The 113,296-nt window shown below is 30.5% G+C and overlaps 10 protein-coding genes, 1 long non-coding RNA gene and 4 pseudogenes across 21 annotated transcripts; 9 read left to right on the top strand and 6 right to left on the bottom strand.

The window, feature by feature from the left end:
- Positions 1-12,565: 12,565 nt before the first annotated feature.
- LOC113000746 (methylsterol monooxygenase 2-2-like) lies at positions 12,566-15,395 on the bottom strand (annotated as a pseudogene).
- A 4,615-nt stretch (positions 15,396-20,010) lies between these two features.
- Positions 20,011-21,453, top strand: LOC100817789 (CENP-B homolog protein 2-like; annotated as a pseudogene).
- A 1,827-nt stretch (positions 21,454-23,280) lies between these two features.
- Positions 23,281-28,685, bottom strand: LOC100816716 (putative methylsterol monooxygenase DDB_G0269788-like). Of its 5 annotated transcripts, XM_041005530.1 has the most exons (8): positions 28,552-28,596; positions 25,711-25,764; positions 25,490-25,627; positions 24,501-24,646; positions 24,245-24,364; positions 23,946-24,158; positions 23,768-23,848; positions 23,286-23,598 (listed from the first exon to the last, which is right to left on the bottom strand). In XM_041005530.1, the coding sequence occupies exons 1-8, from the start codon at positions 28,579-28,581 to the stop codon at positions 23,511-23,513; spliced, it is 870 nt and encodes a 289-aa protein (XP_040861464.1). In that variant the 5' UTR covers positions 28,582-28,596; the 3' UTR covers positions 23,286-23,510.
- A 3,338-nt stretch (positions 28,686-32,023) lies between these two features.
- LOC100814601 (nucleobase-ascorbate transporter 7) lies at positions 32,024-36,606 on the bottom strand. Of its 2 annotated transcripts, none has more exons than XM_006573000.4 (15): positions 36,489-36,606; positions 36,083-36,199; positions 35,708-35,805; positions 35,442-35,618; positions 35,265-35,365; positions 34,862-34,937; positions 34,682-34,741; positions 34,299-34,483; positions 34,023-34,119; positions 33,650-33,736; positions 33,364-33,422; positions 33,176-33,267; positions 33,009-33,086; positions 32,741-32,901; positions 32,024-32,467 (listed from the first exon to the last, which is right to left on the bottom strand). In XM_006573000.4, the coding sequence occupies exons 1-15, from the start codon at positions 36,589-36,591 to the stop codon at positions 32,249-32,251; spliced, it is 1,710 nt and encodes a 569-aa protein (XP_006573063.1). In that variant the 5' UTR covers positions 36,592-36,606; the 3' UTR covers positions 32,024-32,248. The 2 variants fall into 2 exon arrangements, with proteins under 2 accessions (XP_006573063.1, XP_003517836.1); XM_003517788.5 differs by lacking the exon at positions 36,489-36,606 and adding an exon at positions 36,279-36,422.
- Positions 36,607-46,866: 10,260 nt separating this feature from the next.
- Positions 46,867-49,239, top strand: LOC100819929 (protein ALTERED XYLOGLUCAN 4). The gene is made up of 2 exons (XM_003517692.5): positions 46,867-47,378; positions 47,877-49,239. The coding sequence occupies exons 1-2, from the start codon at positions 47,168-47,170 to the stop codon at positions 48,977-48,979; spliced, it is 1,314 nt and encodes a 437-aa protein (XP_003517740.1). The 5' UTR covers positions 46,867-47,167; the 3' UTR covers positions 48,980-49,239.
- A 6,138-nt stretch (positions 49,240-55,377) lies between these two features.
- LOC100819397 (protein ALTERED XYLOGLUCAN 4-like) lies at positions 55,378-57,463 on the top strand (annotated as a pseudogene).
- Positions 57,464-60,162: 2,699 nt separating this feature from the next.
- LOC100809774 (protein ALTERED XYLOGLUCAN 4) lies at positions 60,163-62,850 on the top strand. Its single transcript, XM_003517782.5, has 2 exons — positions 60,163-60,591; positions 61,122-62,850. The coding sequence occupies exons 1-2, from the start codon at positions 60,300-60,302 to the stop codon at positions 62,264-62,266; spliced, it is 1,437 nt and encodes a 478-aa protein (XP_003517830.1). The 5' UTR covers positions 60,163-60,299; the 3' UTR covers positions 62,267-62,850.
- A 3,994-nt stretch (positions 62,851-66,844) lies between these two features.
- LOC112997802 (uncharacterized) lies at positions 66,845-67,516 on the top strand. The gene is made up of 2 exons (XM_026123860.1): positions 66,845-66,974; positions 67,305-67,516. Exons 1-2 carry the CDS (start codon positions 66,845-66,847, stop codon positions 67,514-67,516), a joined length of 342 nt encoding a protein of 113 aa, XP_025979645.1.
- A 4,372-nt stretch (positions 67,517-71,888) lies between these two features.
- On the top strand, positions 71,889-74,171 carry LOC100818320 (protein ALTERED XYLOGLUCAN 4). The gene is made up of 2 exons (XM_014771649.3): positions 71,889-72,288; positions 72,962-74,171. Exons 1-2 carry the CDS (start codon positions 72,072-72,074, stop codon positions 74,059-74,061), a joined length of 1,317 nt encoding a protein of 438 aa, XP_014627135.1. The 5' UTR covers positions 71,889-72,071; the 3' UTR covers positions 74,062-74,171.
- An 800-nt stretch (positions 74,172-74,971) lies between these two features.
- Positions 74,972-77,224, bottom strand: LOC102670021 (uncharacterized). Of its 3 annotated transcripts, none has more exons than XR_412664.4 (3): positions 76,869-77,224; positions 76,476-76,581; positions 74,972-75,126 (listed from the first exon to the last, which is right to left on the bottom strand). It is a non-coding gene; the product is annotated as an uncharacterized lncRNA (long non-coding RNA). The 3 variants fall into 3 exon arrangements; XR_005886388.1 differs by having other exon boundaries at positions 74,972-76,581; positions 76,869-76,909; positions 77,026-77,224; XR_005886387.1 differs by having other exon boundaries at positions 74,972-76,581.
- Positions 77,225-78,847: 1,623 nt separating this feature from the next.
- LOC100817787 (protein ALTERED XYLOGLUCAN 4-like) lies at positions 78,848-81,190 on the bottom strand (annotated as a pseudogene).
- Positions 81,191-83,292: 2,102 nt separating this feature from the next.
- Positions 83,293-85,632, top strand: LOC100801798 (protein ALTERED XYLOGLUCAN 4). Its single transcript, XM_003517772.5, has 2 exons — positions 83,293-83,705; positions 84,306-85,632. The coding sequence occupies exons 1-2, from the start codon at positions 83,489-83,491 to the stop codon at positions 85,409-85,411; spliced, it is 1,323 nt and encodes a 440-aa protein (XP_003517820.1). The 5' UTR covers positions 83,293-83,488; the 3' UTR covers positions 85,412-85,632.
- A 4,509-nt stretch (positions 85,633-90,141) lies between these two features.
- LOC100817255 (uncharacterized) lies at positions 90,142-97,429 on the top strand. Its single transcript, XM_014771574.3, has 4 exons — positions 90,142-91,048; positions 92,774-93,077; positions 93,193-93,326; positions 97,297-97,429. Exons 1-2 carry the CDS (start codon positions 90,432-90,434, stop codon positions 93,030-93,032), a joined length of 876 nt encoding a protein of 291 aa, XP_014627060.1. The 5' UTR covers positions 90,142-90,431; the 3' UTR covers positions 93,033-93,077; positions 93,193-93,326; positions 97,297-97,429.
- Positions 93,485-98,763, bottom strand: LOC100796654 (probable serine/threonine-protein kinase PBL28). 4 transcript variants are annotated; one of them, XM_006572997.3, is made up of 8 exons: positions 98,404-98,763; positions 97,932-98,034; positions 97,645-97,832; positions 97,278-97,476; positions 97,036-97,199; positions 96,846-96,950; positions 95,667-95,789; positions 93,485-94,173 (listed from the first exon to the last, which is right to left on the bottom strand). In XM_006572997.3, exons 2-8 carry the CDS (start codon positions 98,005-98,007, stop codon positions 93,937-93,939), a joined length of 1,092 nt encoding a protein of 363 aa, XP_006573060.1. In that variant the 5' UTR covers positions 98,008-98,034; positions 98,404-98,763; the 3' UTR covers positions 93,485-93,936. The 4 variants fall into 4 exon arrangements, with proteins under 4 accessions (XP_006573060.1, XP_006573062.1, XP_003517816.1 ...); XM_006572999.3 differs by having other exon boundaries at positions 98,136-98,416; XM_003517768.4 differs by lacking the exon at positions 98,404-98,763 and having other exon boundaries at positions 97,932-98,384.
- A 9,224-nt stretch (positions 98,764-107,987) lies between these two features.
- On the top strand, positions 107,988-109,848 carry LOC100499973 (uncharacterized). The gene is made up of 2 exons (NM_001248097.2): positions 107,988-108,244; positions 109,419-109,848. Exons 1-2 carry the CDS (start codon positions 108,058-108,060, stop codon positions 109,691-109,693), a joined length of 462 nt encoding a protein of 153 aa, NP_001235026.1. The 5' UTR covers positions 107,988-108,057; the 3' UTR covers positions 109,694-109,848.
- Positions 109,849-113,296: the final 3,448 nt, after the last annotated feature.

The raw sequence follows: 113,296 nt of genomic DNA, 5'->3' as shown, positions 1-113,296 counted from the left end.
TCTAATTTAAATAATCAGCATTGAATATAACTATTAATAATTTTTTTGAAATTTATATATATATATATATATATATATATATATATATCTAATTTTTATATTTTTTTAATTTTCATGTTATATTATAAAATTAAAGTGATGAATTTAATTTATTATTTTCCAGAAATATATTTTAAAGTAACTAATTATAAAAATAAATAAATTTATGCATATATAATAATATTAAATTAGTGAAAATTTTAACTTTTATTTTATTTAATAATTTTTCATTCATATTAATTCAATATGTAAAATTAAATATTATAAATAATTTAAATTATTTTTAATGTGAGAAGTTATTGATTTTATTAAAATATATAAGCAACTATTGATCAGTGTTATCAATATATTAGCAAAACAAAACATAGAATGTTGACACAAAACATAGAATGTTGACGTGATAACATGATGTTGAGAAATCTTTCCTTCTTCTAAATCACTATTTTTTGTTGACATGAGAAGTTTTTCTTTCCTTCAAATCAATATTTTTGTTGATGTGAATGTGTAATATTGAAAAATTCAATTTTTATATATTATAAATAGTGATATTAAGAAATATCTCATTATTCCACATTATTAATTTTCCTGATTGTCAACATAGCACCGAGAAGTTCAACTTATATATATTATAAATAGATGATAAGATTAACAAACTTTTAAAACTAGAGATAAAAAAAACTACAAACTAAAAAGTAGTTTTAGTTATTAATTTTTTTAATGCAGTTATTAAAATTTAAAAACTAAAAATCATCCGAAACTAGGCCTAAACATACACTACTAGTGTTCCCTTTTTATCTTTAAATGAACCCTAACCAAAAAGTTATTATATTGTTTAATTTATTACGAACATGTAACAATTGTACGTTTTGAAAATTTTATATTTTTCACTTGTGATTAATAATTTACTTTGAAACGTGATTTATGGTGAGATTTAATACTTTGAATTGAATAAGTTTTTGTTATATTTATTATGCAATTGACTTTTTTTTATTAAGTATTATCTCTCAAATGAAAATTTAGTCATAGAGGAATTCAGATATTGATGACTCGAGACTTTGTTTTTATTATAGTTAATGAAATTCCATTTATTTTTTTTTACCAAAATATAGTGTTTTTTTAAGAAAAAATGCAGTAAGTTGAAAAAAAAACATATATAATCTAAATCATAAGGTGGGAAAAGAGGAGAGCGAAGAGAGCGGAAAAAACCAAGAGAAATGGAGAAAAGTGGGAGAGGGACTCTCCTGGATCTAAAGCAGAATTTTCGTTCCAGCAAAATCGCAGCCTTAAATCATATTTATTCTCTTTTTTAATTACTGTTAACTATCTAATTAATGGTTAGGATTTTGCAGTACAGCGGCTGGAGAAAAACATGGATGCAGAGGATCCAAATTAGGGAGATAAGAGGGCAAAGACAAGAGAAAAAAGAAATTACTATAAAAAATACTCAATAACTTTTTTAAATTTTTTTTGAAAATATTAAACATTTTTAATTTTTAAAAACTTATTAATATTAATTTATTTTATAAAATGAATAAACCAAACAACAAGCAACTTTATAAAAATTTAGTAATTTCACTCAGAATTTTGTTTGTTGTTCCTTTCCAAAATTATTTGTGTACTATTCATTCAAAATGACGTTCTATAATAATTGTGTTAATATTTAATCATGAATTCACTCCATAAAAATTATAAAAAAAATATCATTTCAAAAAAACAACACAAAAACAACATAAAAAAATAACAAAAAAATTAATTTAAATAAACAACTCAAAAATAACTTAAAAAGAGACCATACAAAAGTCAGGTCCATTTTTAACAAGATCGAATAAAATATGATGGTATATTGGTATATATGTGACCGTTATTGCTGGCTTGTCTTGTAAAATGTCGAGATTGACGAGTGGCCCCATCCTGCAGTTGGCAACTTGGCATGTGAATGTATGGTAGTAGTAGCAGTGGATTTGGATGATTAGCTTTTAGTTTTAGATGGCTAGTGGGCTACGGAATATGCTTAGGTCAAAAACTATTAGGTATGATTAGAGTATTGTAAGTTGTAGAGGCTTGTCCAGTTTTGTCATGTATAGCCAAAGTTTAACATTAATTTAAGAACCAATTTTATGTTATTATTTTTAAGTATTAAATTAATTAATTGTTTTAAAATAAATTATGGTATATAAATGTTATTATTACTATTATTATTATTATATTGATTTATAATAATAGTGTATTGAGTTTATAGAAAATAAAAGAACACCTAATATATGTTGGAGTGACAAGATTAAAAGGAAAAAATTTTAATTGAAAAAATTTTAATTAAAAAAATTTATGAATATTTCCTCATCTTAAAAGGAGTCTACGCAATTTTTTATTATTTTTTTTATTATATTATTAGTCTGAAGTATTTATAACCTTTATTGATGATTAATATATGTCAAAAAGTTTAGTTGATCAACTTTAAATCATTCCTCTGCTTTCAACCTTATTAAATTATGAGTATACTTAACTCTGAGACATTTCTTAATGGATTCAAATTCAATTCTATCATAATATTGGCAATAATATTAACGTGTTTTATATTTATATTTCTTGTTTCATTAATAATAGTAATGTGTTTTATTTCCAATTTTTAAATATATACATAAGGAATTGTAAAAATTAAGAATGATTTTAATTTTAGATTAAAAATGGAGAATAAATAATCTGACTTTTTATAATTATTAATAAAAATTATATTTATATATAATACAAAACGTTTTATGCATTACAACATTACTTTTTAAATACCTTGTACGTACCTACCATTTGATTTCTTTCTCAATATATATTTCTAGCATTTCAATTTTCATTTTAGTCCTCAAAATTAAAAAATTCACTTCAGTTTTTTTAATTAAAAAATTCACTTCAATTTTGTTCTTTGCTTTTCTTTTTACTAAAATTTTGTTCTTTGTTTATGTATTATTTTTTTTTCTGACTGTTTATGTATTACTTGTTCACTTAATGAAAGTGATAATATATCATCATTTAATATATATGACATGGCATCATTTGAGGAAAGGAATAACATACCTGAAAGGTAAGCTACTCTTTCTAAACTAATAAATGGAAAAAGAGCTTATAGCAGCTCTCTCGGAAGCTTCCTTTAAGATTTAACTGAGTGAGTCAACTTTCTATTTTTAAGAGGACGTTTTTATTGATTTTGATTGCGGTTGCGACACTGATATTTTTTAGCATTACATATATTTAAATAATTTTGATATTGGTTCATAAATAAATATATTTGGACTTTTGAAGAATTAACTCTTTTTAGGAGGGCCATTTGTTTTATTTTAGCATCTAAGGCTTAAACACAATAGTACTATTAAGCACAAAGCAATAAAAGGGAAGTCTCACTACATCACATAAAAGCAAGTGAGAAACTTTTGTCCTAAAAAAGAAATTTCATTTTTTTTACATGAATGGAAGTTAAGATTCAGCAGGCATGTGTAAACCTTCCTATAATTTCCCCTTTATGGAATTGAATATTTTCATACATCATGAAAATACAAATCCTAATCTCGATCAATCGTTTTTGAAACAAAAACATTGTCGTTGGGGTTGCTTGATTTTTCGAATCTGCACAGTTCTACGACCATGTGCAAAGAACCATTGTTTGGTGTCATGAACAAACACCAAAGATTCCATTAACCCACCACACGATTGATGTGATATACTTGGTTGACGTACAATAACTAATAATTTTTATTTTTATTTTATTTTATACACAATACAAATGGAAGCACTATTACAACAATTAATGGATCAGATCACAACGTTTTCGGGCCATCAACAAGACAAAAAAACTCGAAGCACTTTAGCATAAAGTTGTGTGTTCCCCTTTGATGTTTTATTCGACAAATTCATGCACGAGTGGCAAAGATTCATCACTTTTCTTTTCTTTCACTTTTCCTTGTGATGATGATTTTTAACTGTCTATTTTGCTTCCTCGCACATTGGCCTCACTAGTCACTGGGAAAGGGATAGACACGAGGGAGTAAAACTATGTTAGAATTATTGGTCTGGGAAGAATATATAAAGTGATGCTAAAAAACAGTTTCAAGAGGTGAGAAATGGACACCACGATTTTTGTGGTGGTCACCTTGTCACCCACATCATTTGCTTAAATCAAATCGAAAAATGGGTTTGTCACAGCTTCTGGGGACATTTCTAAGGTCATAATGGATAATTATGTGCATTAACACAAACAATTCTTGTTCGAGGGTCAATTTTTATGCCTAACCGGGTGACAAACTTTTGTCTTTTCCTTACCTTCCTTTTCCCCTCAAATTGATTTGAGGAATAATTATATTACAAATCCTCAAAGAAATGTGCTTTTGCTTTCTGTAATTACCCACATCATGTACCACCTTGCCATTTTTTTTGTTTTTTGATAAGCCACCACCTTGCCATTTAAACCATCTATCATAAAACATTAATGCATTATTAAGTCTAACTAATTATAAAAGAAATCTTCTAAATCTTTTCAGTTTTTCGAGGAGTCAAAATTTATAGAAAATTTTACTCTGCTTCATTTTTCTCCCTTCCTATTTTTTTTATATTAAAAAAACCCTATTTTTTCTATGTTTGAGGTTACAGGTTTTATAAGTTGTACTACTACCCATGACATGATCTTAGAATTAATCATTTTATGTAAATACAAAGATGGGAGTCACGCGTCAAAAAGTTTTTGTGCATTAATACTCTGTTAAATGGATCTTCCTGTTTTCATCGATGGGATTTTTGCAGGCATAAATGGTTATATATCCCATATACGATGCTTTTGTTATTCCATGGAGGTTTCCGTACAAACACATGTTACACGTATAAAACTTCGGTGGGATATTGATATTCCTTCCAAACACATGTAGACATATCAAATTGTGACGTACAAATCAAACGCTGTAGCATTTATAGAATTACATGATAAGGAAGGCTAGCGATATTCTTTTAATTTTTTGACAAAATTGTAAATGTGATCTTTCAATTTGTCTTTAATTTTGAATTTTGTCTCCTACAAGTTTTGTCTTCCTATTTATTAAAATCATGCAATGTTAATTCCTAAGATCATAATTGGACGTTGATCGTTAGCGAGACACGTGTCAATGTCTATCCACGTCTCTTGTGCGCCTCATCTTCTCCGACCCGACGCAAACCCTAATCGTTGAAGTAGAAGCTTCCCGAGTTCCCTCGCCAATGAAGATGACGTGGATGACTCTCTGAGACATTGACACGTGTCAGTCAACGTCACTTGTTAACGGTCAACGTCCAATTGTAACCTTGGGGACCAACATTGCGTGATTTTAATAAATAGGAGGACAAAATTTATGAATTAATTTACTGGGGGACAAAATCCAAAATTGGAAACAAATTGGGAACCAAATTTACAATTTTGCTTAATTTTTTTTAAATGCTTTTTTTATTAGTTAATATTTATTGAGAATTATTAATTTTAATATAATTTATTTCTCATTTAATATAAATTAGAAAAAAATTAAGTAACAAGTAAAATCTATCAAAAATGATTTTCAATAAATTTTAATTAATTATACAAAATTTTAAAAAAGAATATTAAAAAAATATCGCTAGCAGACAATATTGTTGTGGAAATATCTCGGCTGGAAGCAAAAGCAAGATGCATGCTCAAGTATGTCATCACAATGAAAAATTGAAAATAACATTAATATCTAATACAATTAATGTATAGTTTTCCTCCCTATGAATGTTCCCAATCAGTTTACAGTTTAGACAATTACTGAAATTACTCAATGACTCTCTTTCCTTTTTTGGCATTGTAGTTAACCTGAGTTGCCATCTATAGCCATTCTTTGAAAAAAGAAGTGGTAATTAAACTAGTATACTATTTGATAATTATAGTCAGCAAATTTTAAAAATATTATAATTAATAATTAACAAATATTTAATAACTCGTATGAGATACACTCAAGTCCATAACAATGATAACCATATAATTTATGTATGCCAAATGGCTAGCTAGGCGAACAAATGGCCCGCTAAAGGAAACAATTATTCTCTTATTAACACTATCTCTCATAATAATTTTATCATTCTATTCTCCTTTTCTTTACACCCTCAATTCTTTTAATAACAATTTTATCATTCTATCTTTCTTTTTTTTACACCCCCATTCCTTCTCTCTCCCTCTTTCACTTTTCCCTTCCTCTTTCATAGCACACCTAATCCTTTTTCATTCTTCTTTCACTCTCATTTTCACATCACTTCTCTAACTCTTCTCTCTTGTCTCCCTTTAACCACCCAATGTGGTAATTTTTTTAACACAACGAAATCATGTTTCTGATGTGTTAAAATTTCATTTTTCTATCACTTCTTCAACTCTTCTCTTCTCTCTCATCTCCCTCATACCACCCAATATGATATTTTTTTTAACACAACATATTTATGTGGTGGTAAAGAATACAGGGAAAACATGATTTCTTTTTTCTTTTTATTTTCGAGAACACAATAGAATCATGAATTTGTTGTATATCTAGAATTTCATACAACAATGAAATCTTGATTTTGTTGTGTATCAAATTCTAGACATACAACAAAATTATGATTTCGTTATGTGTTATTTATTTTTTTGTAATTCTAATTTTTCATGAATGGTTTTTTGCAATGAAAACATGAATTGGAATAAATTTTTCTAATGTAGTTACATTGTCTTAGGATTTTGAAAACATGTATGATGATAATATAAATGTTTTTGAAGGATGATTGTCCCCCTATCTCCTATTACACTACAATAGAGTACATACAAAACACACATGAAACTCCTTCATGGCAAAGACCGTACCTGTGACGCATACAAGAACTCAACTTATTGCGTATTGATGTTTCATTCAATTGTAGGATCTCAATATGCAGTAGACATCACTAAGGATTAATTAATTGTTTTAATTAGTTAACTCTTTTTGTATTAAGTATTGTTATATGCATTCATTTGACACTCGATAAAACTCTAACTAATGGTTTTATTCACTTAATGTGGATTATAAACTTTGTTAATTATGTTTGGTAATTGTTGTATGTCATGCATAGTGTGTTGCAAGTCTTTTAATGAGGTCCTTAATAATTTAGCAAAAGTTGTAGCTAACAATCAAAAATGACAATGGAAACAGTTTCATTGTTGTTGTTTTTTTTTTTTTGCAAAACAACTTACAAAACAAAAATATATTTCCATTGTGGAGGTATACAAAAGAAATTGTGTTTCCATTTTGTTAGAGAGCATAAAAAAATTACCCATGTGCAGCGAAAATGTGTTTTCATTGTGCAATTTGGGGAGAAAAAAAAAATACACGAAGGAATGGAAGTACATTTTTATTGTGCAAGTGCACAACGAAAGCGTAAGCCTTTATTTTTTTTATCCGAAGGAATAAAAGACATTTAAAATAAATTCTATAAAGAAGACATTTTCTTTAATTAATAATACGATTATACATATTAGTACAACAAAACTATACTGAAAATTATGTAAAAAAACTAAACTAAAAATAAATAAAATATAATATGTTAAATTATGTATTTTTAAATTTGGTGAATATATTATTATAAATAAGCTAACGAAACAAAAAAAAAACTTATTTATAATGAGAAAATAATTTAATTATAGATAGATATACATTATGATAAAGTATAAGGGTATTGATAAATAATAATTATATTATAATTAATAGAATACTTAAATATGTTTTAAGTCACCACAAATATTACAAATATGGCTTTATCTTGTTTTAGTTCTTAGAAATTGTGTTAGTTTTAGATCCTGGCATTTTCTTATTGCTCTTTTTTAGTCCTTATCATTAATTATAGTTAGCTTAGTGCTTAGAGTATCTATAATGCATAATTATTTAAATGATTTTTTGATTTTATCTAAAAATGATTTTTTGATGGGTCATGCATTTCACTTTAGACTTAAGAGTTTTTATTAGTTTTTTTTTCCAATGGTAAACATTAAATAAGTTGCTTAAATGGGCCTAGAAAATATATCTTTTATTGTTTAAAATTGATTAAGGAATGTTGCTTATATAAGCAGCATTGATTATTGATTATATAAGGCACTTGTATAAACAATGTCATATTATCTACTTCAATAGTAAAAAAATGTTAAACAAAAGAGAGAACCAAATAAAGATCTTTCGTGTATAATCTTACATAATCTCAAACGTTATCAATTCTAGTACGTAGACCAAATGATACAATGCAAGCAAAAGTTCCTAGATTCGTCAAGATAAAGAACAATATAAGTTATCATGCTTGCATATCCACCATTTGAGTCTCCAACAATTATTCTAATAATTACATATCCAATCTAACCTATGGAAGAATACGCAAGCATACGTTTCATGCTTGTTTGGGTAATAGCAATGAGATTCCCCAATATCATGTTATGAATAGCTAGGATTTCTAGAAGAAGATGTCATTCGTTTGATGAGAAATAAAAAGGGATATAAAAAATTCGAGTGACTGAAGCTGAAGTAGCTACTTTGAAATTAAAGTTAAACAATTCAAATAAGAAATCACGATAAAGTTGTTCAAATATGACTAACAAAATGAAAAATACTAATCAAGATAATTAAGATAAAAGATATTTTAAATTAAGATAATTAGGTTATAAGAGAATATTTTATGTACTGATTGTATAAAATAATTTTATATTATCATCTAATCACAAATTATTATATGAACGGATCTAGTCCCATTATATATTATATTTAATAAATTTTACATTTTATATTGTTGTATAATTTTTTTATTAATTGTGTTATTGGTTGTTGAGTTGTTTGGCAAGTGTACCAAATCGCTCTACGTAGTAATTCTCGGAAGTCCAAGTATCGTTTCCACAGGGATTTTATTGCACTTTATTGAATACTCTTCAATTTGTAAGTAAGAAATAAATAGTAAAAACAAGAATAAGTGTAAGAGTAAATTGCTACTACTAGATCAAATAGTTTAGAAAGATAATTAATGAAAATGCCAAGACCGGACAAACCTAATTGGCCTACGATGCATGAAATTATGATGTTTATTACCAATGCAGTTGAATTAGTTTTACCCACATCTATTAATTTTACTTGTCTCTGATGCCTCACGATGACAAGCCTATTTTAACTACCTATCTCCCAAATGCCTTCGTGAAGATTCAATAATTAAAATGCATTAAGGTCAAATTCTAGATGTTGCTAAATGCATGGGCATTGGGCCATCATTCTATGCCTAGCAATGCTAGTCCGACGATCCTTTTCCTTTATTTGTTCTATTAGGTGTTACCCTTTTCCCAAGCGTATAACCCCTAAAACTGATGCATGCATTGCTTCTTAAACCCTTGTTAGGAAACACCCTCTCCCGAGTGAAAAGAACCCAAAAGAAATTTAAGACAGAAATGCAAGATAAAAAGAAAAGAATTAGAACATAAAACCTGGAAGGAATTCTCTTTGCATTGATAACTCTTGAAGTACACCATACATCGTTGGCTTTTTAGGCCTACCAGGCCCTAGCTAGGGGATTAGCCGCTCATGGCCATTGAGGGCTTTACAACTTGGGTGAAAGAAAGAATGGATAATAAAAGCAAGGAATATAGAGAGAAAAGGGAGAGCTCAGGCTTGGAATGCTAAGAGAAGTGCTCTGAGGCGAGGTGTACGTTCTCCCTTGGCTTGGATCTCTATTTATAGGTGCAAAAATGAGCTTTGGGCCTTCGTAGGCGCGCTTAGCGCGACACCTCGTGCTTAGCGCGTTCAAATCGTGCGCTTAGCACGTGCTGCAGGCTTAGCGTGTGCTTCTGTTGGATCGCGCGCTTAGTATGTGCCTCGAGCTTAGCGCGCGTAACGAATCCTGCATCTTCGTGCTTAACGCCTCGCTTAGCGCCTGTGCTGTCTTGCACGCTTAGCGCGTGACGCACGTGTTGGGCTGGACCTGCTTTAAATTTTCTTCTTTTTCTTCAATTTCTGCTGCCTTTTTGCTTGTTGTACCTTCAGTTTTGATATTTGTGGCAAAAAATTCAAACTTAATTAGTTTTCTAACATTTAATCACAAATAACTGCTAAATAAATTAATTTTAAGCCAAAATTTGACTAATTCTGTACTACTAATTCACAATTATTTAACAGTTATCATTGGTGTTAAGTATTTAATGACTTTGCTAATGACTAATTTTCGTCAGATAATCTAACTGACCACTTTTCTCATTCATGTTTTCTTCATTTCCAAGATTCAAACATAAGACTTTACTTAAGGGATTTAACTCCAATTTCGCTAAAACTAACAACTTGTTGGTATATTGTTGTATAGTTTTTTTTTTTTTTTTTTACTGACCATATTGGTACGAAGTATTCATCATCAAAAGCATTGATTAATCTTTGTTTAAAATCATGAGCTTACACAAGATGAATATTTTTCTCCTAACATGACTTAGTCCATACCTAAGGTACTTCTACTAAAGAGTACAAAAACCATTAATATTTTAATTAGAGAAATAATATTTATATTATATAATGTATGGTTTATATTAAAATATTTATGAGTAAATTACACATGTCTCCCTTGAGGTTTAAGAAATTACACATATCTCTCCTCTTTTTATAAAACCTATACATGTCTCCCTTGAAATTTAAGAAAATTACACAAATTTTCCTTTTGTTTTTAAAACCTACACAAACTCCTAAATTTCGTCTAAACATTTAACATTAACAAGTCATGTTCGTTGACAATTTTGATTAAAAAAGGCTAAAATATATTTTTGATTCTCATAAATATGGAAATATTCGAAATCTGTTACTACAAAAAAAATTATCCATTTTTTGTACTCGCAAAAGTTAAATTTGTTACTTCGAGGTAACAAAGTTGAAAAACTTAACACTTTCTACAACAACCTACACGTAGATTTGAATATACCTGAATTTAGTTCGAGCATATAACCGATGTAGAAAAGTTAAAAACCTAACACTTTCTATAACAGCATGCACACAGGTTCGAATATACCTAAACCTAGTTATGAACATATAACCGATATAGAAAAGTTAAAAACCTGACACTTTCTATAACAATATACACATAGGTTCAAATATACCTAAACCTAGTTATGAACATATAACTAATGTAGAAAAGTTAAAAATCCAACACTTTCTACAACAACATACACATAGGTTCAGATTTACTTGAACCTAATTTCTAACAAATAATCAATGTAGAAAAGTTAAAAATCTGATACTTTTTACAACGGTATACATGTAGGTTCGGATGTTCTCAAATCTAACTCCAGACCAAAAAATAATAAAACGCAAAATGAAAAAAAAATTACAGTTAGCAATTTTGATCATTTCCATATTTATGAAGGAAAAAACATATTTTAGTTTGTTTTAATCAAAATTGTTGATGTTCATGACTTGTTACTATTAAAGGGATTATAAAACAAAATTGTTGACATTTATGACTTGTTACTATTAAAGGGATTTGTGTAAGTTTTAAAAATAAAAGAAAAACGTATGTAATTTTCTTAAACCTCATGAAAGGCATATGTAATTTTTTAAAACCTAAGAAAAGACATTTGTAAATTTTTTAAAAGGAAAAGAGGCATTTATAATTTTTTAAAATTTTAAGGGAAATATATGTAATTTACTTTATTTATATTTATGCAAATGGTAGTGGTGGGTACTACTACTAGACTTACTCACACGGAGTGCCGTATGACTTAGGAAACAAAATTGTGATCGATACATATCAGAAACGCGCATCTATCAAGTATCGATAAATCCGTCATATATTAGTCAGTGTGTTTGGAAAAGAATTTTAGAAATTGACGTTAGAAGAAAAATGATTTTGTAAAATTAATTTTGATTGAAATTAACTTTAAAATAAAGTGATATATACTTAAATATTTTGTTCTAAAAACAAAATAATAATAATACAACTTAATATAAATTATTTTACCAAAAGATACCTGAATGCTGAATTTGTGTTAATTTAAAATCAATTTTTAAGTACGCACTCAATTTGCTTAACTTGCAGTGTAACCAAGACGTTTTCTACTATCTAGTATACTACTCATCACACTCATTTAAGATGTTTGCTACCGCATATCTTGAGCATCTATATACTGGATGTATCAGTGCTTGAGTTCACTCCAATAAGTGCTGCTTTCAATCTTCTATAGACAAAGCCCAACAGCAACTCCATTCGTTACCAACATTGTGCAACAGATAACCTTGTCCCTTAATTTGTGGTATGAAAAATAATTTGTTAGAAGTCTTTGACTCTCGATCGATGGATATTTCAGGTTCACCCAAAAGATAACAATGTCAATGCAAATACTTGTTAGCTCTGATTAGGAGGTTCCTAGTAGGCTGCCCAACAGGCCAAATATCAAATCTACATAGGCTTATGGTGCTAGTTAGTTAGTTCGTTCTGAAGCATAACAACACAATACCAAAATACCAATCAATTGATACTTTTAAGTTTTTAACTCTAACATAAGGAATGAGCCATTGAAAACAACTTCTATCTGAAAAACAAGGCATAAATGTCTCTATAGAAAGCCTTCCGGACTCTGTATACAAGAACAGCTAAAAAACCAAATTCAGTATGACCATGATGGGACACTACATTTTCCACTATGCCCTTAAATTGAATATCAACACTCTGATTTTGGATACTCCCAAAACAAATTGTGCATCAATGTTCCTTTTGCTCGCGACTATATTCAGCTTCTGCTCTCTTGGATGCCTTTAATTTTTTGTACCCTATATCAGTTCCAAATACCCTATATACAAAAAATCACGTAGCACTGTCAGTATTACTAGTGGAACTGGAACATACGAAGAGAAATGCTAGTTCAACATAATCCATGTAATGTCAGTTAGGCCATCTCAGATTTGAACCAAATGTTAGAAATAATCATAGAAATTAGAAAGTAAAGTGTTAGAATATGAAGGGTTAAGTTACTATACGTTAAGGGACAATATTTTTGTTTAAGGGGTGCTATTCCTTCTAGGATGGAAAAGTATCCCCAAAAAATATCGGTAAACGGGATGAGTAATTGGACTGGATACAAGACGGGTATAGACTTTTAAATTTACCCAGGTAACGGGTGTTGTAGTATCCATACGGCCCCATATAATTTTGTGAAAAATAATTATATTTTTTACAACTAACACTCTAAGAGCATGTCCAACTATGATTTCTTATATGGTTTTTTAATCATTTTTTTGTGATTTTCGTGATATTTTTTTGGTTCACACAATGTTATGTTACTCTTAAAAAACTCATATAGAATTTTATTTCAATGCTAAAAAAAAGCAATAAACTTCAAAAAATTCATATATTTATATTTTTTATTATAATTTAATTATTATTCAAATAAAATAATTAATTCATTTTTTTTAGTTTTTATGTATACAAATAATAAATATGAATAATTAAAGAAAATATTAAATATCAATTAAAAATAATAAAAATTACATAACATTGAAAGAAAATGCTTAACAATAAAAAATTATCTCACAATGATAATATCTCCACGAACAACAGTAATATCTCTATCCAAAAAAAATTAAAAAAATTGTGATAAACGTTTCCCAAATTTACTGAGTGCAAAACATTTCATATTGATTTAGTTCATGGAGATCATTTTCTCTCTTTTCCTCATTTTCTATATTGTTCTGAATCTTGATCTGAATTAGATTTTTTTTGTTCAACTTTTATGAATTTTGGGATTCATTGTGGTTGTTCTTTGTTCATTTGAGTTTCTGTTCATTGTTTTTCTCTTGAGATGATTATCTTTTATGATCCATACGTGTGTTAAACCAGATTGCTGTGAAGAAATTATTTTTTTAATGCTAAAATATTGTTTCTTATATAAGAAATGAATCTAATGAGTGAAGGAATGCACCCTGGGTTTGCTCTAGTGACAAAAAAATTTAAGGAGTTGTTTCTTCACACTAAGCACCCCGAAAGAAACCATGGTTGGAGATGCTTTAATATCTAATAGAATCACTACGAGAGAATATGTAATGATCATAAGATCTAGAGTGAAAAATTCTAAACCTTTAATTAGAGTTTTTTTAAAATGATTAGAACATTAACTTTAACAATCATTATGAAATAAGTTTGGACAAACTAATATTATATTTTTGTATTTTAATATTATGTGGGTATGTTTTTGATATTATTTTTAGATTATTTAAAATGAATTTATACTATAATTACAGTAATTATTTTATTTAGTTTTTTATTGATTTATTATTATTAATCTTGTACATAAGTAAAGTATGGGTTATGAGCATATGTATACCCAACTGGTATGAGAATAGGAATTAAAATTACTAATGGTGCGAATATGAGACTTAGTATGAATATTATTTTTAATAGAAGGCAAGATAGGACCCTATCCAAACCCTACCCATGGCTATCCCTATTTCCTTCTTATGTAACCATTAAGCATTTTAAGGGTTTTTCTTTTTCTTTTTCACATTATGTCCATTTAATCTTGTAACTGAAAAGTCGTATTGGTTGAGTTACTCTACTGTAAATAATGTACAACTCAACTTGCTTGTGTGGCAAAGTAATACAATTTCCTCTATATTCTATAGTCCTCTCTATTTTTTTCAACATCAAAAAGGCTAATGATTTTAGCAAAATATGTCCAATACATACCAGTCCATGTAAGTAAGGGGTTGAGGAGTAGTTTGCAGACTTGGTGTACAGCAACCAGTGATGATAGTCATGTAAATCAGCTCTGAAAAGCGAGGATACAGAATTTAACAATAAGAACCATAGAGGAATAAACAAAGTTGATGGTGTCAAGTGAAGGAGAATGAACATCACACTCACCCCCCATACAATGGAATAAAGTTTGAAAGACTCCACGGGAAATGGTAACCCCGGAATACACATAATTCTTTCTCATGATGAACACTGTGTACATTTGTGTACAAGCATTTTGTGTGTAATATCCTGTGTCCCCAGTAGAATACAAAATCCTCCAAAATGAAGTAGAAGGTTATTTGGGTGAAAATGATTTTCCTGCAAAACCAAAAATAAACTCATGCCATTGCCATGTTAGCTTAATGGAAATGAATATTAGAAATGTACATGTAAATAGTTCCTATTATCATGTAGCACAAATGTTTAGAAACAAGGACAGTGATTAAAACAACTCTTAATTACCAGGACGGCTATGGAAGACTAGTCATGTATTTAAACACGGGATATGAAATGATCATAACCGGTAGATTGACACCAAAATGGCACAGCATCAAGCGAGTGATACATTTATCCTGAGCAGCAGGGCTATTATTTTTTCCCTGCATGAAAGCTAGCATTAGTGACTCTATAAATCTGTAACACACTGAGAAGACCAGGCTTCAAATGGTGAAAATGGGACAAGAGAAAGAGGACAGATAAGCAAAAGAGCAATCATTAACATCTATTCACCGGAAAGAGCAATGAAGAGAAATCATCACTTTTACCTCCTGAAAACTTGGCATCACTATATATAGTAATGTCATCTTACATAATGGAAATTAAGAAGAATGACAATATAATTAATATAGTAGCCAAAATGAAAATTTTAACAAAATACTATTTTGTTGGGAATGTTAAACTATTTAAGCTAACTAGTAAAAAGATGGGAATTGATGAGTATAAGATGCTAAGCTTGCATTGCAAAAAAATGATGAGAAAAAGTAAACGAACGGTGCCGTGTAAGCCGTGGTGCATTTCGCACAAAACTCCTTTCCTACCATTTATCATTTTCCTAAGCAAAATACTAGTCACACATTTAAATCAGCTGGAAAAAAGTGATTACAAATATTTGTTATTCTAAGTTCACCTTCAATTCGTTTCTGTTGTCGAATATTTGTACATGACAGAGTGAAAACTTTTTTTTCTCCGTTTTCTGTACAAATCTTTGAAAAAAGGAAACAAGTTCACAGTTTAATAATTAAAAAAGAAAACAGAAGTAAAAAGGCCCTAACTTTATCCCGAGTAGATAATTAGATATTTATATAAATAAAAATTGAGAAATCTTTTGTATATTATTAGGTTGTCTTCTTGACATTATCTCTAATTGTCATCTTGATATTATATTTAATCGATCTGAAAATACTTGAATTTTTGTGAACACATTTTCTTATACGTATTTTTGGGTTTGATATGTGAATGACATGATAGATGGATCATTTAATAGATCTAAGATACATTTTAATATTATCTTAAAATATAGATTTAAACCTAATTTAACTTCAAAAAATAGTGAATTTTCTCCTACTTATATATTTTTGGTATTATTTCTAACTAATATGATATGAGACTTGCATTTTTTCTAATATCTTATTCCATGTAATAATTCAACATACCATAAATAAGACATGCATGTACTACAATGGATTCTTTCAATCCTTGCCATGCAGGACATAAAGACAAGAAAAGACATAAAAGGGAATGGCCAGCCAGAGGGCATTTTAATTCTTTCCTGTTCTTGAATAACACAATTTTATCAAATAAGGCCCCACCATGAATGCCTGTTGGATCCAAAACATTTGAAATGCTAGACATAGAGACAAGGAAAATGGGGAGGCATAGGGAATTGATATTTGGACCATGAAAAACAGGAAAACAGGACAAGCTCTCATCGTATGGAATATGTCCACCATGTGAATTGTCGAAGCAAACCACATTGTCCAAAAAATGATAAACCAGAAAATTCAGAGAGAGAAGAATAAGGCAAAACCTGAATCTTATACTTGCTGAGCCACCCTGTCCTCTCAAGCAAAAGATAAGGAAGTCCAGACAAGAAGAAAACGCCTTCATGCAGAAAGAAAGTTGCCAGACAGGCCAGTTGAAAATCACAAAAATGAGGGATCAAAACCTGCTATCAATAAAAAGAGTGGAAAAAAAATGCAAAGGTGGTCAAAAAGTCAAACACCAATTCTGATTTTTGTGAAAGATTTGTGACATGTAACCAACTTCTGATAAACTTTAAATGGACACATTGCAAAACCAATTAAAGATGAATTTATGAAGAGAGAGAAGAGATAGAACCTGCCAAGCAGATTGAATGAAGAAAGCCATGGTGAAAGAGATTGAGAAAAAAAGTCAGAGAGGGTGATTAGTGTGTGAGAGAAATGCACATATGATAGTATGATAGTAGTAATAATTAATAAACACCACAAAGATGACCAACTAGACTTGCACTATAACTTTACTTGGTGAGGGTCATTCTTTTCTTTCACGCTTTCTCTGTTCTATTAATTGACCGAACTTAAGGGTTTCTAAAAATTAATTGGGCAAAAATATTGAATTGAACTAATTTTGAATTATTTTAATCGATTTAATTTTATATTTAAATAGTTAAATTAATTTAAAAATTAGTTTAAAATCGAACTTATTTTTAATATATATATATATATATATATATATATATATAAAGAAACCAAAGTATCTTCCATTTTGAAAAAACAGAAATTTCGACTATTACTCATTTTCTAATTAGATGGACCAATCAATAATCATGTGCTGAACCAAAAGAAAAATCAATAATCATATGACTTTGGATTGCTTCAATTTACTAACCCACACACGTGCAAGCATTGCACGGATGCACCAATAAATCACTTGACAACTGTAAAACTCAAAATTGTTGCTTTTGGCATCGAGTATATATTTTTTTTTAATCAAAACATTGATGTTGAGTATTATTATTGATAATCAGTATTGGTCTCTGACATTTTATGAGTCTATAATAGAATAATAGATATAGATTTTTTATATATAAGTATTGTGAAATTTTAAAAATGTTATGAAAATTGAATTTGAAAATCAAAAATAAAAATTTACCACCATTCCAAATGAGGTCTGAATTTGCTTTTTTTTTTCTCTCTCTTAATTTCAAAAAATAATATTTCAGTCCCTCATACAGTAAAAAAAAATATATTAATGTGGAAAAACTAAAAAAAAGTATTTTTTTTAAATTAGAACACAAAAAATATTAATGACCAAAATCATATTTAAGCTTATATGTTTTATTATATAGAAAATATTTTCTCTATTAAAAATATACACATTCAATATTACATGTGATTAGACTTTTTTTGGAAAAAATTAAATTTTTGTTAACTATAGTGATTTGATAAGTTGAAATTAATAATTGTAAGATTTTTGAAAAAGCTGACAAAATTTAAGTTATTATCAAAAAGTTAAAAACTTTTTTATTCTCATATTAATGTATTTTTTGGGGCTCTTTCAGGCATGGGTCCGGTGTCATGGTACCTCCGAAGATGTCTCGGAACTAACATTGTTGATAATTAATTTCTTTAAAAAATTGATTAATCATTTTTAATAAAAAAAATTTCTTAACCATTTTTATTTATTTATAAAATTTGAATATGAGACAAATAATGTATTAGTTTGTAATTATATAAGTTAAATAAATAACAAAAATTATGATTCATATATAATTGTATAATTGATAATACTCTTTTCATTTTTTTACACTCTCACTAGATATGTTTTATATTCTCATGAGTCCTCTAATCTAAGTAGGCTTTGGCATGATATGCCTTTGATTAGACTGAGAAAGCGAATTAGACCAGTTGTGCGTCAAGTTGTACATCACTTGATCACAATACCAAAATAGGGTCAATCATTAAATGAATAAATTATGAATTATGCCCAATTGCCCATCAAATGTAAAAGATTGCATTTATTGTTGGGAACATTAATTGTACATAAACGTAATAATAAATAAAAGATTAGTTTAGTTTAGATTCTAACCAAAAAAAATATTTTTTGTTGATGTTTAATTCTTGTTGGAGATTGACTAATCACTTTTAGATTTAATATGATTGTTTTCTTTTAAGCAGGTTTTTTATATTTATAAATCTTAAATATGAAATCTTAATTGAAAAGACTAAATGTAATATTAAATAAATAACTTCTTGGTAATAAAAAATTAAAAAAACTAAATTGACAAAAAAAATCTTAGTATATTTGAAAATAATATTATAAAAGTAAATTCAGATGAATTTATTTTATTTTTAAACTTGTTTTGAAATTTTATGACTTTCTCATTGCTCTAATTTTCTACCCCTGTGCATACTATACACCAATTAAAAAGCTGACAAGCATGAAACAATGATTGGAGCTGGATGCTTTCTTTTTTGGGTAGTGAGTAATATTGATATGGTAATATTTGGAATTAATTATATTTTTGGCGTCTTTAACATTGATACTTTCAAATTTAGTGTTTTTTTTTTCTTTTATAAATTTAATCTCTCAGTTTTTCAATTGTGCAATTCATGTCTATTCACTAATTGGCATCCAAGATTTTAAAAAAATATTAACATGACATCTCACTATGTATTTATCTTGTCACACTAATATTTCCATTAAATATTCGATATCAAGTTAATAAGTTATCGAATGATTCAAAATTATACAGTTAAATTGTGGATATTTAACTCCTAATAAAAATAGAAGACTAAATTCAAAAAATATAATAGTAAGAGAATAAAAATACGGATGTCCCAAAAAAAATATCAGAAAAGATATAAAAATATTTAAAATTATAGTTCAAACTCTATAAATTAATAATGTCAGGAGCGGATAAATTTATTAATTTAGAGAGTTATTAATTTATCAAAAAATTTAATAATTATTAATTTAAAGAGTTTTTAAGTAATTATACTGTACATACCAAACAAAAAGGTAAATTAATTTATGCCTCTTAGAATTACGTTGCAACGAACCTTGAGACTCAACGTAAATTAGTAACTATTGTGTTCATATGCATTGGAAATCAATAATGACTTTTGAAGTACAATAAATGTAAACAAGAGGAACAAATGTGTTCAATGTATTCTTAAGCAAGTTTGACATATATAAATTACATGAATGTGTTAGAGTATTCAAACCATATCTCACAAGATGGCTTCTCATCTAAAAGGTGTTGCAAAATTAACTATGTCAGATCAAATACGTAAGGAGTTGTGTGAGTACAAGAAATAATCTTGCAAGCACACAAAAAGACTTGCAGAGATGACTAAAAGTTAGTCAAGGAACAATATCAAACACACTTAAGCGGTCAGATGACTATCTCTTTGCTGAAATAGAAAAGGGAAAAGCAGAGATCAAAAGACACAAACCAGCAAAATATCCTGACATGGAGAAGGTTGTTTATGAGTGGTTTCTCTAGCATTAAGAACGTGTGAATATCACAGGAGAATTAATTTTACAGAAGACAAGAGATACAATGAAACTCGTGTACCCTCATGATGATTCAAATTTTAACTTCTCTATAGGATGGCTAGGGAAATTCAAGCACCGACATGGCATAAAGTCATTTCGTCGTTTTGGCGAGAGTGAGTCTGTTTATGTACAAGACATGAAGCAGAAATTGGTATCGATTTGGGAGAAAATTGATCAGTTCATTATGAAAGATGTTTTCAATATGGATGAAACTGAGTTGTTTTATAGGCTACAAGCTAATCATTCACTGGCAACAAAACAACTTGAAGGAAGAAAACAAGATAAAGAAAGGTTGACGGTAGTTATTTGTTGCAATGAAGATGGCTCTGAAGGTTGACTAGTGTGCATTTTGATGAATATGTTCGTTCATTTGACCAAATGATGCATGGTAGAAGAGTTCTACTTGTGGTGGATAATTGTCCAGCACATCCAAGTAATATTGAAGGGCTAAGAAACATTGAGTTGTTCTTCTTGCCACCCAACATGACATCAAAGATTCAACCTTGCGATGTTGGGATAATAAGAGCTTTCAAGATGCATTACCGTAGAAGGTTTTACCGCAAAATATTGGAAGGTTATGAGATGGGACAATCTGATCCAAGGAAGATAAATGTCCTTGATGCTATCAATTTGGCAATCCCAACTTGGACGATAGATGTTCAAAAATAAACAATAGCGAATTGCTTTCGACACTATAAAATTCGTTCAGCTAGTGACGTTGCAAGAAATTTGGATGAATCCACTTTTGATGAAGAAACTCAAGACCTCGAGACTATGATCAATCAATGTGGCTATCATAATAAGATGGATATTGACAATCTAATGAACTACCCAGGTGAAAATGAAGCATGTTCGGAGGTTCAGAGTTTAGAAGATATTGTGGGTACTATCATTGAGAATAATGCAGAGGATGACGGCGAAGATGATACGGTGTCTTTGGAGCCTGTTACGTAAAAGGAAGCACATATGGCGTCGAACACTCTTCACAACTTTATGATACAATACAAAAATACAACACTTGAGCTATTGGATGCAATAAGAAAAGTTAGAGATGAACTCCAAATAGACTTAAATTTTAAAGGAAAACAGACAACTATTGAATCATATTTCAATAGAGTGTAATATTTTTTTTTTCAGTTTTTATGAACTATTAATTTATGATTTTTTTAAAACCGAAAATTATAAAGGGATCTCATAAAAAATTATTATCTTATTATTTTATCAAATTTTTTAATTTTTTATATTAACTCAAGTCGAGACCGGATAAATTTATTATTTTAACGAGTTTATTAATTTATCGAATATTAATTTAAAGAGTTTATCTAATATGCGGTAGCCATAGGCTTTAATCATAACTGTGGCAATTAATGAGAAAAAAAATAACTACGTCAATTATTAGAATCTTTTACAAAAAAAAACAAACTTGTGAGTCAAATCTAATTACGCATGGCATACCTTTGATTAGATTGAGAAACTGAATTAGACAACATAGGCATAAGTTCACGTGGACATAGCTTGACCACAATATATATAGAGCGAGGGTGAAAAGAAGGATAAATCAATAAATTATGAATTTTTTTTGGTAAATTATCAATAAATTATGAATTTGACCCTACGAATTATAACTGTTGATGAGAAAATATAGATGATGATAAAATACATACACTTAATAACAAATTCCAAAAGATTTATTTAGTTTAGATTTTAGAGAATTTTTTAGCAAACATATTGTTGAAAGAATTGATGGCCAGAAAATTTATTGTTATTATAAATTATATAGTTTAGAGTTTAGACGCGCCATTTTTATTAAATGATAAAATAAAATCAGTTTTGAAGTATAAATATAACTATGTTTTCAAAATATAGAAGGTTCAATTAAAATAAATCCGTTCATTAATAAAGTTAAAAATATACTCCTCTTAAAATCAATTCTTTTTAATAACACCACGCTTCCTACAGCAATAAAAAGCAACGAAACATGACCATTATATACATTTTCACGTTAAGAAATGATACTTGTTGTAAAACAAAACTACAAAGAGAGCGAAAGGGAGAAAAGTGAGATAAGAGAAAAAAATATATAATAAATGATATAATAAAAAGAAACAGACACGTAAAATGATATTATATAGATTGTTATAGGAATTATTTTTTATATATATCATATCTCTTTGGAGGTTGACAAATTTTAAATTTTGAAAATTTTAAAAATTAAAATTAATTTTAGTTTTATAATTTTAATTTAGTTTTGTGATTTTAGTATTTAAAATTTAAACCACACAAATTATGTATTTTTATTCACTCGCATTTGGTAGGAGTAATAATTAATTGATGACATGACACTTGATAATAATGTTGATACAATACAATAATAATAAATAGTATGTGAACCTTTTAACTAATGGAAGAAATCAAATAACGTATTTTACAAATAAAAAGAATAATATTGCTACTTGTTTTAAAAAAATAGTTATTCTAAAATTAAGATAAAAACATTTTAAAATTAAATTAAAAAACAATTGAACTCAATTTACTAAACAAGGTTTTGTTTACAAATTTATATTTCAGTGTAGAAACTAAAAATTGAAAACTTATCAATCCTTTTAATAGATAAAGCCTATTATGTTGATTTTGACAACAATGATATAACTCTTTTTCTTTCAAATTAACTAATTTTAAATTATCAATTTTAAAGGTCCCAATAATTATAAAATAGAACAAATAATATATATATATAATGAGAGTGTAAAATATTTTAGACTATTATTCATTAACATATGTTATACATGATAAAGCTTCTTGACTTCTATAATTATTTTAAAAATCATCCTTAAAAATAAGTTGCAACTCAATCACAACTGTCATTTGACTCCATACAATTGAAATGATTTTATCATCAAACAAAACATTCACGTGCAACAAGGAAAAAACAGGGTATTATCAAGAATATTAGATCAGCAAAGGGAAACATCCCAAAATTGAAATTACTGTCAATAATGAAGTTTTTCTAATAACAGGGCATGAATGTCCAGAAAAAGCCATCAGCACATTGAAGACAAACACCAGCTACTACAAAAACACAAGAACACATAAGGAGTTGATATCATAGACATTTTTCAAATATGCCCTTTTGCAAATCAACTCTCTAATCATTCCTGGATATTCCTAAAAACGTATTCTTATTGTTTCTTTTGCTCGCCACTGTCTTCAACTCCTATGCTCTTCAATGCTTTCAACTTTCTGTAGCCTATATCAGTCCCAAATATCCTATTACGACAGCAAAAATGTCATCTACTATTGTCAGTATAATTAGTAAAATATCAATATTTCAAGGCATCAATGCATCACTATAAATGTCAGTTAAGCTATTTTAGATTCTATAATCATCATGAAAATTAACAATAATTCTTTAATCACTATGCGCTCAAATGCTTACCGGTCCATGTAAGTAAAAGTTGATGAATAGTTCCCAGACTTGGTGTACAATAAACGGTGATGATAGTCATGGAAATCAGCTCTGAAAGTGAGAATAGAAAGAGTTTAACAAGAGGCACAATAGTAGAATAAACCAAAATGGCTGGTGTCAAGTGAACGAGAAGTAAATTCACACTCACCCTCCATACAATGGAAGGAAGTTGGAAAGACTCCATGGGAAATGGTAACCACAATGAGCCTCAACTGTCTCTAGGACTCTCAGAACCATCCATAACCAGAGAGTTATCAAGTGGGGCCCAGTAATGGCAGGACCAAAAATGGTAGCAAACCCAAGGAAAAGTATCTCAGCAGGATGAGCATATTCAGAAGTCAATCCAAACGGTGTAGCATACCTTCACAATATTGCAAAACCCTATAGTAGTCTATAGATAATAAATATAATAAAAGCTAAAATCCCATTACACACAAATAAACTTACTCATGATGAACACTGTGCACATGCTTGTATAACCACTTTGTGTGCAGTATTCTATGTCCCCAGTAGAATATAAAGTCCTCCAAAATGAAGTAAAAGATTATTTGAATTAGAACTACTTTCCTGCAAGACCAAAATCCAATCTTGCTAAATAAGCTTAACAGAAGAAGCACATTCTAGACATATCTACTGTCAAAGCTCCTAACACGGGACTCCTATGTTTAGAATGATGACAGTGCTCAAAAGAACCTGAATGTACCAGGACGGTAGGGGAAGACTACTCCGCATGCCCATGTATGTGAAGACAGGATATGAAAAAATCATAACAGGTAGATTGACACCAAAATGGTAAAGCAACAGACGAACAATACATTTCTCCTGAGCTGCAGGGGTGTTATTTTTGGCCTGCAAGAAAGGAAGATTAGCAACAACAGTAAATCTTACACACTAATCAGACTAGGCTTAAGCTAAAGAAAAAAGGACCAAGAGAAAGACTGGTGAGTAGCACAGTAAAATCAACGAGAAAAATTGATTGCATATTTAGAGCAGACAAAATTTAGCTTCTGTTATTGTTCCTAATGTATGAAGCTACATATTTACAATTGAAAATGGAAAACAATTTATCATTCCTGCCATTATCAAAGGAGTTTGGTCAATACACCATTAAAATATAGTAATAGCATGAACAATTATCAAAAAATTATGTTATATACTTTTGCATGAAAATCTTTTGTTTGAATCAGCCAACCCAAAGGTTGAGAGTCAACACCAAAAGGCATTGTTAGAACAAAATATGTAAGAATACAAATAGAGAAAAAGAAATTGATAGTGTGTCTGGATTAGCTTCCTGGTGAGAAATAATCAATTACTTTTTCATGATGAAGGTAAAGCAACAAACAGTTTCTTTTACTTTTTCATGATATCACCTTGATTTTGTGGGATAGAATTGATTCTTTTGTATTATCCAAACACACTATGAAAAGGGAAATCTTCAGGAACTTCATCATTAGTTTTTTTTTTTTTTTGACGAACTCCATCACTTGTTCTTAGCACCAATGAAACAGGGTAAAGGGAATAAGCAAGGTGCATGTGAAGGAACAATAATTTCAAGTCAAAGCAAACAATGTTGGAGCAGTTTAGTCATGACAGATACTCATTCTGAATAGAAAAACAACAAAAGATAAAGCACTGAATTTCCATCTTGTAGAACAAAATGACGAATATCAACAAATTTGAACAAGGGCAGACCTGAATTTTGTACTTGCTCATCCACCCTGCCCTCTCAAGCCATATAAAGGGAAGTCCAGACAAGAAGAAAACGCCTTCATGTAGAAAGAAACTTCCCAAACACGCCAGTTGAAAGTCACTGAAATGTGTGATCAAGTACTGCACCACAAAGAAAAGCATGAGGGTAATAGAGAGAATTTCATTTCCACAAAAAGTTAAAAGGACCAAACATCAATTCCTACTTCTGGTAGATAGTACAAACATGTAATCATGCAATCTACAGGACCTGCAAGATTCTGAAGGCAAAAAGCCAAATATAAACAAGTGAAATTACGTCCGTGAACATGCTAAATTATATGTGCTCCAGCAAGGAAAGATTTGAATCTGCCTCTGTTCTCAACTACTTTTACCTTTATACACTACATATTGAATAATACATATTATATTTATTAATTTCTAATATATTATATGCACAGGAAGATTAATATGAGGATTAACAAACTCTTTCAATAATTAACACATACGCATCTCAAAAATCAGACACTACTGAATACTTCAACAGAGTTCACAAAACTAAGAATCTAAAGACTAGGCAACAAAAAATTGGGAGTGGAAAGTAAAAAAAGCCTAATTTCAAAATCATCAAGGACGGTGATCTATGAGAAGAGAACAATTAAAGTCCCAAACAGAGCAATGAGCAATCATTATGCATAGTGGAATATCAAAACGGCAATGACAATAGCCCCAATCAATAAAGCACAATTTCTCATTCCAAAACAAACCCAATAATGTGCACACTCTCGCCAACTACATCAATAAATCAACAAATACACAACAATCATTGCTAAAATCGCATGGCAAATCTGTCTGGAAAAGAAAAACGCCAAGAAAATTAAGAATAAAAAACTGGCGGTTGAAGCGGTGGGAAGCGGAAGAAATAAATGCAAAGAGTGAAGGGAGAACCTGCCAGCCAGATTCGATGAGGGACGCCATGGACAATGGAAAGAGGAAAGAGAGAGGCAATATGTGAGAGAGTGGGGAAGTGGATGCAGAGTTGAGTTGTGTTGTGTGTTGTGTGTTGTGTGATGTGTATATATGAGAATCAGAGGTAAAGCCAAAAGCAGTACCCAACAAGCCAAGACAGACTGTAATAATAACCAATAATCAAGCCACCTGTATATTAGTATTTCATTTTTATTAACACTCTCACCATTTTTCATTGCCAAAACCAGAGCCTGTTTCATTTTCTTGCATAACCCTATCTTATCATCCTTTAGATTTTCATTATGGTGTTTTAACTTTGGCTTTGCAAATAGATTAAATTAATTGGGTTTAATAATTAATTAATTAATCTAACAGACCAAGCTGGATTAGCATACGTGGTTTTGAGTTTTGAGTTTTGACCGGGTCCGTCTTTAGTTTTCATATTCTTTTAATTCTAATTCCTAACTTTTTGATTTATTTTATTTTATGATAAAATTCCTAAGAGGTGCAGACTGGTAAGAGTGCAGACTGGTGCAGTTCAAAAAACAACTCTAGCAGCACCCAAATAAATGTTTTGTTTGTACTTTGCCTAGGAAAAATTCAGAATATATTGGCGTTTTCTGTAATCATATTATTATTCTATTTTAAAATTTAGATAAAAATTAAGGGTTCATTTAATAGAATGGAGAAAAATACAACAGACAAAAATAAAATAGAAAAAAGGAAAGTCGAGATTAAATGTATTTAATTGAAGAAAAACATATAACAAATGAAAATAAAGATAGGGATCGAGAGATAAATGAAAAAAATATAAAAATAATACATTAATCTCACTTTGACATGACTTATTTTAATTTTCACCATTTAAAAATTCGTTTACACCTTTATCTCAATATGTTGTCAATTTTTTTTAATGAATTTTGTCAACTTAGAATAATTAGAAATGACATGACATTGATATAATGGTCTACCATTAACACCATACATGTATGATAATATCACAATTGACATGGTCTTTTGACACATATATTAACACTGACACTTACATACATGACATTAATATATTGACATGATATTTTAATACTTAGTTAAGGAGTAAGAAAATTATTTAGATCACTTGAAAGATTTATTATTTGATAATTATTATGTTTTTGATAGAATAAATGTTTTCATTTTTTATAAAAAAGACTTTCTCAATAATATCATTGATTTGCTTTCCTTGTTAAATAATATAAGTTATATTTGTATATTTGAATATTAATTTTACTTTTTTAGCCTTAAAGTATTATGATAATGTAATTTTAATTTCTTAATATTATATCAATATGTGTATCAACACTACAACAATGTGTTAGTGTCATATCAACACTTCCATAAATCATCATGTTAGTCACCATGTGAGCATGTTAATATTATATTTATTGTCAAATAAATAGGTTAGATGTCACTATCAAGTAATTCTAATTAATTGTGTTGTAAAATCTAAAAAGTTGACAACATATTAATAATATACTTGATTGTTATAATAAGAAAAAAACTTGTGATATAATTAAGAAAAAAAATTAAAACTAAACAATCATAATAAGAAATTCATCAAATGCATAAATTAACTGATACAAAGTTGTTTTATTTTTAATATTAATTTTCAGTTGAATCTTGAAAATAAGAGTTTGTAGAGGGTACTAATAATTCATAAAAATAAATAAATTATACTGTAGGAATGAAAAATGAAATCAAACTTTTTTGAAAAGTAATATTTTTTAAAAAGTAGATATATTATTTTTTAGATAAGCAAAACTATATATGCACCATATTTATCAAATACTAACTATTGTTAAGCTATTTTTATTTTTATTTTTTCATTTTTAAGGGTCTTGGGTTAGACACTTCCATCCTTTGATGCATGACATAGGCACACATATTGTCAAAGAAAAAGAATTTTTTTCAATTTCTGAAATTAAACCAAAATAAAAATAAGGTTAATGATATTTTTACACATAAAAATAATTTTTTACCAAAGACTTGGTTTACATGAGAGAATAAAAAACTGGCTGTTGAAGAGAAGTGGAAAAAATAAATGCAAAGAGTGAAGGGAGAACCTGCCAGCCAGATTGGATGAGGGAAGCCATGGACAATGGAAAGATAGAGAGAGCAATGTGTGAGAGAGTGTGGAAGTGAATGCAGAATTGAGTTGTGTTATGTGATGTGTATATATGAGAATCAGAGGTAAAGCCAAAGTGGAAGCCAGAGGCAGTACCCAACAAGCCAAGCCAGATTATAATAATAATTAACCAACAATCCTGCCACCTTTATATTAGTATTTCCTTTTTATTAATACTTTCCCTACCACGTGAGTATATATTTGTTTGCACTAGGGATATCTCCCAAGCGATAATCAAATACTAATTCTTCTTTGAGACTTAGTGATCATTAAATTGAATTTTGTCTTTTTTAATAAAATATTTTCTATTCATATGACTATAAATTAAACCCTCAACAATATGCTTAAAAAGCTCAATTATTGATCAATTATACTAAACCTTATTTGATTATTTCATATATTATTAATTATTAATCAGATCAAATTAGATTTTAAATAAATAATCTTATAAAAATTCAACAAAATATAAATATAAATAACTATTTTAGTGTGTAAGCTTTGTTTGAAAGAAAGGAAGTGTATTAATTTTGGTTAAATTATTTTGCATGTTCTTAAACTATTTGATAAAATTGGATTTAAGGATTAACTAGGTTTATTTGGTTAATTTTTTAATAACAATTAAATTCAAGAATCTAATTGAAATAAACAAATAACATTTAAGGATTTAATTGGAAAAAAAGAATAAAGATCCAATTAAAATTTTTCAAATAATTTAAGGACGCAATCCCCTGTATTTTTTCAGCTAGTTGAACTTTATATGCTAAGTAGCATGACTAGGTAATTTGGTTATTGTTACAGAAATTGACATTAAGATTTTGTGACGTGCACCTTGATATGAACATCATTTTGGATTAATCAAGTATATCATTGCTACTTATATAAATAAAAGTATAATAATTATATTTATATGTATATGATTATAAGGACTAAGAAAAATAAAGTGATTTTATAAAAAAAAATTGTATAAAGTGATTTGTCCTTTTTAAGTTAAAGAAAATTTGATAATATGAGTGTATAACTTATTTTCTTTTCCATAAAAAAACTTATTTCTTCTTTTATTTTTTTCTCTTTATTTATACTCAAATAAACAAAAGTATAAGAAAGAAAGAATGAACTAATATTTATAGTTGGCATTGCCAAAACTCTTTGAAAATTTGTGATACATATTAACTCAGTGTCTGTGCCAGTCACGGATGTGCAGAAAAATCTTCAAAATCTGAATAAGGAATCTTTTTAGCAAGCTAAAGGCTTTGATATCAATTAACATTGCCCATCATTTTTCACTGCTAAAACTGGAGGCTATTTCATTTTCTTTCATAAACCTATCTTGTCATCCTTTTGGTTTTGATTATGGTGTTTTAACTTTAGCTTAGCAAAGTGATTAAATTAATTGGGTTGAATAATTAATTAATTAACCTAACATATCAAGCTGAATTAGCATACGTGGTTTTGAGTTTTCAGGTTTGTCTTTAGTCTTCACATTCTTTTTATCCTAATTCCTAAATGATATTTTTTATTTATTTTATTTTATAATAAAATTTGTAAGAGGTGCAGACTCGTGCAAAACTGTGCAGTTCAAAAAACAACTCTTGCGGCACCCAAATAAACATTGTTTGTACTTTGCCTAGGAAAAATTCAGGCAGGGAATAGTTTGGCATTTTCTGTTCAAATCATTTTTTTAAATCATATTATTATTCTATTTTAAAATTTAGATAAAAATTAAGGGTGCATTTCTTAGAACGGAGAAAAATAGGATGGACAAAAATAAAAAAATAAAAAAAAATGCAAGAAAGAAAGTATAGAAATGTATTTAATCGAAGAAAAACAGAACAAATGAAAATAAAAATAGAGATAGAGAGATGAATAAAACTAAGTAAAAAATAATATAATAAGTCTTTGTCACATGACTTATTTTAATCTTGATTATTTAGAAATTCATTTACATATTACAAATATGTCTTTATGTAATATGTTGTCAATTTTTTTTAAAATAAATTTTGCAACTCTAATTAGAAATGACATAACATTGATATGTTGATTGAATAATTAACACAATACATACATGATGATGTTTCAATTAACATAGTCATTTGACATATATTTTAATATGACACTTACATAAATAATATTGAGATGTTGATATTATAATTTAACACTTAGTTAAGAGTATGAAAACTACTTTAGGTCATTTGAAAGATTTATTAGATAATTATTATGTTTTTTGATAGAACAAATGTTTTATTTTTTTATAATTTTTTCTCACTAATGTTTTTTATTAGCTTTGCTTGTTAAATAATATTAGTTAGATTTGCATGTTTGGATATTAATTTTACTTTTTCAGCCTTAAAGTATTATGATCATGTAATTTTGATTTCTTAACACTACATCAATGATTATCATGTCAACACCACAACAATGTTATAGTGTCATATCAACACTTCCATAAAACATGATGTCAGTCACCCTGTGAGCATGTTAATGTTCCGTTTGTGGCCAAATAAATCCATGAGTACATAAATCAACTAATATAAAGTGTTTCTATTTTCAATATTAATTTACAATTGAATTTTCAAAATAAGGGTTTGTGGAGGGTACCAATAATTTATAAAAATAAATAAACTATACTATGAATGAAAAATGAAATCATACTTTTTTGAAAAGTAATATTTTTTAAAAAGTAGATATATTATTTTTGAGATAAGCTAAACTATATATGCACCATATTTATCAAACACTAGACTTTTGTTAAGCTATTTTTTTTTTCATTTTTAAGGGTATTTGGTTTGACATTTCCATCCTTTGACGCATGGGTAGGCACACATACCGTTGGAGAAAAAGAATTTTTCCAATTTCTGAAATTGAACCAAAATAAAAATAAGATTGATGATATTTTTACATATAATTTTTTAAAATTTTATTTCACTTTCAACTTTTAAAACATCAATTTTAATTTTTATATATTTTAAAATATTCAAACTTTAGTCCATATGTATAAAAAAAGTTAACTTTATGGATTAAAATTTAGATATTCTCAAAAATATAAAAAAAAAACTATTATTTTTAAGAGCATATTTGATTTATCATCCAACTTATTTTACACGAATTCTAAGACAAAATCCAAAGATTTAATGGAAATTAAACACAAAAGGAAAAATAGTTACTTTAAAAAAAATTATTTTGTTACTAACATTCATTTTTAATGGTAAATCAAACCTATACTAAAAAGATAAAAAAAAAAAAAAACAACAACAACTTTGTGCAACTTATATCAAGTCAAAACAATAATCACATCATGTAAAAATGAGGATTCATTTTTTGTTCATTAGTATAGTTAAAATATATATTGTCACTAAAAAGTTACTTGAATTAACACCAATAATGGCACAAAAAGAAATAAAATGGTAATGTAATGATATGGAACTAACTATATTAGGCTATTAGCTTCGCAAGAAAGAAGCCGCCGGGAAAAAAAGATGTTCATGTTGCCGCTACATTGGTTATAGTTAAGAATGAAGAAATTGAAGATTTCTAAATTAGTTACAGATGACATGTAATACCCACAATGAGTCATTGAAGTATGCATATTGTTTTTTACCTCACCATATAAAACTTTGTAGCAGCATGGTCCAATCCAATCACACAGAGGGGAAGAACTTGTTTAGATTGAAAGGTAGAGAATAAAACTCCTCACTCCTTGTATCTGTCTTGAATGAACTGAATCTGTCCCACCAATGCATGCCTCTGTCCTTGCGAGTTTGGCTGTCTTTGTTGTGCAATGTGGCATCCAAGAACAGTGCCAATGAACCAGCAACAAACGCTTTTGATGAGAAGGGGACATTGATCATGTCGTTGAACTGCCAAAAAGAGAAAATATGAGTTGGTTGAAATAACAATGCACACACAACAATAAAAAAAAGGACTAGCAACACACTTTTTTAAACAAAGTCTCTTATTGGTTGAAGCTTTTTGAAAATGACAAAAAAAAATATAAGTCTCACATTTTATTTAATGACTCTCCCATGATTTTGTGATGTCCAATGAATTTCAACCAATAGTATAATGTGTTAAAGAAGAGTGTATTGCTATTACTCCTCAAAGAAAGTGATAGAATGAGAGAAGCTGAATACCCATCTAGCGTGGGTGTGAACAGGACCATAGTTCTTAAATGCTGTGTACTCATTGAAGTATTGTGGTACAGAGAAGCCCATGAAAATAGAGAACCCCAAGATGAGTTTAGTTCTAAAGCTGTTTAAATTGCAAAACTGAAGGAAACCGAGGCCTGCAGAACCTGTTACAGGGAAAAAGACAAAAAAAAATAATGATAATAACAACAAGGACTTAAATGAAAGTACGCAGAAAAACCAGATTCTTGAGTTGATCATATTTCATACATACCCACATAGGCAAAGAAAAGACAATATAAAGCTGCAACTATTGGTGCTGGGATTGAAGCAAACACAGCTCCAAATTTTCCTGCACACACATGCACATAGCACTTCATGGTAAGTACATTGATTTATCAGGGAGAAAAAAAATCAAAATTGCAATCCTAACCAACTTACCAAGTATGGAGAAAAAGATCATGAATCCTGCTGATATTTGAACAACCCTTCGGCTACCAACTCGCGTTAAAGCCAAGAGTCCAGCATTCTCTCTGAGAAAAAGCCAAGAATGCTTCTTATAATGATTTAGGTATAATATGTATTCCTGCTATGAAAATGATACCTCAAGTTTTGTACAAGAATCTTACACAGAAACTGAAGATCCATTCCCTGTCCCAAAGATCCCAGATAACAGAATACCTACCCCCTGATACATAAGAAATAACAACTAATGATGATCACAGGCAGCAAGAAAAAAATATGACAAATCTAGGACAAACAGAACTAAAAAGATAAGATTACAATACATCCTGACATTCATTTCTCCATTTATAAAATAATTTAAAACATATAATTTTATAATTTAGATAGTAGATAATGAGAAGCAAACAGATTAGGCGGGGGAATAGTTTTCAATTCATAAACTGGGTTTACCTGCCAACCGACACCACGGCTAAGAACTGAAGGTGGCAATGGAGTTGCACTTGCATACCTTGAAACAGCAATAAAAGCACCTGTTGACTGTAGAAAATTGAAATGTATGTGAAACCAACAACCATTACGTAAATATGCCACAAACTGGGGGAAATGGTCATGCACTTATGATTTTCACTTTGTTTACACCAACTTGGATGAAGTCTTATCACTTTTTGACATTTTTACATGTTAAAAGTTTCCACACAAAATAATTGCAGGACAATATGCTAACCACAACTAAGGGCTTCTAGAGGAGGGACAAATTAAATTTCAGAATTCACTACACTTATTCAAAAACTCATATAGCTCACCAGCATAAAAATAAACAAACCTCTACTAGTGCAACAAATGAAGCGGCCATTGTAGCAAAAGCTTCCCCAGCATCAAATGTAGGAGCTCCCCATTGGAAAGGATATGGGATTCTAATCCTGATTGATACATTTTATCAGCAACAATACTTAGGATTTAATCAAATTAAATCCATTTTTCCTAGTCATTTAAGATGATCCAAAACTACTTTCAAGAATCATCAACTGTGTCATCCAAAATATACTGCTACACAGGGAAGAAACCACTTCTACTATTAGAAAAATCACAAGACCCTTACCAAGGTGCACCACTTATAATTCCAGCACGATCAGTTCTGCAAGTACTCTGAGTGGTCTGTGGTACATTTTTATATGCTCCACCCACAGTAAGAAGATGAGCATAAATCCACACAATTGTCACTGAGAATATAACTGCAAATCTATCAAAGATAGGCTTTTCTGCTTTCATCACATGAGGAATGTACTGGACAAAGGAACACCACTACTTTAGAATATAACATTTAAATTGGAGACTGTAAAGAAAAGGAAAATCAAGATTTCATCTAAGGAAAATCAAGATTTCATCTAAGGTGGGTTTTAGGTACTCAGGATTATTTTTAAAGATGTCCCAAATGATGCAAGGAAAGGTAATTTAATAAACATCATGACAATTACACATCACCTGTGAAAATACTATTAACAATACAATTTCCGGCAGCCCAATCTCCACACATTTTGCAAGCTAGAATTCAAAAGACATGATAAAAAAAAGTGTTAATCATACCAATTATATAATTATATATTATATAATTCATACATGCAGAAAGAAATAAGAACTAGTTCTTGTTGCAGATATCAATACCACAGGAAAGCCCAACTCGTAAAGTCCAAAGCCTGACAGAGCAACCAAAGGAACAGCAGAAAGAGGGCTTAAGAACCTAAAAAATTACAACAAATTATTCTCCAATATGATTTCAAGAGGCAGAAAACGAGCCAATAACTTTCAGAATGGTAAAAGTCCTATCTATCAGTGAAACTGCAATTGAATTCAACAAAAGTTTGTGATCACTAATTGGGAGAAACCAAATGAAGCAGCGATTAGTACACAACTACACATTATAGAGCTAACCATTCTCCCAAACAAGTAAATTGGAAACATCTCTTAACATGTGAAAGTAAAAGTATTGCATGGATAATCTGACAGAGCACAATGTGACTACAAGATTGAGGTCAAAACCAATTTAAGTATCTAGACAGGAACCAACCTCACGACATTGCGCCAAAGTCCACTGAAGCCAACAACAATTTGGAGGGTTGAAGCAACAATAAGCGCACCCTGTGTTCCGCGCATTATCCTCTCGAATCTCTGCATATTTATCAGAATCCAGGTTAACAAGGATGGTGACACAACAAAAACGCCATAACATGTGTAATGAACCAACCTCCTGAGGATTCACGATGTCACTGTAGCGACCAGCCAAAATGATTGAAATGGTAGTTGGCACAAAGGTGTAGGATCCTCCAATAACTGCTGGTAGACGAGTCCCAAACAGTGTTTGGAAAAATGTGTTTATGCCAGCTACAAACAACAGAGTCTGGATCATTTTTGCTTTCTCTTCCTATTGAAGCACAATCGAGAACTTGGTTAGACTTAGGAACTACACAACATCATTGAAAACCATTTACTTTTCTTTAATCTTTTTCTTACATTTCCTCCTCCCATCTGAGTAACAAGAGTGGTTGGTATAAGAACAGTTGTGCCAAGCATCACCAAGTAATGTTGGAAACCAAGTAGTATTGCCTCCGCTTCATCAAAATTAAAATTCTAAACTCAATCATCACAATGACTATGAATGTACACTATTTAAATTTCAATAAATACTAAAAAAAGACTAGTTGGTTTCTATATCATACCCCAGAAAAAAAAATAGGTCTTAAAAGAGTTTTTCAAGAAATAAAAATAAAAATCATCACCATTCACCACATTATCAAATAACAATCATCCATATAAAAAGTGCAAAAAGGAAGCTCAAGTTTTTACAAAATAAAACAAAAGGGTTGTTGAACGAAGCAGTGAACTCACGCCATGGAGGAGGACTTGTGATGCAGTATGAAACATTTGGAAGTTGATCTTTCACTGGGTGTGGCTGAAGCTCTTCTGGCTTGGGTGGTGGTGCAGCTCCTGCCATGCTACTTGAACCTGGTGAATTCCAAAGTTCTCAAAACCCAACAAAGCAAAAAGAAGAAGAAGAAGAAGAAAAGGCTCAAACAAGCAATACCAGTTGGGAAGAAGAAAAGTCTCCCACAGACAAAAATGTAGTATTATGGTGATAAACCGAGAACAGTTACAATGAGAGGAAAATAATAAATGATGATGGTGTGGAAAACAAGAGAAGAAACAAAATGAACACTTTCCTTTCCTTTGTTGTGTTGGGAAGTGGGGAATGCACAAAACGACAATGAGCAAGTTCAAGGGGTGACAGACACACCTTTCAGTAACGTTATGCAGTGCAGCAAATGCAGGATGATTTCTTGGTTCAACAAAACAGAATGTGGAAAAAAGCAAAAGCAAAATGTTTCATAAATATCCATTATATTACAGACATGAAGACACTCTCAAAAGAGAGAAAAAAAATATCATAAAATTTATGACGTAATAAAACTCACACACCTCTTATACACTACAACACCATTCTTCCTATAGCAACAATGGAACCAAATTTTGCCCTCACGAAGTGACCATTCCTTTTATATTTGTAATAACATTATAAATTTCTATTCCTCATTGGTAAAAAAAATTATTATTATTTTTTATATATGAAAAATTACTGTTTTTTTTTATTACTATAAGTGTTACCAACATTTAAATAAGAAATTATAAAGTTTTGGTAAAAGCATCTTCCTCCACCTTCACCTTTATTAACCTCGGATTTTGTAGAATTTATTGTTTGACCAATGGTGTTAATGGTTGTCAAAACTTTAATTAATTATTAGTAGTCAGAAGCTCACAGAAAACGCCTCTCTCACGCATTTCAGCATATAAATATAACCTTTTAACACGTCAAAAAGATTACCATTGCCACGATTTTGGGTGTAAATTGTGACTTTTCACTGAGTTGCAGGTTTTGTGCAACCGTTTAGTCCATTATTTTCCTTGTATTGTCAAACTTTTGCTTACTTCATCGACGGTTTTGCATTGTCACTCGGCACTGAGTTGTCTTTCTTGGACGCTTTCTTCCTCTACTCAATTAGGAAATCCTCTCTCATGTGACAGTGATCACACACAAATTGCGTCTATGGCAAAAAGTAAACATAAAGTTGGAAATTAATGTGTCATCATGCCCCTCCCATGCCAATGCAAGTAATACTATTTGGACTAAAATGTTTTTATTCTTTCCAAAATTAAAATGTATTAAATTTTAGCTAGAGTTAAGTTTGAGTAAATTCAAATATATGTTTGTGATTTTTTATATAGATCATATATAATGTATATATAATATTTTTGTACATTCATTATGTAGAATGTAAAAAAAAAAGTTATACACATAAGTTTAAATATTTAAATCTTATTTCAAGTCAAAATAGTAATATATTTTTTTTTCATGATCATGGGAACAGGCATATATCCCAAGCTATATGGGTCATTGAATGAACATTGATGGTACAGTGAGTCTCAGTAAGGAATAAATTCTGGTATCCCTCTTTGTTAATGGCAATGGTTGCCTTTCAGAGATTTGGAATTTCACTTTAGCTTAAACAGTATTCACGAAAGTTGAAATGTGACTTTTTTGTTTACTCATTTTGTGCTTTGCGGTTTTAATATTCCAATCCTACTTGTGAGTTTTATACATTAAGTTAGTGAGTGAATTATAAATAAATAAACCAAACTTCAAATCAAATTTATACTGGTGTATTTTAAAATTAATGTTCTCCATCGGCTGAAGTCAAATCAAATTTAACGGTTTCTCTAGCAGTGATTAGCACGCATTAAACATAGAGATGACTCTCACATCTCTATTTTTGTTTGTATATATCTTCCAATTACATTTTTTAGAATATATTTCCTTCCTCGTTTATCATTTGACATTTTAACAAAAAAAATCCTTTTTTATTACCATTTTATAATATCAAATGAAATATTAAATATTTTTCCTCATATATCCTTAACTATTTATTTTAGAGTACGAAAATGAAAAAAAAAAAGTAATTAAAATAATATAAATATTTTTCCTGATAATATCAATAAAATAATAAATATTAACTATATATTTTAATTATTGTATCAAAACCTTAAGCATGACTGCATGAGACAGAGGAGTATCTTCCAATATTATTGATGGATTGACGTGGTTTCTTTGATTATTTACACTTCTAGAAGCTTCTTGTCTCCAATATTTACATCAATTAACATGCATGAAAATATTTTATTCCACGTGCCATTCCAAAGAAATTTGCCAATCACTGCAAATATCGTGCTTCGAAGATTCTCCTCCGACCAATCTCTCGCTTTTGTAATTTTTTATATTTTATAATATTATAAATTTTAATTTTTATAAATTAATTAATTTATCAGTTTTAATGATATGTTTTTTTTTTTGTATATTCTGTTATTTTAATAACGTAGAACCAAGTGAAGTTTTTTTTTGTGGAAATCGAAAATAATATTAAGATTTTATAATAACTCATATCTTTTCAATCAACTAAACTAAACCTTAAAAATAATTGTTACTACAAGGTAGATCTTTGTAATAGACTAGTTATATAAAAGATCTCAAATGTGATTATTAAGATTAAATTAGAGCATTTTAATGAGAATTTTTAAGTTACTTTGATGGTTTTTATAGTATTTATTTTTAGTTTTCTCAATGTCATGTTATTCTAATAAATCCATATATAATTTTACTCAAAAAGTATTAAATTATATAAAACTTTAAAAAATTCACATTTTTTTATTTTTTTTATTTTCATTTAATTATGGTGTTGATATGTGTCAGGTAAATATTATTTTTTATTACTGAGGAATTGTTTCTTACATAAGATACTAATCTTATTTTTAATGTAGATTTATTCCAATAAAAAAAATAGTTTCTTCCCTTAAAAACCCTTAAAAAAAACCATGCTCTAAGTACCAAAAAAATTTACTATCCTCATGTTTTGGATTTGCATTTTAAATAACTTGTTCCCGTCTCCTTGAAGCTACAATGTGTAGCTTCTTGTGTGTCTTTTGCTCTAATTTAATGTGAAAACCCTCATATATGCGAGTTGGAAACATAGAAATGAGAAACAACCATGTGCTATGAGAGACAAAGCATAAATCTAAATTTAGCTAATGGACATATAAAACAACAATGTGCTGAATGTAAAAGGATTGAAGTAAAATATATAAATAAATAAAGAAAAAACATTAATAATCATTTTTAGAACATGATTAGACATGGCCTACTTGCCTAACCTAGCATACTACAAATTGTCATTAACAAAATTACAAGATGCAAATTTTGTTTTAGTATGCAAAGCTATTTACTAGTATAAACCAATTTATACTTGTACAGCTGCGTGAAAGTAATTCTTGTAACATTGTATTTTATCAATTGATTGTTCAAGTAATTTATTTAAATTATAAAAGAAAATAAATTTAAGTTAATTAAGTGCTTGAATGAATTAATTAATTGATGAGTTAGTGATGTTTATGATATGTTCTATGAGTATTAGTGAGCTTTAGTGTGTTTAGGTTTAGAGGGATGTATTTTCGATTTATGAGAGATAGTGCTAGTAGATGTCAAGGTGCAGAGAATGAAAAGCTAGAAAGTCACTTAAAACTTATCATAAATCTTCATATTCAAAAACTCTTCTTAAAAGAAACACTTTATTTTTCACTCACTTCCTCTTTTCCAAGAAACCACCATTGAAAAAGCTTAGAGCTTTGGTGCTATACAAAAAAGGAGTTCCATTCCTCCCCCTTTAATGTTTGTTGGTTGTCTCTAGGTGAGGTAAACCTTTGTCTTCCTCTCTTTCTGTTCATTCTCATTTTTTCCCATGAACATGTTCATTTGCAAGATTTTAATTTGTTTTTTTTTTTTTGGTTTTGGGGTTTGGAATGGTATGAATGATGTAAAACTGTTGTAGGAATGAAGGAAAACTTTCATATTGAACCCAAGGTCTTTTCCTTTATTCCTCTTTTTCATCTAAAAGCTAACTCATTGAGTTGATAGGTAAGGAAAACTCATCTCTTTCTTATTTTGGATGTTTTGAAATATTAAAAAATGTTTTGTTGAAGCTTAAATCTGTTGTTGCACACTAAGATAGTATTTTTCATTTTTTTTTAAAAAAAGAATCCAGACTAAACCTAAACATAGGTTGCGCCTTGGTATTTTGTCGACTTTATCTTCTTTTACCTTTCCAAGTGTAACAAGGAAAAAAGAAATAAAGAGAGAAATTACTATGATGGCTATTTTTACATCCACTTAAAGACTGAAATCAAAGTTACAATTGTAATCATTTTAAATTTTTAACCAGAAAAAATGATCCACCTTTATTATTAGAAATAATTACTTAATCAATTAATTTCTTATCGATTGATTTAATTAGAATTGTAATTCATCTTCAATGTTTTGTAGGAAATTGGTATTGTCTCCTCCAAAATTGTCTTTGGCCTCTGTCGTCAATCCGGAAATATCAAAATATCATTTGTTTCCTTTCCTCCAATATTGATATCCACTCTTTCCCACCTACAATGACTATTACACAATGAAATCATGATTCTGTTATACTATATAAATTGTGATACAACAAAATCGTGATCCCATTGTGACACAGAAATTGCAACACAATGGAATCGTGATCTTGTTGAGTTGAAAATTATGCAATTAATATCTAAGATATTTTTATTTGTCAAATAATGAAAAAAAATGCACAACAAAAGTATGACTTTGTTGTACATTGTGCAACAAAATCATCCTTTTGTTATACATTCTTTGTTAATCATCATTTACAAAAATACACTTCCACTGCACTAATGAGGTGCAAAAAAATATTGTGTAATGGAATATTGATTGCACTATAAATTTAATGCAACATAAGTCTATTTCTGTTGTGTGTTGTGGGAAAGAGTGTTTTTGGAAAATTTGAAAGATGGTAAGGGTCAATAGCAACTATTTTGGGGCCAATAGCAGACAAGACCCATTAAAATATTTTGCAAGGCCTGATCCTTATGATTGATGAATGCAAGCTATAAGGGATTGCTATTGGCTTTACCTAATTTATTATTGGCACTACCATGGGTTGCCTTTTTGTGGTATTCCCAAATTGTCCCTTGGTAGGAAACAAAATGAAAACACGTCTCTATTTTGTAAAGGGGAGGGGGGGGGTGAAAAAACTAATTAACAATGTGATTATGCGGTTAATTAGTTTTTTCAACCCTATTTTCAAAACGGAAAATTTTGATAGTTATGTGACATAATTGTATTTCTGTTGTGCTATTATTTTGCCACCCCCATTTGAAAAATGGAACACATGTTTTCATTGTTGAGTTGAGAAATTGACCAACATAACTATGTTTTCATTGTTATATTTTTGTGTCGATGCATTGTGTGCAATAAAAACATGTTTTCATTTTTTAAAATGATTATAAAAAAATCAACAAAAACATGTTTCCATTGTTATTTTGTCTATCAACGTTAATAATTAAATGTTTAAGGACCTCAACTTGACTTACAACATAATATGCATGGTCTACAACAATCAGCAAACTTTATAGTCCACATTAAATTAAAAGCATTAGCTAGAGTTTTACGAAGTGTCAAATGAATACACATAATAGTACTTAATACAAGAGGAGTTAACTAAAATAATTAATCCTTAAATTTTTCTACTGTATATTGAGATCCTATAGTTGAATGAAACATGAACAAGTTGATTTCTTGTATGTGACGCATGTATGATCTCTGCCATCAACGAGCTTCATGTGTGTAGTATGTACTCCATTGTGGTGCAATAGGAAGTAAGGGACAATCATCCTTCAAATGCATCTAGATTATCATAGAAAAATGATATAGTCGAGTTAGTTAGCAAATCAATTAATGGTTATAATGCTAAAAAGTCTCTTAAGTAGATGTTGTATACCTGCACAAAATGATTTTCGTTGACAAATGATGGAATCTAGATGAGACCCCTTGAGTGTTCACTCTTTTAAACCAATATACATATTAATCTTGTCAAATGAGAGAAGGAGAATACGAGAGAACATGAGTCGCGTAATCTGAAGGAGAAAGGGGAATTAGTATGGCATGTGCGTTTTCTAATTAGATTTTTAATCATGGTCTTTAAATTTAATCCTATAATTATAATTCGTTGTTCTTGTATTCTTGGAGGAGTCACTCACTATAGTGTGTGCACTAAATGAAATTTCATGAAATGAAACTTAACCTATATGCATTAAGTATAAAAAAATATTAATCTTTTTTCCAAACTATCCAAACAAGACAATTTACAACAATTTATACTTGATTAATCAATGCATATATTAATCTTAAACGGAAAACTAATATTAGAAGTATAACTGGAATATAAAACAGTGTTAACTCGTTGACAAATGTATCAAATCGTCACAAGTAGTAAAGTTCTCGAAAGTCCGAGTGTCGAATCCACAAGACATTTAAAGATAAAATTAGAAGATAAAGAAAATATAAGATTAAAAGATAAAATTAGAAGATAAAAGAAAAAGATAAAAGATTGAAAGATCAAAATAGAAGATAAAATATTTAAATTGAGACATGATAAAGATAAGAATAACTACTTCTAAGAAAATCCAACAATAAAATAAGAAACTTCAAACAATAAAATAGGGAATAAAATCTATATAGTAAAATTGCTAAAACCTGACAAGTCTAATTAGATGTTGTACCTCCATTTCTTGAACGCCTTTCTTTGTGCCAATATCTTTGTCATTCATTGTATACAGTCTTGATGGTTGTGACATTTTTCTGATCTTGATCTTTGATTGTCAACAAAATTTTACTAGGTTTCACCATGTTTTTGCTTTTGACTATGCATAATTTTTTCTTCACTACTTAAACAACCAACATACACATGTCCCAATAGTGTTTCACTAACTGTGGTTATGAGCACCACAAATAAAAAAAAAAGTTTTCAACCTACCTCTTTGACAAACTTCCCCTTTAATTTAAACAAACACCCACATTTTCTGATTCAAGTATTCTTACAGACTAATCCTTGTATTGCTTGTACTTTGCTCCATTTTCACAACCCACTACAACATAGATTTTTCTCATGTTTTTTGACCTATGAATGACAAGAACAAATCCTAGACTATTCCCCAAATCTCAATCCCAGTGCATCAAATCATCTCGATTTGTAAAAACCTAAAAATCAAAATATTTTTCTTCACTTACACATCATACATATACAAAAATATAAAAATCAATCGTCAACTAATCAACATACGTCATCAACTGTGAAAATGATTGAAAAAGTCAAGACAATCAGGTTTGGGGGGTCAATGTCCAATCCATTGTTAGGATCTTCATGCTAATTTCCTAAACCATCGTAATCTGTAGGCATTTCATTTGATTGATAAGGATGGTAAAAATCATTTTGGCTATCATCAAGCATGTTTCCAAAAACATGAGATATTGCAAATTGACCAGGAAAAAAATGTATTCCAATTCATGTATTCTTTGTAAAGAACCATTCATGAAAAAATGATAACAATGTTCGAGCAAGAAAAAAAAGCTCTATGATTCCATTGATGTCAAGAATTCAACACATCATAGAATCTTGATTCCGTTGAGTAGTTTGAAATTTGTTAAAAAAATATGGTATTGTGATTCTGCTCTTTAACATAAGAAAATCATGATTTTGTTATGTAAAAAAACAATTAGGTACCTAAGTTGGTTGACCTGACCAAAGAGAAGAAAAGAGGAAAAGTGATGAAGAAGTGAGAGAAAATAAGAAGGATTGGAATTGTTGTGAAGGAGTGGGGGAGAAGTGAGAGAAGGATTGGGGTATGGGAAAAGAGAGAAGAGTAAGATGATCAAATTATTATAGCTAGTAGTGCCAATAGTAATGCTTCTACCTACGTGGGCAAATTATACAATGTCTAGACTAGTCCAAAAACATCTTTGCGCTTTCAACATTCAGATAAAATTAATAATTTGAGTTTCATGAAAATAACCATTAGAAACTCCCTGCACCCCCAAAAAGTATGTAAATTTATTTAAATTTATTTTAAAGAATCAGTCATTATTTTTCCAAATTTAAATATTACAGTACTAAATATGATTTTTTTTGAAGTGATGATACATGTAAAGTGAGAAAGTATATTTTAGATTTAAAGAGAATTATATCTGCAAAATATTTTGATTAAAATTAGCTATGAATAAGACTTTATTTTCTTATTTTAGGCGTGTCTTGACTTTAGAGGAATTTATTCAACAAATATACACTTATATTGTTAGATAATTATGTTGTGTTGCCTGACTTTCAAACAAAAAATTACAACTATATTATTGAAAGTTAGAAACTTTTAACAAGAAAATAAGAACCAGTGGAGAACACGAAAAGAGTTCCATCAAAATAATTACCAACAATCCTCGCAACATGATTTATCATTGGCCCACTAATTTAAACTTCTGGGACATTGTGCCCCATACACAGATACCAATTTTAGATTTAGAACGGATAGTATCCTTCAAACTTATAAAGTTTGGCCAACTCAAGAATCATGTGGTTTATATACTTTATGCAGTTAAGGCTCTCATCCTAACCCCAACCGACAGGCCAGAACCAACATAAAGGACAACCACCAATTACCTATATTTTCTCCTTAAAAGTTTTAAATGATAGCCTAAAACATTTTTTTTATAACACGTTTGTCTATCTGTTAATTTTAACTTAAATGGTGATAAATTTATGCTACAAGTGAATACAACTCCTTCAACTCCCATGGCAATGCAATGTTCAGTACTGATTTTGTCCTGCAGTTCCACGATCATGAAAAGATTACAACCGTCAACAGGATTTCCGTTGAAGAAATTCAGTCCGTAAGCACTTTTAAGGAAGAACTACACCAATGGAGGAGTCATAGTTGACTCACTAATGAAACATGTTTAACGTTGTTGGGATTAAAACTAACGAAACGATAAATGTGTTACTAATTTTTTTTTTTAAGTCGAGATAATTCTAAAACTTTTAAAACATAAAGAATCAATTTAGAATTGAAAAATAAGTTAAAGGACCAAACATATATTTTAGTCATTTAAAAATTGTTTCATATAATAATTTTTAAACATATATTTTAGTCATTTAAAAATTGTTTCATATAATAATTTTTAAAATATAATTTTTAGAGAGTAGAATTGGAGAAAGAAAATATGAAAGCCCAAGAAAGAATATGAAGTATAAAAAACTAAAAGTGAAAAATCAAAACAACTTAAAAATATAGATGAGATTCAGGCTTATTTGACCTGAATTCACACTGTAAAAATGTTTACTAAAAAAGAACAAAACAGTAAAAGTATGTTACAAGTTATCATTTGCATTAAAAATACAATGAAAACAATTAAAAGAAATTCATCATTATAACTTTATTTATACAACATCATTAAAACCATTTATTTATAGAGAACAGATGTTTGGAAAGTAATTTAACTTATTTGATTTTCTTTATTAAGAATTGACCTTTTATTTTCTTAATTTATGTATATTAAAAAATAATTATCCGGTGAAGTTTAAATTACTATCTCCATGAATCAAACTTTCTGGTAGTTATGTTGCCTAATCCGAATAAAATGCCAGTTCAATACGCCAGCTATACCCAAAAAAAGTGAATAAAAGAAGGCATATACTAATGTTTTTACATCTGTTGATGCACGTGTTAATTATGTTTTGGTTAAAATAAAAAGAACTCAACTTTCTGTCGATATTTGACCTATGCATTCATTTGAATGACCTGGGGATTGAGCTAATGAGCAATTTTGATTCCTGCAAAAAACTTATTAGTGGGTAATAAAAAAAATGAAGTAGGTAATATTCTCATATAGGCTACTTCCATATAAAAAAATTGAAATTAATATGACAACAAAATAATTTTTATAAGATCAATTTAAAGGTTTATTTTGAAAACATTAGTCATCTAAGTTCTTTAAGAAATATATGGCTTTGAGCCTTTGAGGGTTTAATCATTAATGTATCCAAGATACATACATTAGAAAAACCAAGTGTTTTTGAATTCGAACAAACGACTTATGAATTTGTCCTTTTCGTTCTGTTTTGGAACAGGGAACCATGGTCCGTGTTCATGTCGAGACAATTGTGTCCTGACATAATCATCAACTACGTACCTATGTTCATTTTCACTTAATTATTATAAACCGTTTAAACAGAAAGGTTAACTCACGGTAATTTGGGCTTTCCCTCTCCAAAACAGAGAGAATAAACCACTTTAACAAAAGTTTCAAAAAGTAAAAAAGCAGAGTAGGGGCCACGAGAGGGAATGAAAAGATAAAAAATAATTTTTTTTGAACATATATTTGTACGAAGTTACCCAAACATTCATAAGTTCAACTTTTTTTAATATGATTTATTTTATATTTAATAACTTATTAAAATTTAAATTCTAAAGATTTGATTAAAGAACATAAAAAATACAACTTACTATCAACTATTTTTGATGGATAAAAAGCTATTGAGACTCAGAAAATTTTCTTGTAATAATATTAAAATGATTAACAACAATTTTTTAATATTTTTCATAACATTATATTCATTTTTAATTCAACAGCTTTGCATGTGGTGATCTTATCCTCTGTCATCTCTGCTTTAAATCAGGCGGGGACAATGATTGAATAGGAAGTGTTGTATGAGTAAAATGCCAAAACAGAATTTATCAAACAGAGAAAAATTGGAAGATCCTGAAGATCCAATGATGCATTTTCTTTTCTTTTTTTTCTTTTAACTGAACGAGTAAACACAATAAACAAAACCAAAGGCCTTCCTTTCTCTCTTTTTCTTTCTTCTCTTGACTTTCACAATGCAATGAGCAGCAAAAGAAGTTGTTGTTTCTCTTCATTTTTCTCAGCCGACAACACCACAAAACAGTGATAAGGAGCCAGAAGGAAGGGGAGAAGGAGAAGTAATAAGGCTTTGAAAAATGGGAGGCACAAATCCTTTCAAAGACAAATTGGTTTCTTTCACAAAGAGAATTGTTCCTTCCACTCTCTATGCTCTGCTTCCCATTGTTCTGCTTTGTACATACTTCGACCTTCTCTCCCTCACTCCACATTCCACCACCACCACCTACCACCTTTCTCTTTCTCCTCCTCCACCTCCTCCACCTTCATCATCTTCTTCTTTTTCTACAGGTATGTGCATGCGTAATTAATTTCATCTTGTTAAAACTATAGAATTCCTAGTGTTTTTCCCCTTAAATTTTAGAGTAAATTGCACTTACAATCCATATAATTTCTTGAGATTGTAAGTGATACTCTTTGTTTTTTTATAGTTTACACTAAGGAGAAAACTTAGATATAGTTCTTTTTAAGTGTTTTTGTGTTTTTTTCTAATCAAAATTAGAGTTTTACCACGGTATTACGTAGATAATCAAGGTAAAATTCTAATTCTGATTTATCCTTACATTAACACTCTTACATTAGTGTAAGGTGTAATATGTTTCAATATAATAAGTGTCACTATAATGTATTATAAATAATTAAAAGGGTTACTATAGGGGTTAAAACGTGAGATCTCAAGAAATTTAGATGGAGTGTTAATTAAATTTTCTTACAATTGTAATTAGCAAAGTTGGGGTTAGGGACTTGTTGGTTAACTAGACTTTATTTTTTCTTCTTTGGTTTTGGCAGAAAAGAACAAAACTTACCAAAACCCATGTGACTACTCTAATGGTGATTGGGTACGTGACACAAGAGGCCCTTTATACAATGTAACTAGTTGTGGTACAATCAAAGAGAGTGAGAAATGCGTATCCAATGGAAGGCCTGACTCAGGCTATCTATATTGGAGATGGCAACCCAGTGAGTGCAATCTTCCAAGGTTTGAACCTCTCACTTTTCTCCAACTTGTTCAGAACAAACACATAGCATTTGTTGGTGACTCTTTGGCTAGGAACCAATTAGAGTCCCTTCTTTGCATGTTATCCACCGTTTCAAGTCCAAACCTTGTCTACCAAAGTGCCAATGACAACAAATTCCGTCGCTGGCACTTCCCTTCTCACAATGCAAACTTCTCCTTGTATTGGTCACCTTTTCTTGTGCAAGGTGTCGAAAGGTCAAATGAAGGGCCATATTACAATACAATGTACTTGGATCATGTTAATGAGAGGTGGGCAAGGGATTTGGATTGGTTTGACATGGTTGTGGTGTCATTTGGGCATTGGTTTTTGCTTCCTTCGGTTTACTATGAAAATGGTTCGGTTATAGGTAGCCTAAATTGTCATGATCTTAATCACACTAAGATGGATTTTTATGTTCCATTAAGGAAGGTTTTGAGGACCACTCTTAGTAGCATAATTGAGAGAAAAAGGGGTAAGGGAAATAATGGAGTTGATGTAATCGTGAAGACATTTTCACCTGCTCATTTTGAAGGTGATTGGAATAAGGCTGGTACTTGTTCAAAGACTAAGCCTTATAAGAAGGAGGAAAAAGAGCTTGAAGGAATGGATGCTGAGATAAGAAAGATTGAGATAGAAGAAGTGGAGAATGCAAAGGCAAAAGCTAGTGAATTAGGAGGGTTTAGATTTGAGGTACTTGATGTGACCAAATTGGCATTGTTGAGACCAGATGGTCATCCTGGTCCTTATATGAATCCTTTCCCATTTGCTAAGGGAGTTCCAGAACGTGTGCAGAATGATTGTGTTCATTGGTGCTTGCCAGGGCCTATAGACACTTGGAATGAGATTTTCCTAGAGATGATTAAAAAGTGGGAGGAACAAGAGAAAGGTGATTGAGTAAGGTTACTAATATTCTTCGTATATATATATATATGTGTTTATTGTTAATTCATTACACTTTAATGATGATTCCACCATGCAAGACTTCAGGTGATCCATAAATTGCTAGAAAAGAACATTTTTTTTTTCTTTTGGCAATAAGTTAATATTTTGATTAACGAATGATTGATTTTATGTTCATTCTCACATTCTTTTCTTTTGTAATGGGAAATAATATATTTACACACATTGTATATTATTGAGATCGACTTTTTTAATCCTAAGTGAGTGGTTTTTACAATAATATATGTTGATTATTTCTTGTTTCAAAACAATTAGAAACTTAGATCTCAAAATGTAGAAAGTTTGACGACAACAATAACTGTTGTAGCAAACACACGTATTTGAATTTCCAAGCATGTGCTAATATATACACGAGTGTTTGGATGGGAAAAGATGGAACGAAGAACGAAAGCTGAGAAGTTAAAATCTCACTTTTCTATTTTTAACTCCCCTTCAATAACAAGGATTTGGAGGTAATAAAAAACTACTTATAATTTTAAATTGTATAGACTAAATTATTTTGAATTTTTTTTTTCTCAAATTCTCTTCATCATCATTGGTTTAATTATGTGTTTTTTATCCATATAATTTAAAAATAAGTAATTTTGGACTCAAATTTTAATTAATGAATTTTGGTCCAATATTAATGTTTTCACCAAATTTCTAACATTTTAAATGATGTAAATAACATTTGGCAAAACTTACAAAAGGGACAAACTAGTGGTGGGAGGTTGAAATAATAAGTATGAAATTATAATTTCGAACCTTAATACGATCAATTGTACATTAAGAAAAACATTTCTGGTGTGAAAATTAACAATATAATCTGATATGGCAGTTCATTCAAATTATGAATTTGGTTTAATTGTTAATGTTGACTCTAATTATTAACCTAATAAACTAATGTGAATCATATTAGGTGATATGAGAATAATCTCATATATGACATGATAGTTTTTCATACGGTTATCAATAAGTCGCTAGTCTGAGTGATCTTAGGTTGGATCATTTTAAGTAAGATCTCGAATTTGAATCTTTTGGATAAAAAATAGATCATTGAGAGAGAGTATCTCATTAAAGGTGATTAGTCTGATTTTTTGACAGAGATTAATTATCAATAAAATTGGTGGATATTTCATACCAATATCATGATAACAAAAAAAGTTCACTATACGTCACATCATTCATGTTTCTTATCATGACACAAAATGTAATCCACCTTAACTCAAATGTTAATTGAATTGGCCAAAAAATTTAACTTTAACTTTGATCGAATTTTAAGAAGTTTTTGTAATAGTTTTTCCTTTAGTGTGGTAGAAATATGTGACAAAGGGTTGAGACACCTATAAAAACATTCCAAAATTCAAATCAATAAGAATTCTGACATAGCAGCAGTAATTATTATAATTTTTTTTGAATCAACTCAATTTTTTTTATTCATCCCATTCTATTCAAAGTTCCAATCGTCCCCTTATTTGTTTTGAACAAATCACAGTTTGTAAGTAAATACAAAACTTATTTTCTTCTCCTTCTAGAATGATTGTAATTGTACAACATATTTTGATAATTCAATAATATGAACTAAAGAGGAATTGTCCACAAAAAAAAAAATGCATGTCATGCACTTGCCTTGTAAATATGATTGGACCTTGAATGAAGTTGAGTGGATCATGGACAATTTAGGAATATGTCAGTATGAAGTGTTAATTTGGAGGAAAGGATAAATAATATATGTAGATAACTTGACTAATCATCTTTAATGAATTTTTATCTCTGAATCACATTTTTTGTTGTACAAGAGTCGAATCGAGAATCTTACTTAAGATGACTAACTTTACTTTGGACCCTTCTTTGAATTTTGTCGCCCTATTCTGGAATAGTTATTTTAAAATATGATTTTCATATTTTAAACTAGCTATATGGGAGGTGTACATGTATTCTGGAAACTTATTCTAGAATAGCTATTCCAGAAACATGAAAATCATATATGGGAGGTGTACATGTATTCTGAAAACTTATTCTAGAATAGCTATTCCAGAAACATGAAAATCATATTCTGGAAGAGTAGGTATTCTAGGATACCTATACACTTACGAAATGATTATTACAAACTAAAGGGAGGGTAACATAGGAATTTTAAAATATCTGAGAGGTGCAGGAAGCAAAAAGGGGTACATGAAGTAAATCCCAGGCCATTGTTATGGTTAAACCATGTGAACAATGCAAATCTTTTGACAATTGCTCCCTTAGTCTCCAACAATGTTGCTTCCTCTACCTTATTAAGCTTGTAAAACACCTAATCCGGTATGTAAAATTACATTTTGAAATAACCTTTCTGGTATGTGAATTTTTTGTATTTCAAAAAGATTATTCCAAAATAAAATTTTACGTTCCAAAATAAGAGCATGAAGCAATTAGGGAGGTGGAGAAAATAATTTTCCAATTTTTTATGACTTTTTATTTGTGTGATTCTAGGCAACCAAGTCTTACTTTTGGTTAGGTGAAGTTTAATCAAAATGGGCATCGAAGACATTGGTCTTTGATAAACACATCTCTCTTGTTTACTTTTACACCCTCTTCCACGTATTTTGTAATTACTTTTTCCAAATATATCTTTTTTTTTCTTTTTACGAAAATTAATACACCCCATTCTCTTCTACAACACAACAAGATAGAACACAAACCCCACCTCTGATAATCAACCATTCACCCAAATGAATCACAAAACAAAATCAAACTAGCTTTTAGCTTACAACAAATTGCTTAACACAATTCCATACTTCCATCATTCCAGCATTGGGGGTGTAACATACACAAATTGCATTAACCTAGCCTACTCACACAACACGGTAAAAAAACATACCTCTTTTAGGAATGAGAAAGGAAATGCTTTAAAGTGGTGGACAAGAGCGTGTTGAAATTATGGTCGTCAACGACCAAGCAAATAATAGGAGTGCTAGCTTGGACGGTGGACCCAATGAAAGCACTCGTACCAAAGAGAAGAGAAACTGATGGCGATGGAGAATGGAATGGTCTGTAGTGGTGTTGGTATTCGTCAGATTGACGGCGAGGTACAATGCAGACACAAAATCAAGAACAATGAAAATAATACAGAATAAAATGACACGGGACAGAGAAGGGGGTGCACAACATACTTCTGGAAAAAGGAAAAAAGAAAAAAGAGGATATATTTGGAAGAGTAATTATGAAATAAGTGAAAGGAGGTATATAAGTAAAAATGGGGGGGTGGGAGGGTGTTTAGCAAAAGCCTACCTCCATTGGACATTTGTTGGGCCTTTTTCGGGAGAACAGAATATGCTAGACATAGTACCCATTCACACTTTATTTTGAATGCAAGAAAATATTAGGAATTTATAATAATTTATGCACTCTTGTTTAAGTAATTGTGTTAGACCTACTTGAAATTAACTTTCTACCCCAAAATAAGATAAGAGTTGTTTTTTATGTTGCACAAAGATTGAAAAATTAATAAGTTCTCTTTAAAAAGATAGAAAAAATTGGCAAATATTTAAACTCTCATTTTTTAGCACTACACATTTTTAATATTTCAACTCTTAAAAAGAAGGAAATAATTTAATTTTACAATTATCAATCCACGGTGCTTATAAAAAAAGGTAGAGCAATATTTTCTTAATATTATAAAATTACTAATAATTTGGAAAAAATATAATGAAAAATTATCCTGCTTATTATGGCAAACTAAAATAGTAAAATCACACTACTTACTACTTAGTTCAAAATGCTTTTAGACATTCATCATATCAATGACAATGGCATGGGATATGATATATTTAAATGCATGTTATGTAAATAATAATAGAGATTATTTTTAAAATCTTTAAAATTTATAAGAAGTATTAAAACTTCTAATTTATTTAGAAAAACCTAAAATTATAAGTCATTGTATTCTAGGAAATTAATAAACATTTTAACCCATGTTAAGTCAAAAGACATTTATGACTTAAAATAAATTAAGATCTTTAATTATTTCGATTAGATATAAATAAATATAAAGATTAATAGTTATGTCTGATGTGATATGTCTTATACATTTGTGTCTGTGTTATCAGATGATAGAAGAGTCATGCCATGATCTGATATGCAACATTAAATCAATGACATTTTGGAAATTCAAACACCAAATCTATTTAATTGTGTAGAGTCAACATATGCTTGATAGGACAAAGAATATTCAGTTATATCCCGTTTGGGTAAAACTTGAATTGTAAGCTAAAAGTGACAATGATTAATACTTATAACTTTATAAGTTGTCAAGAATGAGATGTAATCACGGGTAGAGATGAATCAAATGAACCAATATAAATCTTTGTGTCTTATATGTTTTCCTTATCATCTTGATTTAAACTAACATAGGAATTGAATTGAATTTTGTTTTGAAAAACTCTATCTTTTACAAAAATTTATTTTCATCGTTTGAAAATGTTTTTTTGTTAAAATTTGTTATTTTTCTTACAAAAATTTTCTTCATACGATAAAAATTATCTTCCAAAAAAGATTTAAAATTTTTTTAAATTAGAATTCAATTCTTTTCTTATCATATTTGTATTTACAAACCTTTATAATATATAACCAAATATTGATGTTGTTTACTTGTTTCCTTTAAATAAGTATATAAATTTATTAGACAAATGATTTTTTATACTCACCTATAAACTTTAATGATATGACGTGTTCCTTGACTATTCTTTTTTTTAAAAATCTGACTTCAAAAGAAACTCACGAAAGACACACAAATATCACAAGAAAACAATTTAAAAGCAAATTCCTACCAAAATAAAAGAATATTATCTATATACTAAGTTTATAAATTAGTATTTCAATATTGCGAAAGAAAAAGTATATTTTTAAGGAAAAAAACAAATATTAATATGCAGATATGCTAGTCATTTAATTTATAAACTACCCATCATTAAAACATATTCATAAATTATATATTCAGAAAATTCTGATGAAAAATATATATATTCAGAAAAATCAACAATTAACAACAAATATAATTTAGTTTTTAGAGGTATCTGCTAATGATATAAGTGTTTTTAATAGTTTTATATACATGAACTCATTTTTTCTTATGATGTTATATATTATGATCCCATCCGGCCCTAGATGGTTAGGTGCGTGCAGTCCTGAACAATTTACTTCTTAGAGCAACGTTTATGGATCATTCATTGTCATTGTACTGCAAATGCGACAATCATGTCCATATCGCTTCGCTTATATAAACAGAAAAATGCTGCTAAGACATGTAAGTGGAGTTTGTGGCTTCCATGTTTCTATCGCATTTGGAGAATAACCCACTTCTACAAAACTGAGAAAATTTAATTTAGGTTTAGAGAGGAAATATTAATTCCAACTAAACAGATAAAGTAATGTTAATGTTTACGGTTTTTATATCTTTTCTCACCTCTTTACTATTTTCTTCTTCATTAAATGTTCGATTCTTTTATAAGTTACATTATAATTATTTCAACCTTGATATGTTTGGTCCCTCCACATATATAAGTGCGTTAAGGGACTATAATTAAATATTACCTTAAAGTATAGCAATGATATAGTTTACACTTATACTAAAAAACAAACAAATATGTGTATGTAAACAACTACTAATGAAATATGTGTATGTAAACAACTACAAATATGTGTATGTATACACTTATTTTTTAATATGAGTACTCATGTAATAAAGAAATGTGTATGTGTATGTGAGAGATGATGGATCCAAGTATTCCAAAAGAATTATTTCTAATCTTATCATTCATTTTAATAAAATTTAATAATTAAAAATTAATTACTTAATTGAACAATAAATTTTAAATGAAGAGTGAAGATTAGGAGTGAGAAGTAACTTTTCTTAGAACTACCGTTACATTTACTTGATCCCTCCTTAATTTTCATTTTCTTTTAATCTCACAAGTAATTCATCTTTGAAATTAATGTTATGGATTAAGAATAAAATTGAGTCATTTATGAGGAACTAAAATAATAATAAAAAAATTATGAAAGACTAAAATAAAAATCAACATAAAACAAAAGGGGAAAAAACATTTTACCCAATATTTAACTTGCAACATGCGGGCTTGGTTAGTAACTTCTACGAATATATATATATATATATATATATATATATGAAACACACAACGTATAAATAAAAGAGTAATAATATGGTTGACATGGATAGAAGAGAGATAGAGGGAAAAAAAAAACGCAGAGAGCAAGTGATGGATGTCATAGGCAGAGTGATAAATAAAAGGAAGAGAAAGCTAAAGAAAAGAATGAGGTGAAAGTGTGATGGAAAAGAAAATTAATAGGATAAGAGAAAATTCCATTCAAGCCTTACGTTGCTAACAAAAGGAATACAAATATAAGCACGTGTATTCGCAAAGAGACGTTAGGAGAAAAAAACGAATGACTCAGGTGCAAGATGAGAAGAAAGAGATTGAGTTTTAATATTAGTAAGAGATTTAGCAAGAAGCTTCTTCCTTCTGCTTCCTATGCTCTTCCACCCATTGTGCTGCTTTGCTTTTCCCTTTACTTTTACTGTCTCTCCTTTACTTCATCTCCAGCAAATGAGCCTCCTCATTCCCTCTCCATCACCAACCACTCTTCTCTTGAGCTTCATTCCATCTCCATCACTAATCATTCTTCTCTTTCCTCTTCTCCCCCTCCACCAGGTACATATATGCTGCTTAATTTCGTCTTGTTAAAACTATGTATATTAAGCTAGTGTTTTGAAAAAAGTACGGTTAGCGACCGCTATTTTGGCTTCAATTTTGAGTCTTTAAAGTTTCTGTAATCGTGAAGTGATTGTAATTGCAGCCGCATCAGTAATACTTGTCTGTAATTTCTTGTAACATCAAGGATTGCGACGAAACCGTGACCCCAGTTTGAAACTTTTATTATTTATGAATAATGATACACATGATGTACAGGAAAAAAAAAAAAAGAAGAAGAAGAAATAAGAGAAGATATCGATAAACACGAGATACAAGAGAAAATAAATGTATGCTAAACATTTTCTATTTGTTTATAAATTTGCTTGTGGATTTTGCCTCAAATTCTTCTCCTAAGTACGCAATAAAAGTACTTAATTTGCTCTCTTTTTATTGGCAGTTTATGAGAAGCCATGTGACTACACCAATGGCAGATGGGTCCGTACCAAAAGAGGTCCTCTATATAATGCTACTAACTGTCCCAACATGAAAGAAAAACAGAATTGTATAGCCAATGGTAGGCCTGATTTGGGGTACCTTAATTGGAGATGGAAACCAAGTGAATGCCATCTTCCAAGGTTTGACCCTAACACTTTTCTCCAACTCATTAGCAACAAGCATGTAGCTTTTATTGGGGACTCTATCCAGGAACCACCTACAGTCCCTCCTTTGCATGTTAAACACTGTTACAGAACCAAATGGATTAAGCAACGAAGGTTCTAATCAATGGCACTTTCCTTCTCACAACGCAATGTTGTCATTCTATTGGTCCCCATTTCTTGTACATGGTGTTGATAGAAAAATCCGGAGACCACCACATTATAATAAAATTTATTTGGATCGTGTTAATATAAGGTGGGAAAAGGATATTGATCAAATGGACATAATTGTGTTGTCCTTGGGACATTGGTTTTTAGTTCCTTCAGTTATCTACTGGGGTGATAAAGTTATAGGATGCCTGAACCGTCCTGTTTCTAATTTTTCTAATTGCACCACAAAGATTGGATTTTATGGTCCAATAAGAAGGGCCTTAAGGACTTCTCTCAATAGCATAATAAAGAGGAAGGTGAAAAAAGGAAATGGAATTGATGTAATTGTGAGAACATACTCACCTTCTCATTTTGAAGGTGCTTGGGATAAGGGGGGTATTTGTTCAAAGACTAAGCCTTATAGAGAGGGGGAGAGGCAACTTGAAGGGGAGGATGCTGAGATCAGAAGGATTCAGTTGGAAGAATTGGAAAGGGCTAAGGAAAAAGCCAAGAAATTTAGAAGGTTTAGGTTGGAGGTACTTGATGTAACAAAATTAGCATTGTTGAGACCAGATGGCCATCCTGGTGCTTATAGGAATCCTTTCCCATTTGCTAATGGGATTCCAAAGAGTGTGCAGAATGATTGTGTTCATTGGTGCTTGCGAGGGCCTATAGACACATGGAATGAGGTTTTTCTCCAGATGATGAAAAACATGGCACGAACAGCTAAGGAGTGAAGAGTAAAGCATTTCTAATCATTGCATTAATTTTTCCGCCACACTTGTGATGTGTTACCTCAGAAACTAGAAAGAGTATTTTGTTTTTCTGTTTGGCAGGGAAACAATTTTAGAGTGTGGTTTGTTTCACAGTGGGGAGTAACAAGAATTGTTTTTAATTATAGTAAAATTTAATTTTAAAAAAGTATTGATATTTTGTTATTATGAGGTAAAATTTGATTTTGTCTCAAAACCTTAATTTGACAAAAAGAATGATAAAAGGTAAGTACTTTTGGGTTGAGTTAAAAAATTTATGTTGAGCAAGTGGTAGTCTTTAATTTGTCAAATGAGAGAAGGAGAATACGAGAGAACATGAGTCGCGTAATCTGAAGGAGAAAGGGGAATTAGTATGGCATGTGCGTTTTCTAATTAGATTTTTAATCATGGTCTTTAAATTTAATCCTATAATTATAATTCGTTGTTCTTGTATTCTTGGAGGAGTCACTCACTATAGTGTGTGCACTAAATGAAATTTCATGAAATGAAACTTAACCTATATGCATTAAGTATAAAAAAATATTAATCTTTTTTCCAAACTATCCAAACAAGACAATTTACAACAATTTATACTTGATTAATCAATGCATATATTAATCTTAAACGGAAAACTAATATTAGAAGTATAACTGGAATATAAAACAGTGTTAACTCGTTGACAAATGTATCAAATCGTCACAAGTAATAAAGTTCTCGAAAGTCCGAGTGTCGAATCCACAAGACATTTAAAGATAAAATTAGAAGATAAAGAAAAGATAAGATTAAAAGATAAAATTAGAAGATAAAAGAAAAAGATAAAAGATTGAAAGATCAAAATAGAAGATAAAATATTTAAATTGAGACATGATAAAGATAAGAATAACTACTTCTAAGAAAATCCAACAATAAAATAAGAAACTTCAAACAATAAAATAGGGAATAAAATCTATATAGTAAAATTGCTAAAACCTGACAAGTCTAATTAGCCTAGATATATGGATTCAGGATTTGTCTGTTATCAATACCAGTGAACTAAATTTTGTCTCACATCTATCCATCTACTTGTGCCTGATGCCTCACGATGACAAGCCTACCTTAATTACCTATCTTCCAAATGCCCTTTGCGAAGACTCACTAACTAAGATGCATTAAGATTACATCCTAGATGTTTAATAAAGCATGGGCATTGGGGCATTAGGTCATGCTAACCCAATGATTTCTTTCTTTTATTGTTCTATTAAGCGTTACCCTCTCCCGAGTGGCCTAACCCTTAAAACCGATTCACGCATTCATCCCTTATCCCTAATTAGACTTTACCCTCTCCCGAGTGGCCTAAAGACTAACAGAAAATAAAGTCTGAGATGCAGAATAAATAAAAAAGAAAAGCAGATAAAAGAACCTGAAAGGAAAATCCTCTAAAAGATAACCCGATAATTTCTTCCTTTTAGTGTTCTATTAAGCGTTACCCTCTCCCGAGTGGCATAACCCTTAAAACAGATTCAAGTATTCAAGTATTCATTCCTTACCCTTAATTAGGCTTTACCCTCTCCCGAGTGGACTAAACCTTAACTGAAAGTAAGTTCCGAGATATATGATGTAAAAAGAAAGAACGGTAAATAAATAAAAGAACTTGGAGGGAATTCCTCTTTTTATTGATAACTCTTGAAATGCTCCATATATCATTGACTTTTTAGGTCTGTCAGGCCCTAACTAGGGGGTTTAGCCACTCATGGTCATTGAAAGCTTTACAATGAGAGGAGGGGTGAAAGAAAGAGAGTAAATGAAACTCCTAGGAGTGGGGATTCTGTGGTGGTCTTTTTCCCTTGGACTGACTTTATAATTATATCTGTTGAAGTGGGCTTTAGGTCTTCATAGGCGCGCTTAGCGCGACACCCCGCGCTTAGCACGTGTACTTCCTGGCCCGCTTAGCCCGTGACGCGCGCTGAGCGCACGTACTGGGTTGTGCCTTCTTCTAATTTTCTTCTTTTCTTCAATTTTTCTGTCCTTTTTGCTTGTTACACCTCCAATTTTTATATTTGCAACTAAAAATTCAATTTAATTAATTTTCTAACTTTTAATTACGAATAACTACTAAATAATTAATTTCAGGCCAATATTTAACTAATTTTCTACTATCAAAATACAATTATTTAGCGGTTATCAAACAATCATTAATCACAAAAATAAGTTACAAAGCAACAAGCAACTAAAACATTGTCATACACCAATAAAATATGGAATAAAGCAAGAAACAAGCAAAGTCAATTCCAACATGTTCATTTCTGTCATTTCAAGTTTGAGAGAACAACCGCAAGATTTTGATGACCGTGGAACTGAGTTTATACCAGCAAGAGAATGGATGGGGATTTGTTTTGAGTTTCTGATGGAAAGCACACAAGAAGGGAATCCGAAGAGCAAATATGAGCACTTTTAGATATATCACCATAGCCATTGGGCCACAAGATGTCCTAGCAATGCAACTATATTAAATAATCTCAATGTGTATGAGAACCATGTACAACAATGAACAACAATTGAAAAGTACTAAGATTTGGTTAACACAGACGGATTTCAGTAGTTTTTGCAAAATTTTATATTTGAATAACATTTTTTCCTGCATATTTGAAGAACATATATGATGACAATTAATATAATGTTTTCTATATTATTTTCTAATCACAAACTATCATAATTAATCGATAATGTAAAAACTTTCACAAGTACAATACATAAGTATTAAACTAAAAATAGATCTTTACTTTTATATCTATATAACTACTAAATTAATAGGATAAGAAAAAAGCTTGATGTCTCGCAAGCCATTTCCAAAAAAACAAAAAAAAAAGGATAAGATAAAATTTTATTCACGCCTTACGTTGCTAACATTCATGCGTGTACCAGATTGCTAGATATATTGAGTTATCAGTTTAGCTGAGCACACAAAAGGAATACAAATATAGGCACGTGTTCTACGTAAAGAGACGTTAGGAGCAAGAAACGAAGGACTCAGAGAAGAAACAAGATGAGAAGAAAGAGATTGACTTTGAAGATAAGAAGTAAAAAGAGATTTAGCAACAAGAAGCTTAAGCTGCCTTATGTTTCATATGCTCTCCCACCCATTGTGCTGTTTTGCTTTTGCGTTTTCTTTTACTGTCACTTCTTTACTTCATCTCCGGCAAATGAGCCTCCTCATTCCATCTCCATCTCCAACCACTCTTCTCTTGCCATTTCTACGGAGCTTATTCCCCATTCCATCTCCATCACCAACCATTCTTCTCTTTCCGCTTCTCCGCCTCCGCCTCCACCTCCACCAGGTATATATATATGTGCTACATAATTTCATCTAGTTAAAACTATATATATTATGCTGATGTTTTTTTTTTTAAAAAGTACGGTTAGCAACCGTGATTTTGGCTGCAAATTCTAGTTTTTAAGGTTTCTACAATCACAAGGTGATTGCAATTAGGGTTGGATATGAGTAACATTTGTCTGCAATTTCTTGCAATATAAAAAATTGTGACGAAATATTGCAACCTCAATTGGAAATTTTTATTATTTATGAATAGTGAAAAACACGAGATATAGAAAGAATAAAAAGAGATAAGAGAAGATACCAAAATTGATAGATGTAACAAGTGATGTCCTAGAAAAAAAAAAGGAAAAGAGAGAGAAGTATGTACCAAGGAAAGGAAGGAAATTGCAAGATAGAAGAGAAAATAAACGAATGTTAGAGCACCCCTAAATATTTTTTATTATTTATACGCTTGCTTGTTGATTTTGCCTTAAATTGGTCTTCTACGTAACAAATATAAGTACTTATTATTTGTTCCCTTTTTATTGGCAGTTTATGAGAAACCTAATGATCAAAAAATAGTTTATGAGAAGCCATGTGACTACACCAATGGCAGATGGATCCGTACCAAAAGAAATCCTTTATACAATAGTACCACCTGTGTCAACTTGAAAGAAAGCCGGAATTGTATCGCCAATGGTAGGCCTGATTTGGGATTCCTTTACTGGAAATGGAAACCAAGTGAATGCTATCTTCCAAGGTTTGAACCTAACACTTTTCTCCAACTCATTAGCAACAAGCATGTAGCTTTTGTTGGGGACTCTCTCTCAAGGAACCACCTAGAGTCCCTCCTTTGCATGTTAAACACTGTTACAAAACCAAACGGATTCAGCCACCAAAGTTTTACTAGGTGGCTTTTTCCTTCTCACAACGCAACCTTGTCCTTCTATTGGTCCCCATTTCTTGTACAAGGTGTTGAAAGAAACAATCAGGGACCACGCTATAATAATTATAACAAAATTCATTTGGATCATGCTAATATGAGGTGGGAAAAGGATATGGATCAAATGGACATGATTGTGTTGTCCTTAGGGCATTGGTTTTTAATTCCTTCAGTTTTCTACTGGGATGATAAAGTTATAGGATGCGTGAACCGTCCTGTTTCTAATTGCACCACCGACATTGGTTTTTATGGTCCAATAAGAAGGGCCTTAAGGACTGCTCTTAATAGCATAATTAAGAAGAAGGTGAAAAAGGGAAATGGAATTGATGTAATTTTGAGAACATACTCGCCTTCTCATTTTGAAGGTGCTTGGGATAAGGGGGGTATTTGTTCAAAGACTGAGCCTTATAGAGCGGGGGAGAGGCAACTTGAAGGAGAAAATGCTATGATCAGAAGGATTCAGTTTGAAGAAGTGGAGAGGGCTAAGGCAAGAGCCAAAGAATTGGTAAAAGCTAAGCCAAAAGCTGAAAAATTTAAAGGGTTTAGGTTGGAGGTACTTGATGTAACAAAATTAGCATTGTTGAGACCAGATGGCCATCCTGGTGCTTATATGAATCCTTTCCCATTTGCTAAGGGGGTTTCAAAGCATGTGCAGAATGATTGTGTTCATTGGTGCTTGCCCGGGCCTATAGACACATGGAATGAGATTTTTCTTGAGATGATGAAAAACATGGCACAAGCAGCCGAGGAGTGAAGAGTAAAGCATTCTTCATAACATGTTGATTCATTGCATTAATTTTTCTGCCATATAGGTATGTGTTGCATTAGAAACTAGAAAGGGTATGTTATTTCTATTTGGTAGAAAACATCAATTTTAGGCTTGGTAAGAAGTAGAAGAAGAAAAGTAGGTAAGGGAAAAAAAGAAAAGAATAAAAATAGGGAGAAATAAGGATTATTTGATAGAAGAGAAATAGAATGAAAATAAAGGTGAAATATTTGAATTAAAGTAGTTTGGTATTTGAAAAAGAAAAAAAGAAGTTTACAATGTAAGTATGTGTTGTCCTTCCACATTCGTGCCTTATTTAATTTCATTTTGTTAAGCGTAGTTTGATTTTCTTATTTTAATTAAGTTGCATGCATATTCGACTATGTTGAGCATAATCTATCAAGCTTAAACAATTATGCTCCTCCATAATATATGTTGGACGGCAAAATGACACAACTCGGTGCAAGGACAATATGTGTCTTTATTCCAATATTGTAAATTTTCATGCCTTTCTCATGTTTGAGGGTGGAAGTACTGTGCTGCAAGATCCACTGAAAAATTCAAAAAATCCACTTATATTTCATGATCACAGCTGTCAAAGTACTGAAATTTATTGAAATTTGTGTTTTTCTTTTTTTTGTTTTTTCTCTCTTTTGTGTGATTTCATCGCTGCCAAACACACGGTTAGAAACGGTATAGTTTCACAATGGGAGTAGGAGAATTGATTTTGAATACTGCCAAATTTAATTTTATGTAAAAAAAAAATAGATGTTTAATTATTGTTAGGTAAAATTAATTTAGTCTAATTTTTTTTATTTTAATAGCTAGAAGTGTTAAAAATAGAAAAATTTCCTTCAAGATAAAAGTTATGAGACATAATTTGTGTGTATACATTAGTATATGCTTGTAATTTTTTTTATTTTGTCCAGACATCCTTGTGAAACTTGTTAACACACACCCACTTAGAAGGGAAATATTAACAAATTGTAAGTACAATTGATCTTAAAATATGAATAATCTAATGAATACATATAAATAAAATAAACAATTTTGTTACTCGTTTATTAATAGAACCAAAGCAGGTAACAATATACTCATATTTGCTATTACCCATTATTTGAAATTAATTAAAAAATTTCTCAAACTATATCAAGTAAATTACTTTAATATATTCTTGACATATATCGATATTTTAAAATATCTACAAATATTTATAATATTAGAAAACACCGACCAAAAATCCGGGACGAGTTCAAAATTATTCACTGTCATCGTATATATATGGTCTACATATGGAATTATGGATGACTTGAAAATGACTCAGCGACATACCATACATTTTTTGTAAGGAATGCCGAGTGTTGTTGTGCATTTTGTTTACATGTTAGTTGATTAGTTGTTACTTGCATTTTTAGGATTTTTTTATGAAAAAAAAACCAGCAATAATTTTAAATATTTTTATAATAATCTTTCGTACATAGATGTTTGGTACAGGAGAGAAGAAATAATGAAGTGAAAGTAGGATGGAAGAGAAAATAGATGTATATATGTTTATTATTTTCTTTATATAAATACTAAATTAATAGGATAACATAAAATTTTATTCCGGCCATATATACGTTGCTAACATTCCTGTGTACCAGATTGCTCTATTCAGTTAATTGAATTATGAATTTAGGTAGGCACGTGTTTTGGCAAAGGGACATTGGGAGCAAAAAACGAAAGATTCAGAGACTCACTTTCAAGATAATACTTGCAAAAAGAAAAACGTATTTCCAACAACTGAATCTACATGCGATTGTCCAAGGTTTGACCCCAACACTTTTCTCCAACTCATAAGCAACAAGCATATAGCTTTTGTTGGGGACTCTCTGGCAAGGAACCCACATAGAGTCCCTCCTTTGCATGTTAGCCACTATTGGAAAACTTCACGGATTCAGCCAATTCCAACAAGGTTATACTCGGTGGCTCTTTCGTTCTCACACTGGCAAATTTAATTTATAAAAAAAAAAAGAGTTTAGTTATTGTTAGGTATAAAATTAATTTTCTCTGAATATTTTGATTTGACTATAAGCATGGATGTATATGGATGTGGTTGATAGATGATTATCTTCTATACTTTAAGTAAACAATAATTTATTTTCATGCGGCTGAGGTACTTTTCACTAGAATGGGTAATTTATGAGCTGTTCAGAAGGCAAGAAATATTCACTAGGATGGTAGGAAGATATTGATGAAATGAAACATAAGGACATTTATTATTATTTTGTTTAACAGATTTTTCTTTAATTTGCTTTCACGTATTATTAATTTTTTATATTTATTTATTTCTCCTTATATTCCTCTGCTTTTCCCTCAGAGAGAGAAATATGTTCAACATTTTCCTTATAAATGCCACTGTTGAGTTTACTTGCCAATGACAGTGCCTGGACAATGAAATGTTGACTTCTCAGATCTGTGTCTGTTTATCGAGTATTAATTATTTTGTAGGTGGGTCCATATGTACAATGTCATTGTTCATAATTAGTTAGACATTTTTTGGCAAATGCTATGTAACACGTGTTCTGCACTTTCCAAAAGTCCAATGTTGTTGGAGTTCTCTTGTGAATAAATGTGCATGAAGAATAAAAATTGGCTTTGAACTAAAAGAGAAATGACTTGGGAAAGACAAATTCCGAGAATTGAGAAAAATATTATTAATGCATGTACTGATTAATGGTAGTTTTAGAAAAAATAATTAATGCTGTATTGGTTTTGTAAAATGATATATAATTTAGAATATTTTTTCCCTCTAAAATGTCATATAAACTGAAACAGAGGAAGTAATTAGTAAGACTTTTTTTAATAACGATATGAATGGTTCACCTTATTGAGAGAAATACACACCAATCAATAATTATCCAAATGATAGTGTTTGGCCTAACTGTTTTTCTTCACATAATCTCATTAAAAGGAGCTTAAAAATAAGCTCTCGAGTAGTTTTTTGTGACTTATCAATATCATGTAGTATGCAACACTTGATTGGAAATTACTGATTTTTTCATAGTTATTGACCTTTTGGGTTATTTTTACAAACTTTTTATCAAAATGGATTTATTTTAAAACAAACTAGAGTGTGACTCCGGCAATAGGAGGGTTTTCTAAAAATCAAAAAGAGAAAGTGAGAGAGTAAAATAAAAAAGTGAAAAAAGTATTGCTATTCAATATGCAGCCAACACATGCCATTGGCTGGACGATTTTATTATATATTGAGATTATTGATATGAATCTATTTTGATCAAAGTCTTAAGTCAAAATGATAATTTGAAAATTTGATAGTTCAATTAGTAAAAAAAATATGAAATAATCATTTAAAATAATTGTTTCACTCTAAGAATAATAGTATAAATTTTGGTAGTTGTTGAAACACTATCAAATCACTCAAGTGGGTGATTTGATTGTGTTCTTTATATGAGTCTGAGAGATGCCAACAGTGTATTAAGGATATAATAAATTGAATTTGTTACATGAACACTTAAAATGAAGTACCAACTTGAAATGGTTGGTTTGTCACATTAGAAGGAAGTAGTAATTCGAAATTGTTGGTTTGTCACGTCAACATGACTAGTGCACCAATTTGAAGTTGTTGGTTTGGTGATACAACAATTTGTAATTGCTGATTCGTGCATGAAACAAGTGGTCATTAAACAATTGTAGAAAATATGAATCGACAATATTTATATGCAGGTTCAAATACAATCACGTGAAAATAACATTGTTCTTAGCATTGAAACAACAATTTGCATTAACTAGGGTTGTAACTATAAATATAGGCTACTTTTGGTCTTATTCACACATTCAATATATACATCAAACGCTTGAGTTTTTTCTTACACATTCATTTTTTATATGTTAAGAGATATATGTTATGCATTTGTATAACTAGATGAATATGTAATATTTTTTTTTATGTTATATGATTATGTCTATTTTGTGAAGATTTATGAAATATTTTTTTTTAATGATTTTTAGTAAAAGTGTAGTTTTATTTTTGATATATTGTATGTGATTTTTTATACTTTATTTTTGTTAAATATTATTAATTATGTATTTGTAAGTTTAATTATATTCTATTTTCCAAAAATTATGTATAATTGTTCAAGTTAAGTTAATATTGTACATTTGAGGGTATGTTGATAAGAATTGTGGTTGCTCTAATTGTAGCATTTGTGTATATTAATGGGAGGGTGTACGATGGGGATGATGGCTTGATATTTGAAAGCACTAGGAGAGCAATTAAGATTAGAGGTAGTATCAATTTTTATGTATTAAAAAGGAAGATACATGATAAATTAAAGTTATGCTCAAATTAAGTTATATTGTCTACAACATCAAGATTCATAGTAAGTAAAAAAATATGTTACATTACATATATATGATGATGAAGATGTACAAATCATGATTTGTGCTTTTGATAAACAAAATGGCGTAATAGTCTTAGAAATGTATGTTGAAGAAGATATTGTGGATTGTTCTACTATCCCATAACAAGGTAGTGAAGTTAGTTCTCACATGTTGTGAACAATTATGTATTTGGATAAAGATGATGGAGATTATGTTATGTCAAACTCATTTGTTGGGGAAACATCTAATGAACAAGATGTAATCGATGATGATTTTTCTGACACAAATGATGAAGTAACATCTATTGAGGCAAGTGATCTTATGAGATCACTATCAATATATGAACCTAAAAAAAGAACCTTCATTATTAAATTTGATATAAATAAATAAATAAATAATAGATTGAGATAATATTAAATAAATTAAAAAATCATCCTAAGTAAAAATTAATTTATTATATATTGTACAATTTGAAATGTATAAACAGGTAAATAAATAATAATAAAATTCAATAAATAATGTAAATTTAAAATAAGTAAATATATTTAAAGAAAAAAGTGACCATCATACATCATACACAGTGACATACAAACAACGACCAACATAGTTATTTGGGGCAAAGATCCTTTTGCTAGTATTCTAGGCAAGTTGGATAATTGTGCTGTTGATTTAAGGGCTTGGGGGAAAAACCTCAAATTGAGTTTCAGAGCTGAGATTGACAGATGCAAAAAAGATGTAGAAGCTTTTAGGGCTAGCAAGGAAGAGGACATTAGGGATGAAGAGGGTATTAGAAGGTATGAGGAAGCTAGGGAGGCCATGGGATTGTGGCTGAACAAGGAAGATGCGTTTTGGTGACAAAGGGAAAAGGCCTATTGGTGTCAGGATAAAGACTCAAATTCGAAATTCTTTCATGCCATGGCATTAACCTATAGGAAGCAGAACAAAATTGATAAGTTGTTGGATGATAATGGGGGAAGTCATGGAATTTCAAGAGGGTTTGCATAAAGTGGCTAATTCTTATTTTGATAAGTTATACATTAGTAGCAACACGGAGTGACCTTGTGATTAAGTGTGTTGAAGCTAGAGTTTTTGATTCAGATAATCAAGAGCTTACTAAGCCCTTCTTGAAGGAGGAGCTCAAGCATGCCCTGCTCAATATGAATTCGGACAAGCCTTCAAGGCCCGATGGCTTCAATCCGGTGTTCTATAAGAGATTTTGGAACTTGTGTGGGGTGAGGAGCGGTTTCAAACTTATGTGCTTTGGCTTTAGGATAGTTGTCTTCCCCCAATCTCAATGATACTAATATAGTTTTGATTCCCAAAAAGGAAAATCTAGAATCCATGAAAGGTCTTCGTCCCATATCTATTTGCAATGTGGTTTATAAAGTCCTTATTAAGATTCTTGCCAATAGGTTAAAGCCTCTTTTGCCAAACTGCATTTTTGTTGAGCAATCTGCATTTGTGGAGAATAGGTCAATAACTGATAACACGATTGTTGCTTTTGAGGCGATTCATCATATGAAGTGCAAGGTGAAGGGCAAGCAAGAAGAGGTGGCACTTAAGGTTGATATGAGTAAGGCATATGATAGAATTAAGTGAGGTTTTGTGAGAGCTATACTACTGAAATTGGGTTTCTGTGAGTGTTGGGTGGGTTGAATGCTTATGTGTCTTCAATCAATAAAGTATAATATGCAAGTCAATGGTTAAGGTGTAGGCCCAGTTATTTCCCAAAGAGGTTTAAGACAGGATGGCCTACTATCACCCTATATGTTTATCCTCTATTATGAAGGCATTACAACTTGATTAAGAAGGAGGAGTTGAGGGGAGACTTGCATGGTATTAAAGTGTGCAGAGGGGTGTCATCCCTTTCACACTTATTGTTTGTTGACAATTGCTTCTTATTTTTCAGGAAAAATTCCAAGGAAAGCAGTTGCATGAAGATAATCCTTTCCTTGCTTAAGAAGGCTTCCAGCCAAGCCATTAACTTGGCCAAATCAAATGTTTATTTTAGTAGGAACCCATCCCCTCTCATCAAGGATGAAGTTTCTAGTATTATGGGGGTGTCCGAGAGTCTTGTCACATGAAGATACTTGGATTTTTCATCCATGATTGGGAGGAAGAAAAATAAAGGTTTTTAACTATCTTAAGGATAGAATCTGCAAGAAGATAAACCATTGGTTATGGAAGCATTTATCCATTTCTGGCAAGGAGGTTCTGATTAAATCTATATAGTAGTTTATTCCAGTCTATTGCATGAGCACCTTCCCCATGCTCGTCTCCTTAGTCGACTAGATCTAGCGTATAATGAACTCATTCTGGTGGGGTGGCAACAATGGAAAGGGCAAGGGATTAACTGGTTGAATTGGGATAAGATGGCAGTGAGAAAAGAGTTTGAAGGGATGGGTTTCCGACACCTATTTGGATTCAATCTAGCCATTCTAGCGAAGCAAGGGTGGAAGCTGATTTCTAACCCAAATACTACTATTGTGAGAGTTTTCAAAACCAAATATTACCCTCAAGGGGTCTTCTTGGAGGCTGCTTTAGGCCATAATTCAAGCTTTGATTGGCGAAGTATCCAAGCTTTTCACGTGTTGGTTAGCAGGGGTCTCAAGTGGAGAATTGGTGATGGTAAGAGGATCAACATTGGGAAAGATCTTTGGTTGCGGGCTCCATGAATTCTTTTGTTGCTAGCAAGCCAATTCCGGAAACAGAAGATTGGAGAGTTTCTAACCAAATTCATGTTGAGATAGGTTCATGGAATTTGCAAAGGGCTGTTCAAATTTTCTAGCATAGAGACTATAATGAGTTGTTGTGTATCCTGGTGTGTTAAGATTTAGGAGAAGATTCGATTATGTGGAAGCTATGTAAAGATGGTAATTTCTTTGTAAAGTCAGCATACTATTATGTTGGATAATCAACTCTCCCACAAATAAAATTACCTACACATATAAAGAATCGTGAAAGCACAATAAAGATTACACTGTAAGACAAATAATAACGAGCACAAAAATTTAATGTGGTTCGACACCTCTTGTCTACGCCCACGAAATCGTCTCAAAAGTATTTCACTTAATACAAAAATGATTACATAATTGTAACCTACCCTAAATAGTATATCACTCTTCAAGCTCGAGTACCTCACTCAATGAGTTACAATAAATGATAACACTCATACATAAACATTTTTCTCTTAACAAAGTAATTTTGTTTCACAATCTCTCTTCTCACGCATTCTCTCTTCATGTGTGTTGTTTTTTTTCCACTAATTCTCTTATCTATTTATAGTGAAGATTGTCACCAACTATAATAAATAAGTTCTTGTGTGTTGTTTTTATAACTAATATCAAATTTAGTCATTGAATATTATAATTTAATAATAAAATAATTTTACAAATTTAACGATAAAGTCAACATGTTGCACTTTTACACATTAAGATTAAATTTGAATTTTTTTATCTTTCAAAAATTAATTTGGCATTGTCTCACACTTCTCGAAACCAAAATAAGTATTTACATGATAATCTATATACGAAAACAATGACAAACCCATACTTTTATTTATTTATTTTAGATAACTCAGTTCCTAGCCTTTGTTCGGTATTACTACTGGTTCCAACAAAATTGCTCTTGACCCCTACCAATCAAGAGCAATTATCAAACTACCATTTCCCATCCCATCTTGCACTCACATTGCTAGGTATTTTTTTATGGTAAAATGAAATCATGATTCTGTTGTGAAATTTCACATGACAGAATCACAATTTCTTTATATTTGGTGCTGTTGATGCACAACAAAATTATGTTTCCGTTGTACAACAATTCATCACACAACTGAATCGTGATTTCGATTTGTAATAAAATTTGTTGCAGAACAAAATCGTGATTAAATAATACATTAACAACCTATTGCACAACAAAATTGTGTAATAAAACTGGCGTTGAAACTTTTAAATAATCAATATTAAAAAGTATTTTTATGTAGTATGAATGTAATTAGGTTTGTATAAATGGAAAGGCATGTAAACTATGATAGCTTATCAGGTAATTAGTATTGCATAATTTACAGACACTTTTGTAATATTATATATTTATAATATACATTTTTTTTCTCTCATTCATTATATTTATTTTATTTTATATTTCTCTTTCTCTAGCTCCTTGTTTATTTTTTAATATTGTTATATATATGTATATTGTACAAAAATAATTTCTTATTAATAAAATGAATTATTTTTGCTATAGAAGAAAGAAATGAGCTTTATCAACCAAAAGATTCATACCTGAAAAATATAAAGACCGAATATTGTTTTTATATTAGAGAAATTCTATGATATCCTTAAAAAATTTCAAGGGTTTTGGGTAATGTTACTCAGAAATTCTCTCTGTCTTTCCTTTAATAACAAACTCATTCATTATTACTTCAACAAATAATTATGGATATCATACCAACTCTCTTTACATTGAAGATAGCATAACAATTCTCTTTACATTATAAATTTATAATTTCTCCAACAACAAAAAAAGTTATCATACCAACTCTCTTTACATTAAAAAAATCTGTCAGAGTTAATTTTTCAATCTTTAAAGTAGGAAGTCTACAAAGTAGGTTAACAACTAAAGTATCCAATATCTTCTTTTTACAAATCATCCTAATAAGTCAAACATGTACAATCAACTTTAATGTAGACGAAACCCGCATTACTAGGAAGCAATCTGAAGTGGGTAGACGATTCTATCCTTGCATCACATTGCTTTGGGCTTTCCTTCTAGTACCACGGAAAATAATATATTTATTCAAAACTGAAAAGGCAAAGTACACGCTCATAGAGAATGAAATAGTTGTTAAAAACAAAAAAAACAGAAATTGAGATCACAGAAATTTTTGTACTACTGAGTTATGATTTAATGCACATTTCCTTGTCAATTTTTTTTACAGGTATTCTTATAATATTTAATGATTTTTTTTTGTCTAAACTCCAAAACACAAATTTTACATCACTAAGTAGGAGTTTAGCTTAAGTAAAATACGTTGTCATAAATTTTCTGATATTTGTAAAAAAAATATTAATATTTACGTTGAAATAATTTTGCCTTAGTTGATCTATGGGATCAGTGATTTAAGATTTAATCACTTTACATATATTTATATCACAATAATAAGGATTCAGGACAAAATTGGAAAAGCAAGATTCTATGACAATTAGTTAGTAAATTGGAGAGATCATAGAGGATCCTTCTGCCTGTTTCTATAACTGAATAACCAAAGAAACCTGCTTCTATGTCTCTCCTCTTTTTTGACTTTCACTCCACATGATCAATGCAGAAAACAAAAAATTCAGTGTTTCTCTTCATTGTTCTCATCTGATGAACACGAAAAAGGGAAACATAAGCAAGAAGGAAAGCTTTGAAGATGCCAATTACTGACCAATTCAAAGACAACAAATCCCTCGCCCTCACCAAGAGACTTATTCCATGGACCATTTGTGTTCTGCTTCCTATGGCTCTGATTCATTCATTCTTTTACCCTTTACCCTTTTCTCCATCTCCTAAAACTGATCTTCCACATTCCACCAATAATAACATCACGTACCGTTCTTCTCTTTCAGCTTCTCCTCCTTCTTCTGCAGGTATTACTATAAGCATGCACAATTTCTTCTTAATATTTAGATTAATGGTGTTTCTTGTCTCAATGAAATTGTCAACTTTTTTGTATTTGTTCTGTCTTGTAAAAGTAAAACTCTGACCTTTTCGTTTTTATTTCTTAGTATATATTCAAGTTTTCATTCCTCAGTCCAACTATGTATATGTATAACAGAGTTAGACTGATCGATGGACCAAAGTTGAGGACATGTTTATTTTGTATTTATTTCTATTTTTATTTTCTGTTTCTACTTTCACAAAACTGGCACCATGTTATGAATTTGTTTTCTGTTTTCAAAGATTTGTATAGAAAACTATGAAAACGATTTATTTTGTTTTTTTCTGTCTCCTGTACAAATTTTTTAAAACAAGAAACAAATTAAAACAGTGTGACAATTTTGTATATTAAAAGTGAAAAAACAGAAAATGAAACAAAAAAACAATCAATACAAGGACAAACAAGCCTTAAGTATTTAGAAAATGCAAGAATAAAAAGTGGTAGTTTTAAAAGTTAAAGATAAAACTCAACAATTGATAATAATTTTGGAACCAAAAACACCATTTAACTCTTAAAATTATATACTTGTGTCCTGAATTGTAATATCATTAGTAACTTGGGATGTGTTACAACTTACAAGACTTGATTGTACTTCATTGCAGAAAAGGGAAAAACTAAAGAGACCAAATGTGACTATTGCAATGGTGAATGGGTGAGTGACAGTGGAAGCCCTTTGTACAATGATACAACATGTGGAACAATCAAAGAGGGCAGAAATTGCATCACACATGGCAGGCCTGAATCTGGCTATCTTCACTGGAGATGGAAACCAACTCAATGCAATCTTCCAAGGTTTGAGCCACAAACTTTTCTCCAACACATTAAGAACAAGCATGTAGCTTTTGTGGGGGACTCTATGGCCAGGAACCAATTAGAGTCCCTTCTTTGCATGTTAGCCACTGCCTCAACTCCTAACCTTGTCTACAACCACAAAACTGGCAAGGACAACCAATTCAGCCGGTGGCACTTTCCTTCACACAATGCAAGCGTTTCCTTGTATTGGTCTCCTTTTCTTGTGCATGGTGTTGAAAAATCAAGCACAAACCCAAATAATAATCTGTACTTGGATCATGTTGATGAGAGGTGGGCAAACGATATGGATCAAATGGACTTGATTGTGTTATCATTTGGACATTGGCTTTTGCTTCCAGCAGTTTACCATGAGGGTGATTCAGTTTTAGGTTGCCACTACTGTCCTGGGCTTAATCACACTGAAATTGGGTTTTATATTGTGTTAAGAAAGGCCCTTAGAACCACCCTTAATAGCATAATTGAGAGAAGAGGAGATAAAGGCAATGGAATTGATGTAATTGTGACAACATTTTCACCACATCATTTTGAAGGTGAGTGGGATAAGGCTGGTGCATGTCCAAAGACTAAGCCCTATAGAAATGCGGAGAAGCAACTTGAAGGGATGGATGCTGAGATGAGAAAGATTGAGATTGAAGAAGTGGAATATGCCAAGGCAAAAGCCAAAAGAAGGTTAAGATTAGAAGCATTAGATGTGACCAAATTGGCATTATTGAGACCTGATGGCCACCCTGGTCCTTATATGAATCCTTTTCCATTTGTAAATGGGAATGCAGGGAGTGTGCAGAATGATTGTGTTCATTGGTGCTTGCCTGGACCTATAGACACATGGAATGAGATTCTTTTGGAAATGATGAAGAAGTGGGAAAAGCAATCAAGGAATGAAGACTGAGATATTTCTCATATCTTGTTACTTGATTACATTTTATTTTTTCCACCACAGGTGATGGATATTGCCTTAGAAAAGAGCAACTTCAATTGAGGAATGATTTGTTTTGTTTATTTAGCTGAGGTTCTTTTCTTTCAAAATGATAAATGTTTACAAACATTAGATTGCAACTATTTTATTTAAAAAAAAAAATCTAAACTTAATACTCTGATCTCTAATGGAGAAAGTTTGATGGATGCTCTCCATCTCTCCACTACCGATAAATTTTGCTTTCAGTGTTTAGAAGACTTGAGGTTATACAATAGCATGCAATATAATAAAACATGTAACTTAAATTATGGCCAAACTGCAAGAAGAGGTTAAAACTGTATCAAGACACAATCGAAGTTGGGACAGCATGCCGGAACATGCTTACATCTAAATGTTTGATTATCTAAATATCTGATTAACTAACCTGTCTAACACAGTAACATTCATTACTTGCCGACGACAGAAGTGCATTTTAACATTTCTATTTAAATTTGAAGATCCACTCAAATAAATCTTCAAAGAAAAACACATGTATACCAAATATTTGCCATTTGCATACTCATACACAGAGAAGGTGCATGTATTTTCTTGGAAGAAGGTTAGATCCTGAAAGAAAATTAAATATTATAATTCTATAATATTGATAAGAAGCTTACAAGTTACAAGTATCTCAAATGTCTTTACGACAAGATTCTAGAGCTAAGAATCTAAGTTTTTGTTTTTTTGGAAACACTGGTAGGATCACTATGGGAATTAAATTCATGGCCTATATTTTATATGATTGTGATCACGCATATGGCCATTTATTGCGTTTTACTGATCATATACTTTTCCACGTTCAGCACATTTGTAAACCATTAATTCAAAATCAATAGCCCATTTATGAATAGCTGAATGACCATTTAAAGCACTCTTATTTTCGAAAACTCTCTTACACACCTCACACACATGAATGCATTGAGTAAGGGATGATGACATCAGGAACCATGCAAGCTCAATGATCTGGGTTTCATCCTTCTCTGATGTCAAGGGTCTTTCCTGCATATATAAAAGGAACCAGTTAAATGCATGGAACCTACTTCCTCTATAATAACTTATGGCCTAATTCATTTTATTCATGTGACATGCGAACTTGTTATTAGATTTACCAAAATTGATTTATCAACCTTGTATCAGAAAATTAAAGATCATACACAGGTAATGGAGAACCATATATTAAATTTAGACCTTATCTGGCATGGCAATAGTGGTGAGATTGTAATCCAATGACATGGCTGGTCTTACTACGGGTTTTTAATTCCTTTTAACTCTACTGAGCTTTGCATCTGAAAAGGGTTTAAATTAATCCTGCTTTGATTTTCTTATTACAGCTATTTCAAGTTCTGGCCAAGTAACAGTGAGCTCAATAAGCTTGGTACACAAATGACTAATAATATAGTCACTGCAATACTCTAGAATTACAATATATGATATGCGATTAATGGCTTAACGAATAGGAGTGCTCAATTTTTTATGTATGTTAAAGTTTGAATAGAGTAGAGCAAAAGAATTACAGGAAATAACGAATTGACATTACAGGGATAAATGTGAAGTTCTAGAGTGAATCATGGTAAGAAAATGCTAAGAGTAGGAATCTATCCCACTTTGATAGAACTAGTTCATAAAGAGTGAAGAACTGAAGAAAATAGGGAAAAATGGGAGAATGAATATTTATTGAATGAAACATTACTACACTCCCAGGTTATTCAAGAGAACAAATTTATATATAGTCTTTTATACTGGAAGATAATGATCTCACATGCTGAACAGTCCATTCACAATTTCTATGTTCAATTATGCCCTTTTAGCTCAATGGAGATGAGAACCTTTTTTTTTTTTTATCAAAAAAGGTCGTTTTGAGTTAAGGTGTTTGGAGTCAAAGTATGAGGGTTGGGGAGGGCTTATTGGTGAAGAGGGTAACAAAGGGACTTCTATTTGGTGGAGGGAATTGAGTAATATTTGTGGGGCAAAAAATGACACAAAATGGTTTTAAAAAATACTAAAGTGGGAGGTGGGTAGTGATGAGAGTTTAAGTTTTTGGAAACACAAGTGGTTGGGGGAGGATACTTCATTGAATGCTTTACCTAGGTTATATATGCTGTCAGTGCTGCATAATTCACCTATTCAGCATTTCTGGCAGCATTCTTTCAACAGGTTTTGAGGTATGGATAGTACTGGTACACAGGGGATTATTATTCATGAAGTTCAGTTCTCAAAAGAATTCTAGTGTGATCAGGTGGTCACTAATTATGTGGGATTATTGGTTTGGTTTGCATCAAATGGTAAGATCACTACTAGTAGTAGTAAACTAATAATAGTTATTGAATATATTAAATGAGAAAAACAACCATTTTGATCAATTGCTTCGATCACTATCTCTCTGGAAAATCCCATTCCCACAAAGTGATGAATCAGCTTGGCATGTTTAGCACTCGAGCAACATGAGCTACTCTCCTAAACAGAGCACAGAACAGAACACTTCAACATTAATATAAAAGCAATACACAAAAATCAGACTTTCTCTAACTATGCATCTTCTTTTTATTTGATTGAAGATAAAACAGAAAGAAAAGTTGAATTTTTTAAGTGTTCTAACAAAAAGTATCAGCTACAAAAGTAAAATCCTATCCTACTTACTGGTTCCTAACCAAAACAGTAAAATAAATCCCAACATTAGGAAGCTATTTGAGAGAAAGAAAAAAGACGAGTCAATGAATGAGTGAATGAATGAAGTGGTTTACATGATGAAGATGAAGAGGTGGAATCCTTGGAAGCATTCTTCCTTTGGGATGGTGGCGAGGTAACAGAGAATGAAACGCATTAAATGGCCATAAATACAAATTAAACGCATTAAATGGCTATAAGCTTGTTCAAATAATCATGTAATCAAACAAGTACCCTGCACTCCTCTCTAGAGTGTGTGAAATTGTGAAAAGCGCCATATTTAATAAGCCCCTGCTACGTAAGGGTGGTCCTGCATTGCAAAGTGCAAACACCCCTGTTTCATTAATGTTGGACTTTGTTGTCACTGTCTGTTACTCTGTTTCATGCTGAGGAGAATGGTAGTTTAGGTTTGTACTTGCAGCTATTCTCGGGTGCTTTTGTTTCTTTCATATGCCCTCTCCACAAATACCCCTTTCTAAATTTATATTTCAATACAATTCTTATTGTCATTTCTTAAAATTTTATTTTCCAGATTTGTTTTGTATTATTTTAATTATGTAATTCTGATTTTTTTCGTCAACATTTAATACTTTTTGCACATTTACAGTAGCATATTCATTTTAACATTTTTTTCCCCTGAATACTAACATCTTCTTGTCAGGTCAATATTCAAATATTTTTCCTAACTACTCTCTCCCAAAATAAGTTTTGCATTTAAGTGGAAAAAATATATCAAAATAAGTATCATGTTAATTTTTTAATATAATATTAATTGTTTTTTTCACTAATACATCTGATAAGCGTGACTTTAGTTTTTCAATGTAATAACAATTTTAAGGTCGGGTTTATAAAATTATCACTTTCTTTAATCTATTTATTGATAATATTTAACAAACCAGCTAAAAAGTTAATTAATGGTTGAAAGCTGAAAACTATCTTATTACATCATAAGCATTTTGTAAAATTATTTAATAAAATAGTTAAAAAATATAAAATTACATAAAGAATAAAAGTAATACAAATTTGCCTTAAATAAAAAAGATTAAAAAAATCTAATAAATATTCAAGGACAAAAGTGAAATAAATATAAAAAATTAGAAGTTAAAACTAATGTTTTAAAAAAATACTACTTTGACATATAAAAAATGCTAGAAATTATTAAATAAAACTCCAACTAGACAAGTAAGTTTTAGAAGCTTTTTTTGATCATATAAAATAAGGGATGAAAAAATGGATTGAACCAATTGGGTCAATTCATTTTGGCCCATTTTTATGGGTGGGGTTGAGATTTTCAATCCACTTCAATCATATTCTTTTGACCCGTTAAACAATGGGTTGAGAGAAAAATAAGAAAGATAAACTGTCAATTAATTTTTTTTATTAAAAAATTAAAAGTTAAACATAGAAAATTATTTATGAGAATGATGCAAGGTTTATTTTCATTGGTGTAGGCAATTCCACTCGAGTTCATTTTTTGTATTATTTTTATCATAATGCTTCTGAGAGTTTAAGTTATGGTTATATTAAATCGGTCACTAAAAGATAAGGAAACGTTTGCAAGTTATACCTAGTCTTCCTTGCAAGTTGCAATATTCTGAGTACTATATCAATATCTAGATGCTACTGTACTTTTTTTGGTTTGTTCTTGTTGCTCCTAAAGAGTAATCCGTAATATACTATTATTGAATTTTAATCTTTATCGGAAAATATATACATAGAGAGAGAGAGAGTTAAATAATCAAATATTTGATATTTTAGCATGACTCACATAACTTGTAGCATGATTTTAGTTAGATGTCTTGTGGTTGATATCCTCTAAGCATCTAAACATTAAAACCCAATTGATGGATGGAGACAGTACTTTACAGGAATAGTATGCATCAAACATGCTTCATTTTGGATCAAGTTCTAAAAAGTTAACTTCCAATATATGATTACTCATAGTAAGTTCCAAAACATTCTCCATTTTTCTTTTTATTGGCAGCTTCTCTCTCGTAAATTCCATTCAAAAGGAAGACAGCATGAGTTGAACTAGAAATATTAACAATGTACTCTCTTTTGGATATATTTTTTTTTATTGATTGAAATTATGAGAGTTCTACTAAATATTTGAGGTCCGATTGCGTGACTTAGTAGATATTATATACAAACCTGAAAGATTTTCAACTACTAAGAAAGAATATGTAATTAGTACTCCACCAATAAAAATATCACTTGTGGTGGAAAAATATTAGTGTAATAAATTAACAAGAGGAATTCGTCATTTTGGCTTCTTGGCTGTTTCTCCCACTTTTTCATCATCTCTAGAAAGATCTTATTCCATGAGTTTATAGGCCATGGCAAGCACCAATGAACACAATCACTCTGCACACACTTTGGAACCCCATTAGCAAATGGAAAAGGATTCATATAAGCACCAGGATGACCATCTGGTCTCAACAATGCTAATTTTGTTACATCAAGTGCCTCCAACCTAAACCCTCCAAATTGTTTAACTTTTGCCTTGGCATTTTCCACTTCTTCCTTCTCAATCCTTCTGATCTCCGCATCCACTTCTCCAAGTTGCATCTCCTTCCTATAAGGCTTAGTCTTTGAATAACCACGACCCTTATCCCAATCACCTTCAAAATGGGAAGGTGGGAATGTTCTCACAATTACATCAAATTCCATTTCCTTTACCAACCTTCCTCTCAATAATGCTATTAAGAGCAATCCTCAAAGCCTTTCTTAGTGGACCATAAAAACCAACATCATTATACTTTAGACCATGACACTTTAGGCAACCTAAGACCTTACCACCCTCATAGAAAACTGAAGGAAACAAAAACCAATTCCCAACAGATAGCACAATCAAGTCCATTTGATCCACATCCCTAGCCCACTTCTCATTAACAAGATCCAAATGCATTACATCATGCTGTGGCCCTGTGCTTGTTCTTTGAACCCCTTGCACAAGAAAAGGGAACCAATAGAGGGACAAGCTTGCATTGTGAGAAGCAAAGTGCCACCTACGAGACCCTTTGTGGTGACACGTTTTGGTGCTGAAGCAGTGGCTAACAAGCAAAGAAGGGACTCTACTTGGTTCCTACCCATGGAATCCCCAACAAAAGCTACATGCTTTTTGCTTATGAGTTGGAGAAAAGTGTTTGGTTCAAACCTTGGAAGATGGCATTCACTTGGTTTCCATCCCCAGTGAAGGTATGTGGAGTCTTGCCTCCCATTGATGATGCAACTCTGGCTCTCTTCGATTGTGACACAGGTAGTGCCACTATACAAAGGGCCTCTCTTGTCACGGACCCATTTGCCATTAAAGTAGTCACATGGGATCTCGTAAGTTTTTTCCTTTTCTGCCAATAATTAGAAAACAAGAATGAACTCAATAAAGTCTCTTAAAAGACTTATAAACCAAACTATTGTACCAGACTACTTGTTGCTAATTTGAACTTATAAGACAAAATTCACTTGCAATAATATAGTTTTAACAAAACAAAATCATATATACTAAGGGAATATAACTCAGTTCAACAGTGTCTGAATTGTTGTAAACTCTCTGGTAGTACCTGAGTTTGACTCCTACAGATAAAAACAAACATATATATATATATATATATATATATATATATATATATATATATATATATATATATATACACCTGCAGAAGGAGGTGTGGAAACAGAAAGCTTAGTTGGTGGAGAAGGAGCAAGAGAAAGATGGTGAAAGGATAAGGAAAGCAGAACTAAAGGTATAGGGAGTAAAACATGGAGTGTACATGGATGAAGTTTCTGGGTGAGGGATTGATCTTTGGTTGATTTTGTACCTCTCATTGTGATAGCAATTCCTTCTTGCTTATCCTTTCCTGCTTTACTTTATGCTCCTACTGTACTTTGTTGTGGACCAAGAAGATATTCATCAACCACTACCAGGGTCTGAACTTCAGCCTAGTGAATGAATGCACATGAATTATTTTATGCTCCCTGAAATTGAAGTGTGGACCATAGAAGAACACAGTTCTATTTTCCTAATTCATTATGTCAGATATTAATTCTGCTCTATGCGTATTTATTGTTGACACAGAAATTTTACATATAATAAATATCAAACATGAATTGTTTACTAAATAAATTATTTTATCTCATGTTAATGTAATAACAAGAACTTATACTACGTGAATCCTACTAGGTCGACAGCACAATATTTTTAAGTCCTCCAGAGACATCTTACCTAGGTTCGAGCTATCAAAGTGATGCGTGTGAATAACGTCTGTACTTAATGAGAGCGTAGGGGAATTGAGTTTTATAATATATATTGGTTTTTTGGTTTTTTTTAATTCTTTAAAGTTTTATTTTTTTAAATTATTAATATGTTAAATTACTCATTTGTGCATTAATTTTTTTTACTATTACAAACTTTAAAATATATTACATTTTATAATAGTAAATATTTTTCATTTTTAAAAAAATATACGGATTAAATAATTTGTATGATTTATATCAAAATTAATTTTTTAAATTTCCATGCACATTAAATATACATTAAAAATTTTAGTGTTATGTATAACAACATTATTTATTTTATAATATAATTGACTCATTAATTCAGTTGATTAAAACGTTGTGTTAATAATTTGAAAGTCATAGGTTTAAGTTTTGCTTGAATCATTAATTTTAAATTAATTCGTTATAAATATTTTTTAAACAAAATTTTATGAATAAAGTTCTTCCGTAAAAATGAAGGACAAAATTGGAAAAATAAGAAAATACTGAGTGCACCAACATATTCCTGGTGTACCTAGCAACACCCTAAACCTAGCCACAAACAGCCCTACAGGGCCCAAGAGGATCACAACAAACCTCCACGTCTGAAGGATTTCATTTATTAGTCACTTTTAATACTTGCAAATTGATATCAGTATGTTTATTGTTATATGGCCATACACTCGTGTATGTCTCAAATCTTTCGACCGTTGGCAATATAGCTTATTAGAAAGTAAAATATGAGAATTGAACATTGGGTATTGAAGAGACAATTTTGTATGTGTGGTGTGTGTGTTTTCAATCTTTGTAAGAAAAAACTCTTACTGCATGGATTTTTTTTAAGTAAATATTAATAACATGTGAAATTAATATCTATTTAATTCAAAATGCATGGCTGCTTGATAATTGATTACATTAACATTATATACAAATAAATTTTAATTGTATATACTGCCGTATTTTATTCCACATGTTGTCCACTCGTCTTAGCAAATCTAAACAACACAATCAATTGAGTGAGATGAGATGATTACACGATGCCATCACTATCAAGTGGGTATCATTGCTTTCCTATTTCCCATCATCATGAGTAGCAAAATTATAGCCTGGGCCAATAGAAACTGTAAGATTTTAAGATTTTCCTTATTAATATCCTTTTTTTTTTTCTCAGGATAATTCTGATTCAGTGCAGAAGTATCAAGTGATCTTGTGTTTAATATAAATAAATGAAAACCCAACTGTATGTAAAAACAAATATAACTTTCCCTCTGTAATAAATATGGGATTTGGAGGGTTCAATGCATCTAATAATCAAATTGGTTCACATGGGCATATTCACATACCAACAAAAATAAAGTATCATTATACTTTTGGCTAAGCACATCTCTCTTCAATATAGTATACTCCTAATGCACCGAATTATTACACTCCGATTAAAAAAATATATCAATGAGGCTCTGTCCTTTAGAATTTTTTTAAAAAAAAACAAGTGTTCATTCATTACTTCATTTTTACTTTTCACAGAAAAAGAAAAGAAAAAGTATGTGTTCTTTTTTAATTGGACCCCTTAGACCATTCTTTCTGTTAGACGATTTTATCTTTGCATATATATGTGACATCTACATTTAATATTCTCTTTTGAACGCAAAAAAAAAGTTTTTTTTTTTGGTAAATGTTAGATGATTAATTGTTTAAAAAAATTATTAAAAGAAATTTAAACTTCAGATCTCTTTTTTCTTTTTGTCATCAAATCAATCTTATATTTTTCAAAACACAAAAAGATTAACCGAGGGTTATCTATGTCACTAACTTTTACCTTCGGACGGAGAATAAGCAGTTTAAAATAAAGTGAAAAGGCAGAAACAGATGCCATGGAGTAGAAGAAAAAAGTTGTCCTAAGGAGAAAACATAAAAAAAAAAAAAAACAAATGAGAGAGAAACACACACACAACAAGGAATTGAGTTTACCGAGTTAAAAGAAGTGTAGCAATGTATAAACAATAGTCAATTAAAATAATTTTAATATGTCACACTAATAATTATGTTAAAAAAAAGGTGTTATTTATATCTGATTTAATTAACTACAGTGCATGTAGAGTTAAGAATCACTGTGTTTTTTCACTATTTACATTACTATGGGAAGGAATGAGGACAAGGTTGGAATAGCAATGTTCTATGGTTATTAGAATCCAAGACAGAAATGAAAATTAGTAAATTAGAGAGATCATGGAGATCCAACGATGTGTATTTTTTATTTAATAAAAATGAATAAGGCAAGGAACCTGCTTGCTTCTCTCTCTACACCTTCCAACTTTCATTTGACAAATGCAAAAACAAAAAAACACTGTTTTCTTTCTCTCAAGACTTTCATATCTCAGCTAAGAACACCAGAAAGAAAGAGAACTACAAGGAGAAGAAAAACAAGAAGGGAAAGGCTTTGAAGATGGGAATCACAAACCCCTTCAAAGACCAATCCCTCTCCCTCATCAAGAGACTTCTTCCTTGGACCCTCTATGCTCTTCTTCCCATAGTTTTACTTCGCTTGTACTTCTACCCTCTACCCTTCCCTCCATCTCCAGAAACTGAGCTTCCTCATTCCACCCCCACCACCATCATCTCACAGTCTTCTCTTTCTGATTCTACACTACCTTCTTCTCCAGGTACATGTATGCTTAATTGATAATTTCATTTAGTCAAAACTATATTGTTGCTAGTTTTGTCTTGAATTATAATGAACAAAACTTACATGCAGTTAGTTCTTAGGTACTGTTGATGTTCTTGATAATTTGTGTGATAAGAAGTTGTATTAAATCTCAACATAGATTATTGAGGTAAAGTTTTAATTTTTATTGGACAAAAACACAAAAGCATCAATGGACCTTTATCGAAGTTTTGTCAAATTGTAATTAGCAACATGGGATGTAGGATTTGTTGGTTCCCTAGACTTTACCTGTTTCTTTGTTAGCAACATAGATAAAATTCCAATTCTGGTTTGTTTGACAACAACATAAAAGCATCAATGGAACTGTATCTAAGTATTGTCCAATGGTAATTAGCAACTTGGGATGTAGGATTAGTTGGTTCACTAGATTTACATGTTTCTTTATTGGCAACATTGATTATTGAGGTAGCATTCCAATTCTGGTCAAACAACACAAAAGCATCAATGGAACTGTATCTAAGTTTTGTCGAATTGTAATTAGCAACTTGAGGTGTAGGATTTGTTGGTTCACTAGACTTACCATGTTTTTTATTGGCAGAAAAGGAAAAAACGTATGAGCCTCCATGTGACTACTTTGATGGCAAATGGATCCGAGACAGGAGAGGCCCTTTGTACAATGGTACAACCTGTGGTACAATCAAAGAAGGCCAGAATTGCATAACACATGGAAGGCCTGACTCTAGCTATCTATACTGGAGATGGAAACCAAGTCAATGCAATCTTCCAAGGTTTGAGCCTCAAACTTTTCTCCAACTCATTAGCAACAAGCACATAGCTTTTGTGGGGGATTCTATGGCTAGGAACCAATTAGAGTCCCTTCTTTGCATGTTATCCACTGCCTCAACCCCTAACCTTGTCTACCGGAACGGGGAGGACAACAAATTCCGGAAGTGGCACTTTCCTTCTCACAATGTGAGTGTCTCATTGTACTGGTCCCCTTTTCTTGTGCAAGGTGTAGAAAAGTCAAACTCAGGGCCAAATCATAATAAGTTGTATTTGGATCATGTTGATGAGAGGTGGGCAAGGGATATGGATCAAATGGACCTGATTGTGTTATCAATTGGGCACTGGTTTTTGCATCCTGCAGTGTACTATGAGGGTGGTTCAGTTTTAGGTTGCCATTACTGTCCTGGCCTTAATTACACTGAAATTGGGTTTTATGATGTGCTAAGAAAGGGCCTAAGGACTACCCTTAATAGCATAATTGATAGGAGAGTGGGTAAAGGGTATGGAATTGATGTAATTGTGACAACATTTTCACCTGCACATTTCGAAGGTGAGTGGGATAAGGCTGGTGCTTGTCCAAAGACCAAGCCTTATAGGAATGGGGAGAAGCAACTTGAAGGGATGGATGCTGACATGAGAAAAATTGAGATTGAAGAAGTGGAAGATGCTAAGACAAAAGCTAATAATTTTGGTGGGATTATTAGATTGGAGGCATTGGATGTGACCAAATTAGCATTATTGAGACCAGATGGCCACCCTGGTCCTTATATGTATCCTTTTCCATTTGCTAATGGGCATCAAGAGCGTGTGCAGAATGATTGTGTTCATTGGTGCTTGCCGGGGCCAATAGACACATGGAATGAGATTTTTCTAGAGATGATGAAGAAGTGGGGGCAACACCCTAGGACTGAAGAGTGAGGTATTTCTCATTTCTTGTTAGATTCTTATTTGTTATACTTAAATGTTTTCCACCACTTGGGTGATGGATGTTGCATCAAAAGGATCAAATTTTGTTTTGGTAGAATGGATAACAATTTTTTTGAGAGGGTGGGAAAAGCAATTTAATTGGGGGTTATTGTTTTTCTTGCTTAATGGAAAAGGAAATATATAATACTATACTACATCTTCGATTGATAAGGGAAAATAGAGTGACAAATTATTGGTACTATGAACAATGATGATTCTGGAATGTGTTAGAAATGTACGTAATGGTTTAAGCCATTTATTAGACATGCTCATGTAGGGTACAAAAGGGTTTATATGTGTATTTGTGGAGGAATTCGTAACACATGGGCTAGTCTTGTGTGACTTAGTCATTTTGGTTTTCATCAATTTTGTCTAGTGGGGTATTTCAATTGGGAAACTTTCTTTTGGCAAAAAATGTAAATTATATTAAATCCAAAATGATACAATAATAAACGGGACATATCCTGTTAAAGAAAATCAAAAGTCTTCCTAATAAAAAAGACATATATGAAGATGCTAAAACAAATGTAACAGGTGCACTTATCTATACATAAGAAACTTAATCTTTCCTTTTACTTTAATTTCTCATATTAATTTGATTTGATCCATTATGTTGTTTTTCTTAGTTCCTCAAAAAATGTTCAGCAAGTCCATTTGGAATTGTAAACAGTTTAATCGCGTTGAATATTCTGGCGATTACGTACATAATGTAAGGGTATTTGTGACGTGAGTTGATTGAATTGTTCAAATCAAAAGCCTATTTTAACATATTCACATGATCCCTGCTTAGGGCATAATCAAATGCACCGTCTCTACAAAGAAAGACTCAAAAAGTCAATTTGGTTCACTTTCTCGTTGTGTCTGGTCTGCTTTTAGATATGACGGTTCTGTCAATGCATGATTGCAGAGACGTTTCCACCTAACCACATTTAATTGGCGCTCATTACGGTTGGAAAATATGGAAAAAGTTTTTTGACACCCAACACTCACTGAATGTTTAATTAAAAAGTTGTCATAATATCACCACTCAAATACATGAAAGAAAAGGAATGACATTAATACACCTTTTAAGAAATTATTTCTTGTATATTGTTATTATTAGTTAAAATCTAGGTGGATTTTAATAATTGAAATGAGTCTCGTCCTGCTTCATATTTTTTATTTAGTAACCGTTACGTGAATGTTCATAAATAACAAAAAAATATAAAACGTTTGTACGAATAATATAGAAAATATATTATAATTTTTTATTTATTATATTTTATTTAGGGTCTTGCTAACTGATATCCTTTGGACATTAGTTATTAAAAAAAGAAAATATTTTTTGAAAATGGTTGTTACTTGCGCATAAAAATTCTGATAATTGTCATAATTATCTTTAATCATGTGGTGAGTATGTTTCTTTTTTGTTAATCACATTATTGGTAAGAAGTGTTTTGATTGAAAGTTATGATCAATCTTTGTGAGGGACCTTAAGCTTACACAAAATAATTATTTTCCTATCAATATGATTTATTTCATATTTTCATGGACCAACAAGAAATTGATCCTTAGACCTATTAACTAAGGAAGGGACACAAATCATTATAACTTGTGTAACTATTGTTGGTTGATGTGAGTATGTTTTCACGTCTAATTGAGAGCTAGCTTGTTTTGAAAAATCATGTCAAATTCAAGATCAATGACAAAGTTAGTAGTAGTATTTATATATGGCTTCTGATTTTTATATCAGTATACACGTTTGGACAAAGAGTTAAACACATAACTAATTAATATGGACTTAAAATCTCTCTCTATATATAACAATTAAACTCTTTTTTTCACTTGGCGAGATTAGCTAAATTCAACGACACTATAATATTTTATTATAGATAATTTTAGATAATTATTAACTGAAATTATTCTTATGGATTTTGACAACTTAATTATCAATTTTCCTCTAGCTTGAGTTAGGGTTACAACTTACCATGTATTTAGTCCTCTCCTTAGATTGAGACTTTATAAGTCTTATTCACTCATGTCCAAATAATTTATGATAAGATTTTATCATTCTTTTATCTTTTACAATAATTGTTACACCAACCTTCTGTGCAATGCTTTCATTCCGACGTACTTCTATTTTATTTACTATGTTCACTCATGCAAGTCAACATTTTCATCAGAGTCTACTCTCTCTCTCTCTTTACGGTATCAGAGTCTATTCTCTCACTAGTGCATTAAGTACTCAAGTTATTTTTACAAAAAAATTTATCACTCAATATCTTAGATCTTGTAGTTGTACGATGGAAACTTTCTTTAAGCTTAACTAATAATAACTTTTATTTTGTCATAGTGAGTACTTGAACCACTCCTTCATTTCGTTTAACCCACTTGAATCGAATGATTTACATCACCCTTAATTTATTCCTCTGTCATGTTTTTTTTTTTTTTTATTGTAGACTTGCACGTTGAATATGATTTTTTTTAATTCAAAGGTTGGTTGCTAAGGTAAAACAAGTTGAGAGAGAGAGAGGGAGAGAGATAGGGATCGATTAGTTTAATTAGTGCAAATGGTCTGAGATGTTTCGCAGTTTTAGATAGCCTAGCCACGTCAATGACAATGTGAGTCATACAACTAGAGTTTATATATATATATATATATATATATATATATATATATATATATATATATATATATATATATATATATAGTTGGCGGCCTATCATAAATTAATAATAGATCCGACATTACATTATGGATTTATGAAATAAAATTTTCTAATATTCAGTTTATTTTTCTTATATATTCATCACTTTGTCAATTCGTTTTTGATGTCAGACTATGATATATGCTATAATTGATGGAATGTGAGCCATACATTACACAATTTAGTTTAACTTTCCTGGGAGAGAAGGATCAATTTATTCACAAAAACCTGTACATACAAGTGAATAAAACTATAAAAGGACCAACCTGTATAATTGATACTCCACAGTCCAAATTCTCTTTATTAACATGGAAGGCTAACTGAGCTAAATTGTGGGCTACAAGGTTGCTTGTAAGTCTGGTAAATTCTAGAGTGGACGTGCAATTAATAATTGGGCAATGACATTAGGATCTTCAATAATAACCTGGAAGTAGTTTGCCTTGCAAAGTGAACATGGAGCTGATCACAATCAGACTTGTATTACTTGGAATTAGAAAACATAGGTATTCAAATTTAGAGAATTTGGTAGATATAATTAACATAAAAGTAAAACTCTATCTTTTATTTGAAAAATAAAAATATCCTTTAAAATTGGATGTTATTTGTTATTAGAGGAAAAATAAGATAAAATTATATATTTTATTTATATTATCTTAAGAGAGAAATTGAAATCTTATCATCTAATTTTGTTTCTGTGAAAGGGAATCATCAAAATTTTGATAAATCAATTCTTAATTCAACCTATATTCATCCACGCCGTTAACTCGAACTAGGAGTAATAATTTACTGTGTGAATATTTTTATATTGTGAATCAATTAAAAATAATCAATAATATTATTTTAGGCGTTATGGATAGGACTAAAAAAATTAAAAATAATATGTGTAAAAATCCAAAAATGATATTTTCAAGTATAAAATTAAAAAAAAATTGTAACTATACAATCTAAATAAAAACCAAATAAGTGATTAAACCTTAAGAATATTAACAAACTTATAATGTATTTGGTTTGGTAGTAGAAACTATGATGAGTGCAAAATCATAGTAAGTTCACCACAAAAGAAGTTGCATGGAGGTTCATCAATTTCTCATGGAACTACGGATAATTGATTTTTACAAAAACTTCAACTCAATTTAATCATCTACTACTTAACAACCACACCAACAACAAAAGATAAAATACATTCCAAAACTAAGGATAATTGATATTTACATAGTTTAGAGTATCTAGCAATGCTGTTTACAAAAGCGGAACAACCTGTGAATTATATTGTTCCCTTTTATTAATATGTATTCAATTTACTTTTTCAGAAATCAATTTTTTTATGTTTGATTTTCAAACCGTTCTCGCATGACCCTCTCTTAACCTCTTCTCTCTTCTTTGATGTCGCGGCAGTGGAGACAGTAAAGTCAGCGTTGGAGATGGAGGAGGAGTGAAGGAAGTAGCCAAAAAAGGAGATGTCACTCCAGTCCTAATCAACAATGTTAAAATGGAGGGGTAAAATTGGATTATCATACAATTATATTATATTATATTTTATTTCTATTTTCTTTTTTAAAATAACTTAACAAAACTAGACAGTATTGGAGAGAGGAGGAGTAAAAGTAATGTTCTAAAATAGAAGGATATTGAGTGTAATCTCAGATTTTTTTTTATATATATAATATTTCATTGTTTTTCCGGATCTTTGCCATTCCAAAGAACAACATATGAGTATCCAACATTTTGGTTCTTGTGATGTCCAAGGATTTGGGGGAAGATACCCAAAAACAAAATAGAGAAGATGAAGGATAAGTCCATAAACATAACTAATAATGATTAATTAATCGAAAACCAAAATTTGTGGTTGTTACATGTTGCAGGTAACCTATGAAGCAGAGATACTTCAGTCTTCTTGTTGTGTCCGATGTTCGACATGCATCCGTGTTAGTGTCCGACACCGACACGACACCCGTATTACGTTCTATATTTTGGACATTATAAATGTTCACGTATATTTGTATCCGTATCGGCGTCGATGTTTCGTAACATGTAACTAATCCTAAACTACATGTTTTAAGAACAAAATCTGACGGCCAGTGTGGTCGAATCCAATACCAAGTTTATAAACATACCCCTTGTGGGGAAGTCAGAATCGACCAATACCATTGGTGCAAGTATCCAGATTTGGCGGTGGTGGGTCCACGTTCCATATCTATAGCAAAACTCAGCTTCCACACACTCTGTCCAGTGATGCCATCCATCACAAGTCACAACAATTCTTCTTCTCTTCTAATTATTCCACCATGGCTGCAGCAGCATCATCAACACTATTTTCCCTCTCCTTCCCCTTCCACCCTCAAATCCAAACCCTCTCCTTCCCCTTCTCCCCCACCAAACCCTCCCTCTCCCCCAAACTCTTCTCCACTTTCAAACTCTCCTCTTCCCACTCCTCCCTCACTGTTTCCGACGACCCCTTCCACACGGGCCGCTTCCTCTCCAACGACGAGCTCCGCCGCCTCCGCCTCCTCGAGACATTCCTCTACCGCCCTGACCTCCCCTCCGGCTCCCTCTCCGTCCGCGTCATGCGGCCCCACGAGACCGACCCCACCGTCCTCCTCCTCGCCGAGTCCTTCGCCGAGTCCATGCTCCTCCCCCAACCCTACGTCAAATTCCTCGCCTTCCTTGTCAAACAGTACCTCCTCGACCGCAGGTCCCTCATGCCCCACACCGCCACCCTCGTCGCATTCTACACCCAAACAACAGCCGCCGGCGCTGATCAAGAAGAAGAAGAAGCGTGCTTGGCTGGGATGGTGGAGCTCTGTTTCGACAAAAGAGGCGCCAATGCTTCCATCCCCTCGCCCGCCCCTCCCAGGGATAAGCCCTACATTTGTAACATGGCCGTCCAAAAGTCTCTCAGGAGGTATCCCTTACGGTTAAGCTTTGCCGCATATAATGGTCCTTCCGGATTGTCTCCTGGCGGAGCATACATGTGATTTAAATCAAATAAAATAAAAATCACGGGATGTATTGATTACGAGTTTAAAAGACTATTTTAGTATAAAAATATTCTGTAAATTTTAAATACTTTGTAGGAATACAATGATTTTTAAGATTTTTTTAATAGATTTATTAGAATTTTATAGTTTAGGTTTCAATTAATTTACAAAATATGTATTCATAAGATTTGAAATGATATGATGGATTTTTAAGATTTTAAAGAATTATGTGATTTTTTAAAAAAACATTCAAAATTATTGATAAAGATTTATGAATTTTGTCCATCTAAAACTTTATATAAAACTATTTTATACAAAAAAATTTAAACTTGTTACATAATAAATCAATTTTCCTTAGCATATTTACAAGCATAATAGGTTCATTCCCCTTCAATTATCAATCATGTTAATTTTATAAAACTATATACCATAGTAATATAGATACTTATAATCATTCTCACAATAATGATTCCACCTAACAAAATACATGTCCGACAATTGTTTCAAATCTCATTTATATATTTATTCACTTATACATGAGTCAACTTCTCAAGTTCATATATATTCATGTTTGTTTATATATATAAACATATAGTCAAGATGTCCCCCTTCAAAGAATTGGAAAAATTTCTGGTATCACACTTCTAGGGCATGTTAACCATTGGTCGAAAGAGTAAAAAAAATTTTAAATATCTATCTCTTTCAACAAAGAGACAAGGGATTATGTGTGATGAGGGAAAAAAAATATTAATTTGCAAGAAAAGAAGAAAAGAAAGAAAGTCCGATGAAATCTCAAGGGTTTGAGTGAGATTATTTAATGTGTATTTTCTCGTTAAAAGCCTCATCCATTCCATCATAAGAAAGAATCCATCGAAATTTATATAATTTTAAATACCAAAATACTTTTTTTTTTAAGTTGTAAAAAAACTTAATTGAATACCAATGAACTTTATTGAATTTCTCAAAAAATTCTAATATTGTTGATTAAATATCATACGATTTATTTTTATTATTTAAAAATCTTAATTGAATACATTAGGACTTTTTTACAAAAAGAAAAATCTTTTAAAATCATTTGAAATCCTAATTGAATACACCCGTAGTTAAATATATATAGAGTTGTTTAATGATTATGAACCATAACTATACAAAAGTCTCTTAGGAGATATCTTTATGCATTTTTTTCCTACCTGTTAAGCTTTGCTGCCCACAATGGTCCTACCGAGTTAGGGTTGCCTCCAGCGGAGGATACTTGTAGTTTAGATAAAAAAGAAAAATAGTCAAAACAAAATGTCTATATATAGAGAGACTTTTTTAATGATTATACAATTTGACCATAAAATACACTCTCTATCTATCTCTGGTGGAGGATAGTTGTGGTTTAGGCAAAAAATCTGCAAGTATCCAGTGTCATGTTTGTTTTTAGCATTTTTTTATGGTCCACTTTCTGTGAGTGAATGCATGCTATTTAAAAGCCTATAATAGTTGTTTTGAGCATCCAAGTTTATCATCAAGTTAATCCAACATTTATTGTTAATCCTAAATCCATGTTAGCTCACATTTTAAAACACTTGGTCTCTTGAGCAAACAAAGGAACTACCTGAATGTAACTAACTTTCTAAGTGTATGTTTCGGGTAATTCCCTTCAGGAGGGGCATTGGCTGGCATCTTCTAAAGGCTAGTGAGGAATTAATTTCTCAGATGAGTTCCTCAAGAGAGGTTTACTTGCATTGCAGAATAATTGATGAAGCTCCATTTAACATGTATACAAAAGCTGATTACAAAATTGTGAAGACAGATAGTATTTTCGTCCTGCTGACATTGCAGAGACGTAAGCACCTGATGTGCAAGAAACTTCCACTTTTAAGCACGCCTCCAGAAACGGATCTGTCAGTTTCTGATGAGTAAAAGACTATGTGAATGTGTGCAAGGGTTGCAAAATATTTTGTCAAGGTAATGTTTGTGATTGTATCATATTTCTTGAAGGCTTGTATCAGTATATGTTATGTCTAGCTTCCACACAATCTTATACTCAAATATGTCCTATGATAAATTTTCTTCTTTGTAGTTGTGGAATATTTGCTTCCGCAATGATAGCAAGATGATCATGGTGGTTTTCAGTTTGACTGGAGAGTAGAGAGTGGTATCAGGCATCCTTATTTATTTCTCTTATCTGTAGGACAGAGACTGAATATGTTACAGGTAAATTACGACATACTCTTCTCTAAATTTTTTATTTTGTTGTCTGGCTTAGACAGCCAAGTGACGAATAAGATTGTAAAGCTGGTAACACGTGATAAAATACCAAGTCAGATACATGGTTCTTTATTGAAGAACCTAGGAGAAACATTACTGATGCATGGAAAATACAAATCATATTAACTCTGTATTTCTTCAATATAATCAAAACAACGATTTATATATGCATATATGTTCTATGGCTTATTTATCATTCTCGAAATTTGAATGTGACATATGGAATCTGTTGAACCATGCCCCAATCATATGCCCTTATAAAATATTAATGTTAGTAGGTTAGGGAACATTTTCCGGGGAGTTGGTATATTTTTGGCCATGGTCTCTTAGGTACTCCTGTCATGTGACCAGAAAGGAGTTTGAGTAGCACGAGGGCATGAATGAGGGTGGAGAAAAGAAATGGCAATGCTCTTTCTGCTTTGTCCATAATGGATTGAGTTCCTCATCTTATAAAATCAGCCAAACTTGTTATGCTTTGTGCTGATCACTTTTGGAGTTCACTTTTTATTCTCATCAAGATATCATCATAATTCCAATGTCTAAACTTGTGATTTCACTAGATCATTCTCAAACTATGCATAACCATTCCCAAGCCTTTCGAATTTGTATAGATAATCATTAGGAGTTCTTTTATACATTCTGCCATTGAAGGTCTTTCATTACTCTCAGTACGGACACATCTTGATGCCAGATTGGCAAACATGACTATAGACTGAATGGTGTAAGAATTTCGAGCCATCTCTGGATCTATCACCTTACGAAGCTTCTTGCGGTCATTCAGTATGTGCCTCACCTGCATATGAATGTCAAATGAATCAAAATCTTGCTGTTGTATGAATCTAGTGATTCTCAATGATAGGGCTCAATATAACAGAACAAGAAAACATGGATATTGAAAATTCAGATGTAACTCTCTTTATTACAGTAGAACAGCAAGGAAAGAAATGCAGAAACAGGTAAGGCAAGGGTACCAAATGCCAAGGGAACACCTAACACTCTGAACCAGTATCTCCTGCAACGTGTGTGTGACTGTGTTTTTATCTTGATCCAATTTTTAGGATTTCTTCTTCTCAAGAAACTACTTCTCTAGTGAGAAAGGTATTTTTATGAGACTGAAAAGTGCAAACCTTGGCCATACAACCATAGATAATCAAGATTAAAAGTTTTTTATGACTTTAGTATTTTAATCTAATGCGTAATAAGATTTTTCTCACTCACATTAAACAAGAGTTTTCACTCAATTATTTTTAAATGCAAACAGTGAGGTTAGTTATATGGATCAAACTAGACATGGCAAGAAAATCCGTATCTGTGGGTACTCGCCCGAATTCGTCCCGATTTTGATGGGTAATACCCGAGTTGATCAGGTATGAGTTCGGGTTCGGATTTTTCTCGATAACCAAAAGTCGGGTACGGGTACGGGTATGAGATTACTAGACCCATCCCAACCCCGAACCCGAACCTGCCAGCCATTTAAAATCTTTAAATTTTTTGCATAATTTAATCAAAAGACATAGAATTTTTATTACTAGTTAATTTTATTTTAGAATTTTTTCATAATTTAATATTATTTTCTTAATTATTTTTGTAGACACACGCACTATAATAAATTTATTGATATATAAGTAGTTAAAAATATATGTTTAACAATCAATTTATTTTTTCTAAAATCAAATTTTAATTTTTTTTTTTACATAAAAAAATATTTTTCTAATTTGAATCGTGTATGAGACGGGATTGAGGATACCCGACGGGTACGGGAATGGGACAATAAACTTAAACCCATGAGGTATCGGGTACGGGTATAGGGATATGGTGGGGAGTCGGGATAAGAGATTGGGGAGACAATACCCGTACCCATCCCGCCCCATTGACATGTCTAGATCAAACGGTGCCATAATGTTATGTGTAAATCATGTCTATAGACAAACCATTGACCATTAGATTTTTTTTAATGGTTTCACTTATAATTTTTCTCTGTCTTCCTCTGCCTCCAATGATTGAACTATCCTTCATCAAATCTACTCTCCTAACTAAGACTCTAGTCTCTACAGTTTGTTTTCACACATGCCCAAGCCACTTAAGGCAAATTTCTACCATCTTTTCTACAATTGGTTCTACCCTCATTTTTTCTCAAATACAATATTATTTTTGAATAATAATAATGCCTGGTTATTTTTTAATGAAATAAAAAATAGCAAATTTCGGGGGTTTGATATGTTGCTTTTACATTCCTAAGGATTGATGCCCTGAGTGTGTGCACATGTGTGCGTGTACATTTCCTACCTGTAGTACAAGGTTTTGATCGTTGGGACCTTGGTTTAGATCTACAGCTCGACGTCCAGTCAAAAGCTCCAAAAGAACAACACCAAAAGCATAAACATCACTCTGTAGAGTGAGTTTCCCTGTCTGTTGTCAAATGAATTAATAATGTTAGTGTAAAAAACGTGTAGCAATCCATTGATACTAGATATAAGAAGATTGAAGGTGAAAGATATTTTATGATATATAGATTTGATTTAGAGTTATAAAACTGCTTGTTCTTATGCTGCTTACATTTGTGGTGGTAGACAATATCAATATTTGGTTGTAAGTATCACACGCATTTTCTGATTGAATCATGTTCATTTCGTGTAATTTCCCTAGTAATATATAAAAGATGTGTTCTGTATTACATTTTTAACTGTTAAGTGAAAATGCGAAGGTTGTAATATAAAAATTTAGGCATTTAGGCAAGGACTACGAAATGATTTTAATAACTTGTAATGTCATCAACGAAAGCCCTCGGGCTGGAATTGTTGATCACTGTAGAAATTTCTTTGATGTACCTGGAATGTTAGTTACTAGACCATGTCCATGGATGGTATGGGTTGAGCTCTTGGCCACAGTATCTATCAGTCAGTTCCTGATACCATGAAGCCACTTGATCTAATTAAAGGCCTAAAATTGTTTTCATGGCCAGAAAAATGTTGCAAATCAAATAACTTCTCACTAAGTCTTATGGTGGGCTCCTAGTTATAACAAAAAATTCTTGAATCATTTACTGATAACCTAATAAACCATACAAGGAAACTGAAGGACTTATTTGTAATTGGATGGAATTTCAGCCATAGGCTTCTAATGCAAACCAAAATTTCATGGTTTAGACTATTATTGCTGCTTGAGTTGGTGTTGAATTTGCTGACTTAATTTGCATGGCTGATTTATTTTATGGTAGACTAAACTAACAAAACAGGTACTTTGGTAGCAATAATGGATTCTTGATTTTTAGCATGTGAAGCTGTTTACATCATGTGCACAGGAATAATGGCAAAAGAATTTATTAGATTTACTGTATACTGCATTGCAAATCTCTTTTTTTTATCTTCAAGAATGAATATAACCTTATTTATTAAAGGTGTTGAAAATTGAAAATGTGAAATTCTTTTGAGAAAGAAAAAAACTCTTCATGGCATAGATGCATACCGATGTATACTCTGGATCAAAATAGCCAAAGGTACCAAGTACTCTGGCAGTCACATGTGTCTCCTGTCCTTCTGGCATTAACTTCGCAAGCCCAAAATCAGATATCTACAGAAAGGATGTTAATTTTAGCCATGTACACATGATTGTCAGAAGGAAATGTTACAAGTCATTATAGGAAATCTTTTTATACCTTTGCTTCAAAGTTATCGTCTAAGAGAATATTGGTCGATTTGAAATCCCTATGAACAATAGGAATTCCAACATCAGAACTTGAATGGAGATAAGCAAGTCCTTTTGCAGCTCCCAGTGCCACTTGGAGTCTTCGAGGCCAATCCATGTTTCTTTCCCCAATTCCTAAAATTAGGTGTTGATTAACAGAAGCTTGATGTTAGAAATTTTGACAACAGTGTAGAGTTTGAGTAATTGACAAACCATTCAAATGATCTTGCAGGTTCCCTCTACGCATATATTCATATACTAGGAACCTATGCTTTCCATCCGCACAGTAGCCTATCAAAGAAACAAGATTTGGGTGGTCAAGTCTGCTCAAGATGTCAACTTCAACACGAAACTCACGTTCCCCCTCTGCTGCTTTAATTGCTGGCAACTCCATTTTCTTGATTGCTACAACCTTCAGAAGGAGACTTGTTATATTAGTATGTATCTATATCAAATTCACTAATTTAAACCATTTTGTAAGAAGCATGCTTTCTGTATGGAAGATACGATAGATGTTACAAAATCTTATGAATTATAATGTATTCCTGTGGGCTATAAACTTTTGTCCAGAGCGTATTACCTCTCCTGACCGCAAAGTTCCCCGGTAGACTTTGCCAAATCCTCCTTTACCAAGCAGATTCTCATCACTGAATGAACATGTTGCCTCCTCCATCTCCTTGAGTGTGTAAACAGATGATCCATGTAGCCTTTTTGTAGGTCGTGGCATTTGATCTTCAAGTTGCCAAAGCTGTGCAGGTTTGTAAACCCCTGAATATAAAGTTTGTAAATGTTATAAGTTGGTTGTGCAATGAAATAGCACTAAAGTACATATGCTTAAACCATTATGAATGGGGAAAAAAACAATACAGGGATCTGTATGATCTTGTGATTTGCTTCTACGACGCTTGTTCCAGGCTGAGAGTGAGACCAAACCAAATGGCATGACTGATTACTCTATCTTGTATGTTCTCTGCTTAAGAATTAGTGTTAGGTTCTAAAAACAGAACACAATTGGACAGAGATGACTAATTGTATTACACACTTAGAGATACAGGTGGTTTTGCCAAGAACCTTGAAGTAAAACACTCTTTTGATACGATGAGAGGGTGAAGTAAAAATCACTTTGGAATAGTTGGCATGTGCTTGAGAAAGTTATTATTCCCATATAAAAAGCATTTTTCCTCATAGCATGGAAATCCTCTATGGGGTACGTGTGGAGCAAGTGAAGCTAGCTAGATCAGAATACTTGACATAACATCTTCCAACAATACACGGAGAGAGAGACAAAGATATGTACTTTAAGGCAAAGAGAAAGCTCATGAAAGTAGGTATTGCTTACCTATGGTTGGGATGTGGTAGTAGAGGTGGGGGCGTGCTTGCTTTGATAGTGAAATGGAAACTGCTACCCCATTCACCATGTTGATCATTTTGTTTACGTTTTACCGTTTGCAATTTGAAAATCAATGGTGGTTGCAATGGCCCTTTCATTTTTGTTCTCTTCATTGCACAAACTGTTACCTTGTTTCTAAATCTTTCTCTGGTATGGTGCAACCGTCGTTGTTGCTATTAAAGCATGTCATCATCAGCATTTGAATAAGGTTTCTTTGGCACCAATAATAATCCATGACCGTTCATGTGGGTCCCAGGAGCCAATATATACGTTTAGTCAGTTATTTAACATCGCCTGAAAATCTGGGGTAAGGTTAGGAATGATTTATACAGCGGATTTGATAATAAATTATTCTTTGTTTATATGAAAATCAACTACTTATGTTTAATGCATATTATTTATGTACCATGTAATATTGACAGTTAATTTTTTTATCAACTGTTGAAAAAATTTAATTTATTATGTCGAATGTAAGATTCTACTCTCCTCACCACAATTTTTGGCAGTGATGTAAGCTTTCAGTACATAAAACTGTGACAAGGTTAGGAAAAATGAATATAGAGGATTCCATCAAGAATAAAGTAATTTTCTTTGTTGACATGAAAATCAATGACTAATATAATTTGTCATGAATACATAATATTAACTGTTAGTTTTTTTTTATTATTCATAATTGAATATTTTTACTTTATTATGTTGGGTGGATGATTCTTAGTTCCTCACCACAATTTTTGGCACTTGCTTCTTCACTATATTTCTTTCGGAGTTCACGGGAGAAGTGGGATTTTGATTTTGGACCCAGGGAAGAATGGAATTGACAAGCATACATTTGAAATCAATGGAATGTATTAGGCATAATAACGATCCCAAATGTAAGCCAACAAATAAATAAATTAAGGTTACAAATTGCAACAAAGTGAACGGGTCATGGTCACTCAGAAGGCAAAGGGAATGAGTCTCTCGGCTAACGTCATTCACCGAATAAATGAGGTGCAAATGAAGATTTCACTAGCGATTCACGCTCGAATTCTAGCATGTTTGTTTCTGAGTTTGAAAAGTCTCGAAAATCATAGTTTGGACAAAAAAATTCTAACTTCTATTTCATGGTTGAGATAATTGGAAATCAACTACACCAGTAGTATGTAGCAATTTGTAGAATTTAAATGAACAGCATACTATCCGTGCAGATTTATGTATAGTATTTTTTTTTATTCATGTATTTTTCTTAAATACTACTACTATCATATATATAAGTTATACCAGATCTGGCTTTCAATTAAAAAAATTCACCCATAAGACTCAAATTTAAAATCTTTTCAAGAAATCCAAATCCAATATTACTTGAATCAACCTAACATAATGTTACTATGCGGATACAAGGTTTTAAGGTAAAGGGAGACATAATCTATCTATGGTTTATCCTAACCTAATGTTACTATGCGGATACAAGGTTTTAAGGTAAAGGGAGACATAATCTATCTATGGTTTATCATTGGACTTATTTCACTGAGGGTCGGTTGCATTAGTTCTAGAAAGAAGAAAATCATTGAGAATTTTTAACATATAATCCGTTGATTTAGTTCAACTATGCACACACAAAAAAAGTTAGTTCAAGTATTAATTAGTGTGATTTAAACCAACAGATTCACATATTGCTCTTGAATTGTTATGTTAAATATACAAATGGCAGGAGACTTTGTTCTTCATGCCTATGCTCTCCAGACATCATTTTACTTTTGTTAGGTCAACCAATACATTTTTCTCTCATTCTCCTATTTTTGTTTTTATATTCATTTTCCCTTTCCCCAACGAAGATATCCACTCAGTCAAATTCATATTATATTTGAAGCAAACTATAGAGGTCTTTGAAATTCAATTTGTTTTATTCCTAAAAGTCATTATGTTTTATTAGAGCTAAGCAAGTTATTTCGGGAGTACGTTTTCTTGTCTGTTTTGTGCTATGTATGACCCTTTTGTTGGATATACTATTTCTTTTTTCTGTTGTCCCTTGTGATTGTCTCTATTTTCGTTGCATACGTGTTTGTCTTATTTTTTGTTGTCCAACACCTCACCCTTTATGGAGAACATAAATCGAACCCACACTTTCAAATATAATATTCTCTTAACGTACTGTTAGTTTAAATTTTTTAGAAACAAATTTTGATCGATCTTACGTTTCATTTAATTAGTCTATCTCCTAATTTTATAATTTTTGATAAATTTTAATCATTAAGAGAATATTTATTTTAAAAAGTGTGTTAAAGAATATGTTACTAAAATTCTAAAGAATTGGTCGAATGAAACAAGATAGAATCTTACATATTATAGATTGCAGGTTTAAAACCTCACTCGTCTCTTGGGATGAGATAAATGTGAATATTGAGTTGGAAGTTTTTCTTGCCTTCAATTAGAATCTCATTCAATCCTCCTAAATTTTAACAGATAAAAAAATATGTTACTACTTATTTAGCACTCTTCAAATCTTTTTTGAGCTTGTTAGGTTTAAGTTGAACAGTAATTAGAATGTCTTGAATCCTAGGCCTTGGGTTTGTTTGTTTCTTGGGCCGTCAGGTGACAAAAAAGAACCACGCCCATTGCATTGAGAGATATCAGTATTAAGGATTGAAATTATTTATTCTTCTTTTATATATTTATATAAGAAAATACTCATTAAAAGTATATTTTGGTCAATTAAAATATATTTATTTAAATAATATTTAAAGGAAATGACTTGGGTCATCGGCCTTGGGTTTAATTGTGTCTTGGGCCTTGGCCTTTCTTCATCTCAAATGTGTGGACAAGGACCTGGCGTACTACTAAAACGTTATCAGTTTTATGTGCACCCAAAGTACTAAGGATTGAAAAAAAATTTCATTTTCTTTTAGAAAATAATGTATTTTTTTTTCATTCATCTTATACATTTTTGTGAATTTTGTTGTCAAACTATAAAATTTACACATTGCATCAATCAATTTCTAAAATTTTGTGCACTTTTGGCTTCATTTTTTTTCACATTTTGCTACTCAACTTTTAAAATTTCTCATATTTTGTCACCCAATTTTCAAAACAAAAATACTTAATTATAACACTAAAAATTGAGGAAAAAATGTATAAAATTATAAAAGTTGGGCAACAAATTATGCAACAAAGAAGTTGGATGATAAAATGTGTAAAATTTCAAAAGTTTAATGAGAAAATTCATGAAAATGTAAAAGATCGGTAACAAAAAATGTAACTAAACATTTTATTTTCCATGCCTTTCATTTCTCTTAATAGAAAAATGGATTTAATTAGCATAAATTAATAGTGTAAAGATTGTTTTTTTAATCATCATCAAATTATTAATTGTTTATATACAGTTATAAGGATTAAAAATATCTTTAATGGAGTATTTATTTGATAAGCCCTTATAAATGAGAGTTTATTCTTAACCTGATAAAAGATAAAAGGTAAATTGTTGAAATATATGAAAAAATTGATTTTTTTAAAAAAATTAAATAATCATGAAGCTTATCAAAATAATTAAATAAAAGAAATTATAAATTATTTTTATAATTTTAAATAAGTTCTTACATTTATCTCATAATTACTTATACAAAAGATTGGATATAATAACAATAATATCAACAATTCGAGAGATATCACTAACATATGTTGGGAATAAGGAAATATCATTATAAGGAATATCTAATGATAATTCTCAATCAATACATAGATCAATATGTGTATGTATTCCATAGGCAATTACATTCAAGACATAGAATTTTCTTGGTTTTAATATCTCTTGAGTGAACATAATTGCACCAAGAGCACTTTTATGAATTCAGTACATATATAATGTATAATGATTTCGTGCCTCAAGTTATTAGAGTTTCTTTGAATGAACCTCTTAATTAGTTTTGTTGTGGAGGAGATATTTACACAGTGTTACATAAAAGGTATATTGGGCATCGTCAACAAGATTTAATTACATATACTACTCCACTTTGAATTAAGAATATATTAAAACAAATATAGGATTTTTTGTTTGCTTACAAATTGCTTCCAGTTCTACACCTGGGATTGCCTAGGAAGATGAAACAAATAAAAGGAACACTAACACCAAGAAGAAATTGTGAGCCATTACTGACTTTGTCTTATTTCTTCTTTCTTCTTTTTTGGCCTTTTTGTTTAATTTTTTTTGTCTAATTTCTTTTATGGTTCTCAATTGAAAATTAATGGTATATATATAAGTACATTTCATAAAATTTAATGCAATGGGTTGTTGTTCAGTTGTATCAAATTCTAAAAACAACCTTATACACCTAACATTACACTTAGATTTATTAGTTTTATTGCTAATATGTCTATATTAAACTCAAAATTTCCATAGAATATTTAACAACCTAAGTAAGAAAATAATTAGTTTTTTCACCACCTGTTACAGGTAGACTAGACTAACTTCCTTTCCTTGATTCCCATTTTTAATTTTTATTTTATTTATTAAATTTGTAGATAAATTCTAATAATATATCCATAATTGCAATCATCATATACTTTCTTTGTGAAAATATTGAAAATATTAATTTATTATTATAATTACATTTAATATTTAAAATTTAATTTGTTTATACAAAATATTTGAAAAAGAACGAAGTGAATATGACCATGATAGTTAATGTAAATACATGCATTTTAAATGTAATATATAACAATAAGTTATCCGTTAAATATAATATTTTTCGTGCAAATCATTGGTACTCTCTACGTTAAATTGTTGCAAAGTTTAGATCAGAGTTGGCATTTATTATCTTGAGGCCAAATAACTGATAAGGGTTTCTTTATATATAAATATTAAAATAATATATATATATATATATATATATATATATATATCATATTTTAATAATAATTTATTTTAAATAAATTACACTTATCATTTTTAAGATTTCTTAAAATTACACAAATTCTCCTATTATTTTTTACCTTTACAATAACCTCCCTTATAAGAGAGTTTAGTGTAATATTTTTAAGCAATTAAAGGATAACTAAATAGTGTAATATATAAGGGGAGACAATGTATATTTTTAAGAAATTAAGGAAATTAATGTAGGAATACATAAAAATAGGGAGAGTTTGTGTAACTTCACAAAACATCGATCAAGGAAAGTTAGTATAATTTTTTTATATTTATTATATCCTCTTCTTTCTTTATTTCTCATCACATTTCTTATTTCTTATTACACATCTTATGTTTTGTCTCTCTTTTTCGTATCTCTCTTACCATTCAAGATGAAAGACACCTCCTAAAGAGTATACACTTATATTTTTTCATCAATTCTGAATAAAGCTTACACATATTAGCTAACACTACTAATTAATGTTGAACAAAATAATTTTACTAGCAGACAATTAATTTAGAATGAAAGCACTATTAAGTTCAAGGTAAACATTACGACAGATCACTTAATAAGTGGTCTACTGGGAACCATTTTTTTATTAATGATGGGATTTATCTGGTATGCTCATTTATACTATACAGTGGATTAGTTTTTCTTCTCCTAATCTTGTTCTTCTTAATCTCCTTCACCATCATATTCACATGTTTTTTTTTTAAAACTCATCATTCTACCATCATGCTACTTTCTCCAAATCACAACAGACATGAGCACATTCAAACCAAACTCAAGATATTAATAATAAAATAAAATAAACAGCTTCTATTGGTATGGGATCCTCACGACTTGGATAGGATCATAAATTCTTAATAGAATTAAAAACAAAAAAAAAATTGTGCCAAACTATGCGTACTGAATTAGTGACCCATTTGCAATCCAAAATTTAAACAAAACTTTCAGAAATAATAACCTAAAGTAATTTGAAATATCTTCCTCTTTGAAAGTGCTATGTGCTAGAAAAGTCAAGCAGATTTGCATGGAAGTTGGGTTTACCATTCCAATATTGTTCGAATAAATATCATTAATTTCAAGTTCGGATCGTCCAAATCTATCAGGATGGAAAAAAACGATGAAAACGCTGATGAGGTTTTCGATGAAAACAAGATGGCATATCTCCAATCTACCTCTGCAAAGACAATGCCTACAAGAACCTCGTCATTGAGGCACTTGTTTCAGCCCACACTAAGAGCTTCCCTCCCTTTAGATCTGGCATCCATTGTTTAGATTTGGAAACAAAATCATCGGGATCTGAGGATCGGATTCTATCGTTAGTGTGCAGTGCTGCCAATGAGAGCTTTTCATGTTGTGTTGCTTCATGGTGATGATTCTTTACACACTTTTCAGATTGAGGCAGTTGACAAAAGGTTTGATCATCATCGGATCAGAGGTAGTGGAGAGTGAGAAAGAAAATTAAACATGAAACTTTGTCGTCAGAAATTGTCTTCGATGGCCAAGAACAATAATGAGTATTAAGTGTATAATGATAAGATTCATCCAACGGTTAAAAATCATGTTACATAATGGACCACTTATTAAGTGGTCCACCATAACCTTGGCCAAGTTCAATTTTATTAAAATATTTTAAACATTTTATTAAATATCAACCATGGTGAACTAAAATTTGGATCCCACCAAAATGGGTGACTACATTTACATTTAAAATTCAACAATATCTCAAACTGAATTATCTCTTAATGAAGATACCCTGGAAAAATAATAGGCATCATAGGTTGTTTTGCACAAACCAAAAAAAAAAAAAATAAATAGAAAACAGTAATTTTGTAAAACTAATTTTATATTTTTATTAATTTATTTATAAATTTTATTGTTCACCATTAATATTTTTAAAGGATAGAAGTAGAAAAAATAATTAATATTATATTAAAAAGTTAAAATGATACTTCTTTTAAACTCATATATAAGAAAAAAAAAAGTTATTTTATATTTTAGACTCAAGTATAATCAAATCTAACTAATTTCACTTCTATTTAATGACATCATTCCTAAAATACTCTTAATTTAATTTTAACTCTATTTTATTCATAATATTAAATTCTAATAAAAAATATTTTAAGAATAATCTTGTTTTTTACCTAAGATTAATATAATTAAATGCTTTCAACCAATTTTATTAATTAATGTAAAAATAATTATTTTTACTTATATAAATTCACATAAAATGATTATTTTTGGATTTTTTTTTCTTCTTGTGCACGATAACTATAACGAGATCGATGAAATAATATTCTAGTAGCCTAATAATGATTTCATCCAATTTGACACCTATAACATTAATGATTGGGTCCCAAATTTCCCTTGCGGCACGTGAATGCCGCAAATGCTGGAAACATCATGCAAAGTTAGGAGTGGCATCAGAAAGTTGTAGTTATCCTAAATTTATAGCTTTGTCCGGAATGAATATAGTGTGGTCTTCTCAGTTCTCTCTATGTATAGATTCAGTTTACCCTCATCTTAATTCTTTTTTAGCAAAAAATAAATAAAATTGAAAGATTAGGACTTCATTGTAGGAAAGATATTTTAATTATGTTGACACCCCAATCCCTAATAATCCTAAGACCCAACCAAACCGGAGAATATATTGATGAGATCATTGGGTTAAATTTTGTATACATTATTTATTACCAGACTTTTCTTGTATTTTTTTTTTAATTTTTATCCCCACATATTCTTTTTAGTTAATCATGATGAACGATAAACTAAATGTGAACATATCTTTCAATGAAGATTTGAATCTTGAATGATTGTGAAGAAGTGTAAGAATAGGCTAAATCCTACCAAACTTGATAGGTATAAGTTTGATCTATTTATTTATAAGTAATAAGACCTATGAAAAATTGGATAAGCTTTTGGCCTGCCATAAAAAAAGTTCATTGGCCTATTTGCCCATTATTATTATTATTATTATTATTATTATTATTATTATTATTATTATTATTATTATTATTATTATTAACCTCTTTTTACTTAAATCAGTCTGTTTCAAAAGTTTGAGTTTGATTTTTTAATAAATGAATTATTCTAAATCAGACCTTATATAAGACAGGTTGCAGGTCTTTATGTAATAGTTTGTCTGGCCTATTTTTTTACCCTAAAAACTAACCCCTTCATATGCAAATATGTATAAATATGTAGTCGTACGTATTTCTAAAAGTTTAAGATTGTTTTAACTAGTGATTTATTTAAATTTAAATTATGTAATGATTTATTATAAGACATTAATATAGTGAATATTATTTTTATTATATTATGTATTAATGTTTTTTTAACCTGTGTGGCCTCTAAAAAATAAAACAAAGCAAGAATAAAATTGTTGGTTCAATCTCAATAAAAAAATGTCAGATTATTTGGATTTCAATTCTTTCTATATAATCTTTAAAAAATAATTGATAATAAAGTTATAATAATGTAATATTTCCATAATTAAAATAAAATATTAAAGGAAAATAATATGTCAAGTTAAATCACTCATATTCTTTTCAAACTTTATTCATTTTCATCCCAATTTTCATTGATTGTGAAGTACATGAGCGCAGCCTATATTGTGCAATTTCAAACTAATAAAATGCTATAAAGGTTCACAATATCTTTGGATTTAAATTGATAATGATTATAATAGCATCTCTAACAGTGAACATCATTGGAGGTTTTTAACTCTTTGGATATGTATACTATGTTGCATGAGTTTTAAGAACTATGACAACTTTTCGCTTTAATAGTATAGTTTTCTTAAAACTTAAAACGAGTCTCACAAATTGTTCCATATTATATTTCTTTGAAATGAGTCTCATAAGTTACATCTCAATATTTGGTTAGGAAGCAATTTTTGTATAATTAAGAATAATTTTTACATGTGACATCCACATTATCTTCCTCCAATAGTAAACTTAGGTAATTAAGAGCGGTTCTTAACTTCAAAAAACAAATCTGGAACTGATCCCCTCATTAGTGATGGTGGGCTTAGGGCATGTTATCTGATATTAATTTACTAGTACATCAAGAGCAATAAATGATAAACCAGCACCCTTAAATCCGGAATTGATTTCTTTCTCCTGTTTTTATAAAAAAAATGATAGTTCGATTTTTTATGAAATATTTCAAATTATTTGTCATATTAAAATTTCACAATTATATTAATTATTATTATTTAATTATAATGTTGAAATAATGAACAAGAGAAAAATTAAGTAATAAAAAGATAACAAGAAAAGAATAAAAAAATTTAAAAAAGTAAATAATTTTAATATATTTGAAAATATTAATTATATTTTTTTAATTTATGACTATTATCTTAAACAACAGATATTTTTAAAGAAAATAACTTCCATCCAGGTCTGCAATATCCCTAAATTGAAAGATAATTATTACAAAGATTCAGAACTATCGTGTTTCTGACATCCGAGAGCATTGAGTGGATATGATAACTTCACACGATCGCGAAAAGAGTTAGATGCATCTTAATAAATTGGTAGTTGAACTAGTAGCTAATGAATTTATAGCCTTTGTCTTGAATCACAAGTATTGTTTGTAACTCTGTATAAAATTATTATATATACACCTGATCGTTATCTCATGTTCTTACAGCATATCAATAATCTATTTTATACTATACCCACATTTTGATAATTATTTTTCTAGTTGATAAGCCATGGCTACTCGAGGAAAGCTTGAGGTTGACGTTGATCTCAAGTCTAACGCAGACAAGTACTGGCAAACCCTTAGGAACTCCACTGAAATATTCCCCAAGGCCTTCCCCAATGATTACAAAAGCATTGAGGTTCTTGAGGGTGATGGCAAATCACCTGGTTCTATCCGCCACATAAGTTATGGTGAAGGTAAAAACTTCATCCCATTGATTTTATGTGCACAAATATATAGTAATATGGATTGAACATAACGTGTCATGCTTCTATCCTAACTCTAACCACTAAACCGATCCAATTGCATTACTTTCTTTCTCTCTACTTTTACTGATTATGTGGAAATCTACTCTTTTTTTTTCTCTAGTTTTATAACGAAATCGGATTCAATCCCGTCAATTTTTAACCCATTCACACAATCAGAGCATTTATAACCGTTGGATAAAAATCGAATGAGTTATATGCCAAATGTATGATTTTAACTTGATTTATTGAGATAAAATATGAACCATCGATCTTTATCTTATGGTTCTAGAGTTGTCAAATGTGTGTATATGTAGTAAAATGAATGCTGGAAAAAATGAATGCATGGAATCTGAATCCTTTTGGAATAAAATAGAATTTTGATTCTTTATTTATGTTTTAGGTTTTAATTTGGTTCGTTACATTAAAAAAATCACTTTTATCCCTAATTGTATTTTTAGATTAAATTGGTAACTTCATTAATTTTTGACATTCGCGATGTCAATTGTAGTTAACACATCTTCATAATTTGTTATTATGTGTCACCAAGTTAACTATATAATTAGTGTGACAAATTAATGCAAACAATAATTTGATGTAATGGATAAATTTTAAGAGATCAAAATAAAACTTATTAAACTTAAAGGATCAAACTAAAACTCAAATTATAGATAAGAGACCAAAATTTTATTTTAACCTGAATCTTTATTATAATAACATTTGATATCTACTAATGTTTTAAAAAAACAATCATAATTTTAAGGGTAATGTCAATTTTTTTTAAGTGATTGTGATCATAATTATGATTGCACTAGTCGTATTTGTCTATAATTTTTCACAATAGAAAAGAATTGCAATTTAAAATTAAACCTTGATATTTGCCATTTATGTTAGGTTAATTATAGCCTATAAAACAATATACTAGGTGAATTATAATACCTTTTACTAAGAATCCAATTTTCACTCATCAACTAATCTTCTTATAACCATGATATAACCTCATGTATGTGTTGACTTTCTTTGGCTATGTAGCACTACAAAAAAAAATGTCAAAGCAACTGTGGAATAACATAATCTGTTCTTAGCATGTTGATCTGATCTGTGCATATGGTGGTTTGTGATCCAGGTTCACCACTTGTGAAGTCATCCTTTGAGAAGATTGAGGCTGTTGATGAAGAAAAGAAGGTAGTGTCGTACACTATCATTGATGGAGAACTCCTCCAGCACTACAAAACATTCAAGGGAGACATTTCTGTGACTCCAGTTGGCGATGGATGCGAGGTGAAGTGGAGTGCTGTGTACGAAAAGGTTAGCCATGATGTTTCTGATCCAACCCTCGTCAAAGATTTTGCAGTCAAAAACTTCCTAGAGGTCGATGCCTATGTTCAAGCAAATGCATAGAGGTCCTAATGTTCTATGCATGCCACTTAATTAATGGCTAATGTTTTAATATATGCATGTATTATGGATTATTATTAAATAATATGGTAGTACTTGTACCATTTCCTATTTAATATAATATTGTAGTATCATGTGTCGTTTGTCCTTGCTTGTTATTGGACTAAAGTGTCATGTTCTCTGTGGTTGTTCTGATCCAGCTTTACCCATTTATTTTGTTTGAGCATATTAGTATGAGAATTGAAGTGTGTGGTTCTCTTTCTATATACAGATTAATGTATGCGTACCTCAAGCTATCTAAACCACGTCGATTTGATCACACAGGTTTACCATGTGGGGGATGCTAATTACATTAAAAGATTAAGTCTTATTTATGTTTATTTCCTTAAAAAATATCGTTTTTCTTTCATTAGATCTTTTAGTTTTTAAAAATTTTAAAATTAATCAATAATTTATAAAACATTAAAAGGGGTTTTTTTTTTATAATTTATTTGGCACAACTAATATAGTAGGTATTTCTTTTAAAATGAGTAAATGGAAAATAATGAAAAAAATTAAAAGGATAATTTGGTAGTCATTTTCTTATGAGGCTCATATATATGACCAAATTAAAAATGAAATCGAATGAGAAAATTACAAAATTTTGAGATATCCATAATTTAATTAAATCAAACATCAAGGATAGCAATTATCCAATTCAACCAAAAATCACGACATACAATGCTTCATTTGAGGTCAAGAAATAAACACAATACTCTTTCCGTTTCATATGTCTCTTTGAATGTTTTAATTTGTCAAAAAATATCTGTTATTTTAAAAAAATAAAGAAGACATGCATTTTTTTATATGTTATCTTCATTTGTTGATGAGAAACAAGTAATTAATTATGTAACAAACGTACATGTACTACTGGCAAGGGAATTTATGCAATAATTATAAATTAACCGAGACAAGATTAACCATGCACCATGCACCATGCCTCACTAATTGTGTATTTGTGTTACAGCAGTTAAAATTCCGTACGTCAATAGTTCTTTATTTTCACACTGCCTAATATTCTCGGTTCTTCCGTCTGAAGAAATCTTTGTTGGATCGAAAGAAAATAAAGAGAAGAAAAAAAAAAGGAAGATAATATCTTTAATTTAATTTAATTTTTTTTAGTTTGAAAGAAAGTGAAGAAAAAAGAGAGAAAAATTAACTTTTAGAAACATATATAATTCAAAATTTTCTTTCATTCTAATTTCTCTTTAATTCAAATTTATTTATTTTCCTTACTTTTCTTACTTTCTTACCATCCTTCTAAACAGGCCAATACTATTACTGATGTTAGTCTAGGATAATATGATTTTTTTTTTTTGTTGGGGTAAGCTGTCGTTGCAAAGTAGAAGTTGAGATGTGAACGGTGGTGGATCTACATAGAGGATAATGGAGATAATTATTCCCACAAAATATTTTTTTTTACTTTAATATATTGAATAATTAGTTTTTATTTCCATAAAAAAATAATTCTTCCACAAGATAATTTTTTAATAAAATAAATATAAATAGTTGTAAAAGATAAAAGAGAATAAATTTATGCTAATTTTATCCATTTTATTCTTTTAAATTTTATTATTTTTAATTTTTATTACTATTTTTAATAAAGCTTACATAATTTTGTTTGATAAAATATTAAACTATTTTTTTTCCTCCACTGAAAAAAAATTCTAAATCCTCCACTAGATATCAACTGGATTGGAATGTCTTCTTCTATTTTAAAAAATATATAGTTGTTTGGTATATATTAATTGTAATAAAATTTGAGCATAAAACACTATGTAATTTTATTTTATTTTTTATAACTTTTGCAATTTGTAACAATTTGGTTTAGTTATGAACACTCCTAATATAAACTATCTAAACCTCCACCCGAAGTAAAAAATAATCCTTTTACATATGGGTTGGATCTTCAATATGAGAAAGAAAAAAACACCCGAAGTCTTCTTGCTTAAGATAGTTATTTCTTCTGCATTCAGAGTTGATGTTTTCCCCCTTCTTTTCTTGATTCATTATAGATTTAGTTTTCCTTCTTTATTACCTAAATTTAAAATATAAAAAATAATACAATTTTGAATTAAATTTTACAACAAATAAACAAGAGTAAATTACACTCGCACCCCCGTGTGTTTTCCAAATTGCACCTGACATCTCTTCTTTTTTGCTCTCTACAAAAAATTTCTTAATTGTTTAGCTCACATTACACCTAGACTCCCTCCTTCTTAAACATCTTTTAATAATTTAACAAAAAGTATGCATATGTTGATCACATACCTTTTAATGAAAATTTATGTCTAAAATATACTTATATTCTTCCTTATAACTCCATAAAGACATGACATTATTTTTAACCTGAAAATATTTTAACATCCTTTCTTTTTTTTTCTTTTTTCTCTAATTGGACGTAAATCCAACTTTTTGTTGGTATGCATGTGTTAACATCCTTCTTTTTTTTTAGTTTAATTTTTTTTGTGCGTGTTAGGTCATTTGAGTGCTGCGTTTTTGTTAAATGTGTTCCCAGCAATGCTTATAGATTGAATATGGTTTTTTGCTTCAAATTTTAGTGTTTTGTCCCTGTATTTGTGTTTTTAACTCTTTTCTTTGAAATATTTATTTTTGATAACTAGGTGTTTAATATAATGTCTCAATCGAGAGCTGCATCTTCTTCAAGTGTTAGCAACAATGAAGTGGGAGTCAAATATTGAAGGAAAAACTGTTATTAACAAGATCAATTGTTAATTTGTTATTGAGTATTTAACAAAAATGTCAGGACAATTTTGACTGTTCACGTATTTCAATTGACGTTAATTAATGACGTTAACAAAAAAGGGGTAAAAGTAATGTAAAAAAAAAATAGCGAATGCGATTTAAGAAAAACACAAAAGATGTGAGTATAATTTAATTACTAAATAGTCTGCTCTTCTTTAATATTTTAAAATTAATTATTTTTCTCAAGGATAAAGTAAGTTAAAATTCAAAAATAAATTACTTGAATCTCTTTAAAATAACAGAAAAATTAACAATCAAAGTATTATCACATTCTTTTTTACATTAAATATTCAAGGTGGTTTGGCAATACTAATAAACCAGCTGAAAATTTATAAGGTAACTAAGCCTATAAACTAAAAGGTGGAATTTGAAGCTTATAAACTAGTTGTGATTAATTAAAAATGCTTAATGAATAAACTAGCTGATAAATATAAAAAATAAAAAAAAAAAAATATATATATATATATATATATATATATATATATATATATATATATATATATATATATATATATATATATATATATATATCACTTCCAATATTCAAATCTATTTTTAATTTGTCATTTTAAAAATTAATAGAATAATTTTTTAATTGGATTAAAAACTAGTCAATCTAACTTATAAACTACAAAAGCCTAAATCAACTTACCAAAGACACCCTCAAACTAACTTTTTGTTTTTTTTAGGCAAAAGACGACAAGATACCGCAGGAAGAAGGTTGCCATCCCAACTAAATTGATAACACACAATCAACCACGAAAAGCAGCACATCCAGAATATATAAAAAAAAGAAGCAAG

This window comes from Glycine max, chromosome 1 (genome assembly GCF_000004515.6).
Source record: "Glycine max cultivar Williams 82 chromosome 1, Glycine_max_v4.0, whole genome shotgun sequence".
NCBI lineage: Eukaryota > Viridiplantae > Streptophyta > Magnoliopsida > Fabales > Fabaceae > Glycine > Glycine max.
This window is presented reverse-complemented; position numbering and strand designations above follow the sequence as displayed.

Bases quoted from the DNA above. Each gene is read 5' to 3' on its own strand.
- LOC100816716 (XM_041005530.1), bottom strand. From the start codon at position 28,581: ATGGCTTCCCTCATCCAATCTGGCTGGCAG. The intron at 24,365-24,500 runs GTACATTCAGGT...TTGGTCTTGCAG, and splicing joins AGTCTTCCCCTACCGTCCTG to GAAAGTAGTTCTAATTCAAA. The intron at 24,159-24,244 runs GTAAGTTTATTT...AATATTGTGAAG, and splicing joins GTGCACAGTGTTCATCATGA to GTATGCTACACCGTTTGGAT.
- LOC100814601 (XM_006573000.4), bottom strand. From the start codon at position 36,591: ATGGATATTTATGAAACATTTTGCTTTTGCTTTTTTCCACATTCTGTT. The intron at 35,619-35,707 runs GTAAGAAAAAGA...GTGCTTCAATAG, and splicing joins CTCAGATGGGAGGAGGAAAT to GAAGAGAAAGCAAAAATGAT. The intron at 34,938-35,264 runs GTTGGTTCCTGT...GTAATTTTTTAG, and splicing joins CTTTGGCGCAATGTCGTGAG to GTTCTTAAGCCCTCTTTCTG.
- LOC100819929 (XM_003517692.5), top strand. From the start codon at position 47,168: ATGGGAGGCACAAATCCTTTCAAAGACAAATTGGTTTCTTTCACAAAG. The intron at 47,379-47,876 runs GTATGTGCATGC...TGGTTTTGGCAG, and splicing joins ATCTTCTTCTTTTTCTACAG to AAAAGAACAAAACTTACCAA.
- LOC100809774 (XM_003517782.5), top strand. From the start codon at position 60,300: ATGAGAAGAAAGAGATTGACTTTGAAGATAAGAAGTAAAAAGAGATTT. The intron at 60,592-61,121 runs GTATATATATAT...TTTTATTGGCAG, and splicing joins TCCGCCTCCACCTCCACCAG to TTTATGAGAAACCTAATGAT.
- LOC112997802 (XM_026123860.1), top strand. From the start codon at position 66,845: ATGTATTTGGATAAAGATGATGGAGATTATGTTATGTCAAACTCATTT. The intron at 66,975-67,304 runs GTGATCTTATGA...CTAGTATTCTAG, and splicing joins AGTAACATCTATTGAGGCAA to GCAAGTTGGATAATTGTGCT.
- LOC100818320 (XM_014771649.3), top strand. From the start codon at position 72,072: ATGCCAATTACTGACCAATTCAAAGACAACAAATCCCTCGCCCTCACC. The intron at 72,289-72,961 runs GTATTACTATAA...ACTTCATTGCAG, and splicing joins TTCTCCTCCTTCTTCTGCAG to AAAAGGGAAAAACTAAAGAG.
- LOC100801798 (XM_003517772.5), top strand. From the start codon at position 83,489: ATGGGAATCACAAACCCCTTCAAAGACCAATCCCTCTCCCTCATCAAG. The intron at 83,706-84,305 runs GTACATGTATGC...TTTTATTGGCAG, and splicing joins TACACTACCTTCTTCTCCAG to AAAAGGAAAAAACGTATGAG.
- LOC100817255 (XM_014771574.3), top strand. From the start codon at position 90,432: ATGGCTGCAGCAGCATCATCAACACTATTTTCCCTCTCCTTCCCCTTC. The intron at 91,049-92,773 runs GTATCCCTTACG...AATTCCCTTCAG, and splicing joins GTCCAAAAGTCTCTCAGGAG to GAGGGGCATTGGCTGGCATC.
- LOC100796654 (XM_006572997.3), bottom strand. From the start codon at position 98,007: ATGCCATTTGGTTTGGTCTCACTCTCAGCCTGGAACAAGCGTCGTAGA. The intron at 95,790-96,845 runs GTATGCATCTAT...ATTTGACAACAG, and splicing joins TTGATCCAGAGTATACATCG to ACAGGGAAACTCACTCTACA. The intron at 94,174-95,666 runs GTAGGAAATGTA...ATTCATATGCAG, and splicing joins ATCAAAACCTTGTACTACAG to GTGAGGCACATACTGAATGA.
- LOC100499973 (NM_001248097.2), top strand. From the start codon at position 108,058: ATGGCTACTCGAGGAAAGCTTGAGGTTGACGTTGATCTCAAGTCTAAC. The intron at 108,245-109,418 runs GTAAAAACTTCA...TTTGTGATCCAG, and splicing joins CCACATAAGTTATGGTGAAG to GTTCACCACTTGTGAAGTCA.